Raw genomic sequence first — 121,896 nt, 5'->3', positions numbered from 1 at the left:
TCCTCCTCCAAGGTTTCTCATTGTAGCTCATTGGATTGAGTTTTTCCTTGCCCTGATATGGGATCTGAACCGAGGATGTCGTTGTGGCTTGTGCAGCCCTTTGAGACACTCGTGATGCAGGGCTATATAAATAAACTTTGATTGATGATTGATTGATGACAAGCAGGCTCTTGTGACACATTTCTAAAAGGTCAATTTTGCAAAATAGGGGGCATTTAGTGCTAAAGGCATTAATTACAAATTTGGTACCTCACGCTAACATAAAGGTGTGTGATGGATTAGTTACACTACAAATATAAGGAGGGGCCAGACGTGCAATTAAAAGGACATTTGTTGATGATCATGTGAAAAGAGGTGGAAAGAAACGCTGTGGGTGGCTAACACACAAACACAAGTCGAACCTGGTGACGAGCGCTCACTTTTACTGTTTAGTTTGATGTGGGGGGGCCACACACAAAGGCAGCACTGCAACACACATGCTTGTGTTTGTTACTTACATATCATATATATTTGTTCAGAAGAAAAAGGAAAACACCCTTAAGGTGAATGAAGTGTGAAGAAGAAATAAAGAGCCAAAGTAGCAAACAAGGACTGAAGAGGAGGGTAAAAAAAAGCAATAAAGCGACAGAGTGGAGCATCTGGCCTCGTCCCAGCTTTGTCTGCACTCTCAAGGGAAGCAGGCAGGCACAGGCGGGCTCTCTTGGATCACGGCCAGGCCTCACGGTGTGCCACGCTGCCTGGGGAAGGCCCCAGAAGGGTGGGAGGGGAGATCGAGAGTGGAAGATCACCTCCTGGACCAACGTACGAAGGAGGAGGAGGAGGAAATGTATATGCTTTCAACTTGTCGCTGGGCCAAGGTCCTGCCTAACTAAGCACTGGGACTTCTTTAATTTGTGACATTTGAGTCACTCTCCTTCCTGCGACATTATGAATGCACACACCTGCATATTCACAATTAGTGTAGCCAAAATTGTGCCTTGTAAAAAAATGTAATAATGGCCGTCAGAGAGGTTTTTGGGGTTCAAAACATGCTTGTACACCGCAAACTATTTTTTGCCACAAGATTTTACATTTTATTTCTCCAAATTTCCCTAGTTTTAAGAGCTATTCACTTATTTTTAGTCATTGACTAATCTTAACTCTAGCATTAATAAATTGTATTTTTTCTATTCTAGTTTAAACATGTTAAACTTGAGAAAATAACTATTCAAATATTTGCCCCCCTGCTAATCAATGGATATACAAATCTTAATACAGGATGTTTTATCAAGTAAAATTATTTGTTCAGTAGTTTTCCTAAAATCTAGTCTTTTTATCTTATATTTTGACAGATCTTTTTTGCAGTGCATCATCTGTCTGTGTCGTGTGTGTGTGTGTGTGTGTGTGTGTGTGTGTGTGTGTGTGTGTGTGTGTGTGTGTGTGTGTGTGTGTGTGTGTGTGTGTGTGTGTGTGTGTGTGTGTGTGTGTGTGTGTGTGTGTGCGCGTGTGTGTGTCTTTGTGTTTAAGTGTCCAACAGCCAAAGGGCACCTGCATCAGTCATGAGCCTCCGATATTACATTGTAATTGCGTCATTGATATCTGGAGCTCTTAATGAGCCTTTTACATGTAACCATATCACACATTTTCCTTGCGGGATGTGTGAGTGTGTGTGTACGTGTCTACATAAATGACCTCTGTGTTGGACACACAATCACCTCAGCTCACCAGGGCTGTTGCTAGGAATTCTGGGGCTCCTGAAAGCGGTGTGGGCCCCTCTACCCCATTCATTGCCACATTGAAGGTGGCAATGAATGATTCCTGGTATAATACACCCAATTTGTTTCCTTTTTTACAATTAACCACTCAACAAGTCAGATTATTATGTAAATTAGGTAGAATTAGCTATCTTTTGTGTATTTAGGTTATTCCAATTCTCCACACATTTTACAAGACCACACTGAACACATCATGATAACGTAACTGACCTTCGTCAGATACTAAGAATTTTTAATTATGAGCATCTGACGAAGGTCATTATTCAGTTACTCGGTAAATATTAATTATTAATAATAATAATAATAATAATGTCCATTTGGTCCACTGACAACGGAAATACAAAAATCTTGGTATTCATGAGCTGTATGTTGATTGTCTGGGTGGGGTTTCTGCTGTGGGAGAATTTGTGACATTTACCTCTTTTCAGAGATTGTATTCCCTTAAAACATTCACATTTTGCACAATGAGATTTGTGCTCACAAGCATGGGATACACTGTACACGTTTTTGTCTGTAAAAAACATCATTGCAAACTGTTATTTATTAGCATTTATGTAAACTAAGAACAGCATTTCATGATTAATATCCCAAAATTAACCTTCTTACTACATGACAGTACAGCACACGTGTTTGGGGAGTGTGGGTGTACAGTGCTTGTTAATTTTGCCAAAATAAGAGTTAGCATGCAACATTTAAGTCGTCTAACTGTGCTGCTGTAAGCTAACCTTCAAAACAGCAACACACACACAAAACACACCGTTAATGACATTGGCTGCGTGTGAGCTGCATCACTCTGTAACGATCTAACAGTTAAGAGTTTATGTGTGGTGTTGAAGTTGTCCGACTGTTTTTCTGGCAGTGAACGCATCACTGGCTGAGCCAAGTTAGTGTGTCTTTTGGCGCATATGAAAGAGAGCGGTTGCTGTCAACACAACATACCAATTGTTTGTTTTGGTGTGATTACGACAGAAAGTGAATAGTTTTACTAGTTAGTAGTTTTGTCACTAATATTTTGGTGTGGTTACAACCGACAGTAATCAGTTTTGCTCAATAAAATGATTGTTGATGCAGACCACCTTCTTCTCCTCCTTAAAACGTCTCAGCTGATGATTATTTTATCTGTTGTGACCACTTGTTGAAAATGGTACAGAATAAGTAATGTGTTCATTTTATTTAGAGATTATGTTTGGTTTTAGATATGGATTTTAAGCACTTCATTGATTTTCCATGCGCGGAGGACAAGGAAGCAGTGCCCAATAGTGCAGGTGCGCACTTTAGAGGAAACATTGGTGTGGACCAAACCATTTTTTAAGAAGCGGCAATTGAAATTATTAAAATTAAAATATTGTATGACTTGTGGCTTTGTTTTAATTTTGATTCATTCTTATTATATACTAGTTCAGTGTTTGATTAATCATTTTCTCATGGAGGTTACATATGGGCCCCATCAGGCTGTGGACCCTTGGGACTGTCATCACCTTTCCCCCCTATACGACAGCCCTGCAGCTCACGCTACATAAATACATTAAATAAATGGGTTATACTTGCTTTTCTACATTCAAGGTACTCAAAGCACTTTGCACGTTCACCCATTCACACACTGATGGTGGGAGCTGCCATGCAAGGCCCTAACCACGACCCATCAGGTGCAAGTGTCTTGCTCTACCAACCGAGCCAAACGCTACAACCAACCCTATGTATGTGGTCATTTACCAGCTTACCGATGGTTCTGCAGACACTCTTCTTCATGCTGCTGCTCGTCTTCCTATCATGGAGCATCCCTCACCTCCTCATCACCTGACCACAAGAGAACAGGAAACAAAACAAAAAAAAGACATGAGAATGTTGCTCACTCCTTCCGGTTTTTATTCCATCACAGTCTTCTTAAACAAAATATACTAGAGGGTCACACGCACACCTGACCCTGACCCTACCCCTGAAATAGCCTTTTATTGATAAGGTCATTGGCTCAGAGGAAGATGGAGGGGACTGGCAGGGTTGTTGACATCAATAATACTGTATGTGCATTAATTCCACTTTTGCTACTGATACACACATAATGTCATGACTGCTCATGACAGGTGGGACATGTGTTTGTTTTATTGTGTTTTGCTATTTGGTTCCTGTCCAGCACTTATTTTTCATTCCACTTCCTGTTGGTCTTCCCTCTCAGCCACTTTACCTCCACTTAAGTAATGTTTTCCTCACTGTTTTCCTGATTGGCAATCAGGAGACACACCTGTGCCTTGTTGCTGATTAGGTGGCTTCTTAAGATTGCAATAGTCCTTTTTCCACCGCAGGAACATTTACAGGAACTAATAAATAAATAAATAAATAAAGTACCTTCCTGTGTTTTCACCAAAAACTACCCAGGTAGATTTAGTTCCACAGGATCTAGTTTTGGTTCCTAATAGCTAGGTGGGACTATCGGAGGTTCCCAGGAACCTTTGAGGGGCGGTCTGCGCTGAACACAGTTGGGGCGTTTGTAAAACTTTGTATTTGAAGTTCCAGCCGCCATGAGAGTATTGCGAGAACATGTTTATTTCTTATATCTTGTGTTTCTATTACAACATACTTGACAACGGAGAGAAAGAAGAACAAAAATAACTTTACACTCGCAGTAACTATTGTTTTTTAAAACGTGATATGGACAGACTCTTTTAAACGTATTTACAGAGTGATATAATATATATTCCACACATAATATATATGCCAGTTGTGTGGAATATGTATTCCACACAACTGACAAGATAGTCCAGAACAATAGCAACCTTCATCTGGAACAGTATCAGTCGGGGCAGGAACGGTCTTTTCCTTCGGATTTAAAACTCCTACCATCAGCCCATCACCCTTTTGAATGAACTACCAGATATTGGAACTTTTTATTTACATGATTCTTCGTCCAAAAATCCTTCAACAAAATCTCTCCCAGCAGGCTGTCTTTTCTTTCTGACCTGCATCTGGTCCGAGACCTTCTTGGTAGTAGCGTCATGTTCGTAGCGCAATCCAAGATCATCTCTTGATGCTGTCTGCTATTTAAAATCAGAGACGTAATATTTGTAATATGTGCCAATATTACAGCGGCCATCAGGTACAACAGAGCTAGGCTGTTGACTTGTAAGGAGTCGCAGATCCCTAGTGTGATGTCATAGGTCAACCGGAAAAGGATTACATTTAACTAAGAAAATAACCTCCTCCTAGTGTACGGGAGGCACACAGCGTATGATCAATAGTCACATTAGAGAGTGTGCATGGACACTGGGACTTCACACGTAGGTGTGAAAATACAAAAAAAACAAAACTATTTTGTGCATGGAAACCTAGTGACTGACATATGGACACTCCTGATTAGGGATCAGAGGCAGGTGAGTCCCCTGATCACTGATCAAGAGCAGGGATGGAGAACAGCACTCAGAAACAGTGGCAAAGTCACTGCAAGACATATCCAAAACGGGAACTGCAACAAAAAATAATAGCGCTAGACAAGAAGAAAAACTAAACACAGGAAAACAACACGAAAAAACACATGACAAATTCACAGTAAATGTTGCTGTGGATTTACAATGAACATCTGGACACTACATTTTCAATTCACTGTTGTGGCAGAATCTACATTAAACTGGTTAAAAATAATATAATAATATTGGGACCTAGAAACCTTCTTCTAATTCCCTGCTGAGTCAAGTGTTTAAATTTCTCTAATTACCGTCGCTCACCAACGCGCTGCCTGCACACTATGGAAACTTCTTGCTGGCGTAAGTGTGTAAATGTGTGTGTGTGTGCCCAATCTTCAATTTTTACAGAGGTGGACATCATGTCACATCACATGCGTCTTTGAAGAACCATGCCCATATTTAAAGGACGTCTTTATGAGCTTCATCTTGCCTATTTTTGTCATGTGGTACTACAACTTGATATGACACACACACACACACACACACACACACAAACACACACACACACACACACACACACACACACACAAAAGCAGCAGGGGGGTGCGGGGGCTGAGAAGCAGCTGGCTCTGCTGCTTTTGATCTCATCTTTACACACAGGCAATAAGGGTGTGTTTGTGTGTGTATGTGTGTATGCGCACGTTATAGCTTGTTTTTCCCTATTCTCTTCATATTGAGGATTACTATGAATGAACGCTTGTCTTTACATAACACCCTTTGTTTGTTCTGTGTGATTCATAAGCAGGACGCTGCACTGGGCAAAGTGTTATCCATTCCACACACACACAAAAGCAAAGAGGCGGAAAGAGAGGCGAGTGATGACAGCAGAAGGGTGGAAGAAATGTAGCAGAGATGAAACAAAGGGAGGATAAGAGCCAGGAAACAGGAAGTGTGGTAACAGGAAATGGAAAATGTGTTGAGGGAGCAGATGCTTTGTTAGCGTGACGTACAACATTCCTGCCGGGATGATGGCGCTGCGGAATGCAAACCAGCACGCTGCTATCGACATCTACTGTAAAAATAACGATTGACTACAAAAGTTTTATTAATGTGGTTTGGGTATAGAATATAGCCACAATATTGGAAATAGATGGATGCCGTACACTTGGGCTTGGCATAACTTGCACTTACATAAAGCCTGAGTTGGCATGGCAACCCCTCATCAGCAACAAGTGACATATCAGATTATTTCTTTGGCTGCATTGCATGGCCTGCCATCTGTAACCCTCATACATGTCAGAGCACATGTTTACAATGTGAACGCCATGACACTTGACTTTATATTGTCACAAAAGTTTCACGGCGCTGCAAAGTCACCAGGGAGGTTGTGGGGTACCAACAGGCTTAAAAATGCTCGTAGTGTTCAGTTCTGTTCATTTATTTATTTCATTCATAAATAATCAAAAGGAATAAAAAAAAAAGAAAAATCAATTAAAATAACATTAAAGTACAATATGAATGAATGAAAAAGTTCAAAACTTATTTCTGCCCCCTATTTTCACAAATACAACAGTTGACTTTCAATGTTGGCGACTACAAAGCCATATTTTCATTTTACAACAATTATACCAAAAATGAAGAAATAATTGTACACAATCATATCTTTTCATCATCACGATTTTTACTTCCTTTTTTTTAATAAAGAAATATTTACATTGTTTCATTCCACTGTCAAAATTGTGCCATAAACTAACACCTCTGATTGAAATACATATTTCCATTATCACTGATCTAAATCTAAATTTATTAAAGATCTCAGTTCCTTTCAGATTATAATTACTTTCTCTTTTTACAAATCTGTTTTGAATATTATTTGGTAGAACTCTTGCATGTGCTTTGTACATGACTTTTAGGATATTACACTCTGCCAGTTCATGAAATTTTAATAAAATTGACTGTTTGAATATTGGGTTTGTGGGTTCTCTGTATTTCATTTCCAGTAATGATTCTTACGGCTCTTTTCTGCAGAAGGAAAATTGGATTTAAATACGTTTTACAGGTAATACCCCACACTTCAATGCAGTATGTGGGGTATGGAACAATCAGTGAGTCACAAAATATACAATGCTTTTTGATTGAGCAATTCCTTCACTTTGTGTAATATAGCGATAGTTTGAGCTACTTCAGCCTTTGTATGCAGTGAGATGCAAACAAAGAAGGAAACACATGGAACAACGATGCATGAAATATTCAGTGAGTTTTTCCAACGTGCACGTGGTCTTTCCCCTTTCGCACGTGTAGAGGTGTTACAAAAAAATGCAGCGAGCGCAGAATAGGAAGACAGGAAGGTGGGGGAGAAGGAGTCAATGAGGGCAAAGCAGTGCAGGAGAGAGAGAGAGAGAAAAAGAGAGAGAGAGAAAACCCAGCTGACTGTGTTCCAAGATACTCCCCTTAGCAACAGGCCCGGCTCGGCTTGCGTCCCATTGGCCCGCTGACAGCATGCATCACAATCCCATGCATGGCAGCGCGGCCAATGGGGGTGCTCCTTGCAAGTCTTGCGTTGACATGGCAACACAAGCCTGTACTTGGCACTGAATGTGGCCCGTGTGTATGGAGCACTCCAAAGTTGACCGAGCAACAAGTTCATGCAAACAACACACACTGGCAGGCGCACTACCACCATGGAGGTCACACAGGGAGTTGTGTGTGCGTCAAGCGACAAGAACGGCTAATTAATAACAACCATGCCATTTGCCCCCTTTATTTGGTGGTAAGCAGTGTAAGTATAGCAAGCAACAGTAATTAGCCAGCTAATTACCCTGGAGCCTAAATTACAGACACCAAATAACGGGTTGCGCTTGTATGAAGCCTGCGTTTATCTAAGTGATTGAGCAGTAGCGTGACTGCGGGTAAAGGTCAGCACCTCACAGGAGATAGAAGAGACCGGCCGGGTGATATTTTGGTGAAACAGCCATGACATTGGCCACACTTTACCCACAATGCCTCGCGCTGACGCTGGAAGGAAGTCATGGAACATGGCTGGAAATACAATTGTCTCTGCGTGCACGTGTGTGTGGGTGTGTGTGTGTAAGCTGAAGGCTTGGCGGCACAAGCTCTACTAATGGAGTTAGCTGTGATAACAGACAAGGGCGGCAGCTGGCTCTCCAGGAATATTCTCTCCTCCAGAGCGTGCCCTGAGAGTGCATTTCATACATAGTGTACACACACACACACATACCTCTCCCCACATTTTAAAAATGCATGTGGAGGGCCCGTCAGGATAAATCCATAATGCATGTTCACTATCTGAGATGAGATTATTAACATCTGCGCATTCTAACTGTAGCAGCCACTTCATTAGGCACCCAATCGCCAATATTCAATGATTGAATAACTTCATTTGTTGAGGACAACGCATGTTGATTAACGTGTGAGCAAAAGGATCAGAGTAACTAGGCCAGAATTAGCTATGGTGGCTACAATTAATATGTTGTCCAGGCACCATAAAAACAGGCATACTAGATCACGCACAATAAATATTAGTTATAAATCAACATAAATGAATAAATGATGAAGAGTACTAATAAGTTGCTCTGGAGAGGGAAGTCTGGGGGTCTCTGCGACCCAATTCCGGATAAGCGGTTGAAGATGGATTGATGGATGGATGGAGTACTAATAAAATTAACGCTTAATTTGAATTGACGTCAGGTGTTTAGCAATGTATTCATTATTGTGGTCGTAGAACTGCATTGTATCATACTGAGAGTAGTTCCTCATATTTTGTCCCTCTGTAGGAGTGCACAGAGAAAGTTAAGATGAATAAAACACACTTAAATTAAAAATAAAAGCGGCAGCGTTTCTTATTTTTATAAAAACTCTAAACTTCTTTGATTTTGCACAGTAACTACTATTTGAATCCCTGTTTTTACTGTGTTTTTGTTTATAAAAAAAAAAAAAAAGAAAAAAAAAAAGGATCCATCTCGTCTCGCTCTACGTCCTCACGGCTCCTCTTCGCCCCTTGTTGGCCTCTGCACACAAAGGCTGAGGTGCTGGGGAGGGAGCGATGGAGGGGGAGGAAGGCACAAAGGACTCTTGCCCGGGGGGAAAGGGAGGGCAATGGGGGTAGATGGAGGGTAAGACGCGGGTCAAAGGGGGGAGGGCGGGGTCTGGGGGGACGGGGGTTAGACAGGGGCCTGAAGCATGCTTGGCGGGGCGCGAGGGGGTGAAACCTGAGAGGGAGAAAGCCAAGAGAGAAAAGGAGCTGAGGGAGAAATGTGAAGCTTGAAGCTGCAATCATTCTTTTTTTTTTAACGTTGGTGTTTGCACTTGCCAAAGGGTGTGTGGGTCGGTGGGGTGTGGGTTGGGGGTTCAGATTTGTTTTCGAAAAGGGCTGACTTCAGAGAAGGGTATACCATTTACACTTCTAGTAATAAGCCATGCCCCCTTTAGCTCATTATGAACCAGGTTGGTTGTCACACTCTTTATATCTCACCAGCAGGGGGTGCCGTCTCTTTCAAATTTTGGTATGGACATGCACGGAATTAGGGTCAGAGCTCACCTACATGGTCTTCTCTAGAATAAGAGGGATAAACTTGGTGACAGAACTTGCGTTTTACACGTCAAATAGTAAATATTTGGCTTCTCAGTAATTGTCTTCCAGGCTATTACACAACGGCTTTGTAACACAACAATTGTTACCCTGAAAGGGGCAGGTTTTACATGGCTGCATGGCTGCCCTGTTATAGCCAGCCCTCCTCCGACTTTTAGCACATAAACTTCGCCCATCTAATTATTGCGATTTGGCAAAGTTTAGCTACTGACGTTAGCTATCATTAAATGTATATTCTATCATAATAATATACTGCAACAGTAAATTGTTAGTTGCTTCTCTTGGACTGCTTCTGTGTATGTTATTTGGTTGAAGTTTATTTCAACCATGTATACAGTTTCAATACTTTAGATATTTTACATATTCTTCACAACTTGTCCGAAAAACGTAGCAGGAAGCTAAACGTATTTAATCCGACCCCTTTTCCACTTTATAGCAACTACTAACACATCTATTCACTTCCTTATTTTCAATAAGTTCAAGGCGTTTATCAGAATTATTCTTCATTGTACTTGGTAAACACTTGCACTTTCTCCATGTGTGTATAAGACATTGACAAATGTGAACAGCGTTCTAATTACTCGGGGTGACGAGCAATTTTTATTAAATATAATTATAGACATTTTAGACCTCTTAAAAAATATGTATGTTCAGTTAAACAACTAATGGTAACATAAGCTAGCTGGTGGTGTTTTGGTTATATTTTTGGGTTTGAAAAGTTTAACTGAGTTGAAAACAAAAGTTATAGTTTAGCTTGTTATTAGCTAGCGAACTAGTTGTTACATAGTTGATGCCAGCTAGAAATTCTAGTAGGACAGTGTTCACAGCGATTTACTTGTTTCACATTTTTTAATGTTACGGCCTTATTGAAGAATGGAATACACTCATTTTTGTCCTCAAAATTCTACACACAATTCCCTATAATTTTCAATGCGAAAAGTTTTTTTAATCAAACTAAATTAAAAAAAATCACATGTACATAAGTATTCACAGCATGTGCTCAATACTTTGTTGATGCACCTTTGGCAGCCATTACAGTCTCAAGTCAAGTCGATGCCACAAGCTTGGCACACCTATCTTTGGGCAGTTTCACCTATTCCTCTTAGCAGCACCTCGCAAGCTCCATCAGACTGGATGGGAAGTGTCAGTTTTCATCCAGGATGTTTCTGTACATTGCTGCATTCATCTTAGTCTAGTCAGGGAGGTGACCAAGTCACTCTGTCAGAGCTACAGCATTCCTCTGTGGAGAGAGGAGAACCTTCCAGAAGGACAGCCATCTCTGCAGAAAACCACTAATCAGGCCTGTATGGTATAGTGGCCAGACGGAAGCCATTTCTTTGTAAAAAGTTTGCCACGATGCACCTGAAAGACTCTGACCATGAAAAACTAAAACCTCTGATCTGATGAAACAAAGATTGAACTCTTTGGCGTGAATGCCAGTCGTCATGTTTGGAAAAATCCAAGCACCGCTCATCACCAGGCCAATACCATCCCTGCAGTGAAGTAAGGTGGTGGCAGCATTATGCTGTGGGGATGTTTTTTAGCGGTGGGAACTGGAAGACTAGTCAGGATAGAGGGAAAGATGAATGCAGCAATGTACACAGACATCCTGGATGAAAACAAACACTTCCCATCCAACCTGATGGAGAGGTGCTGCAAAGAGGAATGGGCAAAACTGCCCAAAGATAGGTGTGCCAAGCTTATGGCATTGTATTCAAAAAGACGTGAGGCTGTAATTGCTGCCAAAGGTGTATCAAAGTGTTGAGCAAAGGCTGTGAATACTTATGTACATGTGTTTGCAAATATAATGTGATGATCCATTGCCGTACGTGGTGTACGTGTTGATTCACATGTTTATGTTTGGTTTCAGCACCCCTGTTTTGTGTTTTAGTTTCCATGACGGCAGATTGTTTTCACCTGCCTCTGATTAGTGTTCGGGACGCTCACCTGCTCCTGGGCACTAATCAGAGAGATATTCCATCCTCTCGCCTCACTCGGTCTGGTGCTTTTGTTTGCTTCCATGCAACAAAGTTACGTTCTTGTTCCTGATCCTAGTCCATGTTTTGACCAGCATCCTTTTGGCTAAGCCTGTAACGACCTGGTCGCATCGTGGTGCGAGGTGTTCTCCCAAGGATGCAGACGGGCTCGGACACAGCTTGCAGGTAGAAAAATGATTTATTCTGGAACTAACTCAGACAGGAAAAAACAAAAACGACTAGCATGGGAGCTAGCAAGCAAAAAAATAGCATAGCCTGAAAGCTAGCAGGAAACAAAAAGGTCGATACTTGTTGCATATGAGCAAATTAGGAAGCCAGGCAGAGTGCTGCCTGGGCGAAGACTAAATAGCCCTCTGATTAGTGCCCGGACAACAGGTGAGCGTCTCGAACACTAACCAGAGGCAGCTGAGCATAATCTGCCATCATGGCAACAGAAACAAAACAAGGTGCTGAAAACACATGTGACTTGAAAACGTAAAACTATGATCCGGGCAGCGGATCATAACAAAGCCATTCTTGTTTTCGGTGCCGTGGGCACCGCGTAGCATATTTTTGTCTGCATTTAAGAATAAATCATTCTTCTTACCTGCAAGCCGCTTCCTAACGTTCCTCTGCATCTTGGAAAGACGACCTCTGGCATCACGATGCCACAACAAATGATTCTAAAACCCTTTTCACATTGTCCTTATGGGGTATTGCCTGTATAATTTTGAGGACACAAATCAATTAATTCAATTTTGGAATAAGTCTGTAATATAAAAACATTTGGAAAAAGTGAAAGCACTGTAAATACTTTCAGGATGCACTGTACTCATACATACAGTAAATACAGTACATATCACATATAAAGTAGGCTGGCCTAAAATATGTTTTCCCTGTTCATGTTCCTCTCATCTTGTGTTAAGATGCATTTGACAACTTGTCAAATCAACTTTCTAATTTAGTTCTGCCGTCTTGACCTTTTTAAAAATATTTTACCAATAAAATAACCTTGAGACAACCAACCCCATAGTGTGTGACAACCATCAACATCCATCCATCCTCTTTTTCTATCGTAGTAACACATCGGCATGTGTCAGTATTAGCCGTAAAAGCTAACTACGGCAAGAGATAAGCTAGCTTCTACGTCAGCAAAAAAGTTTGTAATGCACAACACTGCGATAAAACACCAATCTGTACTGGCTGAAAAACTTGAAAATTGAACATCCATCCAGCCATCCATCCATCCATTTTCTACCGCTTGTCCCTTTTGGGGTTGCGGGGGGTCGCTGGAGCCTATCTCAGCTGCATTCGGGCGGAAGGCGGGGTACACCCTGGACAAGTCGCCACCTCATCGCAGGGCCAACACAGATAGACAGACAACATTCACACTCACATTCACACACTAGGGCAAATTTAGTGTTGCCAATCAACCTATCCCCAGGTGCATGTCTTTGGAGGTGGGAGGAAGCCGGAGTACCCGGAGGGAACCCACGCAGTCACGGGTAGAACATGCACACTCCACACAGAAAGATCCCGAGCCCGGGATTGAACTCAGGGCAACTCAGGACCTTCGTATTGTGAGGCAGATGCACTAACCCCTCTTCCACCGTGCTGCCATGAACAATCTTATTAAAGTATCTGTAAAGTACTAGCCCACATTTCATATTTTGTTTGTACACAGCTAGCTAGACAGAGTATGCCGTCTGTCATGATACACGCATGACGTGCTGTGTGTGTCATGATCAATATAAAGAGTGACTCACTCAATGGACAGTTGTCTGTTTGGTCCAGCTGGCCGAGGACGTTTTTCCCGGATAATTTGGGGGTCAGCACGCCATTTATGTCTAAATAGCTTGTCTCAAATTCCACATTTGCAGCTTCATAATGCCGCCCTCACTCTCTCGGCTTCTGTCAGCTCCAACGTTTTGTCTTTGTTGTCTGTTACCAAGTCTGCCATGATTACAACACACTTGTGTTTGATTCCAGAAGTAGAACACACAGTTTTTGCCAGAAGTCGGATGTGCGCTGCTATGGAAATGGAAATCAATGCGCGGGAGGAGCCAGTTCTGGCATTAATTAAAATGACCAAAATACGGTAAATATTGAACATATTACATATTGTTATTAACGTGTCTGTTACTAGTTGTTTTAGAGGGCTTTGAAGGCTACAACGGTGACTCCCATTAGCCGCATCTTCCAAGCAATTTTTTAATCATCTTTAAAATCCCCCAAAAAACCAAGACTTGTGTGTTCTTGTCTCTCAAAATGGTTTTGAACGATAGGCCAAATTCCCCAAAAAGTGCAGTTCCCCTTTAAAGGTTTCATTTAATGTAAGAATTTTGAAAGATGTTTCGATGAGAAATTCACACGAGAGCAAAAAGTGTGACAACCTCCTCCATTCTCCCCTACAGTATATTAGACAGCTTAAACATGCTGACTGACAAATATAGAGATTTAATAAATCAAAACGGGGACGGGGTCTCCTCTTCTACAAATCCTTTGGATAGGTGTTCTTCCACACCAAACTCATCCTATCACATATTTTATGAACCTTGTTCTGTGCATAATGCATGCAATATTCATTGAGAAATTAAAGGGGACCTATGATGATTTAGCACACTTCCTTGGCTATACATATACACATATATGTATACACACATACTGTACATACATATATACACAATACAGGCCAAAAGATTGGACACACCTTCTCATTCACAACACAACTGATGGTCCCAACCTCATTGAGAAAGCAAGAAATTCCATCAATCAACCCTGATAAGGCACACATGTGAAGTGAAAACCATTTCAGGTCTTGAAGCTCATCAAGAGAATGCCAAGGGTGTGCAAAGCAGTAATCCGAGCAAAGGGTGGCTAGTTTGAAGAAATTAGAATGTAAAACATGTTTTCAGTTATTTCACCTTTTTTTGTTAAGTACATAACTTCATGTGTTCATTCATAGTTTTGATGCCTTCAGTGACAATCTACAATGTAAATAGTCATGAAAATAAAGAAAACGCATTGAAAGAAGGTGTATATATATATATATATATATATATATATATATATATATATATATATATATATATATATATATATATATATATATATATATATATATATATATATATATATATATATATATATATGACAACATGCAAGCCAACACCCTCTCCTACAGGCAAACTTCTTACAAGCCTAAAGGCAGAGGAGCTTCATTCTCAAACTTGGCAATCTTTTTCTGACGTTTATTGATTAGGTTTTTTTTTTTTGTTCTTTGGCCAAACGTGCTCAACGCCCTCGAAAAGCAGCTGGAGGTGGATGATGATGGCAAAAGCAGGAGGGGGAGGAGAAGAGGAGGAGGGTGCCAGTGAATCGTCTTCCTCACCCACTGCTTCCTGACATCCATCTACACACACACACACACACACACACACACACACACACACACACACACACACACACACACACACACACACACGCACGCACACACACACACACACACACACCTCCATACTGACTCAGCGTTCCAAACTCCTCACTCAAACTACCTCTAAAAGTAGTGACTCCATAATTAAAACAAGAAGCACCATAAACAATTCAGGAGCAACTCACCAACATCCTCAAAACTTGACATTCATGGTCAAAGGCAGTCATGTCCCAAAATCCTGAAAAATGTTAATTTGAAGTTAACAGTAATTCGCTCACTATTAGAACAGCAGTAGTCCAAATAAAATTCTTGCAATGTAATATTATGAAACACAAACTTAAATTGAGTCATTTTGTCTTATTTGACAAATGAGCATGTGACAATGGTGCTAGGTCACTTCAGTAGCTGATCATCAACATGGTGATCGTGCTCTGCAGTGTTTGCTTGTTCTTTGATGGATTGAATGACTTCATGGATACAATTATACTCTGTGTCTGATAGACTTGTAATTAACATGTGCTTTATATTAGTTTTATCTTGGCTTAGTGGCGTGACTTTTAAAGTCTATTCAAAAACCCATAGAGATAATCGCTAATTTAGCATGGCTTCTAACGCCATCATCGTAACAGATTTATGGCCGTATTTCTGAAACGACCATATTGTTTAAGTTTATATCAAGGTCAAGGCTTATTTCTAAAGTACCTTTAAAACCACAGCCGTCCCAAAGTCTTGTACAAGTTAAGGGAAAAAAATGCAAGGATCAACCAATAATGAAATAAATAAAAACATCTGACAGGCATATTGTAGCCAAACCTTTACCCTAAAAGGTATAATGTCTAAAGAACATGTTTTAATAGTTGGATTGAACTGAACTGTAGCTGTCAATGTAGTTTTTTTGTTTATTGTTCCTATGCGAATATCTTTACATAACTTGCAAAATATTAATAATACATTATCTCTTCATATCTAATTATAAACATATGACTTTATTTATTTATTTAATATATTTCCTTATTTCGGTATTAAGTTCATCTTGTTGCTTTTATTTTCATTTGACTTCCCTTTTGCCTTCAGCTCCCTTCTGGCTTGAGCACTGTCACCCTCACCTGTCCCTGATTGGCAATCTGGACTCACCTGTTTCACTTTTGCCAATCAGGCTCCTTTATAAACCAGCCTGCCCTGTAGTCAGGGCTCCATCATTGTTTCTTGTTGGAACTGGTTTTGTATATGCTAGAGTTTTCTCTGCACTTCCCAGGAACCTTATTCCTGTTTTGTTTTTGACATTAAGTGAAACAGGTGGTAGAGGTGAACGGCACCGTGTCCCCCCCCCCCTCTCAGTAAGCTGTGGAGTCCCCCAGGGCAGTATATTAGGGCCTTTACTGTTCCTAATATACGTAAATGACATGTCATCAGCATGCGACTGTGAATTGTTCCTGTTTGCGGATGACTCGGCCCTGCTGGTATCCGGCAAGGACAAATCACAGGTGGAAAAAATCCTCAGTGCTGAACTCCTTAGTATTTGCACCTGGCTCACTGACAATAAACTATCCATACACTTAGGTAAAACGGAATCCATCCTATTTGGGTCCCAAATCAATCTCAAGAAAGTCAGTGACTTTACTATAAAAGTGTGTGACATTGTTATCACCAGGAAAGATGAGGTCACCTACCTAGGTTCCATTCTAGAGGCTAATCTTTCCTGTGATAAAATGGCAACCAAGGTAATCAGAAAGGTCAACCAACGAACGAGATTTCTCTACAGAATCTCCTCTCTGGTCAACAAAAGCACTTTGAAGATTCTAGCGGGAACTCTCGTTCAACCCTTTTTCGATTACGCATGCACCTCCTGGTACACTAGTACCTCCAAAACCCTCAAATCTAGACTCCAAACATCCCAGAACAAGCTAGTCAGGTTACTTTTAGACCTCCACCCCAGATCACACATCACTCCAACCCAGTTCTCCAAAGTGGGCTGGCTCAGGGTGGAGGACAGAGTAAAACAACTTGCACTGAGCCTAGTCTATAAAATCCGCTACACCTCCCTGATACCTAAGTACATGTCAAACTACTTCCTTAACGTAAATGACCGCCATAACCACAACACCAGGGGGAGCTCCACTAACCACGTTAAACCCAGATTCCGATATAACAAATGTCTAAACTCATTCTCATTCCGAAGTACATGTCAAACTACTTCCTTAACGTAAATGACCGCCATAACCACAACACCAGGGGGAGCTCCACAAACCATGTTAAACCCAGATTCCGATCTAACAAAGGTCTAAACTCATTCTCCTTCTATGCCACATCAATATGGAATGCACTCCCAACAGGTGTAAAAGAAAGCGCATCTCTATCCTCCTTCAAAACCGCACTAAGACAACACCTCCAGGCAACTTCAACCTTTGACCAACACCCTCCCCCTTCCACATCCCACCTCCCCGGATTGTAAATAACCAAATGTAAATAATCAAATGTATTTCTAATGTATATACTTGTTCTTATGCTATCTGAACTCACTATGTTCTCTGCTCGCTGTACATATCCTACCAAGTCAGACCTACACTGTTTCAATGCTCATTTCTCTGATGATGCAATTGTTGATGACTAATTAAGTATGCTGTTATCAACCACACCCTCCTCATCCCACCCCCCGGATTGTAAATAATAAAATGTATATACTCCATACTTGCCAACCCTCCCGTTTTTAGCGGGAGAATCCCGATATTCAGCGCCTCTCCCGACAACCTCCCGACAGAGATTTTCTCCCGACAAACTCCCGGTATTCAGCCGGAGCTGGAGGCCACGCCCCAAAAAAAAAAAGTCTGCCGCAGCTGCGATTGGACCTGACCAGCCTCCGGGTACAAGTACTGGAGTACCAATTGCTTGCCAGGGAAGATCTTCCCCAGGAAGCAAGGATTGACCGGTTTTGGGCCATGCTAGGGAGAGATGGAAGATTCCACACTCTCATGCATTTGATGAAAGCACTTTTGTGCGTGCCACACAGCAATGCATCATCAGAGAGGGTGTTCAGCAGGTTAGAAAAATAGTGACAGAGAATAGAAAGAGGATAGACAATTCAACCCTTAACAAAGCATTGTACTTTCAAGTACAACAATGAGTAGATGAGTGTTGTGTGTGTGTGTGTATATGTGTAAATAAATGAACACTAAAATTCTATATATATATATATATATATATATATATATATATATATATATATATATATATATATATATATATATATATATATATATATATATATATATACATAAATATATATATATATATATATATATATATATATATATATATATATATATATATATATATATATATATATATATATATATATATATATATATATATATATATATATATATATATATATGTAACGGTGTAGAAACAGACGTTCATTATGCTTGATTAAATTATGAATGAAGTGTTGCAACAGCGCCTGTTGCTGGCGAGAAGTGGTATGTACTTTACCTGCGGGATGTGATCAGAACTGTGACGCCTTCCAATTGATAATCCCGTGACCCAAGTGGACTCACAGTCTCACAATTTGCACTGTTTTGCAGGACAGTGTAATAAAATAAATTCATAATCCACCTGGTGCCAGTGATATGTTGAAGCGACAGCAGTGTGGAGCTGCATTTTGCCACATACAGTTGTGGACCGTCACATACATATATATATATATATATATATATATATATATATATACAGTATATATATATATATATATATATATATATATATATATATATATATATATATATATATATATATATATATATATGAAATACTTGAGTTGGTGAATTCTAGCTGTAAATATACTCTCCTCTTAACCACGCCCCTAACCACGCCCCCAGCCACGACCCACCCCCCACCCCCGACCAAGCCCCCCCACCTCCCGATATTGGAGGTCTCAAGGTTGGCAAGTATGATATACTCTGATGATTAACTTGTGTGATGACTGTATGATGATAGTATATATTTGTACCATGAATTGATTACGTGGACCCCGACTTAAACAAGTTGAAAAACGCATTCGGGTGTTACCATTTAGTGGTCAATTGTACGGAATATGTACTGAACTGCGCAATCTACTAATAAAAGTTTCAATCAATCAATCAAAAAGTCCTGTTTACCCGCGCTATACCGGCTGTTATTTCGAACATGCATACAATTACAACTTGATACGTCACAATTTCCAGTTTCTCCTTTCAACATGTTTTTTTAAGAAGCAGAGTTTATCATCTTACCCCGTTTACATTACATAGCACCTGTTCTCAATTTATCCGCAATACACTGTAGTGGCTGGCTACGGGTGTTAGCCAATGACTTTGGCTGGGGGGCGGGAGTTCCGGGGAGAGATAGGGAAGTGACGTTGTTGATAGGCAGTAGGGGTTCGAGTATTGCAGGTGTTGTGCCTGAAAACGCACCTCTGCCATAGAATGCACCCCCTGACGCGGGAGCGCGCTTACGTCACTCGCTTACGTCACTCGTCTCGAAAAGTATATCTAAACTCGGCTGTAATCACCGAAGTGGCTGAAATCGCCTCTTTTAAATCGCCTCTTTCGGCATAAAAAAGTACATAAAGTGAAATAATCCAAGTTTTCTTTACTTTTGGATGGATTAAAAATTGTGAGCCTTTAATGATTTCGCCGTCATTCAAGTGGCTGAAATCGCCTCTTTCGGCATAAAAAAGTACATAAAGTGAAATAACCCACGTATTCTTTACTTGTGGATGGATTAAAAATTGTGAGCCTTTAATGATTTCGCCGTCATTAGATCAGATAAGGCGAAAACAATAACCAATTAATATTGGAATATTTGCTGTCCTGAAAATGTAGTATTAATTGTCTACTTTTAAATCGCCTCTTTCGGCATAAAAAAGTACATAAAGTGAAATAATCCAAGTTTTCTTTACTTTTGGATGGATTAAAAATTGTGAGCCTTTAATGATTTCGCCGTCATATCAGATAAGGCGAAAACAATAACCAATTAATATTGGAATATTTGCTGTCCCGAAAATGTAGTATTAATTGTCTACCTTGACAGCTTACTGTAAAGAATATATACACCAAAGTAAACCTCTATATGTACTTTTTTAGAGACATCAAGGAGAACGAATGTTTGCTGCTTCATTCGACGTGTTGTCGTGATCCAATACTCGTATTTAAAAAAATATGACATTTTCTTTAACTTTAAGAAGCTCATGGGTGGATGGATGAATAAATAAATGAATGCATCTGATATCTACCATTGATTTGGTTTTAAGAAGTTTCAAATTGAACATTCACAAATAACGTTAAGTACCCGAAGTACCAGAGGTGGAGTTATGATGGGGGTGCATTTTCCACAGCTGCCGTAGAATGCACCCCCCATCTGTCTCTGGCTAGGAAGGTCATAAAGACATAACACTCATCCTGGTTACTCATCATAGCCCCCTCAGTGTACAGTGAAAACCATGTGATGATCGGACCACCAGAAGTTTCAGGCAGGACGTTCAGGCCTGCTGCCTGAGAATGCACCCCCTATCTATCTCTGGCTAGGAAGGTCATAGAGACTTGGCACTCACCCTGGTGACTCATCATAGCCCCCTCAGTGCACAGTGAAAACCATGTGAAAATTGGACTACCAGAAGTGGAGTTAGGGTGGGGGTGCATTTTCAGGCAGGACGTTCAGGCCTGCTGCCTGACAATGCACCCCCTATCTATCTCTGGCTAGGAAGGTCATAGAGACTTGGCACTCACCCTGGTGACTCATCATAGCCCCCCCAGTGTACAGTGAAAACCATGTGAAAATTGGACCACCAGAAGTGGAGTTAGGGTGGGGGTGCATTTTTTACCTGCCATAGAATGCACCCCCCATCTATCTCTGGCTAGGAAGGTCATAGAGACATTACACTCACCCGCGTCAGGGGGTGCATTCTATGGCGGGGGTGCGTTTTCAGGCACAATACCTGTAAAAAAGGGGAGACGCACATTGGGGTTGTAGTGTGGTTGAATCGCATCTTGTGCAATAAAGACAAGACAACAAAGAAGTTATATGAGCCTACATTCCTGGGATCATATTACAATACTAATACTAACATTAAAAAACATTTTTTTTAATAATATCTCTGCATCTTGGGGTTCAAGACCGCCACAACCTAACACATACTGCGTAACACTACTTCATAGATTATATGCAATATATTGTGTTCCCTAAGTGGAGTGGACATAAACAAAGGTGTGTGTTGCTGAGCCCGACCTGGACATAATCTGGACTAGACCTGGTTTTAAGAACCCTTTAAACCAGGGGTCACCAACCTTTTTGAAACCAAGGGCTACTTCTTGGGTACTGATTAATGCGAAGGGCTACCAGTTAGATACACACTTAAATAAATTGCCAGAAGTAGCCAATTTGCTCAATTTACCTTTAACTCTGTTATTATTAATAATTAATTATATTTATCTTTGTGGAAACACTGATCATCTTAATGATTTCTCACAATAAATATATATAGGAACAGATAAATATCAATATGCAACACTTTATTTTTATATTTTCTTAAAGTGCACATTTTTCAAATTGAACATTTTCAAATGATCACTTCTAAGACAGTCTTGTGAAATCACAATATCCCATTTTAACTAGCTAGCCACTAACATTTTTTAACAAATCATGAATTACTTTGCACCATGTTTGTACAAATAATAACTCATGTAAAATACAAAAGTATACTCTCAAATTTTTAAATCATGTCACACTTTGAACTGGACACCAAATCTGTTATCTGTTTCTTTGTCAGTTAGTGGGAAGCCTGGCATTGCATGCTGTTAACTAGTGTGTTGTACTCTGGTGTGTAACTTGACACTGCAACTCTGAGTGAGTCTTGCAGATGTGCATCAGTGAGGCGTGTTCTGTGTTTGTTCTTGATGAAGTTCATGTCAGAAAAGGCTGATTCACAAAGATAAGATTTTTCCTCATTGTTTGCGGAACCTTCTTAATCTTTTGGACATATTTTCACAGCAATCTGGCCTTAAGCTTAATTATGATAAATGTAAAATGTTAAGGATCGGAAATCTAAAGGGAACGTCCTTTCGAATGGAATGCAAAGTGCCTGTTTTGTGGACAGATGGACCAGTTAACATACTTGGTGGTGTTGTCCCAGAAAATCTGGAAGATCTAGGCTCAGTAAATTATGATAATCGACTAAGAAAGCTGGATAAAATTATGCAATTATGGAAAGGGAAATCCCTAACCTTGTATGGTAAAATATCTATTGCCAACTCGTTAATTATTCCTCAATTTATTTATTTGTTTTTGTCATTACCAGCTCCATCACAAAACTTTTTTAAGATTTATGAGCGGAGGGTCTTCGATTTTGTCTGGAATAGCAAACCAGAAAAGATTAAAAGAAAGGTTTTGTACAAAGAGTATGAATATGGGGGCCTGAAACTTCTCAACCTTGAAGCTATGTGTCTGTCTTTAAAAGCATCAATTGTTCCAAAGATGTATTTAAACATTGAGTGGTACACAAATGTCCTGTTGGACAAAAAACATGTACTGTATCAAAAGAAATTGTATCCTTTTTTACAAGTGATCCCCTCCCAGAGAGTCTGCTGGGAAACATGGCGGGGTTCATAAAGGAAACAATCCACTCATAGTGGTGTTTTCAATTTTATGTGCCAGAAAAAAGAGACGATATTTTGCAGCAGTTAATATGGATGAACTCTAATATTGTAATAGATGGAAAGCCTTTCTTTTGGAAAAATATGTTTGAAAGAGGAATCATTTTTGTCAATGATATTATCAATGAGAATGGTAAAATTATGAAGTATGATGAATTTAGAGCTATGTATGGTGATGCTTGCTCAAGCTTTTCATTTTATCAACTAACTGGAGTAATTGGGAAAAGATGGAAACAAATAATTAATTATGGAACTACTAAATTATTAGTTTGTAAACCTCTAATAAGAAATTCTAGTTGGCAAAAAGGAACTAAAATAAATAGAAAAATATATAATTTTTATTTAATAAAGAAATCTTTGAAGGCTGCCTCATACAACACAAATGGAAAATGGGAGGACTTTTTTGACTGCCCGTTGCCATGGGATGCCATATTCAAACTAATCTATAAAACCACTATCGATGTGCAAAATCGTTATTTTCAAATTAAAATTATTTATAACTTCTTACCCACAGGGAAAATGTTAAAATTATGGAATATGACAGAGTCAGATGATTGCCGATTTTGTTGTCAGGAGCCTGAATCCACCCTACATTTGTTTTGGTATTGTCATATTGTGTCTTTGTTTTGGGTGGAAGTTGAAAAAATGTGTTTAAGGATTGGTTTGTTTATGAAGCTTAATGTGGTTTCTGTTATTTTAGGAGAGTTCATTGACAATCATGATTTAGTCAATTTAATTTTAGTACTCGGTAAAATGTTTATTTTTAAGGCCAAAAACAGATATTCACTTAGTATTACTTTCTTTAAAACATTTATTCAGTATTTTCTAACTTTAGAAAGTTACATGGTTGAAAACGATAATGATGCCAAAAAACATTAAAAAAAGATGAGAAGTCCTCAAAGGCTTATTTTGAAAGTATAATTATGTTTATAGATTATATGATATCTGTTGTTGTGTTCCCTAATTTGAGTGACCTGGACATAATCTGGACTGTACATAAATGCTTATTTTGAAAATGTAATTTTGTTTATAAATTATATGCAATCTGTTGTGTTCCCTAATTTTTTTCTGTGTACATGCATGAAGGTGTGTGTTGCTGAGTCCGACTTGGACATTATCTGGACTGGGCCTGGTTTAAAAAACCCTTTAAACAAATCTAATTTCATTGACAACCTGGTCTGTTGAAGATAAGGCCCTTTTTTAAAATAAATAAACAACATTTTCTTGGATAAAAAAGAAAGTAAAACAATATAAAAATAATTACATAAAAAATAGTAATTAAGGAAAATGTTAGTGGACCAGCAGCCTATACAATCATGTGTGCTTCAGGGACTGTGTCCCTTGCAGATGTGTTGTCTATGTTGTGGGAACCAGAATATTGGTAGCAGAAAGAAATAACCCCTTTTGTGTGAGTGGGTGTGGATGAGTGTGCATGGGGGAGGTTTTTTGGGTTGATGCACTGATTGAAAGTGTATCTTGTGTTTTTTCTATGAAGATTTAATTTTTAAATTTTTTTTTTATTAATTTTTTTTTTTTAGAACAGGCCCGCGGGCGACTCATCTGGTCCTTACGGGCGACCTGGTGCCCGCGGGCACCGCGTTGGTGACCCCTGCTTTAAACAATCTAATTTCATTGACAACCTGGTCTGGTGAAGATAATGTCCTTTATTTAAAAAAATAATAATACATTTTCTTCAACAAAAAAGAAACTAAAATAAAAACAGTTACATGGAAACTTGTAATTAGTGAAAATTAGTAAAATTAATAACTAATTATTTAATAATTAATTAACCGTGTGCTTCACGGACTGTATTCCTTGCAGACTGCATTGATATATATTGTAGGATCCAGAATGTTAATAACAGAGGGAAGGAGGGAGGATTTTTGGGTTGGTGCACTAACTGTAAGTGTATCTTGTGTTATTTATGTTGATTTAATAATAATTAAAAAACAAAAATACAAAAAACACATGCTACTGTGTTTTAATGTTGGTCATTATGGTGGGAAAGTCAGGTGTTTTCTGAGGTGCTACTTGGTGAAAAAAGTTTGAGAACTATACTGCAGTATATATTAAAGACCGAAATGGAGCCACAACATGTAAGTGTGATGTCTGTAATGTGCACAAAATTGCAATAAAAGCCTACAGCGATTTCCAATTATCTAAGTGAGTAGGATGAATAATATTATTTTAAAGTGTTGAAAAGAAAAGTTTTTAACTTCGAGACGCACCAATGTGGTGCTGGGGCGCCCTCCAGTGGCACTGATGATAAAGTGCATGATGAGAGGGGGGTGGAGACAGACTTCATCCCGAGGAAAAAAATTCAAACGCTCTTCCTGGAAATATCAGAGAACCCGCCACAACTTAACCACATGACATATGGCAGACAAAGTACGGCTCTCCTCCTCCGCAACGAGCGCGTTTGTAATCCAAAAAAAAAAAGCCACCACCACCCCCCACCCCCGCCCCCTAAAATTGTGCAACACTGCGCCACTTGGGCAAGACTGAGCGCATTGATTGACACAAACGCTGATTGCGACATCGCACCTTCCCGTAAAAAAAACTATTTCCTACCAGACGATGCAAATCAGAATTTGGGTAAAAAAAACAAATACAAATATAAAAATATATATATAAAAAGGACAATCGAAACACTCCAGTGCGCAAAACTTGTAATGTGTCTACATATGCGCACACATCCGACATGATGGATGTTCAAACCGGAGAGTTTGTGTCCAAAAAGGCCTGCAACAATGCACAATGTTGCAGGCCTTTTAATTGACTGCGTGCGCTAAATATTGCCTGGCAGACATATAATTGATATTTCTTACCTTTACATCCATCACCTTGCCCAAACATCTGCCTGGGAATATGCCTCATAGTTTTTTCATTCCAAAAACAAGCATCTCCTCTCTTCTGGCGCAAAAACAAACCAGTCCAAAAAAAAAAAACATCGCTTCCACTGCACATCCATGACGGCAAACATGCGCATGCCGGCAGTGGAGGTGTTGGCCCATGGGCAAGGCATGATCGCTTCTCCTCCTCCTCCTCCAATACCAGGAACCATCTGGTGGGGAAAAAAATCGCACGATCATTGAAGATACGAAACGGAAGGGATTGACGGAACCTCCTATCCAATCCGCTCCACGCATGAGAGGAAGGTCCACGCAGGCACTCCGCAGAAAAAACTGCGCAGTTTTAATTCTCATGTTTTCTCTTGTGTCCCCGCTGAAGGGCCCTTTGCCTTCCTTTCCTCCTCCCTTCCTCTGCTTTCTCTCTTCCCCGCATGCAGGTTTATTTTCGGTGGAAGAGTCTTGGACATTAACCGCCCCGCCTCCATAGTCACATACTGTATAAAAAAAAAAGAAAAAAGAAAAAAAAAGGGAAAAAAAAAAAGAAGTTCAAAACTGCATAAATGTTATGCAGAAGTGGACGTCAGGTTTCCCCCACTCCTATAAATGTTTGTTAAAGTTTCAAAGGAGATGGAGTGCTAATTTGTTCCACAAAAATAACTTGCAGACAAGTAAAAACAGCAGGCAGGAAAGGATTAATTACCTCATTTGAAACGTTGCTCCAATTAAGACAGTGTAACATATATCCATCCATTTTCTACTGTATTATCGTCATAAATTGTTTCAACACAAACATTATGTTATGATTTGTTGTTATGTTTGTTGGAAACCTTAATTTAAAAAAAAAAAAATCATTATTATATTGTTGCTATACTACAGGGGTGTCAAACTCATTTTAGATCGGGGGCCATATGGAGAAAAATGTACTGCCAAGTAGGCCGGACTGGTAAAATCACGGCACGATAACTTAAAAATAAAAACAACTTCAGATTGTTTTCTTCATTTAAGAATATAACAAGCACATTCTGAAAATGTACAATCATAATGTTGTTGGGTTTTTTTTACACTTACATGTTGCGTTTAATAGTATTCTATCTTTATGTGTTGTTATTTAAAAACAACTTCAGATTGTTTTCTTCATTTAAGAATATAACAAGCACATTCTGAAAATGTACAATCATAATGTTGTTGGGTTTTTTTTACACTTACATGTTGCGTTTAATAGTATTCTATCTTTATGTGTTGTTATTTATACTTTCTGAATAAATTACGTGATAAAGTTCATCAGTCAACTCATCTGTGTTAATTTTCAAGATAAAACAATAATATCAAAATCAAATTACAGGATGTTATTTATGTAGTTTGCTCATTTTCCTCGACTGGTGCACTAACATCATGTGGTTTTTTTTTTACATATGTAGCATCATCTCTAAAGATACTAAGAATTGCTATTGCAACATCTTGTGGACACATTTAGAACAGCGATTTCTTTCATTCAAAAATTTCGGCTAAATTTTTATACTTAGCAAACTCATTTCGCGGGCCAGATAAAACCTGTTCGCGGGCCTGATCCGGCCCACAGGCCTTACGTTTGACACCCCTGCAATAACCTAATCGTGTGTCATTTTAAATACATTTTCTGCATTTATTAGTTAACATTATGTTTCTGTGTGGCATTAATAAAGATAATGGCTCAGATTTATATCACCTTTTTCTAGACACTTCACAGTGAAGTAAAAAAATGATCATTCATTCACACATACATGGTGGTAAGCCTCATTTGCAGCGAAAGCTGCCCTGGGGTAGACTGACAGAAGCGTGGCTTTTCCTCCCACCATCAAACATTCATACACAGTGTGAACGGCACTGGGAGCAAGGCGGGGAAGTGTCATGCATGAGGAGTGAGGACACAACAGCTGTGACTTTGGATGGCAAAAGCTGTAATCGAACCAGGAACCTTCAAGTTGCTAGACGGCCGCTTTACCATCTGAGCCATGTTGGTCTGGACCACAGGATGTAGACACAGGAGACGGCGTGCAGGTAAAAATGTATTTGATAAAAAAAACTAATGCAGCTATATGGAGTGCACACAAAACAAAAAAATAGTGCAGCTAGGAGTGCACACAAAAGACAAAGAGAGTGCAACAGGTAAGTGCACATAAGGGAAAAACATGAGACATAGCGGTGCAAAGCACAAAGATCAAGCAATGATCCAGAGGACAGGGCTTGCATAAAAATCATCCTGATTGGCAATCAGGGACAAGGAAAGAAGCCAATACCAATACAGGAGAAATAGTGGCAAAATAAGGCAAACGGAAACAAAAATAAGAGCACTGGACAGGAAATAAAACAAAATACCAGAAACGATGAGAGATCATGACAAACATGGGTAAAGTTGGAGTAATGTAGTTCATATTCTACATGCACCTGAGCTTCCCAGCATGTTTTATGGTTGCTGAGTTGTAATTGTGTGTTTTACATGTTGCTATTGTGTATTGATTTCTTCTGATGTCCCACACAGAGTTGTACTAATGTACTGCTATTTTTTTGTTGGCACTGGTTGACCATGAGTGAGAGCGTTACTGTAGTGTACTAATAGACCAGGGGTATTCAAAGTGGGGCCCGGGAGCAAATTCTGGCACGCAGCTAGTTTTTTTATTGGCCCTCGACATATTCTGAAAATTAAATGAATTCACCATTAACTAGGTATATTAGCTATAATACTATTTGTTATGTCACGTACTATGTAAAACAAACGCTAAGAACACAATGTTTTTAATTCAAATAGCTTGGCATAAACTGATGTACATTAAGTTGGTTGGAGCATCTTTAATGTAAAAAATGAATCAAAGTGGTCCCAACATTCTTTTGTTTTTTCATCTCGTGGCCCACTGTGGAAAAAGTTTGGATAATCTTTTAGTGTACTATTGCTGCCACAAATATTTGAATAGTATTTTTATGAAAGTAATTATTTACTATATCTAAAGGAAAACTGCACTTTTCCCCCCCAAAAATGGCTATCATTCACCTTCTTTTTGTAAGACAAGGACACATGCTTTTCTGTTTTTTTTATACATTCTACCTAGTAAATAAACGCTAGCAAAACTCAGCTAACATTGAAGCCAAAGGGAGTCACTCTATTCCGCCTATAAAGCGCTATAAAAAATATGCAAAAACCTCCATCATCAATTTATACAAACAGTGTAGTAACAGACACATTCATAATAACATGTAATATTTATGTATTTTGGTCATTTTAAGCATACGGCTGCAGGTTAATTTCACAGACTTATTACAACGTTCACTCTTCTCTTAACAACACTTGTGTGCATCATGCATAAGCATCATGCAGCAGTATTGCGAAGTGCTAAACAAGAAATACAAACTACAACAATCACTTACTGTACAATATCTGCTCTCAGTGGGATGCCTAATGGGATGTTTATATTTTCACGTTTGGGTGAAGAATTCATCATAATCCTGCCGCAGGTAAAAAAAAATAAAAAATTAACAAATCAGTGCTGCAAACAAGCATTTTTTCGTGTATTTCTGATCATCTCTGAGTCGAAGTTGTCAAAGTTGACCAACCTTTCGGTTTATGGCCACATCCTTCTACGGTCCTGGTTAGAGCCATGATTTGTAATCCAGAATGAACTTTTACCAATTTAGAGGAGATGCAGCAGCAGCATCTCAGTAAGTCACAACCTTAGGCAAAAGTTCTTAAACTTTTTGACCGCAAGGTCCAACATTTCCACTACAGAGGGGCCCGAGACCCATTCAAATATTAACACTAGTAATCTTACTCTTGATTTTAATTGTATTCAATAATTATATCTAACCGAAAGTACTTTAACAGGATAAACCTTATTTAATGATATAAAACCGTGTGCTAATCACAAAGATTAGTATCAAGGCTTAGGTCTGGCTGATTACAAAAATGAATTCTAACCAAATATACTACATAAGATTAGAAAAATACATTTACATGCACATATGCAGCTGTAAAATAAATACATTCTTACTACATTTATAATAAATAATAAAAATATGTTTCTTCAATAAACTGTCAATAAAAAAAGTGCAAATGAAAATACCGCTTCACTGCTTTAGTCATAATTTTTGTGCTCAAGAAACTTCTGATTTTTTAGCTCCAGACTTCTTCTTCTTCTTTGTGTGATATTGTCATCACTGCCATAAGTGGTGGAAAAGTGTACTACAGCTGAGTATCGCTGAGGCCCATACAGACCACAGCTGAAAAACAGATATTTATTGGGCGGCCCTCTAAGGGCGCTCGTGACCCCGCCTCTATGGTTGAAAACACTGAGCTAAGGTACCTCTCTGTGATCACGACGTCACTAAAAAGTAGTTTGCCTGCTTTAGAACTTATAACAAAATATCGCTAATACTTGGGTAATATTTAGCTCACAAGATGTAAATGGAGTATTGTTGGCAGTTTTTTGATGGGTATCATGGGTGGAATAGTGTATTCCCATTAGTTGCATTTATAGCACCCTGTACTTGTCACGTATTACAGATAGATGCAGAAAAAAAGAAACATGAGTTCCTGTTTTTGGGATTGTGAATAACAGGCAAAATTCTTGTAATACTATTAAATATTGCTCAGATACATATTCACTAAGTAGGTTATAAATGTGGCACTGAATGAAAATTGACAGCAAAGCATATCCAATAAGACCAGGAAATGTGTTAAATGTACATTAGAATCATCTTAGGTTCCCTTTAAGTGCAAGCACATGAACATTTTGACTAAAGAAATAAAGATCATTCTTACAACTCAATTTTGTTTGTTGGCTGATCATACATGTTAGCAGATGTATTGCGAGGGCTGTCTAAATGGGGGGAAAAAAACATACCAGGAATTTTTTGACATCTTTATGCAATTATTATCCTCTTTGTTACTTCTCAGCTGGTTAAAAAGTCCACTATTAAAACATTGTACGACTGTCCATACCCTGGAAGACATGTTATTTTGGACACAGTTCGTCGGACAAAACTCATCCAATTAAGAGGTAAATTCATGCAAATACTTAACTGAACAATAAATCAATTAGAATGTCAAACTTGACCAGATCAGCTTTTCTTAATTTTTGTCTTCAATATTGTGAACACTCCCAACTTTGAAGAAACACTTTGACTAAAGTCCATGCATGCTTGGATTATTTTGGTGTGGAGGAATTGCACAGATGCCTACTGAAGCCCAGGTGTCCCAATACTTATGGTCATGAGCATGTCCTGCACGGGCTTCTGTAGGAGCAGCTTCTTAATGAAAGCAATGTGTATTCCTGTGTTTTTTTTTCATTCAGAGCTCAAAACAAACACCACAAAATAATTCCTATAGCATCTTCTCCCCCTTCTTCTTCCCCCAAATAAAGCTTGTATGCATCAAACCACAAGACAGCCTGCAAAGAAGCAAATTTAAATGCGGATTCCGCCGCTCTTCTACCTCCCAGTCACAAACAAGGAGACCACCATTGTCTCCACAAAGACAGAGTGGTCTCTGATAAAGAGCCTCTAAAGCTGGAGGAAGTCTGTTTGGGCTTTCAGGGAACAATCCTTAAGTATGAATACGACCTTGAACTCACCCCTGCCCCCTCACACCCCTCGTTCTCTATACCGTACCATTCTTCCTCCCTACTCACTTCTTGTTTTTCTTCTCTCCCTCCCTTAGCAGCAGGGACATCCGGGGTCTGAAAGATTGTGTCTTTTCTGCGAGGCTTCATTAAAATTCATTTGTTTGAATAGGTTCATTCCTCCCGCCTCCGTCCTTTTTTTTCTGCTTTTCCAGCTTGCACAGGAATTTGCATGAAAATAGAAGCTCTCTCACCTTGATTAGCCGGTGCTCACTGTTTGTGTGTGAGGGATTAAGAGTTTTGTAAAAAAAATACAAACGTGTGGATAAGCGTGTGAGTCTGTCAGTTGTCCAGACTCATGAGGAGAGCTGCTCCTCTCTTGATCCAGTGATCCGGATTGACGGCGCCAGATTTCAGTTCCACGGCGATCACAAAGGAAGCTCTGCCCGCCCCGCCTGAACGTACAGGGAAGTAGTAGCAAGGACACAGGTAAATGTCTGCAAACGAGAAGGGAGAGGCACACTAGGTTAAAGTGAATGTCAATCGCAAAGTTAACTGAAAGCTAAAACATGGCTCTCACTCTTGGCCATCTTCTTGCGGTTCTCCACAGGCTTGAAGTTGATGGCGGGAATGGGACACACCATCTGCATGGGCTCGGCCTCCACCAGACACACCGCCTTTTTGTCCCAGGCGGCCCCCTCCAGGTGCAAACCTCGCACATACACTCCATCCTGGAGGCAGCCAATGTGATATTTAAATATTGCTAGCAAACAAATGAGAATGTGTGGCTAGTAAGAAGTCACCTTTGGTGGGTTTTGGATTTGACTCTCGTCCACATTGCACACTGTAAAGTCCCAGGAGAGTGTGTCAACTGATACCTGCAGATAGGTGAGGTTTACAAAAATACACCAAAAATCCTCTTTTAGTTACCTGCCAGGTGTAGTCACTGGGTGCGTTGTCGATTAAAGCAAATAACCACAGAGTTCTTTCTTTAGATGCAGGCAATAAAACATTGTCCATGGCTGTAGGCAACCGCCTGATGTATAACTCCACGCAGTGGCAGTAGCTGCATCTTAAGTATAATTGGTCAGCATCCAAAGGCTTTATCGAGCTGCAGCAAAGTGATATTATATCAGATTGTAGGTGTTTTTTTTATCCTTTATATTTTGTCGTGTTGCATTTTTGTTACGTTTTGCTTGATTTCAAAAGATGTTGATCGAGGAGGTTGTCAGAGAAAAGAGCGACGTTCAAATGTTCAGTGTTTTATCATTCATAGTTATTAACATTGTAAATCCTACATTCTTTAATGTTAGGTAAATTCTAATCAGTACTAACCGATTCTAGCTCTGATACAAAATATGGTTGCTCTAATCTTGCGAGACTTCTGTGATGACGTCATACGAGAATGCCGTTCTCATTTGCGACTGACAGAGCAACAAGGCAGACAGCACCAAAAGAGTAGGGCTGCAACTAACAACTAATTTGATAATCGATTAATCTGTCGATAATAATCGGATAAAAGAGACAAACTACATTTCTATCCTTTCCAGTATTTTATTGAAAAAAAAACAGCATACTGGCACCATACTTATTTTGATTATTGTTTCTCAGCTGTTTGTAAATGTTGCAGTTTATAAATAAAGGTTTATAAAAAAAACACACAAAAAAAAAATTGCCTCTGCGCATGCGCATAGCATAGATCCAACGAATCGATGACTGAATTAATCGCCAACTATTTTTATAATCGATTTTAATCGATTTAATCGATTAGTTGTTGCAGCCCTAATATATATATATATATATATATATATATATATATATATATATATACCGTAATTTCCGGACTATAAGCCGCTACTTTTTCCCCTCGTTCTGGTCCCTGCGGCTTATACACGGGTGCGGCTTATTTACGGCCTGTTCTTCTCCGACACCGACGAAGAGGATTTCGGTGGTTTTAGTACGCAGGAGGAAGACGATGACACAATGATTAAAGACTGACTTTTCATATACCGGTAGGCTGGTTATTTTGATAACGTACAGGTGAGCACTTTGTATTACTTTGCACCGTTGTATTATTTGTACTCTGCACGAATGCTGTTCACCATGTCAAAGATGTGAAAGTTTGATTGAATGATTGAAAGATTTATTGTTAATAAATGGGACGCTTTGCGTTCCCAAACAGTCATCTCTGTCCCGACAATCCCCTCCGTGGTAGCAGGAACCCCTATATACTACGGTAATTACACATCAAAACCCTGCGGCTTATAGTCAGGTGCGGCTTATAGTCCGGAAATTACGGTATATATATATATATATATATACACACACACACACATACATACACTCTTCACATTTTGGAAATAACACCCTCTCTCCAATTATTGCCTGCTTCCAATTACTGTCCTATTGTTGCGGTTTAGGCACAAAAAAAAAGCATGGCTGTATTTAGAGCTTTCAGGTTATACATGTAACTATTATGATGATACTTGTGTGCCAGTGTATGTTTTGGTAATTAAATTTTATTTCGTGAATGGAAATTGATCAACAAAAAAAGGACTACTTTATTTGAATTTCATTTTAGCATACAAAAAATAAAAATGAAAATAATTTTTTGTTGTCGAAAAGCGATAACTACATCTAAAAACAACAATTTCATATTTCCTATAACAAAAAATGCAGTCCCCAGTAAACAGAACTGGAACAACAGACAGATGTTTTATTTTACGACACCGAAACTGGATTTTAAAGACAGGATTGCTGACTAGTCTGGAGGAAAAAAATACTATGCTATTGTGATGCATCGTGTGTAAACAAATCCTTTTTTGTCACAGGCAGATATGCAGATATCGTAGTAATTATGCCCGTTTTTACTTTGGTGTCGGAATATGAAAAAACATTTGTTTTGGTCTGTTTTCCGTTTAAATTATTTTCTTTATTTTCAATAACCATTGACACACTGACCCTTGTGTGGCATCACTGGCTCACCTTGTGTTGCCGAGCGGCTGACTGCAGCACGGCAGTAAGGAAGCCATTGGGAAAGGTAAAGCCCGACAGCCAGAACAGGTTGGGGGGCTGGGCCTGCTCAGCCCAGCGTGAAAACTGAAGAACTCGCTGGCAGAGGTCGCGGGTCCACGCCGCCAGCAGCTTTAGAGAGGGGTACGCCTGGTGGACAGAAACCGTGCACAGTCACTTTTAATCAACTTTGTTTGCTCTGTGATAGCGTTGCAGGGTGTACATGCAAGGTTGAATAAGTAAGACATTCAGGCTGTCATTGCATATAGAGTGAAAGAGAAAAGAAAGAGCACATGGAAAAAAGTAACTACCTCCCCCCCTTTTTTTTTTCTTACAAAGAAGCTCAGTTGGAGGCAGAAAACCTAATAGCTGTCCAGTGCTCTTAAAAAAAAGGAATGCACACACAAACACGCACCCAGCAGTAATGAGCCTTTGACCGGCGCTCAATAAGCTCAGAGTCTTTTTCAGAAAGGGCAGGCCATGAAAGTTTTATTTTACTTATTACACCACAATTATGTTGTTGGCTTTGTTGCAGCATTCAAAGCCAGCTAATGTGTTGACTAATTACACATTTAATAACAGCTTCAAGGATGGAAATACGATATAAAAGAAGAAAATGTATACATATTTATCCATCCATCCATTTTCTTCCGCTTATCGGAGGTCGGGTTGTGGGGGCAGCAGCCTAAGCAGAGAAGCCCAGACTTCCCTCTCCCCAGCCACTTCGTCCAGCTCCTCCGGGGGTATCCAGAGGCATTCCCAGGCCAGCCGGGAGACATAGTCTTCCAAACGTGTCCTGGGTCTTCCCCGTGGCCTCCTGCCGGTCGGACTTGCCCTAAACACCTCCCTAGGGAGGCGTTCGGGTGGCATCCTGACCAGATGCCCGAACCACCTCATCTGGCTCCTCTCGATGTGGAGGAGCAGCGGCTTTACTTTGAGCTCCTCCCGGATGACAGAGCTTCTCAGCCTATCTCTAAGGGAGAGCCCCGCCACCCGGCGGAGGCAACTAATTTCAGCCGCTTGTACCCGTGATCTTGTCCTTTCGGTCATAACCCAAAGCTCATGACCATAGGTGAGGATGGGAACGTAGATGACCGGTAAATTGAGAGCTTTGACTTCCGGCTCAGCTCCTTCTTCACCACAACGGATCGATACAGCGTCAGCATTACTGAAGACGCTGCACCGATCCGCCTGTCGACCTCACGATCCACTCTTCCCTCACTTGTGAACAAGACTCCCAGGTACTTGAACTCCTCCACATGGGGCAAGATCTCCTCCTCAACTTGGAGATGGCACTCCACGGAATGTAGATATTATTGTAGAGAAAATGTGTGAGTGTGCATCTGCGTGCATGTCTGTCACCTTCTCCCAAAGTGGTGGAACTCGGGCGTCGTACATGCAGTTGAAGGTCTCCTCCAAGCTCGATGACATTACCACCAAGCCTTTGATTCCCTTCTCCAGCTCTACTAAGGACGATCTAACACACAAACATTCAACATGCTAATCTGCTACATTTACCCCCTTCAGTCGTGCACATTTTGCATATTTGGACACAGAATGTTTTTTGACATATACCAGCTGCAAAATAACACAACGTAACACAGAGATCATACATGATGGTGCTCAACAAGGAGTTGTATCTCTGGATCTCTTGCAGTAGAACCACATCCAACGGTGAAGGATCTAAAAAGAGCGAGCTGGCACCCTCGTAGTCGATCACAGCGGGGATTGTCTGGCGCACGTCGGCCAACAGATCCAGCACCTGGAGACAGTAAAAAACAGGTATACTCAGTTGAAGACAACAATGAATTTGATACATTCCCCCATGGGTGAGATTCCTGCAAAGAAACTAAAAGATGTGCTATGCCACGTCGGAGTTGTAATTTATGCAACCAAGTAATGGAGAACTCAGCTGGCCCATAAAGGCGTACGTTCTGCACACATAACACTGATAAGCATCTCTAAGTGTTGCATAACCAAATTACGGGCGTCGCTCTGTAGCAGGCCAAGATTTGTTTCCTTAGGAAATTGTCCTTATGGGTCTTGCTACGAATAGAACGTAACTGTGTTAGAGACAAAAAAGTGAGTCAAATCTTTTTTTTTTTTCTTTCTTTTTTGTTTGTCCTGTCCAGCTTCTCAGGCAAATCATATAGTTGATGTAGATGCCCATATCGGCTGTACAGATTTACTTTACTAAAGAGAAGTGTTTGGTACTTCTCTTGTTGCCTTATTTGTATTTGACTTTATTAAGTGTATTTATATTATCATTTGGTGCAGCCGGGCCGGAGCAGGAGGGGATAGAAAGAGGAAAAAAAGGAAGAGGGGGAAATTGTGGGGACAAGTGGGGGATAAGACAGAGAGAAAAAAACAACAACAGCAAACACAACAACAATAATAACAATAGAACATCAGCAAATACGATATGAACAAATATGATAGTAAAAGCGATAGCAAAGAAGCAGTTAGTGAAATAAATAACAATACAGAAATGACAATGAGCATTATTACACTACAAATGGAGCAATACAAATACCAATAGAAATAACACTATTGATAATGAATAATAACAATAATTTACCTCTATTATCAACAATACATTTGTTCAAATGTAACAATACATATATATATAATGATAACTTGAAATACAAAGAAAAGCAGATAAATGGAGGGGAATAAAGAGAAGCCAGCTATATTAACCTTGCAGATTGTTATAGTAACAATAGGTTAAGCTTTGTCAGTGTGCCATGTGTTACCCAGTTTCCCCTAGGGTAACAACATTAATATATGTTTGATGAAATGTGATTATATGCATGAGTGTATGTATGTATATGTACTTGTATATGTACAGTATGTATGTTTGTACAGTGAATGTATATGTACAGTATGTATATATGTATGTTTGTACAGTGAATGTATATGTACAGTATGTGTATATGTATGTTTGTACAGTGAATGTGCGTGTGGATGTACGAACTTTGAGTGTGTAGGTATGTACTGTATTTGTGTATGTATGTGGGAGCGTAGGTACCTATGTATGTATGAATAACTGTGTATGTGAGTATATATGTGTATTTGTATGTACAATGTAGTCAAATCTCTTTTATTCTCACCACACCTTTTCCTCCCGACTGGGACCAGACCCTGCTGTGCTGGCGCTGGTCACCTGGGGCTGCAGGGACAGCAGTGTGTCAAACAGGGACTTTGTCTCGGCGATCTGGCTGGCAATGTCAGCATTTGGGTGCTGGCCAAACAAGTCGGGGTGCTCTGTGGGCGGCAGCATGTTTATGAAGTCCTTGTAGGAGGACAGGGGTCCATCGTGAGGGATGTAATATGAGGATAAGGTGGACAACCTAAGAGGAGAATTCAGATAAATTGTTTGTTAAAAGCATTGAACTAAAGCAATATAAGGAAAGTGTCAGCCACTCGATGTCCACATGGTGGTGCTGCCATGCTGCAAACGTGAGGGAGCATGAAAGCCAAAAGTGTATTTTGGGAAAATGTGTCAGAAATATATATATGTATGTATACTGGCTGTATAGAGTATGGAATAAGCCTGTGTGCCCATTACTTGAAGTGAGTCTCAGCAACAGCTGCCTCGCAGAAGTAGTCGTTGATATAGGTGGTGAGAAGGCGTCTGTCCCAGTCGTCAGTCACATGACCTCCATAGTTCACCTCTGCGATGAGATACTTGAGGGCGTCCCAGGGTATTTGCTCATACTCGTTCAGGTACAGACTGAGCAGATTCTCGCTGACCTGCAGGAGACGACATAACATTATCAGCTTGAATTAGACAACAGCATCAACACTTGTTACCTCAAAGTCTGAATTGTTGAATCCATATATAATGTTCCAGCCCAGCTGCAGGAACTTATTTCTTTCCAGAAGAATACTGTGAAAAAAGCAGAGGGAGAAAAGCAGCTTCCTGTAGAAGACTGGTTTGGAGCAGCGGGTGAACTGAGTCTCGGTCACCAGATGGTAGAGACGCTTCATGTTGGCTTTTACTCCCTGAGGACAACGCGGGGCAGACATGATACACATATGCATGTGTGTGTATGCTGTATGTCCATATTGTGGTGGTCACACAGTGTTCCAGGCTCTACCTTTGGAGGCTCTGTGGTCATCTTGATGCCCGCCTGCAAGATGTTGATGGGAAAATCAGGATGTGGTGAAGAACTGAGCCAAAGTCGGAAGTCTGTGTGGGGCTTCTCCACATCTAACTGATCCACCAGCTTATCAAGCTCGGGCATCCAAGAGAGTGAAAGGTGGCAATTGGCAAGAAAGACCCAGTGGCCTAGGGCAGAAAATTTGAAAAAATAGGCACTCAGTAGTTAGACCGCTTCCAAGGCATTTGTCACATGTAAAATATAGGATCTCATTAGGAAACAAGACAGATACCCTTTTGGACGCCCTCTTTGATCATTTTCCTGGCAAAAGGAGCCTGGCCCTGACCCAAGGAAAGAGCGTGAAAATGTTTGCTCATGCCCGATGTCTCGGCCAGCAGCAGCAGCGCTCCTGTGGGGTCCACGCCAGGAGACAAGACAAAGACCAGCGGAGACGTGCACGAGGATTCATCCACGACCTGGTGTGAAAACAGAGTTCGGGATCAGCACAGAGTGAGTAACAAGACGTTGTTTAATGCGTACTCACAGCCTTCATGTCGAGAACGGGTGGCTCTACAAAACGAGGCCCCAGGTTGTTGACAATAAAGGTGGTGGAACAGAACAAGACACGGTCTGACCGCAGAGAACGGACTATGAGCATCCTCTGAAGCTCGTTACAGCTGTTCTCCCAGTCTCCTGCAGGGACCAGACAGAAGGAACATGGCTTACTGAAGGGCAGTTTGGGAGCAAAAATGGAAAACCAGTAAAGGGGGATTGATGGGGGGAAAAAAAATTCCTGAGAGAGGAGCAGTTGAATTTAACAATCATTATTGTGTCTATTGCTACACCACACCATCATGTACAAATGTCTAATTAGAAACTAACAGCAACAACACTCAAAATGTGCAATTAAGTTTGTGCAGCTGTAGCACAGTAGAAAAAGTAAAGCATTGATGCAGTCGGAATGACACAACTGTATGCCTTTTGTGCTATCTTTGGTAGGGCTGCAGGGACAGGGAAGAAATGTGGTTAGAGAAGTCAGCATGTTGGATAACAGCCAAGGAAGGTCACATTGTGTGCAGGTCAGAAGATAGTGTAAATATCTCAAATTTAATATCAGTAAGTGATTTTTATTCAAGTTTGGAGATCACTACAAATAATGTTTTGGGTTTTTTTGTTGCTAGAAGATGGTGGGCCAATCCTTCACAAGCGTTCAGGATCCTGGTCATTTATACAAACCCCGTTTCCATATGAGTTGGGAAATTGTGTTAGATGTAAATATAAACGGAATACAATGATTTGCAAATCCTTTTCAACCCATATTCAATTGAATGTACTACAAACACAAGATATTTGATGTTCAAACTCATAAACTTTATTTTTTTTTGCAAATAATAATCAACTTAGAATTTTATGGCTGCAACACGTGCCAAAGTAGTTGGGAAAGGGCATGTTCACCACTGTGTTACATCCCCTTTTCTTTTAACAACACTCAATAAACGATTGGGAACTGAGGGAACTAATTGTTGAAGCTTTGAAAGTGGAATTTTTTCCCATTCTTGTTTTATGTAGAGCTTCAGTCGTTCAACAGTCCGGGGTCTCCGCTGTCGTATTTTACGCTTCATAATGCGCCACACATTTTCGATGGGAGACAGGTCTGGACTGCAGGCGGGCCAGGAAAGTACCCACACTCTTTTTTTTTACGAAGCCACGCTGTTGTAACACGTGCTGAATGTGGCTTGGCATTGTCTTGCTGAAATAAGCAGGGGCGTCCATGAAAAAGACGGCGCTTAGATTGCAGCATATGTTGTTCCAAAACCTGTATGTACCTTTCAGCATTAATGGTGGCTTCAGAGATGTGTAAGTTACCCATGCCTTGGGCACTAATGCACCCCCATACCATCACAGATGCTGGCTTTTGAACTTTGCGTCGATAACAGTCTGGATGGTTCGCATCCCCTTTGGTCTGGATGACACGATATCGAATATTTCCAAAAATAATTTGAAATGTGGACTCGTCAGACCACACAACACTTTTCCACTTTGCATGAGTCCATTTTAGATGATCTCCGGCCCAGAGAAGCCGGCGGTGTTTCTGGATGTTGTTGATAAATGGCTTTCGCTTTGCATAGTAGAGCTTTAACTTGCACTTACAGATGTAGCGACGAACTGTATTTGGTGACAGTGGTTTTCTGAAGTGTTCCTGAGCCCATGAGGTGATATCCTTTAGAGATTGATGTCGGTTTTTGATACAGTGCCGTCTGAGGGATCGAAGGTCACGGTCATTCAATGTTGGTTTCCTGCCATGCCGCTTACGTGGAGTGATTTCTCCAGATTCTCTGAACCATTTGATGATATTTTGGACCGTAGATGTTGAAATCCCTAAATTTCTTGCAATTGCACTTTGAGAAACGTTGTTCTTAAACTGTTTGACTATTTGCTCACGCAGTTGTGGACAAAGGGGTGTACCTCGCCCCATCCTTTCTTGTGAAAGATTGAGCATTTTTTGGGAAGCTGTTTTTATACCCAATCATGGCACCCACCTGTTCCCAATTAGCCTGCACACCTGTGGGATGTTTCAAATAAGTGTTTGATGAGCATTCCTCAACTTTATCAGTATTTATTGCCACCTTTCCCAACTTCTTTGTCACGTGTTGCTGGCATCAAATTCTAAAGTTGATTATTATTTGCAAAAAAAAAAAAGTTTATCAGTTTGAACATCAAATATGTTGTCTTTGTAGCATATTCAACTGAATATGGGTTGAAAATGATTTGGCTATCATTGTATTCCGCTTATATTTACATCTAACACCATTTCCCAACTCATATGGAAACGGGGTTTGTAAATGTATGTACAATGTTACAACTTGATAATATTATTTAGCTGAATATGTCAACAAGGTGCTATTATTGGGTAAAAACTGGTTTTATACAACAAAGTATTTGGAAACACTCTTTCATTTGCTAGGGCAAAGAGCCTGCAGTTATTCTATTTTGTTTTTTCTATTTGTATATTTGACTATTTATAGACAAACAACATATCAAACAAGCATTCAAGACCTATGGACAATTTAAAGTTTTCTAATGTGCATATTTTTGTAATGTGAGAGGAAGCTGAACTACTCAGCGAAAACACATGCATGCACAGTGAGAACATGCAAACTCCTTACAGTGATGCCCAAACAGAGATTGCCAAAATGCTAACCACTAGTTAATTGTGTGGCACCTTCCTGGCAACCTCTCATAAAAAATTTTACATTTCGGCCTACGGCTTGGAAATATATGGCCCTGTGTGAAAACTAATTTGGGAACCCTGTCTTACACCGTACACAAACCTGGCAGAGGGGCTTTCTCTGGCTCTGCACTGGTGAACCAAAGCTTCCAGTCTCGGGGATATTTTTCAAATGAGGCCATGATGCCATGGAAGTTGGGCAGCTTGTCCAATTCTGTGATGTTGTCCCAGCTGGAATCCACAAGCCAATTAGTGCACGGGTTTTCCATTTGATCCCTCTTGTCAAGTACCTGGAAACAAAAACACACTCTTCGCAGGTCATCGTGGAAAAATTTGATCAATCACTAATGCATTTGAGCAGGCTTTTCTTACAATTCCACCACGGAGGAAGAAGCTGTACTCATCCATGTTGAGTGTGCCGGCAACTTCAAGGATTTTGGCGCACATTTGGAAACTGAAAAGGAGCTTGTGCATCTCAAACAGACCCCGACACGCATATCTGCCAGGAAACATGCAAAAAAGGGTTTCAATGATGATGCTCTCAATACGATTTGACCTCACATCTTGGCTGCACCTTACTTGTACACTGCATATGTGTGGAAGTCGTTGAGGTTGACAATCCTTTCCTCCAGCTTTAGGCTGCTCTTGCTCTTCTCAATGCTGAGGTTAAACAGGTTGATGTAGGCATCCAGTGAGAACTGGTACATGGGATCAATGCGCCCCATGTCATTAAGGATGAAGAAGAGAATGGAGGCCCGCTGAGCACATGCACGGTAGGCCTGTCAAAGTAAAACATTTGATTGAATTCATTAAAATAGACAGAAAGTGACACATTAGCGCTGTTAGCCTGCTTTTGCGCCAGACCTCTCGAGCGGTATCAATCTTGATTTCAGTCACTTCACTGGTCTCCAGCTGCTCTGAAACCTCAGAGGCCGTCACTTTGGATGTCTGCAAGGTGTTCACCAGCTGTACGTCGTCCAGCAAGGAACCACTCGCCTCATTCAACAGCCTGGTGGAGGGGAAAAAAACTTAGTGAACATGTAATTGACATCACCCACTTATAAATAGATGTTTTTCTTTGAAAATCACATGTATTCACCTAAGGATCTCATCTTCTAGCTCCTGCAGCCGCCTCTTTCCTGAAGCAATGCTCATCACCAGGTTGTCTTTTTGCTCTTCCAGGTCTGGACGTTCCTTACGCACCACAATACCAAGGAGTTGGGCTTCCAAACCCTGCCAGCACACATATTAAGATTAATACATCACTCACAAAAAATATATTAGAATAATGATAACAACAACATGATAAGAAATCTTAAAAACTCCAACCTGCTCTTTGACAGCAAAGTTGACAATGGTAGTCTTTGTAGAAATCTCAGGGGTGTAGTGGGGATTAGACAGTTTGGTGGTAATGTAGAAACGAAATTCTGGACTATACTCCAACTCCTTGTCACCCAACTTCAACATTAGCCTGCCACCTGGGAAGCGAACCAAAGTGAAGTACTTTGAACTTGGACTTTCACTTGACCGGTGACCATTACATAGGACATCTGTTTGTCTGTGTGTATCTGACCTATTCGTGTCAGAGACTTGTTGAGAATCGGGTTTAGAGACGGGTCCAAGCTTTCCTGGACATTCTGCAGCAAGACAGGATTTCCAAACTGGATGGCATTCTCCAGTATAAGCAAGTAATCTGGCATCTGGAAGTCGATGAGTTTAAGACCCTGCACACATCACACACAAATTCTTGAGTTTTGTTATATGTTTAATTATGATTTATTAATTCGTTTTTTAAAATAATGAATTATGTGATTTTTATTTTATAGTATATACAGTTGTGCTCTTAACTTCACATACCCCTGCAGATTTTTTTTCCCAATTTAAAGTAGCCAACAACAGTGTTCAAACTCTATTTAGTAAGTGGGAAATTATGGATTCTGTTGAAACAACACAACAGTCAGGTAGACCACCATACATCCTAGAAAAATAGTTTGGGATGCAAATAAAAGGCTGCATATAACTTAAGCTGAGATACAGGGTTCTTTAGGCAAGGCAAGGCAACTTTATTTGTATAGCACTTTTCATACACAAGGCAGACTCAAAGTGCTTCACAGACAACAAAGTGAAATGAAAGAAAATAAAAGCAAAATTAAAATGCAGACAATAAAAATAAAAACAGTGCGGACATTAAAAGCTAAAAGATTAAAAGATTTAGCTGAAAGCTAACGTGAACATAAAAGTTTTCAGTCTAGTTTTAAAAGTAGTCAGAGTTGGGGAAAGTCTGACATCTTCAGGAAGTTTATTCCAGCTATTTGTTGCATAGTGACTGAATGATGCTCTCCCTTGATTTGAGTTTACTCTGGGAACCGCTAACAGATTGGTCTCAGAAGATCTTAGTGATCTAGAGGGCATATATAGTGGGAGCATATCAGTGATATACTTCGGCCCTAGACCATCTAGTGATTTATATGTGAGCAGGAGGATTTTGAAATCAATTCTCTGATGTACAGGGAGCCAATGTAAGGATTTAAGAATTGGTGTAATGTGCTCACATTTTTTGGTCTTTGTTAGAACTCTAGCAGCAGCGTTCTGAACAAGCTGTAGCTGCCTGACAGTTTTTTTGGGAAGACCTGCAAGGAGACCATTACAATAGTCTAGCCTACTGGTAATAAAGGCATGTATAAGTTTTTCTAAGTCTTGAGCTGACATGAGCCCTCTAAGTCTTGTTACATTTTTGAGGTGATAGTAGGCCGATTTTGTTACTGATTTGATGTGACTGTTGAAATGTAAATCCGAATCTAAAATAACCCCAAGATTTCTGGCTTTATTTGAGGTTTTCAGGGACAGTGATTGAAGGTGTTGGATGACTTTAAACCTTTCTTTTTTAGCACCAAAAACAATTATCTCAGTTTCATCTTCATTTAGTTGTAGGAAATTTTGGCACATCCAGTGTTTGACTTGCTCAATGCACTGGCACAGAAGATCTATGGGGCGATAGTCATTTGGTGATAGCGCTACATAGATTTGGGTGTCTTCGGCATAGCAATGATGGTCAATGTTATTATTTTGCATGATCTGTCCTAGTGGGAGCATATAGATGTTAAAAAAGTCTGCCCCAAGACTTGGTTCTTATACAAAGTCACCAATGGAAACAAAATAGTTCAATCAATCAATGTTTATTTATATAGCCCTAAATCACAAGTGTCTCAAAGGGCTGCACAAGCCACAACGACATCCTCGGTACAGAGCCACATAGTTCCTATCTTGTAGATATGACTTGAACCAGCTTAAAACGGTGCCTGAGATCCCCACCCAGTTTTCCAACCTGTCCAAAAGTATTGAGCGGTCGACAGTGTCAAATGCAGCACTGAGGTCCAACAGCATTAATACTGAAGTTTTGCCAGAGTTTGTGTCTGCTCTAAAGAAAGTGGTGTGGTTGTTTCAAACTGGCAGAGTTGGAAAAAGACAGCCATTAATACACAAGTGCAACAAAGTCGCCTGCTTTCAATACGCCAAACACACAGAGACAAGCCTCAAAACTTCTGGAACAAAGTTATTTGGGCTGATGAGACCATCGTTGAACATTTTGGGCACAGCCTGAAACATAACATTTGCAAAGAAGTCAACAAAACCTCTGCTGCTTTCATTATCTGTCTATCATCACTATTGTACACCATTCCTACTGTGACACACAGTGGTTTGCTATTGTTTTGGAGATGTGTAAGTTGCAAAGGAACAGGGAACCTGGTCAAAATTGATGCCAAGATGAATGCAGCATGATATCAGAAGAGTATTTACTAGAGTAACTTCACTACTTAGCCCAAAATCTGCCAAGGGACGTACTGTACTTGGACATTCCAACATGACAAAGATCCACAACACAATAGATGGCCATCTCAGTTTCCCAATATCATTGAGACTCTCTGAGAAGATCTCAAACGTGCGGTTAATGCAAGATAGTCTAAGTACTTACAGGAACTGGAGGCTTTTTGCCATCAAAAATGGGCAACATTACCATCTAAGAAAATGAAGAGTTTTCGTATTGTTAGCTTTTGTTGTTTTCAATATTGGTTTGTACTGTAGCACTTTAAAATGTATTTCAATGAAAATTGTATAACAAATAATATCTAGCAAATAATAGCAGCCCTTTGAGACATTTGTGATTAAGGGCTATATAAGTAAACTTTGATTGATTGATTAACATGTTATTGTTATTATTTATTTTTTCTGGCGGGCGTTGTAATGTCTTACTCTGTTCAGCGGTCCTTGGACACCTCCATCTAGTATTCCGCTGAGTATAGAACAATCACTTGGGGCTAAGAGAGCACAGCTTGTAGGTTCAATGAGCATAATTGAATAGCTTATTGTCCAGACAGCAGCATGTTTATCTAAGTTTAGATTGGGGTGTGTTGTTTCTTATGGGGAAAGACGTTAATGTCTCTTGTTTTCATGTTAGCATTTAAGCTAGCGAGCTGGTGGCAGTCAGTCCGTGAGTTTATCAAAGTGCAGTTATCAATCCCGTTTTTCCATAAAACAGTAATACTATCAGTCGAGAGTTTTACCCCGGTTATAATTTTTACTGTTTACTGTTACTTCTTTAACACAGTAATAAGGACCAGAGTATGTAAACTTTCGATCAGGTTCATTTTGGCAGTTTCAGTTGTAATTACTATTTTGACTTAATATCATTCATATTCTACCAAAAATGGCAAAGAAACCACAAATTGTATGTAAAATACAAACACAACTCTAAATGTTTGGGACATGACTTACTCGCTTCTGCTCCATTTTCTTGATCCACTTCATAGCTTGGCCTTGCGGGTCCACCATCAGTGGACATCTTGAACAGGACAATTAAACATTTGTTTCTCAAATCAATATTCCCACCACTTGTGTATATTTGCTAACCGATTGCCACGGGTGACGATGACACCGTTCTCTGTAGAGAAAGCATCAGAGGGCAGGCCTTGAATATTCCAGTCCCTCACTACTGTAGGGTTTGAAAGAAAAGTAGAAAAACTGAATCCTGGGGTACACAAGATTTCCTGGTGCTGGACCTGAGAGGGAAAAGAGATGGGCAAATAAATACTGCATGAAAATTGAAAATTTAGGGCCTGATCTCCTAAAGGTATGTGTGTACTAAAACACGTACAAACTTGATAGCACAAGCAAAGCTGATCTACTAGACATGCACACAGAGGATTGTGAGCAGGATAAGGAGCATTCATTCATTGTGTCTATCTTTATTAACACAATATATGCTGATTATCACACCCACAATACTGGGAGAAGAAGATGCAAATATAACTATTCTGCAAACGCTGCTGGACTTATCAAAAATAAACCTCACCTGCTGGTGCTATTTTGTATCTTTATTTAGCACGTCTAAAAGTACGTACAAAATTACGGCTGTAAGAATGAGGCGATTGCGCAGCAGCTACGTGTTATGCATGCTTGTCAACATACTGTATATAGAGTGTCATAAATGAAAACATATTTTCTAATCACTAATATTATTTTATACATTTATAGCTGCTGGATGACTTAAGTTGCTGATTAAAACGCATTCAATTGATGCATATTTTTGTCTGCTGGTATTTTTTTTATGACGTTCGTTTTTTCATATAGAAGATGTACAAACGTACTATTAACACATCTCCTATGTAAAATAAACTTTTTGCAATATGCATTTTCTTGCATATTACTCTTCACATTCACAGTTAGTACCGCAGCCTCTCCAACTAGCGCACCTTCAGTGCGGAAAAAAAGTGGTTCCCATTGTAGATGCACCGCATGATTGCTTCTAAAATGCCCAAAAAAAGTGGTGAATGTCTGCTGCTTGTTTCAAATCATAGCTAAACGCAACATGTAGAACATGATAACATGAATGTGCAGTAAATGATCGAATGTTTCTGTGGTGAAAGCCCTGTATTGTACACACAAAAACCTCATTAAGATAAGGCGGTCTGCACCACTTTTCAATTGCACACGCAGATCACACGCAACACAAGCAATTTATAGTTTGCACACGCTGTTTAGCGCGGTATCTAGATCGTAGTAGATCAGGCCCTTAGTCTTGCATAAAATATGTAGTTCTCACCTCTGTCATCCAGATTTCAAGCAGTTCCACTCTATAGTTGGACAGAAAGGGTCCCATATAGGACAGAAAAGATGCTGCAAGCAAGCAGTCTCCAACCAGGTAGCCCATGTTCTCTTCAAGACCCTGACAGATACACGTTTATACTCACACCATACAAATTGGCATGGAGATCGTATCCTACCTTAACAGTCTGCTGCCAGCGGACCCCCTCCCCAGCCAGTCCTTTCACCAGTTTGTCAGCTCGATCCAGTTTCACCTCCATATCGTCTGACCTCCGCTTCAAATCTTCCTTGGTCGCCACTTTTTCAGCGTATTGTTTGTTTAACATTGCCAATTTGTCCCCCACCTGTGCACAAAACATAATTATCATCAATCATATCAGTGTATCTTTGTCCTGATGTATCTCGTGGTCGGGTACCTCTTTCAGTTTGTTCTCAGACTCTTGTAGTTCACCTTGCTTTTGTGCAAGTTGGGCTGAGGCACTATTCAGCAGCTCCCGCTTTGGCTCCACCACCCTGAAGATACACCCATAGACCTGTAACAATATAACACATATTTCCCTTACTTCTGTCCTATATTGTTGTTGTTATGGTTCATGATGAATATCCATACCTCCATGGCTCTAACCCACATGCACAGGGACTTTGCAGCCAGAGACACTTTTCCAGTGATATCAGGCTGAAAGTCGGGCTGTCTGCAGTAATTACCAATCCTCTTCAACACGCGGTCGGAGATGTTTTCTTTGTCAAAATTGATCAGGGTTTTAATAAAGTTGGCCTCACCTGATGCAAACATTCAAAGAGACAACATGACCAGCTATTCTTTGTTAAACATTGAATACAGCAATATATGTTTCTTTAATTTGCTTTCATTTCATTGAACCACTTGAGAAGAGTTCAAAAACAGTCCTTCTCGCTCACCCAGTTGTCTCTTAGCTTCTGCCCAGGTGGGCTCCTTGTTCAAAAGAGTCATGACCGCCTGCATCACTTTCTCTACCAGAGCGGGAGGACGACCATAGGACTTTATCTCTGTCATGTCCTTCTTATTCAGAGATTCAAGAGCCTTCATGGCGAAAAAAGTCAAAGTTGATGAACGTCATCAGTAGTCAGATGAGACAAGAATATCAGTGATACCTTGGTGGCCTCATCCAGGGCTGGCAGGGCTTCATCTAGCTCTCTCAGTGCATTATCTGCCAGGGCTTTACATTGCATTTCTTCCGCTGAAATTTTTTCCTTTTTTGCACTTACAGTCTAAACACACAGAAAGAATAAGACTCACACAACCTGACATGACATCATATACTGTACTTTCACCAATTACTTTGAGCGTCTTAGATATCTGACCTTCTGCTGAGTGTCTGCCTCTCTGGTTTGTTGTACAATAACAGTCAAGTACTCATCACACTCCTTCTGGTAGTCAGCCACCTGCTTATTGGCCTCCTCCAGTTGAACTGTCATGGCTGCCACCTTCTCACCTGTGTCACTGATCTTAAAAAGCCCATTTTGCAGTTTGTTCACCTGATCTCCCAGTTCACTGCGCTTCTCAGCCAGAAGCCTGAATAAACAAATGACAGGTTAGGCTACAAATCCATAAAACAACGTGCAGTTATCATTATACACTTCAAGAGGTGCCTACTTCTTATAGCCAGACACCAGCTCCAGATAGTTAGTGGGTGTCACATAATTATGTCTCTTCAATTCCACTTTCATCCTGTGTGACATCTGTGCCACTGACTGGTGTGTGGTCACAAAAATGGAGGCAACCTTCGTTGCACCCTGTAAAGTCATGAACTAAGCGTAAATTTGGTTGACAGTTGGCAGGTTTACAAAAAAACTGAACAGAATGAGTTAAAATCAAATTAAGGTATGTTCTTCCTCAGTGGAGATAGTGAAACAGTGTTATATTTAGCAGCTCAGCAATGATTGTTCTCTTACCCCCTCAGAGGATCCAAGTACCAATCCTTCCAAGTACCGCTCAGCGACCTCCAGCAGCGCATCTTTGGGCCATTCACAGAACCAGTCTATGGTTGTGCAGTTGACAAGTGCCGGGTACTGTAGAATACGGTTCCTGGAAGCAACATCATTTAAATGGTTTAACGGCTCCAGTAGAAGATGGAGAAAGTGGGGAGGAGAGTGTGAAGATACCTGAAGGGGTCTCCCACTGGACTCATGCAGAGAACAACGTGCATGTTGTTCCTGACGCGCTCTATTAGAAAGCTAAATAAGGAGTCAGGTGTTTCCACCACATTCTCCTTTCTGGCAGAATCGGACAAGCAGTTGCAGACCTCCACAAACTCATCTTGCTTGTAAAGGTTGGGGACCTCTCCAGAACTCAGGATATTGTTGATGTCCTCTAGGAAGGATTCATCCACAATCTGGGTGTCATTAAAGAGAAAGACAGTGGGCTTGTTGTCCACGCCAGTCAAACGATACAGCTTCTTGACATCTGGAATAAGTTTGGGAAAATGATTGTTTAAGGTGGCACTAAAGAATAGTTGAGCCATCTTGAAACTTACCTTCTCTGAATTCGAGCTTGCGATACTGTTTGGTGATTTCCACCTCAAACACCCCATACTCGCAGATGGAGGCAGCCATCTTGGACAAGCTCTGTCGGCCCGAACCCCCAACACCGACAAGTAGCATGTTTCCCCTTGGCTGGCTGATCACACGGACCACTCGGGTTACTGTAAAGGCAACACATAGATCTCATGGAATATTATAATCTAAATTTATTGAAACAATTTTAGTGTTTTTCTAGCGTTCTGACTATGTTCAATGGCGTCCCGAAAGAGCACCAGGTTCATGGGCACTACGCCTGGCGTCAGATTGTACTCGTCCAGCTGAGTCTCCATGAACTTCTTGAGAATCTTCATGTCCAAAAGGTCTTCATACACCCCAGACTCAGTAAGGAAATCACCTTAAACACACCAGGGGATCACAGTTTATGCTACCATCTTTTCTTCATCCCTTGTTTGTGTGTGAACACGCTGCAATGATGTACCAAATACTGGAGGTTGTTTATCAGGGCATATGTTGTGGAAAACGAGGTCGAAGAGGGCACCCATTTTCTCCGTTAGCAATGTGACAAAGGCTTCCATGTCAGTCTGGTCAATGAGTCGGTCAGAGAAAACCCTGAAATTTTTAGCAACTGTGATTAGACCATGAAAGGAATGGCAGATATCAACATCTCTTGAATCTGCTTGGGGGTCAAACCTTATCAGAGGTTACCTGAAGCACTCGTGGATCCACAATCTAACCATATTCTGTTTACTATCGTGAAACTCTGGATGTGCTCTTAGCAGACCCTGAAACACCTATATTAAAAAATGTCACAAGTAAAAGATGATAAATATGTGTGGCTTTGGAGGTAGACTTTTTGAACACATGTACATGAACCTTGGAGATATCCCTGAGGTTGAAGAGGTAGTGTGTCTTGGCTGGAGTGGGAAGAAATCGAGCCGTAACTGAATAATACAATTCTAAAGTGGCCTGGGTGAGAAGCTCTCCAACTGGCTTAAGGTCCTCCTTAAAACCTTGCAGCTTTTGGTTAATCATGGTGCTGAAGATACGTCGTATTTGAGAGTCCTGAACACATAAGTGCCGTGAATACTTTTTATCATCCCAGTCATTGTATTCTCAGGGCATTGAATCGATCGCAATTGGATTGTTTGGTTTGCCTTTGAAGACGTTTCGCTTCTTATTCGATCAGGCTTCATTAGTTTATGCTTACAGAGATAGATAGGAAAACTATAGTCTCAGATGGTGTTGAATACAACATATTTATCCTCTAAGGTGGGACATGTCCCCTACATGCCACAACATCCCCCCACAAGAATGTTTTTTTTTTTTTTTTCGTGCAAAACAACAGTTAAGATACGATGGAGTGAGGCCTCTGCTTATTTAGAGATTATTGAATCTCTTAGGAAGGGATGAAAGGACAGCTTTGTATGTGAGGCAAAATATGTGGGATGCACCACCAACATCTCAGGCCCTGTCTACATTAAGCCGGATAACTCCTTAAACGAATAACTATTTAGCCTAAACCCTGTGTCAGCCAGACTAACCCATCGTTTAAGGTTCCACTCCTTGGATATTTTTTACACGGGTAAGTGCGCCACAAGAAAGGATGATGAAGGTGAAGGTAAACGAGTGAGGAGTGTCCTGACCAGATATCTAGATCCCTAGATTGATTGTTGTAAAATGTTCTTTATTACATTGTTCACTTTCACATGTCCATTATAGATTCATGTATGATGGCTCAGGTGTGATTCACTACAATAGGGCTAGTCTAACAGCTGCTGATGGTGAGGCAAGCAAGGTTTACTGTTGAAAGAAATGTGGCAATAGGATACATTGAAATACTTCCCATACCAGACTGCCTGGTAAGGATACACTTCTAAGTCAGAGGTGACTATGACGTAATATATGCGCGTCTGCCATTTTCCGCGCATGCGTACTAGGTCGCGTTGCGCCGGCGGACAGAGGGGCGAGGGTGTCTTAAACGATGGCATTGTGTGTGTGTGGACAGGGATAAGGTTACGTGGGTTATATCCTGTATAAACTTAGCCGGCTTAGCGTAGAGGCAGCCTCAGACTAGAGCTGTCCTATCTAAGTCTGGGAGCATTAACTGATGAAGCCTGCTCGAATGAGAGGCAAAGCGTCTTCTAAGACAATGTGAACAGTCCAGTTGCAACCGATTCAATGCCCTGAGTGCTATAGTTTTGTGTTGTAGATGATGCAAATTTGAGCAAAGCTCAGCACGACTTACATTAGGAAAAGTCATGTTGACGAGGTTGAAACGACTCTGCAGACGGCCAGAAATGTTAGTTCTTCCTCCGCCGGGGGGTCCCATTGAGGCCAGCAGCGACATTTTCTAACAGTTGAAACATTCATAAGTGAGTGTTATACAGGTCTTGTATAGTTGTAAAGGGATAATACACACACATGAGTGTTATTTTTGGCAGCCACCTTAGTTTTAGTCTTAGTCTTATGAACACATTAGTTTTAGTCACATTTTTAGTAATTTCTATAGTTTTAGTTGAAAAAACTAAAAAAGGTTTTAGCCAGTTCTAGTTAAAACAAAGAAGACGAAAGAATAAGTATTTCAACCTTAAATTAATTTAGGTCAAAAAGTATTGGAAAATTAGATTAAGATTGATTTGAATTATTTTGCATAACAACCAGATTAATTACTAGATTGACAATTCTAACCTAAACTTGCTCATAGATGGAGATGCATTGCTGCCATACTGTTGAGCAAAAACATTTTATTGTCATATTTCAAACAATATTTTTTTTATGAATTGAAACCCTACTTTATCATACTTAAATGTCACACAAATGTTGTGAAAATAGCAAATTGACAAATTCAACACAATTTTGACAAAATACTAACTTGACCTGTTTCATATATCACAACATGCTAACAGAACATCAACAAAGAGATGGGAACACCGTCACTGAAACATTACAGAAGCTAAATCAGTCTGCTGTGCATTTACAATAGGCACATGCAAACAGCAACAGGTGTGAAATACTACATCTCCCACTTAACCATGGGTCAATATGACAAGTATTAAATAATATGCATGTTCGGGGTGGGTGATACTGTGAATTTTGGTATCGATCTGATACCAAGTAAATAAAAGTGCTAGTATCGCCTTATTTTTGCTGTATTTATCTGGCACAAGTGGAAAACCGGTCCTTGAAAATAATGCCTACATCAAACTGGGTGCAATAAAGGTTGGGGACCCCTGTTTTACAGAACACTCGTAGCAAAACATTTTTAAAAAAATACAAATAATATCAAGATAATAGTTAAATGGGAACACTAAACGGTAAAAGTATATCAAACAAACCTTTTAATGGAGTGGTCACTGCTAACTCGTGCATTCTTCAGCTCTGCTCCCCTGTACTGGAGTGTGTGGTACATTTTTCATAAAATCTTGCACTCTTCCAGCATTCTTAATTACATCTTGGGGAACTCTGAAGTAACGTTTATCCTTTTCGCAACTTAAACGGTTCGTACAGCCAAAAACAACGCAAGCATGTGGCATTTTTCTGCGAGCAAGGCTAAACGGCGGTGAGTACCCATTGAGAACAGACGCTGACTTGGGTATTGTAGGATTGCAAGCTTGTCACTTCAATCATTGATTTGTTTTTCATTATTCCCACATACTAGTAGTGCGTGTATGAGTGTGAGTACTTGTGTGTTTTTTGCTGTGTGGTGGTACCTTCTTCTATTTGATATTAAGTTAATTTTAGTGTGGTGCTTGTTGTTGCATTCAATAATAAAGAAATTGCCTGCATTGAACTTGCTCTGCTTCTGACACTGTTATGTTGACATAAAACCACATCAAAAGTATTCATTACTTCATTACTTATTAGTAGTAAAAGTAACGGTTCGAGTAACGATACAATTATATAATGCCGTTATTCTGAACACTGGGACTTGTTTTAAATTACCCTCCAAAAAATATCAGCGTGATGAGCTTTCAGAGATCAGCGATATTTATTCTCCCAGTTTGTGTCCACATTTATTACTGTTCATTCAGTTTTTCTTAATGATGATCGTTTTGTTGTTTCAAAACCCCAAGCCATTTTTGTTGACGATGTCGCCATGTCACATTGCCCCAAATGCACGCAAGGCGGAAGGAGTGACAAGAATGATACGGAAGTTGACACCAAAGAGATACTTTTTAGCTTTTCACTGAAAGATTACGTGCACAATAGGCAGGAATGTTGTGCATTTTCATCCCGTCTCATCTCTCTAACAAAAACTCTCACACGTCTCTTAATGTTTTTAGTCATCATAGAGCCATGTTTACCTTGTCATCTTCATGTTATCGTCATGAAATAAGGATCATCAATGAAATTATTTTGTTATTGTCATCACGCTGACGTTAACAACTCTGACACAGAAAGCACCATAGTAAAAAACAAACACTCTTCTATCTTCTCTTACCTTGACATAAGTCGTCGTCTGTTTCTGACGATCAAACCAGAAGCCGTAGTCAATCCAGAGACGCAGTAGCTCTAGTGGTGGCTGTGAGCCAAAGAGGTCGTTCGCTGGCATGTTAAGGTCGTCTAGGTAACAAAGCAGGTCCTTCCCTCCTGCCGGCACAAAAACACCCTTGGTCCTCTTCTCCAAGCGGCTTTCCACGATGGCCTGGATGTTATTTGATGTGGTCTGGATAACCATGAATGGGAAATTGTTTACATGAGCTAATTTGAGCAGATGTACCATTTTAAGTATCTGGAGAATAAGCGCTAACCTGTGAGGACATGTTGATAGTGAGTGAGGACCAATGGCTAGTGTCCAGACTATGCAAAACACCATGAACCACCGATGTTTTCCCGGTACCGACAGGTCCGGTGAGCAGCACTGGATACTCAGCCTTCACCATCGCCGAGACCAAGTAGTTGTAGCGAACCGTGTCCACTGTCGGAACCATGATCTTATAGAATGGGGAACTTAAAAAGAGAGTAAGTTGAAATTTTGTATTGTCCGGTACCAGATTCTATCTTGCAACTCACTTGGGGTTATAACGCCAGCCTTTTGGCAGTTTATCTTCAAATGGGGCCCAGGATTTGTTCTTGACGTGTACGTAGTATTCATACACTGTGTCCTAAAAGATGGAAAACATAAACATTCAGAATATTTTAGCTTGTTCCCTTGACATTCATACTAAGGCTGCACTTTAACAGCTAAAATTGCTGTAACTGTTCGATTGACTGTGTACTGCTGTGATGCTCAAACACGAACCTTAAGGGGAAAGGTTCCATCCAACTCCCGCAGGAAGTTATCCATCTTCTTGCGTCCATCCTCATCGACTGAGGCACAAATGGACCAGATGAGGCTAAAGATAAACCAAAGCTCCACATTCCGAGGCAGGCTCTCCTTGTCAGACATGTTAACCTTCCAATGGATTTTTCAAATGGTTATTAGCTACACGACAGGGGAGATTTTACGAACATCTCCCAATGTGTTACCTTGCCTATGGTAAGGGCCTCATACAGGCGGCAGAGCGAGATGATACTATTGAGTTCCGTGACAGGGATGAACTCCTTACAGTTATTCTTCTTGAAGCTCAATGTTCTCTCGATGAAATTCTCAAACAAAGGCTTCAGATGTTCCACCTCAGCCTGCAGAGACATTATGCATGTTAGAAATGTATTTTGCATCATTGTATTTTGTTGTGGTAGTTAGGCATGGTGGTGTACCTTCTGCCGTTTCTCGAGCCAAGACTGGACAAAGGGGTTCCATCCCAGGTCGACGTAATCATTGTAGACCATTCCACAGCGGGACACTGTCGCAGGAGAAGCCTGTGCTAAATTCTCCACTTCAAACAGCAGAGACACCTGTTCAGGCATGGAAATTCTCTCTCCATTGATGAGCGTGAGCACCTTGTTGTCATCCATGACAGAGTTCATGCTCTCAATCCACAGTGTGTCCACAGGCCCATCAAACACAATCCACTTCTCATCTGGTTTATCATCTAAAAATCCCCACAGACCACACAACACACGCAAACACACATTATGTGACTGACTACAACAGGATTTAAAACTAGACCGATAATCTGTTTTTGGCATGTTTACCTGCACACGCTGTTCTCATGACACTGGAGAGGACTCCATCACTCCACTCATTAGTGGACAGGTCATTTTCGCCATACAGCTCTCCAAGACTCATGGCTTTGGGGTTCAGTGGAAAATCCTTTTTGAAAAGCAAAGTGAAGCATTGAATCATGCATGTCAATTTTAAGTTATGAGGTTGTACTCGAACAACGAAAACAAGAAATACCTGCACAAGCTCAAAGCCTGCCTCTTCCTTGTTGTGCATGGCGATGAGGGCACTTTTCAGCGTTTTCCATGTGACTGTCTTGCCACAGCCTGTCTTGCCCACTAACATAGACGAGTGTCGGGAGTTTTTGGTCTCATAGAGTTCGATGACTTTGGTCAGTGTGAAAGGTGTCACTTGCAGGCCTTTCTGACGAAGTTCTACCTGAATAGCCTCCTTTAGCTGAAAGAGAAATGGCACCAAAATATTGCTGAAGAAGTAAGAATTGTATGTATTGCAATGTTTTGATTGAGTTAGCTTACTTTTCCGTAGTCTATTACAGGTGTTTCTACATCAGGAAACAAGTCCTGGGTGATGCCATTGAACAGCGGCAGGTCAGCAGAGGTCAGTTTAGCAATATTCATATCTTTCATGGCCATGAGTAAGACCTAAAGATAGAAATTGTGTAGATTAATGTAAAAAGAATCACAGGGGCAGCTAAATCTCAAGACAGACTAAAAGTCTCACTTCTTCACCGGGGACGTTCGGGCAAACACGCCGCTTTTTGCCAGCGTAACGGAGCAAGGAGGTTAGTGCACGGAGGCCAAAGTCGTAATGGTCTTGCTTTGACAGCTGCTGCATGGCCAGGGAGTACAGGGTGAACACCTTCTTAGCCAGGAGCTGGCAACAAAATGATAGATGGGAAGGACAAAGGAGGATACAGATGTTAGGATGTAAACAATAATGCATACATTTCTTTTCCAGCACCTTGCAGTCATTAAAACCCTCTCCAAACAGTATGATCTCAGCAATTAAAGTAGAATCAGGCACCACCATAGAGATAGGTCGAAACATGGACTTGAGGTTGTCTGGAAGCTCAGAACGACCAGCGTAACCTAAAAAAACACAGATTAGAACTATTTCAACAGTCCATTTTCATGAGAACTGTTTCCAGTGTTGACCTCTCATTTGTCCTACCAGGGTTCATTGTTATAAAAACACCGCACGACGCGACAAGGCTGATGTTGTGTTCCTCGAATTGGAACCTGGTTTGGAGTGCTGAGAGGGCGGACAGGATGGAGAGTATCTGCTGGGCCACCACAGACAACACCTCAATGTTGATTCGGTTGAACTCATCGAAGCAGCCCCACGCTCCTGTCTAGTTTGGTGGAAGGCAGGAAATTGATTATTGGGCACCGTGATGGCGAGCTGTAACCACAACATCCCACCCTTCTAGTGCCTTCCTACCTGTGCCAGGCCAGAGAACATGCGCCCCATTGACTTGTAGTCCAGTCCTTCAGAGCAGTTGATAACAATGACATACATCCCTAAAGATTTACCCAAGTCTTTCGTGGTCTCAGTCTTCCCAGTGCCAGCGGGCCCTTTGGGAGAGCCACCTCGATGCAAATGGAGCGCCGTGGTCAAGGTCATGTAACACCTGCAGAATGTTGATGAATTAAAATCAATGTATGTATTTAAAGATTATTTTTAGTTAATTAGTGATGGTCACCTGTCTGTAAGTGGAGTGATGACAAGCCTTCCGGAGTTTCCCAAGTACTCGTAGCCATACTTGAAGTGTGTGTTGGTCTGTCGAATGATGCAGTTGTTTAAATCCTTTTGGTGACAAACAAATGAGTAAGGTCAGTGGACACTTTATTCCAGTTCTCTTCTGGCTGGCACTAATCGGTACACAAATGTTTTGTAACCTTCTCCCAGTAAAGCCTGAGCTGGCACAGCCACTCAAAGTCATTTGCGTCGTTGCATCCTGCCTTAGCCAGTTTTGCGATGACATCTCTAGCATGAACTTCAACTGTAACCAGAGCGACAATCTTCAGACGCAGGACTTTGGACAGGTTGCTACGGATCATCTCCGAATATCGTCTAAGCAAGGACACCTGGAAGAGAAAGAGAGAAAACTTAAGCAGTTTTTTTGTGGGTCGTTAATGTTCAACCCATGAAATGGCTATGGAGGAGGGATGGGTATCTATCACATTTGAACTAATCTGATACAAATTCCGGAAAGCTGGAAATCTGTACTCACCAATGTTTGGTACTTTTGTCAGAGTGCATGTTGTAATAAAGGTTCATTTGTTTTATGATTAAATATATATTTTTAAATGTCAAACACCAAGCTGATAATGATAACTATGCTGTCCAGTAGTCACAGCTTGTTTTCTTACACTACTTAGTATAAGATTACGCATTCATTTCAGTTTGTTCTCGATGTGTTGCCGCAGCCAGGAAGTAGTTTGTGGGCATTAAGTTGAATGTGTTGGTCTTGTCTTTTGTTGAGCCCTACTAATTGTTTTCCTGTAGGTATTGGGCGGCATGGCGTAGTGGGTAGAGCGGCCTGTTACCATTCAAATCGCTGCCGTTATGTCCTTGGGTAGGACACTTCACCCTTGCCCCCAGTGCCGCTCACACTGGTGAATGAATGATGAATGATGGGTGGTGGTCGGAGGGACTGGCAGCCACACTTCCGTCAGTCTACCCCAGGGCAGTTGTGGCTACGAAAATAGCTTACCACCACAAGGTGTGAATGAATGATGGGTTCTCACTTCTCTGTGAAGCGCTTTGAGTGTCTAGAATTGTGCTATATAAATCTAATCCATTATTATTATATTATTATTGTACTTACTACCAGTGACGTGCGGTGAGGTTCATGGCTGGTGAGGCACTGACTTCATCACAGTCAGATTTACAAACATATGAACCCTAAAGAGTATCTTATTCACCATTTGATTGGCAGCAGTTAACGGGTTATGTTTAAAAGCTCATACCAGCATTCTTCCCTGCTTGGCATTCAGCATCAAGGGTTGGAATTGGGGGTTAAATCACAAAAAATGATTCCCGGGCATGGCGCCGCTTCTGCCCACTGCTCCCCTCACCTCCCAGGGGGTGATCAAGGGGATGGGTCAAATGCAGAGGAAAAATTTCACCACACCTAGTGTGTGTGACAATCATTGGTACTTTAACTTAACTTTAACTTTACACATACAAACTGTAGCCCACAAAAAAGCACATTTAATTTAAAAAAACGTTATTATGGTCTTACCTTTACTTATAAATGAAGTCCATGCGCCGCTCCTTCTGAACAAAAGCATTGATAACTTGTTTATAGAAGACTTCCTTATCTTTTTTCAGTTTTAAAAGTCTCTCTGTCTCGATGGAGATCTTCCTTTAATTATTACCTCCTGCTTCGATTGAAAGTCCAGTTTAGAAAACTGTTTTATTTTATATATGTAATCCTCCATGTTAAAAATCCAGGCGAGAGGAAAAAATAAACGATCGCTGCTAACTGTTGCTGCTTGTTGTCAGTTATTCTGCAGCCGAGTAGTCGCAAGAATGATCGCTGGGATCACTAGCGCCCTCTACCACCAGGAGGCGGGATTACTGCGAGCCTCACCCAGTGCGTCTTCGCAGCCGTTTTATGATTGCTCAGCACAAGAAATACGTTACACACATACAGTTGTTGACAAAATACGCTGTACATTATATACCTCAGCTAACTAAACTATGGAAATTTATAATATAATTTGTATAACAATACGGTCTCACTGCACAGCAGGTCAGCAGTTAGCCGAGTCATTGCGCAATCAATGGTGAGGTTCAACTGGCTGCTGACTCACCGCAAGTCTCTTCTCAGTATTTGAACGGCAAATGTGAAAATTCAGCAATTTTGAATAAAAATAATCTAAAACTGGTGAAGTTAAATGGAAAATAACTTCATAGTATTATCTCTGGATACATATAACAATTTAATTAGTTTTTTTTCTTTTTACATTTTTTTTCTTTCCATGTTGGCACGTGAGGCCCCGCCTCACCTGCCTCCCCTGACTGCACGTCACTGCTTACTACACACCTGCTTTTTGATTGTAACTTGCATCTTAGTTGTATTTCACATCGCCAAATTTGGAGGTGCTGAAATGGCCATGTAAAATCGCCAATGCTAATCAGAAACATGTATATGGCATATCCAATGTGAATTAGCATCCAGCGCTTTCTATCAGGCATGCTTGCTTTGTTGGTATGGATTGGAAGATTACTTATAGGCAGTCTACTATAAATACGCCTTTTTGCCAGCCAACTGCTTGAGCTGGTGCCGAGTCTGCAATAAGATGTGACATCACGGGCAACCGGGGCATCGAAAATTGGTACCATTAGATTTTATGTGAATTGGTACTCATTAGTACCAACAGATTTTGGTCGGTATCTAAAAAAGACCCAAATTCGGTACATATTTGTACTATTGAGTGTGAAGTAATCGTAAAGTTGTAGGAAGCATCACAAAAAGCACACCTGTTTTTTCATCATGGTTTTAAGACCGGACTTGTCATCTAGCTCCTTGCAGGTAATTAAAGCCTGGTTGACATCAGTTGTCCACTGGATCTGGCTGGCTGTGATCAGCATCTAAAAATACAAGAAAAATCAGTGTAGTAAAATAATTATATAATCATTGTCCTCAGTGGAAAGTTAGTCACCTGTCCTGGCCAGTCTTTGGACCACTTGTCCCTCTGGCTTTTCATCTTCTTGAGTGCTACCAGGCAGTCATGCAGGGAATTCTTTAGCGTGCTACGCATGGCCTTTTCAATATCGCCCAGCCAAATCTACACACAACACAAACCATTAATCTCTCATATTGTAACTGCTAATGTTGTCCATCCTGCTCTTCATAATGACTGTACCTCCACAGGCTTGTCCAGTGGTACCGCCTTAATTAATTCAATCATCTCCCCATCAGAAGAGAACATGGCAGTGGCGTCCAACCTTTTGGCCAACTACAGAAGATACCAGACAACCATGGCTGAATTCAGCTTGTACAAGGTGTAGTTAGTGTCACATAAACAAGTGACTTGCCTTTTCAGTGCGCAGACTTTTGATGTTGTCAAAACACTTCTTTAGATGCGGCTGCATTGCCTCCGGGTTCTGCGACTGGCCCAGGATCTCCAAAACGTCGTCGTTAGACAAAAAGTAGAATCTAGGGAATACCTGTCTCTTGGACTCGAGGTACATGTCTAAGGCCTTCTGGATCTCCTCAAGCTTGATATTCATCTTGGATAATGTGTCCTGCAAGCCTGACAAAGTAAATTAATTATAGGCAAAAGAAAAGTGTCGCACTAATTTGTAGTGTAAAAACTTGGACAGAGATACCTGGATGGTGTGTTCCCTGCAAAGCGTTGTTGTTTTCATTGAGTCGAGTCATGATGGTCTTCCAACTTGAACTAATGTCTTCAAACTCTTTGCACTCTTTTGGTAGCTGCTCCCTGATGTCCTTTCCTTGGAAAATATTCTAGAGGTGTGGACAACAAAGAAAAAGGATGGAAAAAAAACTTAAACAGAAAAAGAAAATCAACAATGACGCAGGAAAATAAAATATCTAAAACCATCTTGTGGTGAGTGTATGCCTAATTTCTGTATGTGATATTATACCTCAAGATATATCCACTGGCGCTGCACCGTGAGAATCATCTCAATAATTTCCATCACCTGGGACAGCTGACGTTCCCATGTGTCCACCTCCTTGTCAAAAGCTTTAACAAAACGAGAAGCCTTCATAGTGGACAAAGTTACTTGGTTGTCCTCTAAGGCCTGGAAAATGTCATCTGTGCCTCTGTAAAGTCAAAACAATGCAATGACACATGGTTCTTCATATTTGATTAATGAGGCCGATCGTACTAGATCTCACTTCAGACGAAAATGGCCTTTGTCTTTGTAAGGTGAAATATCCAAAGTCATATCCGCCCACGTCTTGATTATCTCCTCCAAACCCTTGCGAATAAAAACAAGTCATAATACAGAAATCAGTGTGCGAAAACTTGCTCAACATATATTGATCCTCGCTGTTAACAAGTCTGAACCTGTTCTATGGAGAGTTCCTTGCTGGCGGCCCCAGAGATCTCACCGATAGAATCAGCATACTTGTCAAAACCCAGAGAAATGATCTTTTCCAGGGTGAAGTCAACACTGGTGTGATCAAAGGAGCTTTGTACTTTAGCACATATCTGATTCCAGTGCCTGGAAGAGTCATGGCATAAGGAGTAGCATTATCTTTATATTCATATTCAAATCCCCCACAACACTTGTCCGTACTGTACCTGTCCCTCATGGCCGGATTCCTCATGTCAGCAATAAGGGGGATGATTCTCCTGAATTGGTCAACTTTCTTCTTGGAGAAATCCACAATGCTCCACTGCTTATCCTGCAAACCCAGAGGTTTAGTAAAGCCACATCAAACTCATATCCGCAGCTATTTAATGAACTCTGACTTTGAGTAGCCTCTGCAGTTTGTGGAGGGTTTTGTAGATTTCTTGGGCTTTGCTCTCCATATTTTCAGTCCGAAGTGTTATAAACGGCCCTCCCTTCCAGCTGTCCCAGTGGGAGTTCCACTCATGCGAGATCTCCCACACTTCCTGCAAGTAGTCCATATCCTGCACCACAGAGTCCAAATTAACAGTGTGCTCTACTAAAAATTGAGTAGGGTTATGTCTGTTGATGTCAGACCTTCTCCAAGGCTTGGATCGTTTTGGAAGGTTCCTGCTCTATTTTGAAGAAGCTCAGGCCATCCAGGATGGTATTTTCTTCTTCTTTTAGAGCCTTGAGTTGGTGATGGTGCTCTGCTGTTAGCTTCAGGGCCATATTAGTGCTGATTGCAGGATCAAATGGACCTGGTAATACAAAGAAGCATACAATGTTGGTTTCTACATATACGTTGCAATGTACAATTGAGCAAAATTATGTGCTAGTGAAGTTTTAACACGTTCCAAATAAAATAATTTGATTGATTGATTGATACATTTCTTGATCATGCATGAACAGGATAAGTGTGTGTGACCTGAGGTGGTGAACTCTTGCATCGTAGTCAGGATCTTCTCTGTGAGGTCCTCGGAGGAGGATATTAAGCTGCTCTTGAAATTCTGCTTTTGCCCGTTTAGCATGATATCGCTGTCGATTAAAACCTGCTGGAACCAGTCCCACTTGGCGTGCAGTGTACCCCGCAAATCCTGAAGCTGCAAGCACACAACAGTTGCAGAAAATACACAACAAAATAAAAATATATTTGTAAATTCAGACATGTTGGACATCATTACACTATGCAAGTGTACCAAATAAAGTGTATGGGTGAATATTAAATAACATGCATGTTTAATGAACTCAATGAACAACTGTTGCATCACTCAAACACTTACATTTTGTTCCACAGGGAAACCATATTTGTCCAGAACAGCAAACTGTTCATTGATCAGAACAATGTCAGCCTCAGTCTTGACTAAACTGCCTTGAAGAGACTCCAGAAGATGAAGGCTCTCACTCAGCTCCACAAGTGTCATATTGGGTTGACTCAACCTGAAACACACAAACGCGCGGACAAAAAACCTCCTTACATCTATTTTCCTTTAACCTTTGTTATCAAACACTGATTTTGTTACTTAATGGGACGACCCACCTTTTGGCATTGTTATTCATTGAGGCGTGCAGTTCCTTGAGGTGGTTGCCTGCGATGCGCACAAGGAGCTGCATGAACTTAGATTGCCAGCGACTGCAGTGCTGCACCAACGAAGTCTTAAGTGGCGAACAGTCCAGCACAATGAATTGGAAGTTGGTCACTGTCTCTTCCTGCTGGATACTTGTTTCTATTTCTGTGTACCTGAGTAAAAAGAGATTCATTAGAATATTTTTCTGTGTCTGGATGAATAAAAGTGTGACTAGGGGCAGTACCTGTGTATATCTGCATCAAAAGAAGCAACCGGTTGATTGAGTTTTTGGTAACGGTTTATGTAAGAGTCCTTGTTGGTCTCCCAGATATCCCTGTATTTGTCCCAGGTGGTCAAATACTCCTTCAGGCGGCTGGCGGTGGCTGACATGCCTGCACCAACTGCAGCATGTATGTCTTTTATCTCCTCATCATTTCCTAAACCATCAAGAGATCAGGGGAGTTGGCAACACTTACGTAGCGTAAGAGGAAAGTATTTAATTTGCCACAAACCAATATTGACGTGAATAGGATTCTCTGGGGAGTGTTCGCAGGAGAGGAGCTCAGGCAGTCGCTTGAATTTGGAGATTGTGTTGATGATCTGAGGCAGAATGTCCAATATTTGTGCAAGGTCTCGGAGAGATGGGGAGAACTCAACCTGTCACATTTTCCAAGGTAAAAAAAAATTAGTGCCAATATGGATCAGCTTTATTGAAATTTGCTAGAATAGTTGCTGGTACCCTAAGAACGGCCTTGGGATCCGGCTGGCGCAGTGACACAAGCACTCTAAACAAAGGAGTGGGTGATGATTTGCGGTCTCCGTTAATGGCCTGTGCTAATTTCTGCATGGAGCGCTTCACATTGCTGCGTAGGGCTTCCTCTAGCATATGGTCCACCTTCTCAGTGTATGTGACCCAGTGTTCCTCCACCTTTTTGTTGGTTGGTTGAAGTTTATTTCAAACATGAATACAGTTTAAAAATCATACATCACATATTTTTCATTTCTCTTTACAGCAGCCCAAAAAGGAGTAGGAAGAAGCAAAGTTTATTTAATACTAACCCCTTTCATAGCAATTATTAACACATATGTTTACTTCTTTTTACAATTTGTAGCACACTTTACATCAATTCATTCTAATTACAGTCCTCTTAATTAAAAAGTTAAGTCAGTTATGATTCACTTAATGAGATTAATAAAATATAGTATTTTCAAAAAGGTCAAGACCATCCATCCATCCATCTTCTTCCGCTTATTCGAGGTCGGGTCGCGGGGGTAGCAGCCTATCCAGGGAAGCCAGACTTCCCTCTCCCCAGCCACTTCGTCCAGCTTCTCCCGGGGAATCCCGAGGTGTTCCCAGGCCAGCCAGAAGACATAGTCTTCCCAACGTGTCCTGGGTCTTCCCCGTGGCCTCCTACCAGTCGGACGTACCCGAAACACCTCCCTAGGGAGGCGTTCGGGTGGCATCCTGACCAGATGCCCGAACCACCTCATCTGGCTCCTTTCGATGTGGAGGAGCAGCGACTTTACTTTGAGCTCCCCCTGGATGACAGAGCTTCTCACCCTACAGTATCTCTAAGGAAGAGCCCCGCCACCCCGGCGGAGGAAGCTCATTTCGGCCGCTTGTACCCGTGATCTTGTCCTTTCGGTCATAACCCAAAGCTCATGACCATAGGTGAGGATGGGAACGTAGATCGACCGGTAAATTGAGAGCTTTGCCTTCCAGCTCAGCTCCTTCTTCACCACAACGGATCGATACAGCGTCCGCATTACTGAAGACGCCGCACCGATCTGCCTGTCGATCTCACAATCCACTCTTCCCTCACTCGTGAACAAGACTCCGAGGTACTTGAACTCCTCCACTTGGGGCAAGATCTCCTCCCCAACCCGGAGATGGCACTCCACCCTTTTCCGGGTGAGAACCATGGACTCTGACTTGGAGGTGCTGCTTCCCATCCCAGTCGCTTCACACTCGGCTGCGAACCGATCCAGTGAGAGCTGAAGATTGTGGCCAGATGAAGCCATCAGAGCCACATCATCTGCAAAAAGCAGAGACCTAATCCTGCAGCCACCAAACCAGATACCCTCAACACCCTGACTGCGCCTAGAAATTCTGTCCATAAAAGTTATGAACACAATCTGTGACAAAGGGCAGCCTTGTCGGAGTCCAAACCTCACTGGAAACGGGTCCGACTTACTGCCGGCAATGCGGACCAAGCTCTGACACTGATTATACAGGGAGCGGACCGCCACAATCAGACAGTCCGTTACCCCATACTCTCTGAGCACTCCCCACGGTCGAATGCCTTCTCCAAGTCCACAAAGCACAGGTAGACTGGTTGGGCAAACTCCCATGCACCCTCAAGGACCCTGCCGAGAGTATAGAGCTGGTCCAAAGTTCCACGACCAGGACGAAAACCACACTGTTCCTCCTGAATCCAAGGTTTGACTATCCGGCGTAGCCTCCTCTCCAGTACACCTGAATAGACCTTACCGGGAAGGCTGAGGAGTGTGATCCCACGATAGTTGGAACACACCCTCCGGTTCCCCTTCTTAAAGAGAGGAACCACCACCCCGATCTGCCAATCCAGAGGTACCGCCCCCGATGTCCACGCAATGTTGCAGAGTCTTGTCAATAAAGACAGCCTCACAGCATCCAGAGCCTTAAGGAACTCCAGGCGGATCTCATCCACCCCCGGGGCCTTGCCACCAAGGAGCTTTTTAACTACCTCGGCAACCTCAGCCCCAGAAATAGGAGAACCCACCACAGATACCCCAGGCACTGCTTCCTCATAGGAAGACGTGTTGGTAGGATTGAGGAGGTTTTCGAAGTATTGCCTCCACCAATCCACAACATCTGCAGTCGAGGTCAGCAGAATACCGTTCCCACCATACACGGTGTTGACATTGCACGGCTCCCCTTCCTGAGGCGGCGGATGGTGGTCCAGAATCACTTCGAAGCCGTCTGGAAGTCGTTTTCCATGGCTTCCCCGAACTCCTCCCATGTCCCAGTTTTTGCCTCCGCGACCGCTGAAGCCGCACACCGCTTGGCCTGTCGGTACCTGTCTGCTGCCTCCAGAGTCCTATGAGCCAAAAGAACCCGATAGGACTCTTTCTTCAGTTTGACGGCATCCCTCTAGGATTACTGCCACGACTGGCACCAACCACCTTGCGGCCACAGCTCCAATCGGCCACCTCAACAATAGAGGTACGGAACATCGTCCACTCGGACTAAATTTCCAGCGCCTCCCTCGTGACATGTTCAAAGTTCTTCCGGATGTGGGAATTTAAACTCTCTCGAACAGGAAGACTCTGCTAGGCGTTCCCAGCAGACCCTCACAATGCGTTTGGGCCTGCCAGGTCTGTCCGGCATCCTCCCCCACCATCGAAGCCAACTCACCACCAGATGGTGATCGGTAGAAAGTTCTGCCCCTCTCTTCATTGTAAATGCGGCCGAGGGTGTCCTGGTGCCAAGTGCACATATGGACACCCTTATGTTGAACATGGTGTTTGTTATGGAGAATCTGTGACAAGCACAAAAATCCAATAACAAAACACCACTCTGGTTCAAATCCGGGCGGCCATTCTTCCCAATCACACCTCTCCAGGTTTCACTGTCGTTGCCAACATGAGCGTTGAAGTTCCCCAGTAGAACGAGGGAATCACCTGTGGGAGCACTCTCCAGTACTCCCTCGATTGAATCCACAAAGGGTGGGTATTCTGAGCTTCCGCTTGGCGCTTAAGCGCAAACAACAGTCGGGACCCGTCCCCCCCACCCGAAGGCGGAGGGAAGCTACCCTCTCGTCCACTGGGTTGAACTCCAACGTGCAGGCTTTGAGCCGAGGGGCAACAAGAATTGCCACCTCAGCCCGTCGCCTCTCACTGCTGGCAACGCCAGAGTGGAAGAGAGTCCAGCCCCTCTCGAGAGAACTGGTTCCAGAGCCCTTGCTGTGCGTCGAAGTGAGTCCGACTATATCTAGCCAGAACTTCTCCACCTCGCGCACTAGCTCAGGCTCTTTCCCCCCCAGCGAGGTGACGTTCCACGTCCCAAGAGCTAGCTTATGCAGCCGAGGATCGAACCGCCAAGTGCCCTGCCTTCGGCTGCCACCCAGCTCACATTGCACCCGAGCTCTATGGCCCCTGCTAAGTTCAAGACCTTTCTTAGAATTATTCTTTTTTTGTACTTCGTAAACACTTGCACTGGTTTGTATGTTCTCTTTATCCAACAATATGTTATTCTTTGACCTTTTTTGTATCATGGTTAGTGAGTGAAGAGTACTTTGTAGTTATTTCCCCACATTTCTACAAATAACTTAAATATGGTAACAAATTAAACAGCATTTCTACACATCACAGTGCTTGGTGATGGCTGATATTGCCCTTTTTTTCCATGACAACCCCCCCCCCCCGAATACAAAATATACTATATGCATACATCGATCAATGCTGAAGTACCTCAGGACCATCTTTAGAGAAGGTGTTGTGGATGTAAGTCATTATGTCAACAATGTGCTGGAGAGCAGAACGCAGTTCTTCTTGCTGACGCTGTCTGTGAGTCCGCTGATCAGTCTCAAACTCCCAGTTCCTGACAAGGATACGAATGATTTTCTTGGTGTTTTGGTACATCTGCAATACATTTTGTTGTGTGATGATCTCACACCTGTACAAAGTCTTCCCATCAAGCCTCACTAGCAGTGTTTCACTGATCTGACGACAGAGTTTAGCTATGGCCAGATTAGACGCTTTGAAGCCATCGACTATCACCTGGACCTATAGTGGATACATTGAGGAGACTGCTATCAAAGATCTCAGCAAGGATTTTAAAAACCTTTTCTGGAATATTACTTGTTCCACCTTGAATCAAAATTAAACATACAATAATGAGAAATACTTTTTAAAATAATTATAACCTTGGAAACCTGCATGAGGCAGTCCTTGACAAACGTGTTGGAAGATATTTTAAACATCCAGAAGAGTTTGGTAAAACCCGGCTGAATCTTCTTGTCCAGCATATGAATTTTCTTGGAAAACAGACCCAGCTCAATAGGAGTAAGCATTCCAATGATCCTGACACACACAAGACAGCCATTGAGTATTTGTAGTGTCTGCATTGTCAACCATTTAGTCCAGATTTGTGTCTACTGACCTGTTATAGTCCCGGGCGAGGTGCAGTGCTCTCTCCCTAAGGCATCGGAGATCTTCCCGATCCTGGTAAATCTCAGATACAAATCCTGGGATCTCAAAACTTTGCTGACTCCAGGACTTGATTTCCGCAAACAGATTCAACAAGTTGCTGAGGGGGAAAAACACAAACAAGAATGGGACTCATCAGAGCACAGTGGAAAACAGCAATAAATAGTATTTAGAATGCTCACTTGTCAAAGTTGACCTCAATCCTGCTGTCCTTGCTATGCAGCAGGAGTGGCCGCTCCAACTTCTTGACATACTGCAGCTCCAAGCCTTGGCGCCACTCAGCAAACCTCTGCGTCACCATGTCGTCCAGAGTGCGAATGCTTTGATTGTAGTTAACCAAAACCTGCCTGCAGCTGTGTGACTCAGGCATGATGGGGATCTTCTTCAGCATCTGATGTGGAAGAGCAGAGAGAATTCATCAATATAGAATGGTTAAAGTCATTTGTTGTGTACAGCAGACAGACTCACTTCCATTTGGCTTTCTAAATGGAATTTGAGGGCCCTCGCTCTGTGGGCCTGGCCTGCCAAATGTGGCATATAGTCAGGGATGGACAGTGTCTCTGGAGAAATATGTTTGGTGAGCCTATTGTTCTCCTTCTTGAAGATGGTGTATATTTCTTCCACCATCTCATCTATTTTGCTCCCAATAGACTATGACAAGGCAGAATTAGGTTAGCAGTTGAGTGAAGCATTTACTGATCACATATCACTAAAACCATCTCCAGAAAGATCAAGACCACTGAAGATGGTTGTAATAGTGCAAAAAAAAACACCTTCCGGGCAGAGATGGGCTTGAAAATGTCCACCAGCCGAAGTCCTTCCTCCAATGAGTTGACAGTCTTGAACACAGAAGTGATCAGGTTCTGCAGCATTATATCAAGATCTTTGAGAAATGCACGGAACCTATAAAATGTATTTCATGTTATTATTGTAATTGCATCATGCTTTCTATCTTATTTTGCCAAATTTTACAATTAAAATACAGTACATCAGGAAAATATTCACAGCGCTTCACTTTTTCCACATTTTGTTATGTTATTTATTTTTGTCCTCAAAATAATACACACATTATGACAATGTGAAAAAAAACGTTTTAAGATTTTGCAAACTTAGAAAACAAAACAACAACTAAGAAATCACATGTACATAAGTATTCACAGCCTTTGCCATGAAGCTCAAAAGTGAGCTCAGGTGCATCCTGTTTCAACTGATCATCCTTGAGATAATTGGAGTCCATCTGTGGTAAATTCAGTTGATTGGGCATGATCTGCAAAGGCACACACTTCTCTATATATACCGTATTGTTCGGATTATAAGTCGCTCCGGAGTATAAGTCGCACCGGCCAAAAATGCATAATAAAGAAGGAAAAAAAACATATATACTGTAAGTCGCACTAGAGTATAAGTCACATTTTAGGGGGAAATTTATTTGATAAAATCCAACACCAAGAATAGACATTTGAAAGGCAATTTTCAAGCCCCCATTTGTGAATTCGTTCCTCGAGCTGTAGCCACCTAGCTTTTAGCCCGCGATTAGCTTTTTTAGTTTTCTTCATTTCAGTAAGAGTAGCCTCCACTTTTCGCCAGTCCCTTACAAGTTTCTCGCTTACTCCAAACTTTCTTTCTGCTGCTCAATTGCCGTTTTCTGCTGCATATTTCAATACTTCCAGCTTGTAACCTGCAGTATATGATTTCCTTTTCCGTGCCATTTTTGTTCAGCCCTTCTCAGATTTCATAAGTTACCGGCAATGTTGAAATGATCAATTTTCATTGTTACGGAAGTAGTAGCAGGTAGCATCTTTTTTTTCACAATGCACTTCTGCCATGACCCGCCCCCGCCAAATTTTTATTGGTTGACATGTGTGTGTGACGATTGCTGATATACGCCTAGTCTCTTACGTGAATGAGATAAATAATATTATTTGATATTTTATGGTAATGTATTAATAATTTCACACAAGTGGCTCCAGAGTATAAGTCGCACCTCCGGGCAAACTATGAAAAAAACTGTGATTTATAATCCAAAAAATACGATAATTTCCCACATTGGACAGTGCATGGCAAAGCACAAAGCAAGCATGAAGTCGAAAGAACTGTCTGTAGACCTCTCAGACAGGATTGTCTCGAGACACAAATCTGGGGAAGGGTACAGAAAAATATCGGCAGCCTTGAGTAAAGCTGGGCGATATGTCAAAAAAATGGTGATGTATGATGTTGTAATTGTATGCATGTTCGAAATAAACTCAAACCATAAACATTTCTCAACCGATTCAAAGAATTCCAACACCAACCAATTCAGCTCATTCAGGACATTCAAGCTACTTATCATTTTCAAAAAATTCCCGCTTTTCTCTGAAACTTCCAGGAAATTTCCATTGAAATGAAAGGGACATTTTTCAAAGTTCTACATTTCCTACACTTCTCGACCGGATCAAACCATTCCAACACCAACCAATTCAACTCGTTCAGCGCATTCAAGCTATTTATCATTTTCCCAAAAATTCCCGCTTTTCCTGAAGTTCCAGAATTTCCAGGAAATTCCCATTGAAATGAATAGGACATTTTTCAAAGTTCTACAATTCCTACATTCCTTGACCAATTCAATTAGTTCTAACACCAACCTGTTCACTGATTCAAACCATTCCAATATAAACACATTCCACTCGTCTGGGAAATTTAGACTAACACTTTCCCAAGTTTCTAACCAAATTCCGGTGGTTTTCCTGGATTTTCTGGAACTCTGTAACACTAATTATCAAATATACTAACACATTTGAATTGAATTGAATTCTCTTTATTGTCATTGTACCAGTACAACGAAATTTGCAGTACAAACCCATGAAGTGCAGAAATAATTTAACATTCAAAGCATAAAAAATAATAGGCTGGATCTTTAAAAGACACATTTAACACAACAAGCTTACGCCCACAACCACCTGTATAGCGCTGCATCACCAGCCCTGAAAGCAATGTTTCTCTCCCTGAGCAGGCACTGCACTTCTTTTGTCATCCATGGCTTCCTGTTCGGCTAGACCCGGATGCGCTTTTCCTCTGTGACATTGTCTGTGCAGTTTTTTTATATAGTCCAGGACAGATGTTGTGTATTGTTCCAGATCAAATAACCGATTAAAATAATTCCTATTCAGCTCATTGAAGACATTCATGCTATTTATCACCTTCATAAAATTCCCACTTTTCCTGAAATTGACAAATTACCAGGATAAGAGCATTTAAATTAATGGAACGTTTTTCAAAGCTCCACAATTCCCACATTTCTTAACCGATTCAAACGATTGCAACGACGACCAATTCAGCTTATTCAGGACAGTCATGCTATGTATCATTTTTCAAAAATCCCAAAATTCTCAAACTACCAGGAAATTGCCATTAAAATGAATGGGATATTTTTCCAAGTTCTACAATTCCCACATTTCTTGACCGATTCAATGAGTTCTAACACCAATCCGTTCAGCTCATGAATTTGATTACAGGGTGCCATCTCGGAAGTGTGGAAACTGTTCTAATAATAGTGAAATGAAGTGAAGTGAATTATATTTATATAGTGCTTTTTCTCTAGTGACTCAAAGCGCTTTACATAGTGAAATCAAATATCTAAGTTACATTTAAACCAGTGTGGGTGGCACTGGGAGCAGGTGGGTAAAGTGTCTTGCCCAAGGACACAACGGCAGTGACTAGGATGGCGGAAGCGGGATCGAACCTGCAACCCTCAAGTTGCTGGCACGGCCACTCTACCAACCAACCTATACCGCCCATGTGCACGCTAACGATTTATGCTAGTATTTTAGTTAATTTTGTATGTTTAACCTAATAAACATAAATTGGCCCTAGTGTGTGAATGTGAGTGTGAATGTTGTCTGTCTATCTGTGTTGGCCTTGCGATTAGGTGGCAACTTGTCCAGGGTGTACCCCGCCTTCCGCCCAAATGCAGCTGAGTAGGCTCCAGCACCCCCCGCGACCCTGAAATGGATGGATGGATGGATGGACATAGATTGTGTTGCTTGGTACCATCAAAGAAGTATGCTAGCTGTTCCCCTGTTACATGCTAATGTTAGCATGCTAACTTTCTATACTAGCATTTTAGCTAATTTTGTACTTTTAAAAAAAATTCTATTAATCATTGATTCAGTTATTTGGCGCCATCTTAAAAGTATGCCAGTCCTTCATCTGGTAGCCTGCTAATTTTAGCATGTTAACGTTAGCATGCTTATGTTTTATGCTAGCATTTCAGCACATTTTTTTACGTTTTAACCTAAAATCTTGATTTTGTTACTTGGTGCCAGCTTAAAAGTATGCTAGCTATTCCCCTGTTGACATGTTAATGTTAGCATCCTAACGTTTTATGCAAGCATTTTAGCTAGTTTCGTACTTTTTAACCTGATAAACATGTATTTTGTTATGTGCTGCCATCTTAGAAGTATGTTAGCTTATTCCACTGCTATTGTTAGCAGTAAATGTTAGCATGCTAGCATTTTTGTTAGTTAGTTTTAGTTAGTTACATTTTAACCTAATAATGACAGATTTCGTTACTTAGCGCTCATTTTAGAAGTATGCTAGCCGTTCCCCTGTTGCAACTTTTTATGCCAGCATTTTAGCTGCTGGGATATATACATTATGTTACTTTGGAACCTCTTGGGGTGTGCTAAGTCTTCTAGCTATACCAACAGTTAGCATTTTAAGATTGATAATACATTTCAGTATAGCTTCTGTTCCTCACCTCTAAAACCATTTTTAACCTTTAAACTATTTTAACCTCCTCTCTGAGCTGCCACCTTATTGTGGTAGAGGAGTTTCCATGTCCCAATTACCCTAAGAGCTATGTTGTCTGGGAGCTTCTATACCCTCTGGTAGGGTCTCCCAAGACAAACAGGTCCTAGGTAAGGGACCAGACAAAGAGCAGCTCGAAGACCTTTATGAAAAAGATAAGACAAAGACCAAGATTTTCCTCACCCAGACGCGGGTCACCTGGCCCGTTCTGGAGCCAGGCCCATAGGTGGGGATCGATGGTGGATACCTGATGGCCTGGCCTGTCCCTATGGGGCACCGCCCGAAGAGGCAATTTTGGTCCCCTCCTCCAATGGGCTGAAATGGAGCAGCTGGTACATAACTGCACCTGTTGCCTTCTGAGCGTGAAAACAAGTCAACCTGCTGGTTGTGCATGACTTGCACTCCAAGTTAAGCTCCACCAAAACGCCCAACATTACTGACCGCCTAAACAGGCTTTTTGGTTGCTGGGGCTTACACAGGGCCATCACAACGTACAATGGACGTACAACTCTGCAAACTCAGCCGAGTTATCAGAGTTCCTAGCAAGGCACTTTAACAAGTACATTAGAATGGCTGTGTATTATCCTGAGAACAATATGGGGTGGAAAGTCTGAATGAAACCCTGTTCGACCATTCTGGCATCCAAATACCACCACTATGGAGTCGTCAGTTCTGCTAATGATTGTAAGAGAACTGAGGCAACCACTTGACTCCTTGAGGGCTGGACCCACCGCGGCGTAGATGTAGCCAACTCCACAGTGGGCCGGAACTTGGTTTGAGGACTGGACCCACCGCGGCGTAGATGTAGCCAGCTCCACAGTGGGCCGGAGCTTGGATAGAGGGCTCACATGCCAGAGGAAGGGCGGATCTGGTGTTTCAGACAGAGTTCAGCTGTGCTATTTGTGGGTGGGGTCATCCTCACCCCCGAAATAACTTGACAACCTACTGGTTGGAGCCATACATGGCGAATCAGCAATTTGGCTCCACAACTTACCAATTGGGAGATGAGACCCGGTGGCAATTTCCTGAACTGGGATACAGCTGTAGTAGGCTGTGCTCCAAGTCCGGCAGTTTTCTAGTGGCCAGTTGGGCCAAGGGTGTGCCCCACGGGTGGCAACATGCCATAGCCAGGGGGCCCTCAGCGAGCAAATGGCCCCCCTGGTCTGGCATGGGGACTATGTTATTGGATGTGGGGTTTTGGTAGTATATTCCTTTGGGGGATTCAAGTGTGATGTTCATAACATGTATGTATGGGTTCTGGTAATGTCTTACTGTCCTATTAAGGTTTGGCTGTCAAGTGGGACAGTTGCCGTAATATGTAGCAGTTGAATAAAGGGTTTTGACAAAACAAGTCTCGTTGTGCTGCACATATATAACAATTGTGGACACACCTGTTGAACTCAATGTGCCATGTAGTGTTCTCCACCTCCAGGATGCGTTGGTCAACAGAGCGCAGGGTTTCGAGGCCGTGCTGGAACTTGGCCTCGATCTTAACAAGGGAGAGAGTGAGCTCGGGGCCCTGATAGCCACTGAAGCACGGCAGCGGTCTCTGGGTGCCGTCATCCCAGCGGGCAAACTGCTGTTGTGTGTCACACACCTAGAATGAAAACCAAACATCATCTCTGGCACTGTGCACAACATACAATTGGTACTATCCTGTTTCAGATGGGTCAAATGTGTGCACCTCAATCAAGTCTTTAAACCTCTGAATGCAGGCATCAACTGGGACGAAAATGTTTGTTTGGTCCAGGAGCCAGCCTTTTTTAGATTGTCTGAAAGAAAAAAAAGGGGAGTATATGCAACAATTCCATCTGAGCGCAAAGCATCTGTCATACATTGCCAAATAGTATGGATTTCTTTCTCTTACTCGTGGTGCACCTCGACAGCGCGTGTGTAGATGCTCTTCCAGGTCTCGCAGCACTGGATGCAGTCAATTAGGTCTTGCTTGCTGGAGGTTACAAAGCCCTCAAAGATCCTGTCCAGAGAGATAGTCTTGATGCACAGGCGGATGATCTCGTAACTTGTCTGCAAGCCAGCAGCAAATTAGAAGTTTTAATATACATAATATACATTATTTCTGTTATTTTATGAAGCTGAAACTGGTCTCTTCCTAAAGCTTATTTCCTTTAACCTACTTGTGAACTTCTACAGAGCCCCAAATGAGAGCATTATATGTCTCAATGCCCGGATTTTACACGGGTACAGTAAGAACAGCACAGAGGTCCTGTGATGCCTTCTAATAGACCAGTATGCTATACCTATATGCTGGATGAGTCCAAAGGAGGGCTAGAAGAACAGCGGCAGATTCTTCCTATCCAATAAATTTGTAGCAATTGAGCAGCCGTGACAGCTGTGACATTATGTACACTTAACATGTACAGTATGTTCTTGCTTTTTACATCAATGACGTTGAAGTCACGGCTGTATTTCAGTCCTAAAAACACTAGTTTTAACTTGATGTCCATGAATGCACCTTCGCATGAGTGTGGAAATTGGAACTGAGCACTGCTGTTGACGTGAAGAAGAGTGTCAGTCTCTGTATCCTACTGTACGACGCTACAACAACAATGTGCTACATTTCACTGTTGATAGCAGCACCGGTGTTGTAACATTTTAATATAAATGTTTTATTTAATTAGTCAGATTACCCGTTGAAAACAGTAACGGCATGAGTAACCACATTTTTTTAAACCTAATTATGTGGATGTTGGTCTACTATGTTTTCCATTGGACCATTTTTGTGTAGAGATGGTGTGCCAAGATGCATTGTGCATGTGGAGATATTCTACCTGTGCATGGTTGCGTAGGTTTAATTCACATATTCTGGCTTCTTTTCATAGCCCATCCCAATGTATAACTCTACCTTAATGAAGAGGCCTGTGATCCGCTCATTGGTGTTGTAATGGGTGGAGTTGATCCAGATGATACGAATGAGACTGACAATGTGCTTCAGCTTGAGAGCAAGTTCACTTATTTTAACTTGAGCCAGTTCTTTACAGGGGTCCACCAATAAGGACAGGAATCGCACATTGGACTGCGCCTCCATGGATGAATCCTGTGTGGGCAACACAACAAAGGAACAATGATAATGAGTACTACTGTTAACAGGCGTTATGTTTTACATTTCCATTATTTTACTGTATGTAAGAGGGTTGGGGACAGACCAAGGAAGTACCAAGGTCATTTTTTGACATTTTCCATAATTTTCTCGTTAAATAAAAGCTGCCTTCACCTGCATTTCCTCAACGAGTTTGCAGAAGCGCTTGACATAAAGCGAGTTGGCCAGCTCCAGCATTTGCTGAATGTGCTTGATGCCGGTCTTCTGCAGCTGTTGACTCATGTCCATCAGCTTGCCTGAGTGGCGCTCCCAGTACATTATCTCCTGCAGCGGACCACTGTTGTCGCTCACAGTGGTTTCTTGAACGTTCAACAGCTCCTTGATCTGGTCTGTCCAATGGATCAAGACAGCTAAAATGTGGAGAGTAATTGTAGATACAGCTGTGCTGCAATGAACGTTTATTCAATGTTTAGACAGACTTACATTCCATCCTCTGCACCAGATGACTGTCCTTGCTGCCCTCTTCAGCGCTGTCAACCAGGCCTTCCATTGGAATGTACAACACTGTCTTACCCTCCTTCTCACAAACAGTCTCTGTTCAAACATGACATGGAAAAAATTACACACTCCTAATTATGCAGTAATAACAAATCAAGCTCAGGGCACCCCCCACCTGTGAGGATGGCCAGGTAATTGTGCATGCCGTTGATGTAGTTGTCTTTGATGCCCTTCTCCCAGTCACTGCTGATGTCGATGTCGTCTGTATGTAAGCTGGTCAGGAAGTGAAGCAGGCTCTCAGTGGGGTCGCCCTGCACATTCCCATATTCTACCTCTAAGTAGAAGCTCTCCGCAGTGATAATGGCTTCTGGCTCACGCATAAAATAGAACAGCTCTTCCACCACCTGACATGGAAGTTCATTACTTGGAGGGCGAAGTCAACCATGTTGTCTGGTGCATGTTAAGATAAAAGCACAGGCTCTACCAAGTGGGGAAGTTGGTAAGTTTAAGCAATTCTTTGACTCAGACCTTGTATCCTGGTGATAGTTACCAATCAAAGCGGAGGAAATACACAGTACCTGTGATGGAAGGGAATAGTCCACCTTTAGTGTCATGTCTGTGTCCAAGTAGACCACCAAAGTGGAGATCGATGTGTCCTCAATGAATTGATCTAGAACCTTCTCATGGTCTTCCAGCCACATCTCTTGGGTGATATCGGAAATGTCGACACAACGGATGAACTTCTGTGAGTGTGAAAGGCAGCAAAAAAAGATATATGTGAGGGTTTTGTTTGGAAGCAGATATGAAAAATAGCAACATTTTACCCGACGAATGATCTTGAGGGATTCTTGGTAGTCAATAATGATGTCTTCTTCAGTCTTTTCTTCTGCCTTATTGTCTGTATGGTCCTCCGATGTTTCATTTTTGTTTTCATCATCGTCGTCAATGGGGTCATCTATGTTGTCATCATTGGTGTCCTCAGTGATGAGGTCTTCACTCTTGTCGTTAGTGTTAGTGTCTTCCTTATCCTCTGTGGTAACTAAGGTAGTCAGAAGACAACACACAAGGGTAGTATTGTCATTTTGAGGACCTGTTTACACATTTCAGCTGGTCAAGACCAAAAATAAATCATAAAAAAATACTAGGTAAATGGATGGATGGATGGGTCACTTTAATGGAGGTTTGTGTTAACATTGATTGATTTTGATGAGTCTGTCGTGCTCTCTCTGTCTCTCTCCAACTGGTCTCAAATCCACATTAACTGGACCAAAATGACCAGTGTACACACACTCTGAGAGACAATCACCAAATATGACCATAACCAGGCATTGATGAGTGAAATTCATCAAGAAATAAGACTGAAATGTCAGCTCGGAAATGTAAATAAATAGTGAAAGGTAGTTGGGCAGTTGAACAGACTGTACCTGCACTCTTGCTTATTATAGTTTGGTTAAGACGTTAGAAATGCTGCCTTCTTGCAGAACATGCATGAACCATTTTGATGTCATTATCACATTGATATACTCTCTTATGTCAGTAGGTAAATATCTGCCATAGAAACAAATTGTCCTATAAATGAGTGACCCGAAAGAAGTCATGTTATTTTAAATGGCCGTCCAATCGAGGTGTGACTTTATGCATATATGCTTAACATTTTTGGCCCGCTGATAAAAGTACAAGAGTTCAGTTCAGTTTCAGTTTATTTTGAACATGCATACAATACAATGTCATTCATCACATATTTCCAGTTGTTTCCTTACAGCATTTTCAAAAAGGAGTAGGAAGAAGCTGAGTTTATTTAATCCTACCCCTTTTCATACCATAGCAATTTTATCCTAAATCCTTGTTCTCTGTAACATAACAGTGAACAAATAAATAATAAGCAAATAATATACCATAGTAAGTAAACTAATATTAAATACATAAATAATCTGTCTCAATAAAATAAAAAAAACGGTTCAAGATGTTCATCAAAATTCTTGTTCTGTGTACTTTGTGAACACTTGTAGTTTGAACAGTCTCAAACTGAATCATATTGGCGCTTTGTTTGATTTCTTTGGTTAAGCCATTCCATAATTGAATTCCACATACTGATATGCTAAAGGTTTTAAGTGTTGTACGAGCATACAAATGTTTTAAATTACATTTTCCTCTAAGGTTATATTTCTCCTCTTTTGTTGAGAAGAATTGTTGTACATTCTTGGTAGCAGGTTATAGTTTGCTTTGTACATAATTTTAGCTGTTTGCAAATATACCAAATCGTTGAATTTGTGATTCAATAAATAAAGGGTTTGTATGTTCTCTATATCCAACATTATGTATTATTCCAATTGATCTTTTTTGTAACACCGCACTAAAGTGACCACCAAGAATATTTTTACATTTTTGTACAGTACCAGACTACAAGTGTAAACACCCTAACATTTAGTAAATAAACACCATTAATAATACACAAAACTGATAATACACGAAACTGTTGGCACTTGTGGGGAGGTCATAGTTAGTGTACTAACCAGAATAGTCGCCTTCCTCGTCCTCAGTTTTTTCTATGGTTTCCTGGCTTTGCGACTCCATCTCTCAGCATTCACGTTTATCTAGGGTTTTCAATTCGAAAAAAAACCCCAGCAACTTCACATGTCTGAGTTGAGTAGTGAATTCAGAGTTTTAAAAAAGCGCTTAAAACTCGCATATAAGCGGGAGCTACACGGTTTTTTAGCGCCGTGTGGAAAGTACCCGTCACCAAGGCGACCATTCTAAACACGGCGAGACATGAACACCGGTCCGACACCATTAATGGTGTTTAATCATTTGTGGCGTACAAAACCAAATTACGCCTATACATTCAGTAAAACACTTAGCTTTCTACACACATTCAGAAACACATTTTTTAGGTAAACCTTTAAATATTCACCAGCTTCCCCTCCCAAAATATATTAGCAGCAACCAGTCCAAACTGGAAAATGGACACTTTCTATTAAGTAGCTGTAGTTTGTGGGCATACGTGAGCACCTCACTTATAATGGCAACAACGGGGACGTCATAACGTGACGTCACCGGATGAGGTCAAAAAGAAAAAATATATATTCACTAAACTTTACGCTTCTAAAATGACATTACTTTCTTTCTCATAAAATACTTTAACAACTTCTACTCATATTTCTACTTTATTTTTTTTAAATAAAAAATAATCTTTTTGCTTTATTGTATATTTGGTATGTGCCGCAAGCACCACTTTGGACACCTGTGGTATACTGTAATGCAAGTTTACACTCTAAAAAGAATAATGGACAGATTATCTAAAAAAAAAAAGTAGCAGTTTTAAGCTGTGAGCATTTTAAACAACCCACCAGCATGAGTAAAGTAGGATAATACAAAGTGTATTTCAATGCAGTGACTATTGTGCACAAAAATTTACTATAAAACGACAGAAACAAAATAATAATTTGACTTGTTAAACTGCATATAAATTTACAAAACAAAAAAAATGCAACATTATTGCGCTGAAGTGATATGACTTTATTAATGGATGTGTCAACTGCAAAACAATTGTAAAACAAAAATTAAAAACCTTCCCTAGTAGCTAAATGATGCAACAAATCACTTTACCACAATGCAGATTTACTTTTTTCCTTTGTTCTTGAGTTATGTTGTCATAGAAGATGAGATAATTACAGGTTTCCAGTGTTGTCCAACCTGAGACTGCATCTGTGTGGTCATATGTTCCATAATGCAAAGGCTTAGCAACTGACACTGGCATTGAACATGCAACACAGGCACTGAAAACATGAACAGTCCTACCGGTATTTCACTCCATTTTAAATACATATTACAGTACAAAGAAAAATCCCCTCGAATATATATGGTGAAAATGACACTTCCGTCCCTTTCAACAAGTTAAATAGTGTTCAGCACAAAGTCAGGAAGGCTGTAAATCTCCACATCATGAAGACATTCGCTCACTGTTGGTTCTGAGATGAGGTGATCATGTTTTTTGTTTGGCGGTGTTAATTGTTTTGTTTTGTACAGCTTAAAAGTTCATCTCCAGGATTCAAACTATGACATTCAACAACCTAGGCTGAGCAGGCACATGAATACACAGAAGAAACTCATGACAACTTCAAATGTACGACCTTGTGTCACGGCCTCTAGGATCATGATGTGCAGCTCTGAGAGCCCGGTAAGAGAAAGAAATAAAGACACAATTGGAAAAAAGCTTTTAGAAACCCAGTGGGTGAGGTGCCACCGTTCCACCGTTCTCCACCACAGCCGTAGAAATGGCCTGCAAGTTCTTGAAGAGATGCCTGGACTGGTTGGAGCGCAGCGCCTTGATGTCCCGCATGAGTCTATCATGGCTCTGAAAGAAAAGAAAAAAAAAAGGAGATAAATGTCATTATGATCCCTAAAAAGCATGCAGGCAATGAAGGAAATAATGAATTTTGATCATTTTACATCAAATCTTCCAACATACAAGCTTATCTTGAGGAAATTTGTTGTGTGTTAAGTTAGTGTGCATTTTGGAGCACATCTCACCTCTACACACCAGGTCTCGCACAAAACCTTCTCATGTTGGCCTGAAGGCAGCCCCTGACTGAGTGAACGTGAAGCCCTGTGGAGGACAACAATCACACTAGGCTTTGCAGATATACAGTATGTGGACACACATGGACAAGAAGAATGTTTCTCTACCTCGCCAGGACAACAACCATGGTGTAAATGTCAATTGCGCAGTTGGCAACTCTCTGCAATACAAACTGCTCATCTGCAACAGGAACATATTGTTTATTCTCCCCATTTTCACAAATGTGCCGAGCAATGTGTGGGATATGTCCTTTCACACACTCACCAATAATCTTCTTGCCATGTTTGATAAGAAGCTCCTCGATGGCAATGCCAAATTGTTCAACAGCTTTTACGGCCTGTGTGAAAGAGGCAAACAAAAACAAAAAGTTGATGAAATCACTTTTTGTGGCACAAGTAATTAAGACTGATTAACACACCAGTTCACCACTATGAGCCAGCTCCGGATGGACTGTCCCTTGAAGTGTCAAGCCTGTGCTTAAGCCTGCTTTCCTAAAAAGCGAGAGGCGTATCAGTTTCATTCTGGTCGCGAATGGCAAAGCACAACAGAGCACTGAAAGGTTACCTTTTAGCTCTCTTGGTGAGCTCTTCTGCCAGGAGCCCAGCATTGCCGAGTGGGTTCTTCATTGCTTTTTGCAAGCTCTTCAACTGGTTGCCAGCATTCTGAGGAGCAGACAGAACATGTGTCAAAGGTGAGTCATGCAGTCTCTCTCAAACAACATATACTCTATCATCCATAATATCCACCTGGAAGCCATTGAGGGCCACAAAAAGTCTGAGGATGTCGTTGGTACCCTCGAAGATGCGGAAAATTCTCAGATCTCTCATCACTCGCTCTATTCCAGAGTCCTGTGGAAGACCATGTGTACTAGTTCACTTGGAGAACGATAGTCATGTGCAGCATTAACGTGTACAGGTTAGCATCTACAGTTGTGTTCAAAATAATAGCAGTCCCACATCACTAGCAAGATAAATCACTGTTTTTGTTAGAATTTCAACTGCTACACTGCAAGTAAGTTTCTAGAAGGTTTAGTAAAGGTATAGAAAACCAAAAGACCCAACAGGAATGATGTGCATGCTGCTGATTCTGTGAAACTGAATCATTTACTGAAAGGGGCGTGTTCAAAAAAATAGCAGTGCTGCGTTCCATAAGTGACATCATTGATTATGTGTAAAAAAAAATATGTTAAACAAGTGGCCCTTATTTTAGGATCAAGGCAACTGACGCTGCATATGCTGGCTGTGCATTTGTCCTTGGAAAAACAGAGTAAAATGGGTCGTTCAAGACACTGTTTAGAAGAAGAGCGTTCTTTGATTAAGAATTTAATAAAAGAGGGGAAAACCTATAAAGAAGTGCAGAAAATGATAGGCTGTTCAGCTAAAATGATATCAAATGCTTAAAAATGGCAGCCAAAACCAAAAAGGCGAGGAAGAAAAAGAAAAACGACTATTGAAATGGATCGGAGAATAACCAAAATGGCAAAGGCTCAGCCAATGATCAGCTCCAGGAGGATGAAAGAAGATCTTAGATGGCCTGTGAGTACTGCAACAATCAGACCACGTCTATGTGAAGCCAAGCTACCAGCAAGAAGCCCCCGCAAAGTCCCATTGTTAAAAAAAAGACGTGTGCTGAAGTGGTTACAATTTGCCAAAGAACACATTGACTGGCCTAAAGAGAAATGGCGTAATATTTGGGGACTGATGAGAGTAAGATTGTTCTTTTTGGGTCTAAGGGCCAAAGACAGTTTGTCAGACGTCCTGCAAACACTGAATTCAAGCCCCAGTACACAGTGAAGACGGTGAAGCATGGTGGTGCAAGCATCATGATATGGGGATGTTTCTCGTACTATGGTGTTGGTCCTATTTATCGCGTACCAGGGATCATAGATCAGTTTGAGTACACCAGAATACTGGAAGAAGTCATGTTGCCGTATGCTGAAGAGGAAATGCCCTTGAAATGGGTGTTTCAACAAGACAATGACCCCAAACACACCAGGAAGCGAGTAAAATCATGGTTCCAGACAAACAGAGTTCAAGTAATGGAGTGGCCAGCACAATCCCTGAACCTCAATCCCATTGAAAACTTGTGGGCTGACATAAAGAATGCTGTTCATGAGGCAAAACCAAAAAATGCAGAGGAATTGTGGAACGTAGTACAATTGTCCTGGGCTGCAATACCTGTCGACTCCATGTGCCACAGATTTGAAGCAGTTATCAGAAACCGTGGTTATGCAACTAAATTATAGTTAATAATTCTAAGGAAAGTTGAATCTGCAAGCCTTTCTTAGTTTATACAGTACATTTGAGTTTTATAAAGAAAGATGTCAACACTGCTATTTTTTTGTTTTATATTTCTTGACTTTCTGTAAAATATTGTCAAATTTGAATTACGTTTTTCCATTTTTCTGGCTTTGAAATAGAATGGGCCGTCTCCCCAATGCATTTGTGTTCATTAAAATACAATTTATTTGAAGAATTTTGAGGTTTACACACCTTTTTAAACACACTGCTATTATTATGAACATAAATGTATGTGCCCTTTAAATGCTTGCAGAAAAAAAACTCTTGATGGCCCAAACACATTTTCTGACTGTGAATGTTTTCCATTGTGTGAAGAGCCTGGAAATGATAAGACGGGTGCAGCGTGGTTCATTTTTAGAAACATTATTTAAAAGCTTATCTCGACACCTCTAGGAAAAATGACTGGGGTCAACAGACAGTTGTTCAGACAGAAAATAACCATTGCTTGCACATTTACTTGTGACTTTGGCCAGAGACAAGAGGCCAATAAGAGATTATTCGACCTCCGGCAGATTTTTAACATTGTTTTCTTCCATTTGTGCATATCTTTATTTTGATCTTGTGCTTTTAAGATATTGTAACGACGGGAGTATTGTGTATGGTTCTGAGCTGTGATTGAGTGATTGTCTACAAGGGCATTTCCTGCTATGTAGTTATACCCGGCGCAAGAGATAAGGTAAGTTGACCAGCCGAGTAAACCGCAATGAAGTGTGAAGTGCTTCTTGCTGTAAAGGTAGACAGTGCTCTTTTGTAGACGCCAATAAAAGCCTCAGTGCATGGTCATCCTGCCTCAACAACATTCCACAAACATTACAATATTTTGACTGTTTAACAAAGCTGCAATGGTGATCACAACAGTTATTCTCAAATAGTGGGTCAGGACCTCCCGGGGGATCACAAGCAATAGGGGAGATTACTGCAGTACACACTGTAATATTCATGTTAAAACATAATGCAAACATGCAGCTAGGTGGCAGCAGTGCTCAATCTCATCAGTCTCCCCACAGGAAATAAATAAGCACTGGACTACAGAGCCAATAAGGCTTTTGTATATGATAAAATCTTCATTCCCGGGTCAAACTATTTTTTTTTTTAAGAAATTAAAAATGGGTGGAGAATCCTTGCCAATACTGCTGTTCTTTTATTTTAAAGCTTATTTTGCAATTGACAAGCAGCCTCTGTGATCACACTTTGTTGCTGTGTCACTAGACAGTATTTATGTTGTGGCTTAGCAATAATGATGATAAAGTTGACAATACTACAACTGGAATGATCTCTTACCTTCATGTAGCCCATGCCACCCATGACCTGAATGCACTCATCAGTCACAGTCCAAGCGGCTTCCTGTTAACAAAAAGATGCGAATGAGCACCTGCAATACAAACCTATTACCCCAGATTTGCACTGAATGCGAAATTGCCGCGGACCGGCACACGCACGGCAGCGTACTCTTTCCATTTTTATTAAATCAATTTGTCCGTTTCCACCGCCCAGTGTCGGTGATGAACGCGGGCGGTGGGGAGACTGTTGATTAGATTGAGCTGGTATGCCGTTGACGTTCCGCGTACCAGCGCTAGATATACGCAGAGTTATTTTTGCAACAAATCTGTTCTATTTAGCTAAAATCTGCTAGTGTTGGACAGGAAGTTAGGCACAAAAAGAAAATAAAGTATCCGATTTACTTTCAATATAAAACACTCCGTCTTCAAGGCGGATCGTATTTTACACTTTGAAAGGTCCTAATGAAGTTAACTTGTCAAAGATGTTACTGTTGTATTGTTGCCTGCTGCAAAAAAATAACGCGGTTTATCAAAGCAGGACCAAGTGTATTTGCTTCTGCTCCTCTGGAAGGACACAAACTTTATGTGGTTCACTTCATTAAAACTTTCCTTATCATGTGAGTATGAGCGGATTTACAAAACCTCGTAAAAGTCAGCGTTATTTCGTTGCACAACAAAGCCGCAACAGAACAGCGGTGAGGATGACTGGACGGCGTCCATCCCGCAGGGTCAAGTTGTCCCGCGGCCGTTACGCATTCAGTGGAAATCCGGGGTTACGACATGTTCATGGAAAGCTTCTCACAGAGGCAAATATCTTGCTGATAGCAGCTTCAATCTGGAATTCAGTTGCTCCGCTGTCCATGTTTCCACTGATCATGTAGGCCAGAGACTGCAGAAAACACATGTCAGCGGTTTAGCAGATTTAAAGCGATGATGCTAAACGTCTACCAACCTCTGTGACGTACTGCAGCATGGTCATACGAGCAAGCTTCTCTTGTATGGTCCCATAAGTGTGGATCTTGTTTCCAAACTGGGTCCTGTTGGCTGCATGGTCCACCTGATGAAAAGGAAAAAAAGCAACCTTTAACCATTAAATGCATTCATATGATGTAGGAGTGTCCAAATTCTGGCCAGGGAACCATATACGGGCTACAGCTTATTTTTACTACAGGCACATTGGAGAAATAAAACAGCAGAAATGGGGAAAAAGAGCAAGAAGGCACAACAAAAAGAGAAAAATCTGAAATGTTGACTCTAATATCTAAAACATAACCTATCCATCCATCCATCCATTTTCTATATCCCTTGCAGAGCTGCCAACATTTGATGTTTGCAATCTGGAAGATTCCCCCAGCCCCTTGAGTTTTATCATTTTCAACTGTCTGTGAGACCGTGAATAAGTACAGGCTGAGTCCTGAGTGGTGATTTAATGAGCAAGCAGGGAAAGGGAGGGAAAGCAGGGATGTGTGGGGGCAGTTGAGAAGACAGCTGCATGCTAAGAAGAAGTTTGTTGCCGTTATTTTGGTCCTTTATATCAATATCTTACATCAACACGAAAACATCACAATTCCGGAGATTTTTTTTTAACGTCAGTTGGGATGTTTCAGACAAAGACAATATCCAGGAGTCTCCCACAGAATGCAGAGGAGTTTGCAGGTCTGCCAGAGGCTATCCCAGCTGGCTTTAGTCGATAGGTGAGGTACAACCTGGACCACCGGTCAATCGCAGACCACATATGCAGTGTTTCCAATATATTCATTTAAGTTTAAGGCAACCAGGAGTAAAAATTTAAAATATACACTACCGTTTGGGGTCACATTGAAATGTCCTTATTTTTGAAGGAAAAGCACTGTACTTTTCAATGAAGATAACTTTAAACTAGTCTTAACTTTAAAGAAATACACTCTATACATTGCTAATGTGGTAAATGACTATTCTAGCTGCAAATGTCTGGTTTTTGGTGCAATATCTACATAGGTGTATAGAGGCCCATTTCCAGCAACTATCACTCCAGTGTTCTAATGGTACAGTGTGTTTGCTCATTGGCTCAGAAGGCTAATTGATGATTAGAAAACCCTTGTGCAATCATGTTCACACATCTGAAAACAGTTTAGCTCGTTACAGAAGCTACAAAACTGACCTTCCTTTGAGCAGATTGAGTTTCTGGAGCATCACATTTGTGGGGTCAATTAAACGCTCAAAATGGCCAGAAAAAGAGAACTTTCATCTGAAACTAGACAGTCTATTCTTGTTCTTAGAAATGAAGGCTATTCCACAAAATTGTTTGGGTGACCCCAAATTTTTGAACGGTAGTGTATATATTTTTTTTCTCTCAAGATTTTGCAATAGAATAGAATAGAGAGTACTTTATGGATCCTTGGGGGAAATTCAGGACCACAGTTCGCTCACGATAGACAATTAACATTTAGGTATTTTTACATGTGAATAATATAATTACAGTCTATTATACAGCATTATTCACATGTGAATAACATAAATACAGTCTATTATACAGCATTATTCACATGTGAATAACAAATACAGTCGATTATACAGCATTATTCACATGTGAATTATATAAATACAGTCTATTATACATTCAAGTACAGTCAAAAAGGAACATTTGTATTATACAGTCTGATGGCTGTCCAGTAACACTTCACCTTCCAGGTGATATATGTGCTTCCATCTCCTGCAATCATGTTCCACAAAACATTGACTACGTTATTTGTTTTTAAATTCAGAGTTTGAGGTTTGAGCAACAGGCTTCCGTAGTTAGTCAGCACGCAAACACAGCTAGCGTGTGTTGCTGCAGGAGCAGGAGACTTACTGAGGAGTACAAAGTTAGCGGTCAGTATTCTTTTCTGCAAAGTTTGGTGAATATATGCCTGTAAATAGAAATTCAAATGCTCTTAAGTGTCAATTTTCTTCTGTAAATCTAATTTGATAAATGTTTGGACAAGTTCGCTCTGCTAATTTTCATTAACCTGTCAAAGAGCTGGTCCATTGTTGCATTAGAGCTAACCTTCAACCTTTATAAAATGTATTGCATTTTTCAGTTTATAACAAACTGTATTATTGAATTATTTAATATGATTCCTGCAAGTATGTGCACATCATATGTATATTAATGTACTTTCATTTGTGTGCTTAGTTTGACTGTAACTTCATTGTGAAGACTCAACACACAAACTCAAATTGTGTTTCATCTCTAATTTTAAGGGGACCTTCACTTTTTGGGGGGAATTTTGCCTATTGTTCACAATCATGAGAGACGAGAACAATTTTAAAGATGATTAAAAAAAACGCTTGAAAGATGTTTCATTTGTATTTCAAAGTATGGGAAATCTCCTGGGAAAATTGGTAAAAACATGAGATTTCTCTACATCACAATAACTCTGAAGTCACTTAACTTTATAGTCGTTAATGGATTTGATACATTATAAAGTTTCCTTGTGAGGAACCCTGAAATATTTCAAACATTTAAATAAAATCAATTCTGGGTTCCTTCACAGGGCTTATAGGAGGCATGTTTCAAGCTGTCTGACAATTTATTTCTGGATGTTAAAGAAAGTATGAGAACGCTTCATCTTCTTCTTTCAGAGTCTCTGCAGGTTTCCACAAGTCAAATGTAGGACTTTTTAGGACTTTAAGACCATAAAGAATATAACTTAAGACCAATTAATATCCATACGGACAAAAAACTACAAAGACAAAAAGAAAATCAGAGGGCCAGAATTAATTTTAAGTTTATGAATTAACTCACTGCTCTTTCACATTAGAAAACACAATGGTTAAACCAAATACTCTGGAAAATTCTCTATTGTAAACTAATTGAAAAACATTAGCAAAAATACCAGCAATAGTAGAAGAAAACACATGTTTGTGAAAGGGACTGTTAGCATCTCTGCTAAAGTTAAATTGTTAACTTTTGCGGTGTTTTTCGACTGTCAGAATTGAGCAAACAGATAAAAATATCTACAGTACTACTACTGTATTTTCACAAAGTTGTGAAAAAACAGAGTGCCGACAGAGCGATTGTCTAAAAAGAAAGAAGGCGAATATGGCTTGCAAGCCTTAATCAGAATTTGGATGTGAATAATGTGGATAACATTCAAATTTGCTCAGCTCATTTTATATCTGGTATGTATGAATACATTTGCTAACCTGTTTATAATGCAGTCATTTCCATTCTACTTACAGCTTGATTGATTGCTCCTTTCATGGTGCCAGAGAGGGCGGCCGCCATGCCAAATCTGCCATTGTTGAGGATGTTCATAGCAACCTTGAAACCACCGCCAATCTCGCCCAGCACACAGTCTGCCGGCACGCGAACATTGTCGAAATAAACCTCAGCCGTGTTGGAGGCCTTGATGCCCATCTTCTTCTCTGGTGGCCCACTGAAAATTAGGAAGGAGGGGAAAAAAGCAAAAATCAACTCGTCACACAACTTTGGTGACCAACAGTCAGGGAAAAAAAGTCTCACTGTGTCACACCACCGAAGCTCTTCTCCACAACTAAGGCTGTGATCTTGTCCTTCATCTGTCCAGTCTTAGGATCCTTCATTGGCGTCTTGGCAAACACTGTGAAGATCTCAGCCAGACCTCCATTGCTGCCCAGAGCAAAATGTCATAAAAGTAAGAATATACTTTTTTAAATTGTGAATATGCAATGTCAGACATGTGGTCTCACCTGATCCAGATCTTGCTGCCACTGAGAGTAAAATACTTTCCGCAGGGGGACTGAACAGCTGTGGTTTTGATGGAGGCAGCATCAGAACCACTGGCTGGTTCCGTCAGGCAAAAGGCAGCAATGTGCTCACCTGCACATACACATCAAAAGTCGCTAATGTCTTTCCTTTAAATTATGTTTTTAAGTAAATATACAAAATCACTGCTCGCACTGCGCAACTAAAAAGTCCCCCCAAAATTGCGAAGTAGATTTAGATTTAAAAATGTTGTATTTTTAAATATGGACTACTGAGCGCCATCAAAACAATGCTGCCTTTTTACACAACAAACTTCCTTCTCACGCTATCTGTCCCTAACATACCCTGGCCAGTGAGGTATGGTGGACATCATTAATCTGCCAAGGGAAGGAGCTATGGCGCCCACGCATGCAGACACGCACATAGTAAAAATGTATTGGTACAAACCGATAACCAATTGTAACTTTAGAGAGATATGAATACCTTTACATTGTTTGGCGAGCCTCCGAAATTATCTATATGTAGTAAGGAAAGGTCGATGTCCAGGTGTAAAGTCATTATACAGTTGATTGTAGATCTGATACAAAATATGGCCGCTTGAATCTTGCTAGACTTCTGAGTACCGTTCTCGTTTGCGACTGACAACGACAGAGCAACATAGCAGTCAGCCCTGCTGCACTGATTTGAAAGACTTCCAGCTCAAACTTTGCCACAACTCTGCGAGGTAATCACAGCATCTACAACACTGTTCATTGTGCTAAAGACCTAGCTTCAGAGCTACCAAGCCTGAGAGTCACGCAATTTAACCCTTTCTCACGCCACACTTGACATTTCTCACGCTTAAATGTTGCACCTTTACTACTCTATATTTATTTTTTCATAATATTATGAAATAATAATAATATTAGGTTTCCTCGCAGCCTGCTGTGGTTCAAGTAATTCTGATACTTACCAAAAGAACCAATCACAGACCAATCCATAAATGCTTGCGCCTAACTCGAGCCAACCACGGAAGGCACTACGCAATGTAAACCAATCAGAAGCAAAGTAAAGCGGGTTTTTGCGTCTTAATTTATCAGACACAGACAGACAAACTTCAGCGCAGTGTTGTCAACTTAGCAACTTTCTCGCTAAATCTACAATCTAACTCCTCTTAGTAACTTTTTTTCTCAAAAGCGACTAGCCACAAATCTAGCAATTTTTTGGGACGTTTGGGGACATGAAAGCGCGTAAGACTCTAATGTCCTTAACGTACAAGCAGTGCTGCTGTGAGCCTCTCCTCACAGGCGGTCATTTGTCTACTGAATGTCTGCTCTTAGACAGCTTGTACTGAAAACACATTTTGCTGCACTTTTAAGTGCCATAACAATTAAGCCCATTCCAATCTCGTCAGAGCAGAGAGGAGACCCAGACCCACTCTGTGCAAAGCTGCCGCTGTTTATGGTTGAGATGTAAATGTTTCATCAGTCAGTACGTGTCCATGCACTAAATTAGTCCGACTTCTCAAATAGTTCGGCTCTAAATAAGCCTCCTACAGCCCATGGAAACACCTTAATCCGATCGTGTTCGGATATATACAAATATCGATCGATACCAAGTACAAGAGCTGTATATAGTCGGTACTAAAGTACTAGATTACCTGATGCAAGTTTTGGCAGGTATTTCTCCTTCTGTGTTGCATTCCCAAAAAGCAGAATGCCCTTGAAGCCGATAGACTGGTGGGCACCAAGCGTGATGCCAACACCGAGATCGTGAGTGCCGACAATCTCCACAAGGCGGGCATACTGAGGAGAAATGGGCCAGGTTCTCACTCACTGTGTAGAAGTTATCCACATAGGGCCATTACCAAGCGGACACACCTGAGTGTTGGTGAGACCAAGGCCTCCCAGGTCAGCCGGCACCTGAAGGCCAAAGGCGCCCATCTCTTTCAGGCCCGTCATGGTGTGGTCCTCTACTTTCTCCAACATGTCATTCTTGGCAGGATCATTCACCTCCTGTAGAGAGGAAGACACAGAAACAGCTTACTATTAAAGCACAATAGAAATCAGAAAACAGACGACAAAAAAGCTCTAATTGTTTTGCTTCCACCTCAAAAAATTTGCAGACGGGTCCGACAAGCTCCCGAAGAAACTGCTCCTGTTCTTCATTCAGGACTAATAAACACAAAAGATAATTGATTAATTAAAGTAGTCTCCACTTAAATAGCTTCTCAATTAAATATTTACATTACCTGAGGGAAAGGGAAAAACTTGAGATGTGACAATCTGACCTTTGAAAATATTGACAGCAAAAGATTTGGACTCCTGCAGAACATTAAGTGGAAGAACCTGAACAACCTGACTTCACTCAACAAAGTGACAATTTGGACAGCAACATACAGCTGCAGCCTTCGTCTTGTCCACCGCGCTGGCAGCATCAGTGCCGACTGCCGCCGGCTTCTCTAACACCACCTACGGTAGAACAAGAGATTTGCTCACTTCAGCAGGAGAATAACATGGTAAATGGGTTATACTTGTATAATGCTTTTGTACATTCTGAATTCCCTTGTCCTTCATTAAGCGGCTTCAACTCTTTGTGCAGCGAGGCCGGGCCGCTGACCAACTCATGTAATAGCGAACATGGGCAAAATGACCACAAAACCAAAGGCCACTCCACCAGTGTGGGAATATTTCAGTTTGAAACTTTGGAACGAGATGAGCCTATTAACACCGATGAGCCAGTTTGGCAAATGTGCGCAAATACAACCAACCTGCACGCCCAATTGAAACAACCACCAGACAGTCCACACTCAGTTCGCGTTTGGTGTACACGGTGAGTGCAAACCAAACACTGCAAAATAGTGTGCGCTCACAGACAGTGTGGCTAAATTAATCGCCAAAGACATGCTGCCATTAAATACTGTTGAAAAACTAGCATTTCTAAAAGCGCTGCAAACATTCTAAATATATTTGTCATGTTGGTGTTCCACACTAGGAGTCCGCCAGACTTGTTTTGTTTTTTTTCATAAAACCTGTTAATACATCTGCTAATACTGTAGTGTTTACATTGCTACTCTGCGCGTTTGTTTAAAAAGGTCCTACCTTTAAATTGTCTTTTAAGTAATGTACAATTCTACCTCCGCCTACATGTTCAAAATTTAAGTGTAAATTTGTCAATACTTTATTTAGTCATTTTATTTATTGTTTTGGTTGTGTATATTTGAGGGCCCCCAAACCCTTCCTTAACATATTTTATTGCTTTTGGTTGTGATTTTTATTCAATTGCAAAATGTTGCTAACAAAGTATATTTGATTGTTAGTTGGTTTTAATTAACTTGACGATTTAAAAGTTTACATTTAAATTACAATCTTAAAATGTACTAGAGATTCAAGTTTATTGACATTGACATACACACATTATCATTACCGGTATGTATTATTACATCAGTGGTTAATTTGGTCTCCAAAAAGTAATGGCAATAATATTGTTTATCTGCAATAATTTGTAGGTCAATATATGTTCGAGCAAAATTTGTTGTCAGCCCAGGCCTAGCCGACAGGGGCAGACATGCAGCAACATCCTAACACAAAATTATACAGGACACCCAAAATAGCAACGGGAAAATGCTGCGCATCACAACATCTGTTATTATATACGTACTGCAAGATAAAAAGAAGAAGAAAAATGCTGCAAATGCCAAAAACACACAGAAACCCCCTAAATACCTGCATGAGAGAAATATTCACGGAACACAGAAGTTTGCTCGGTTAACAGATTAAGCCAGTTTGTTTTTAAATATATAAGCAGGTTGCTCCAAAGAAATTTGCCTGTTTTTTTGGTCAACTTTCTTCTGGTCTGGTTCCCCTAGGTCAGGGGTCGGCAACCTTTACCACTCAAAGAGCCATTTTGGAAAGTTTCACAAATTAAAGAAAACAATGGGAGCCACAAAAAAATTTTGAAAATTTAAAATGAAAAACACCGCATACAAAGCTTAAATTGCTTTGCACTATGTTAACCAGGGGTCTCTGACACACGCACCGGCACGCATCTTAATAAGGAAATTTAATGTTAGTGCGGCCCGCGACTTTTAATTGAATGGCGCTTGATAGCGTCTTTCTTGCCAACCCTCTCAATTTTCCAGGAGACTCCCAAATTTCAGGACATGTTGGCACTGCTTTTAGCGTCCTCTACAGCCTGCCCAAACAGCGTACCTGCTTGGCCACATATTGAATGCAGCTTTTGCTTGCTCACGTAAGTGCCAGCAAGGCATACTTGTTCAACAGCCACACAGCTTACACTGACTGTAGTCGTACAAAAACAACTTTAACACTGTTACGTTACAAATATGCGCCACACTTTGAACCCACACCAAAAAAGAATGACAAACACATTTCTGGAGAACATCTGCACTGTAACACAACATAAACACAACACAACAAATACCCAGAATCCCATGCAGCCCTAAGTCTTCCGCTCAACCGACGCACGGAGAGGGATGGGGGGTGTTGATGTGTGGGGGGGTTTGGTGGTAGCGGGGGTGTATAATGTAGACCGGAAGAGTTAGGGCTGCATGGGATTCTGGGTATTTGTTGTGTTGTGTTACGGTGCGGATGTTCTCCAGAAATGTTTTTGTCATTCTTTTTTGGTGTGGGTTCACAGTGTGGCGCATATTTGTAACGTAACAGTGTTAAAGTTGTTTTATACGGCTACCGTCAGTGTAAGCTGTGTGGCTGTTGAGCAAGTATGCCTTGCTGTCGCCTACGTGTGCAAGTAAAAGCTGTTTGTAAATGCTATAGAGGACAATTAATGCAGTGCCATTAGGGCACGCCCTTGATTAAGTAATTAGAGTGAAAATAGGATAATATTTGCCCTGGGAGATTTCTAGGAGAGGCAGTCTCCTGGGAAAATCGGGGGGGTCGTTAAGTATACTGGGAAAACCGGGATGGTCGGCAAGTATGCAGCTGAGCCGCATCAGAGTGGTCAAAGAGCCGCATGCGGCTCCGGAGCCGCGGGTTGCCGACCCCTGCCCTAGGTATTCAACTTGCAGTATTTCTCTCTCTGTCGTTCTGGGAGTTTTGCGTGTTTTTGCCATTTGCAGCAATCATCGTCTATACATATTTTCTGGATACAACAGTGTTTGTGACAGCAGAATTTTACAGCTGCATTTGTTTGGTGTTTCTACCGTTGACTTCCTGTCAATTAATGAATTAATCAAATGTATATACTTGTTCTAATGCTTTCTGAGCTCACTATGTTCACTGATCGCCGTACATATCCTACGAAGTCTGACTTACACTGTTTCAATGTCCATTTCTCAGATGATATTATTGTTGATGACTGAAGTGCTGATATCAAACAAACCTAACCCCCCCCCCCCCCCCCCAACCACCACCACCCGGATTGTAAATAATGTAAATAATTCAATGTATGTACTCTGACGATTAACTTGTGTGATGACTGTATTATGCTGATAGTATATATTTATACCATGAATTGATTAACATGGAGCCCGACTTAAACAAGTTGAAAAACTTATTCGGGTGTTACCATTTAGTAGTCAATTGTACGGAATATGTACTGTACTGCACAATCTACTAATAAAAGTCTCAATCAATCAAAAACTGTATGAGTTGTATCAGGACAGCTGCAGTGTCACCTTTAGAAGTGGGTCACGTGACTAATGAACTTTCCTCTACTTATCCCAGCTTGGGAGGGGGCATGTTGTATCACCACTAACACCAAATCAATGACATTGCCAGAAATGTTTCAACTGTAAAGTCACTTAAATAAATGTCCACCTGAAGTAATGATAATAGTATATGCAGTGTTACACCGACGTACCTCTGCTGCTTGACTTGCATAAAGACGTGTATTTTTCACAGCGACGACTGCCTGACGCTGTGCCCTAAAGACAAGTTAGTATTATGCAAATGTTAATATAATAATAATTGATAAAGACAATGCTATACAGTGTTACAAACCCATTCAGCCCGGGTGTGACCCTAAGAACGGCACCACAAAGTGCAGCAGACTGTCCGACTTTCAGAAGCAGCATGATTTATCCGTGTGCTAAAGAGAGACAACATATAACAAATTATGTTGTATGAAAAAGTAAGTTAGATAAGACTAGAAAAAATAAGCCACAGAGTAAACTGGCTTGGCTAAGTTAGCTTAGTGTTGACACAGGCTGACGTTACGTGACGAATGTTTCTTGTAGTTTACAAAAAGGTTCAGTAAAGTTCCTTATGCTTAATCTCATTCAATTAGATCATAGTTATATCACTTACCTATGTGTAGGGTATGTTATACGTCCTAAAGTCGGAGCAGACGCAGACCTTTCATAAGATGTCAGTTTTTCTCAGGTCCTTCCCAAAACTGGGTTACCCGGATGATAGATCGCAGTGGTGCCTGGGATATGTTGTTTCACTTGTGGCGCTGCAACTACAAAAATGCTTCCAAGATGGCTGCTCCGCGTATCAACACAGTGGTGTAAAAATCATACCATTTGTAGATATTACGTCACTCAATTTATTAGCAAGAAAGCTAATGATGTCAAAACGTGTGGAGAAACAAATTTGTGAACATCAATGTTTATTTTCTTCAGACAAAAAGGTGGCAATCTGAAATCAATGAGCCATAACCATCTCACTTAAGAGGACTCTTCATTTAGCACCTTGATAGTTTGATTATACATGATTTATATGGTCACTCCTACAAAAAATGAAATGTGTGAATAATGCGAGTCAGTAACATAAAATAAGAAAAATAAATCTGGGGGTTTGGACCACAGCTGAGACCCAAAAAAGTACCGCTTCCAGCATTATCTCACTAAACACAACCTTTTGGAGCGATTTGTGCTTCACATTAGAGCTCTGTGTTGTGTACTGTTATTGTACATACGGTATGAATAGCATACTAGGAATAAAGTTTGTTGTCAAACAATGCCGTAAACTCTTTGAAAGACGGGAGATGCCATATGTACCTGGAGTGTGTCAATAAAAATGCACAAAGTAAGGCACTTAAAAGACTCTGTGGAGCTACTGAATATATACTGACAGATCTACAAGTTCGTATCTGCCTACTTGGTACCCTTTAGTGTTAAATAGCTCTGTTTGCTTCCTGGATTGAGTCACCTATGAATGCATCCCACCCTCTCTTCCTAAACAATTTTTGTGTGGGGAATGCAAACAAGAGAACTGGATCAGCTCCAGCTTGCTTTTAGATAAAGAAACAGAAGGGGAAATGAGTACTGTCCAGAAGACGCACACACAAGTCAGGTTACATGATATGACACTGGTCATATCATACATTAGATATGGAAGCTGGTAAGATCCCCGGAAAAGGACATTCCTTCCTGCATTGATTGCTTTCATATCTTATTTTGTCAATATGTAACCCTGTTCTCACCAAATTTGTATCAAGTGCCCGAGATCCAATAGGCCCTTGTAAGGAGCACAAAAAGCTACCACCAGATCCTTATTAAAGTTAGCGGCACTACATGACATCCACAAAAAACTCACTGGGATTACCCATGGCCAAGTGGAAGGACTGGCGTGAAGCAGTCAGTTCTGGGGGCACAGAGCCCAGGTCACGAGTGGGCGGAGCACCAGGAGGTCCGCCAGAAGTTGAAGAAAGGGGCAGGGGCAGGGCCGGGTGCAAGGGGGCTGTGGGCAACTGCTGTGCGTGCGGAAGAGCATGAGCTGCGGCCATGGCTGGGTGTGCGTGCTGCGGTACCATCATTACCATCATGGGGTTGTAAGGTAGAATACCTGGAGGGTAGGGGGACATGTGGGGGGCCTGGGGCATGCGATGATGATGATGATGTGAACGTTGGGAAGAGGCGTGGCTGTGCTCACTGGGGGCAGCTGACCCATGTCCCCGCCTCAAACTGCTGCGGGTGGAGTATTCTGATTCGCTGCCGCTACCGGAACGGGAATCACCCCCTCCGCCTTCCCCAACCCCGCCACAGGGAGATTTTTCCCCTCCGCCCACAGTGCTGCCAGGCCCTTTGCTGCTGCTGCGTCGTCGTTCACCTTCACTTCTCGTTGAGCCACTGCTCCGGCTCCCTGGGGACAGACAACGGTGTTAGACACAAATAACCACAATACTTCTTACATTGTCAGTCAGGCTGATGATGCACACCTTCACTGTGCTGGCTGCCGGTGCTTCCGGGGGCATAGCTGTAACTGGTCAGCTCGTGGTATGGGGGTGGCTGGCTGGAATATGGGTGGGTGGGGTAGGGCTGATAAGGGAACGTGTGCATCATAGGCCACGGTGAGGCTCCTGGAAGGGGCAGCGGTGCCAAAGTGTCTTGGTCTGAGGCCCCGCTGGAGCCATCGTTGTCGTTCAGGGACAGGTTGGCCATGTCTGTGTGGAAGACGAAGAAAATATGTTTGACATGAAAACCAGATGTTTTCCTCCAAGTCAGTATGCACGAGTTACTTACAATTTTCACAGTCACTTAAATCCCCAAAAACGTAATAGCATTGTTCCGAGAAGGTGATCTTGTTGACCGTGTGACGAATGAAGCCAGCCTTCAGCAGATTGCTGGCATACTTCCTTGCTTCACGGCGGTCCTGGAATCCCTCAATGTGGTGGAACAGCCACTCCACCACATCAGAGCCTGGACACACAATATATGCAGCGTAAATGAAAATGTAATTTAGCAGTTGAAACACACATTGTTTTTAACAAAATGGTATTGCCTGTTAAGTGTAATAATGCCTGTTTTGCAAAGCAGCACACTCAAAACAATACCATTACTTGTATCAGCTAACATAGAAAATTGATTTGTGAATCCCACAAACGTTGAGTGCAACTGCAGACATGTTATTTAAAAGAAAATAGTATAAAATCTATAATACAAATGTATTTTATTATTCCAATGATTCAGTTGCAGGTGATTCTAATTTAACAGCTGTTTTTATTCAAGACAAACACTCATACATTCGTTCCGTTTTCCCCACCCCCGCCAGCCCACAAATCACACTTTTAATTCCAGGAACATAATGCCTGCCCTGTGAAGTCATGTGAAGCAGAGGTTAGCAAACTGCATTTTGTTTACCTAGGAAAGCGTTGGGTATGGTGATTTTGAGCCACATGCGATCTCTCACTTCTAGACCCGACTCTGGTGACGCCATGGCCTTGGCGACGGATGCCATGTCAGAGTGTAGTGACAAATTGAAGTCATCAAAACCTGAGGATAGATTGAAGAGAACATTAGGAAGGAGGCCAGAAATAAAATATAAATGGAGTTAAAAAAAAGACCAAAAGGGAGCAAGGCAGCAGACTCCATATATCATCTCACGTAAGAGCAGTGACAAAAGCAGAAAGACAAATGTGAAATATGATCTTGTGCTGATGCCATGGAACAGAAAATAATTTACAGCGACGCAAGATAGCGGCTAGAAAAAAAGTTAGAAGATCAGACGTTTGTAAGAAGATTGGAGTTATATACACAAACCGAGATTATTCAAGGACACGGAAGCAAAAATATTCTCACGTTCAGTCTCAGTGACCGAGGAGGAGGAGGTGATGGTGCTGAGAGAAGAGCTGCCTGGGAAGACAGGGTAGGCGCCAGTCATGGCTACAGAGTGGCTGACCCACGCTGCTGGGTCAATGGGGCGGATGGGTTCATCTACAACACAGGAAAGAAAGAGCACAGTTGAAAAAAACCTTCAAAATGCAATATAACAATAACATTTATATATTTTTGGTACTTACTACGCGGTAGGGTAAAGTAACCTTGAGGAGAGGGGTCCCAGCACTTGGCCACAGTGAGGATGATGGGCCTAGCATACACAGGAGAGAGCGTTCATCTCGCTGATCTTAAGCATCGATCAAGTGACCCCAGAGTTAACTCACCCCGGCTTATGCACAATCTCTCTCAGCACTCGCACCGCGTCGTCATTGCTCATATTCTCAAAGTTGATGTCGTTGACCTTGTTGACAAGTTGTCAACGCAATTGTTAAAACCAATTAACTGCAAAGAAGGACATCAAGCATTAAGTTATCTGGAGTTCTCCTCACCTGCAACAGCATGTCGCCAGGTTCAATGCGTCCGTCCGCAGCAACTGCTCCCCCCTTCATGATGGAGCCAATGTAGATGCCACCGTCACCCCTTTCATTGCTTTGGCCCACAATGCTGATGCCCAGGAAATTGTACTTCTCTGCATTGTGGAAAACCGACTTAATCACATGTGCATCCAGCCGTATGTACTGAAATACAGTCTACACACCCATGTTTAAAGTGACTGTGATGATGTTTAAGGACATGGTGGAGTCTGTCACACTGCTAAAGGAAGAAGCCTAAAACAGGAAAATACATCATTAGATCCTATTTGATGCCCTTTCAGATTATATTAAATTTACAGGCAGCAATAAGGATTTAAACAAAATTTGAAGAAAGTACAGCAGATCTTCGTAATTCCTACGGGTATGTTCCAAGACCCCAGGCACTTATAAAAATCTAAAGAAATTCTCATTTTAAATACCTCTCGCACTTAAAAAAACCTTGTAAAATTGTAAAATGTATAGGTGTTCTAGAATGAGTACTATGATTATGAGTAGGAATACACGCTCAACCATTGGCTACTTCAAACCTCACACTAACATTGTACTGTTTATTTCATCTACAAATCCTACAGGATTTTGTAGGCTCTTTTGCAGCGTAAAATGTCTGTTTCTGCTGTAGATTTTTTTTAAAGTTGCGGCAAAAGTAGTGAGGGTTTGAGGCTTTTTTTTTACCTCGTCGTCGGTCCATTTATCGCAGGCTGTGTCCATTTTTCCTGTTGCTGTTGCAATCTCCTAAACAACTCTGTGGGACTTTTTAAAAATGGCGCATCAGTGTTGTGGCTAAGAGAAGCACGTTCAACCAATCACCTATGTATTTTAGTTCCTATGGGACTCAGTTTAGACCCTGCCTCAGAATAGGGGCTAAGATGGTTATGGGATCTGAGGGCCGTAGTCCCTACTTCCCGTATGTTGGAACACGATGGAAAAACGGCCCGGGGACTAAAAAGGTTATAGGAACTCCAAAAAGTCCCTACAGTCGGAAAACGACTTACCTACAAAAAACTTACCGAAAAATAAGCAAAACCGTGGCTCTATAACCAGGTACAGACCATAGCGTGGGTGATCTGTACCGTTGAATCTCTAGTAAAGACAATTATAGATATCAACAAAATGACAGTTGTCAGCATATATTACCTCAATCAAACATGGTGGAAACGTCTGTTACAAGATACTGCAGTAGTAAACAGTAGAGATACACAGTACTCGGTATAATCCTGCACAGGACAGTCCGCCTGCTTTGCGCTGCTGCTCAAGCCTTTCTCTCCTGACAAGCCGCCACAATATTTGCACATTGCACATTTTGTAGTTCTTTGTCTGCTGGTATATCTCTGATACAATAAAAGTATGTCCACATCACAGACATGCTGCCTCCACTCCAGACAATAATGTGTGTCTTGTTTACGTCATCACAACATCTGGTATCGACAGATGATCTCACTGATCAGTCTTTTTTCCGCAGCCAAATTTTCTGTGTATCACAAGTCAACAATACACAAATAATAGGCTATATTCATACTGTAACGACACACTGGTGTTAATGTTTATGTTCATGTGTTATTGTTGTTCAGAGTTCCTCTGATTGGGAACATACCGTGCCTGAAAGTGGATTGGTGGAGAATGAGGAAGTATTGTTGTGTGTCTAGGGGTGAAGCACGGAGACAGACTTGTGTGCATGAGAGGAAATAAGTGTTGGAATTGGTAGCATATGATTGAAAATAAATGTAAAAAAAGAGTGCATCACAAATATATATATATATATATATATATATATATATATATATATATATATATATATATATATATATATATATATATATATATATATATATATATATATATATATATATACACACACACATACTGTAAAAAACAGCTTATGTTAATGTTTAAATGTTCGTGTGGTTTGGATTTTATGTTAGTTTTTCCCATGTTTGCAAACAGACCGTCTTTCCCTGAAAGGTGATTGGCGGAGAATGAGAAGGTGCTGTTGTGTGTCCAGCGGGGAAGCGCAGACTCACAGAGACGAAAGTGTGTACACGGTAAGTAAAACCTATTGGAATTGTGCCGTTTGTTATCATAAGATTGGTAACAAAAGTAAGAACATGCGTCGGAAGTTGTGTAATGACTTCTGGGGGCTACAATATATTACTTAAATTTGTTTTCAAGTAAAAAATTAAAAAACTTATTTTCAAGGTGTGGTGGTAATAAAAATGTTTTGGCGGTCCGCCACATTCAATTACTTTTTGGGTTTATTAAGGAATGTTTTAAGGTGCTTGGACATTTTTTTTGTAACATCCACAAAGTTCAGTAAGCAGGTTGTGTTATGTGTGACTATGTGGTTGCATTTTATTTTTTGGCACCATGAGTAGGGAAGGCTGTTAGTATTGGGTCATAGAAGTAAATGCTGTGATGTGTTTGCTTCAAAATCACACTTAATGGTCATTAACCTGCATTACTTACATTTTCCACAAGATGGCAGTTATTTGCAGCAATAAGATTGCTAGATATTAAACATTTAATTTGGAAACACTCCGCAGGCCAGATTGTTTATTGCATTCATGGCGTCTCGCGGGCAAAGCACTAGTTTGGACAACCCTGGTTTAAAGATTTAGAAAATTACTTTTCTTAAGAGCGTAGAAATCTACTCCATTCCATTTCAATATTTTTCATGATAGCTTGTATACTTGCCTCTAAAACTTTCAAAATATGGCCAAATCTGCACCGATGCCTGTAAAAACAGTAGTCTAATGGGACTTTTGCCCTTCACCTGAAACCCTGAAGTGTCTGTAGGCCACATGATTGTAACCCAGCAATTGGCAATCTGGGGGAGACCCTGGTATGAATCGTTTTTTGACTCAATTTTTGCCAAAGGTTTGCCCCGATATTTGTATGCCCTCTCTGTTTTCGTACAGCCAAACATTGAGCGTAATAAACTAGTTCACCTGCCCGGGTATCAGTCTGCGGAATTAGGAGGCCAAACAAGGCATCCAATGTGTTGGTGCCTCAGTCTCTCTGCTTTTATTTACCAAGTATGGTTGCAAAATAACCCACCGTGAGTGAAGCCAGAGAAAACAGAGTTGGAGCATACTGCTGTAGGGTTGCAGAGCAACAACAGTGTGACATGTTGTGCTGTAATGCTCACCCTCAAACAAAGTTGTGTTGGCACAATGATGGCATTCTTGGATACAACAGGAGTACCAATAATCATAAAGGAAGGTGAGAAACACAATTGAATTCAATAAATAACTACAAAGGTGACGTCAGTGTGGCTCTCCTTAACCCTCCCCTATCGCCGCTCATCGCCATCAAGAGTCTTTAATAAAAAGAAAAAATTATGTTTAATGGTGAATTTTCCTTTTCATTCATTATTGATATATTTTTGAATAGTTTTCTACATGTAAAACTATAATTGTTATAAAATGTGTTTAGTGCTCATATATTTGTTTGTCTGAAACGGACTAATTAGATTTACATTATTTCTAATGGGAAAATTACTTCGGCATGTGTACCTTTGGGTCTTCAGACCTTTTGGAACAGATTATTATTAAAACAGAGGTATCATTGAACATCAGACTAACGAGCAGTATGTGCATACCCTCTCCAGACGAGGGGGGCGCTGTTTCCTGCGTCGTCTATGTCGTTTCAAAAGTCTTGAGGCCGTACTCTGCTCTGTTGCACTGCTGAACCTGCAAAAAGAAAAAAAAAACATGATTTAATTGAGTCCAAAATTAGATGACCAAAAGTTGTGACCTCACCTGCTCATGGTGTCATCTTCTTCAGAGTCACAAAAGCTGGTTGTCTCCAGCTCGCTGCTCATCATTGTGCTGGAACTCTCATATCCTGCCAGGTGGCGCTCCAGACGGCTCTGGCCATTTATCCGAGGACCTAAAATCAGAGAAACAATGGGAGATTTTCAACTTTGCTCTTTTTACAGCTCAGCCTCAGTTCTGCCTTCATGCCATTCCTTGATTATATCACAAGGAAGATGGCGGCGTGCCACATCTTGATAGCTCACCGTGTTGCTCTATGCTCTCTCTGTGTCGAGGCCTCTCTCTCCTGAAGGAAACTACTGATTCTGTTTCTGTCTGCTCATCTAAAGTCTCCACGCTGCCCGTCGCATTAGGACTGCAAGAGAGGCAAAAGAAAAGTTGGGCTCACCGCAGTTTAAAATGTTTACACACAAGATCTTTGGTCCGCCAACTTCATTCTATGAAGATCCATTTTGAGAGAATTTGAAGTTATGTTTTGAGTACGCTACAGTTTAGCATACTTACTTCATTAGCCCACAGCCCGTACATTCAGTAAAATTTTTAAAAGAAATGGCATAATTTGACAGCGAATACATTAACACTGTAAGGCCACAGAGGACAGAAAGTGATCCAAAAAGGAGAAGAACAAAAAAGGTATGAATGCAGTCATGTTGAAAAGTAACACTGTACATTCCAATGGGCTAATAAGTCAGAACTTAAAAAGCTTTTGGCTGTTACTTGAAACAGAGATATTTGTAGTTTGGCTTTTAAAAGTTTAAGTTAATGTAATAGTGTTAAACAGCATTTAAAAAAATTAAAAAAACATTGTTTATAGCAACTTCATTTAATCCAGGCCTGATGCTTAGATAAAAGAAATGTTCCCAAGCTGGTCATGTTAATAAGGGCGGTACCTGTTGCTATCAGGTTCAAATAAGCTCTTCTTGTAGCAACCTGATAGTGGAAGTGCATGACAGTCAGGAAAAATTATACATTATCGTGGTTACAGTAGATTGCACCGCTTTTACAGTAAATGTTACTGACTGGGTGATGGATTTTCAATTAATGAGAAAGTGAATGATTACTGAAAAGAGGGAGGCCTGGAGTCTCCGATGCCACCGGTTCTCTCTGCGGGTGGGGGTGGCAGCGGCGGCGGAGGGGGTGAAGGCTGGGTGGACGCTTGCTCCACCGGGGGAAGTGCCACTGGAGAGGCAGGCTCTGCTGCTGGGGCATCTGAAGACACCAGCTGACAAAAACAGAGGCAAACATTTCGTGAGGCAGCATGAGCTGTAGAGGAAAATAAAAAGTACAAAAAAATGGAGACTAGAAGAGGCACAAGGGGGTAAGATGTCAACTATTTTGACATGGCAACACTGCTCTCTTTTCACACGGTTGTCTCACGGGATCATTGAAACACTATCCTATACTGAACATGTATCCTTTCCTGTTAAACCAACAAACATACTATCATTATCCTGTATAACACAAGCTTTCCATATTAAAATTAGGGTTACAATACAACACTATTCAAACAGTTTCTAACGCTGTAATATGCATAGTACATTCCTTCACTAAACAATGCAACTGAAAGGAGTTTAACAGCCACTTCAGCCCCTCTCTCCAATTACCCCTCAACTCACACACACATTCACAGTAATGGCTGTGCGACCATGAAGCGCATGTCTTCTGGGATCCCTCCACCCTTCTTGGCGTGCAGATCACATATCGCTCCCTCTAGGTCTCCTCGCTTTAATGCTCTCCTTCATTCTTATGCACTTAACAGATGCTAGAGCCTCAAACCTGCTAAACCGGGCCAAGTCCAGTCACAAGATTTTGTGTCTTTTTAAAAGTTACTTTTTAAAAAATTGGACCTTGTAAAAAGTATTTAAAATGTTCCAAAAGAGCTTTACATTTTACATTTCTTTTTTTAACAATTTGGTATTTTACTTATTGAACATCGTAGAAACAACAATGCAGTTGCACACTTTGGGATAAGGACATGCATTTGCTTGACAGTTGTTATGGAAGGTTAGTAAAACATTTTACCCATGATACTACTCGACCATTGAAGCAAGGTAATTTGGTGTTGTCGTCCGAAATTTCTTCCTTCACCACGCTGAAAACACACAAGACAGAACAGAATCCATCATATCAAAAACATGGCACTCACTTCACCAAACATTAATGCACATAATAAAGACAAGTCAAAAGAATGGTCAATAACAATCTCCGAACATTGTTTTTACAGCATTGTTAAGTCAGGAATCTGCCTACCTTACACACAAATAACGAACAGCATTAACTTTATTAGGCTGCAACTATGGTGACAGTGTAGTGGATAAATGCTGGCTGGAAGCCAGAGTAGGAAGAAAGAACAATGCTACTTCCCTCTTTAGCGATACAATAAGTGTATTCAGCTTATTGACGAATGTATTGATACGATTGCCATCCCATTGCAGATTTTGACACACTAACTTTGCCAGCCCGGGAAGCTAACTCAGTATGGTTTTCCATCAATTGTGTTGCTGTTAGATAATGCATTGCAATATTTACAAGAAACCTTGCCATAGTTTTAGTTCATAATGATTTAGTAGCTGTTTACTAGTTAAATCCAATATGCTTCCATTGCAGCAAAGCAGCACACGCGTTCAAGAAAATTGACAAATAACATTACACAACATGAACCTTGTAAATCCAATGTCTTCAAAAGTGAGAAGGAAGTAAAAAAAAGTTGGTTTGGCAGACATTTGCGTGCGTCTGTATGTCATTTCCCAGCTACAACCCAATGTTATTATTAAAGCAGTTCACAGGCAGACGGGCTGGCGTAAGAGGACACACAGGGTCCGACGGACTGCCTCAAATGTGTGCTAGTTTTGGTCGAGCTCCACTGGCTTTAAGCAGCTGTTAGCATATATGAGCAGATTGTTGTGGTCGCTGGTGCTTTCCGAGAGCAGTGTAATGCTACTAATAGTTTGAGAGCAAATTAATGTTTATGCCATCCGGTTCTTGAATCCCAATACTGTACCTAATACTTTGAAATAGCGTAGGTCAAAATAGCTCAGAAATATGCTTATTCACCGTCAGATAATCTAAAACCCACAGTTTGTCCAACCCCTCCATTTGCCCCACTCTTCCTTGTAATGTTAAATCCCTCGGCATCTCTTGTGTAACAATAAATGCAACAAGAACAGGTCATAGTGCCAGCCTTGGGATCAGTACAACATCCACAGACTCCAAAATCTTTTCCCAGTGGAAACCCGCAAATGGTCCATGTCCGTCCCCAGCTTCCAAGCACTGGTCCTGGTCTGATCCAAACCAGCAACCCCCTCGGACCATAAACGCTACACACACCGCTGTGGCCGAAAGCTGGCCTGGTACCAAGCAAAATGAAAACACAATTTCACACTCGTTGTTGGGTTACATGGGCGGCGGGGTTGTGTGGGGGGGGGGGGGGGGGGGGGGTGTTTCTGCTTTGATTGGACAGCTGACTAGGTGGTTTAGTTTAGTTTATTAAGGATCCCCTTTAGTCTACACCGCAGTGGAGACTATTCTTCCTGGGGTCCAGACAAAAAACATCACACAATTGCAAAACAAAATATTAAAATGCAGTACAACATGGGGTATGTTTGAAAATAGTCATTGTAACTCTGCTGGAAATATTTAAATGAGGCTGCACAAAGCTGACTTTTTATTCCCTTAGAAAGAGAATTTGGCACAATAAGTGCTTAGTTTGGGTGTTGTACACATCTGAAAGGGGGCGAGGAAGCAACCCACTGCCAAGGTTATTATGCTGCACGGCATGCTTTGTAGGGGTGTCCCTATACAACTTTTTGACTTCCAATACAATACTGATATTGGAGCCTTGGGTATTGGCTAATACAGATACAAATCTGATACGATATCAGCATGAATCTTAGTATATACTTGTATTTTTTGTATTACGGAATGTTAGAAATGGCCTGATCAAGTGGACAAGTGGTAAAAAATGGATGACTGGAAATAAAGTTAATTTGTTTATGGCGACACCTAGTGGTTACAATCATTCATTGAATTAAGCTCATAGCGCAGTAAGTTAAATGATATGGACACGTTTGTTAGTAGATACTTTCTAATACGTTTCTGCTTTGGATATTTTGTATCTGTAACTAATATGCAACATAATATTTGATATTTGTTTGTATTCCCAAATGTGGTATTTTAGACTACCATATTGGTCCATTCCCTATTACGTATGTCTAGTGTGTGTGCTATTGTGTGCTTACCAATTGTTTACCGGCTAGCTCTTAGTACCCTATAGCCTAACATGTTTACTTTTTGTAAATGACTTCACTAAAAAACAACAAAAGGTCAAACTTGTGTGCTTATTGGAGAACATTTAGATGTTAACTGGCTGTCCAGCTTTGCTGCTCGACTGGTGGATCAAAAGCGTTTACATCAGAGATTTTTCATACAAACTGATATCTGTAACTCATTTTTTCCACTGACATTGGGCAGATATCAATAACTCAAGGCCTCCAGGATTTGATTTCAAATTTTCAGGACTTATGCACGTTCCAAATACACAACAGCAGGTACGAAAAGTTGGTTTTAGTAGGGCTCTTTTAAGGTGTACTTATTTCCTAAGCGCAAGTGTCACCATTCTCTAATTAAAAGAGAATAAACAGAGAATGTGTGAACCATTGACAATTATAGTTTATATTCATGGCACTGTAAAGAAACATCATCAGGGTAAATGGATGCAATAGCACATTGGTTAACAGGGTGGTCTAGTCTAACTACCCATTTTTTTTCACAAAGCCTTTTCATGTCACTCCTGGTTCCTAATGGGGCTCCCATGGCACAGGTTCCACTGGGACAAAGCAGCTCCTACAGTCTATGTTGGGGTTTAAAGAAGGTGTCTCGCTCATTGCATTGCATTCCTATGCGGCAGGATTAACAGCCAGCCCAAAAAGATTAATTGATAGAGGAGAGGAGATTGTTCTATGCAGAGGAAGTGGGGGAAAAGGGGGTGGCTGGCAGGCCAAAGTGTTAAGGAGTGGGGACAAAATCCTGGCTGCAATCCCAAAATAAAAGAAAAGGCAAGGATTTGAACATGATGGATTTAAGGAGAGGGGGTAGGGGGATTGGGGGGGGGGGGGGAACCCACCAACGTCATTACCACACCTTCTGAATTGTAATGATGTTTGCTGAGAAATGTCCCTTCTTTTACATACACGCCCTCATGCATCTTCTCATTAGTCATGCTGATTGAAAGCCACCATGCTGGATGCATTCACGTCCAGCTTCACTTTCCAATTTTCCCTGATCACATTACAGGCTTGGTTCAAAACACACCCTGGCTTGTAAAAAGTAATTTCTCAAAAATGACTTTTCATGGTATCAAATGAATACCTATTGATACAAAGCGTTAAAATATTCATAGTGAGTAGAATATCACTAATATGGAAAACTCACCCAAAGTCCTGGTCCATGGATTTGAAGAAGAACTTGTAGTTGGGCTTGTTCAAGACTTGTTTAAAGTCCAGCAGTGTTATGCTCTCGGCACTGATGGGAATTTTCACCAAATACGGAGTCTCTTCTTCGTCAATGTGATATATAATTTTAGTTTCCGCCATGTCCGCGGCTGCTTTTGTCTCCCACAAACACACAAGAGGTGAGTTAGCTAGCAGCCGCTAGCAGGCTAGCTGGCTAACGAGGTGAAGCAATGGTCGCTGCTCAGATTTTTTTCCCCACTCCCGAGTGAAGTCCTTCTCTTTAAAAGCGCCCGTAGCGGTTTTGGAAGCAAGCGTCAACAGTCACATTTTAACTACATGAAAAAGACAAATAAACCACATTGACGCCAATCGAACTCCGAACAACTTACTACTCCCCCCCCAACAAAAACATACGGCTGGAGGGGAGGATAAGGGGGGGCTCTAAAAAGTTTTCACCACTTTTTTGTGAGCCACCACGGCGTGTGACGTCATCACGTACGCCCCCTTCTTCTTACGTACGCCCCAACCGTGCTAATGCTGAGTTTTGTATCCATCCACCCATTGATTTTCTACCGCTTGTCCCTCTCGTGGTCGCGGGAGGGGGATGGAGCCTATCCCAGCTTCACTAGGGCGGAAGGCGGGGTGCACCCGAGACAAGTCGCCACCTCATCGCAGGGCCAACACAGATAGACAACATTCACACTCACACATAAATAGAAAAATAATTACATCAAGATTAAGACACTTTGGTGGTGTTGTTTTTTTCCCAATTCATAATTTAAAGTGATTTGTGTCTGCAATATTTTCTGGGTACCAATTTATATAGAATTGTATATTTGTTATGTTCTTATAGGCCAAAGCTAAGACAACATTTTTCGGTGCAGTATTCCGTGTAAAAATTTTATTTTTTATCCAAGTACCCCAAAATAAGAGTGAAGCATTTTTTGATTTTAGATTTATTCATCAGTCCCCGTGGGGAAATTCATTTTCACTGACCATACATTTAGACAATAAACATTACACATCACGGACAAAAATAACAAAAAGACATCATACATGACAGTGACAGCACCAACACATTTACAGGCTTGTCAGACAGGTTTGAATAAAGACGTATAACACATCACCGACTGGCATTATTATCTGATTCATGACTACGTTTCTCGTTTATCCTTGTTCAATGGTTTTGGACATAACCACGATAAATTAATTCCCACAAAGTCCCGGCCGGAATCTTTAATTATCATTTATTATATTTTTTTAAATTAAAATGTTATTTTTTAAGATTAAAATCTCTTTTGCAAGAATGACCTGGCCAAGAGGTCAGCAAAAATAGGTTTCATAAATACATATAACTACAAAAAAAACAGGAGCAGACATGAAATATCTAATATTTTCATAGCTAAAGCATTACAATCTGTTTACGAATTTTTAAATAAAGTTTTTCAACATTACGAAAGCCCTCTGGTCTTCAACAGGCAGTTTGTGACCCCTTAGGATTCGCAGTGGTACTGCAGGGTGGTCCATCCATCCAGTCATCCATTTCTGCCACTTATCCGAGTCCGGGTTGCGGTGGCAGCAGTTTAAGCAGGGATGCCCAGACTTCCCTCTCCCCTGCCCACCCCTTCTAGTTTCACAGGGGGGACACCCAGGCGTTCCCAGGCCAGCTGTGAGACAAAGTCCCTGCAGCGTGTCTTAGGTCTGCCCCGAGGCCTCCTCCCAGCTTGACATTCCCGAAACACCTCACCAGTGAGGCGTCCAGAGGCATCCATAATAGATGCCCGAGCCACCTCAGCTGGTTCCCCTCGATGTGAAGGAGCAGCGGCTCTACTCTGAGCTTCTCCCGGATGACCGAGCTCCTCACCCTCTCTGAGGGTAATCCCAGCCATTCTGCGGAGAAAACTCCTATTGAGGGTATAAATCTGGTCCTGCTACGACGAGGACGAAAACCACATTGTTCCATCTAAATCCGAGGCTCCACTAACGGCTGGACTCTCTTCTCCAGCATCCTGGAATAGACTTTCCCCGGGAGGCTGAAAAGTGTGATCCCTCTATAATTGCAACATATCCTCCGGTCCCCCCTTCTGGCAATCCAGAGGTACTGCCCCAGACTTCCACGCTATGTTGACACTATGTGTCTCTAGGATTTAGGAGATCCTCCAAGTATTCCTTCCACCACTCAACTATATCCCCAGTCGTTGTCAGCAGGTTTCCGCCCCCACTATACTCGGTGTGGACAGGGCACTGCTTTCCCCTCCTGAGGCGTCAGATGGTTTGCCAAAATCTCTTTGAGGCCGACCGAAAATCCTGCTCCATGGTCTCCCCAAACTCCTCCCAAACTTAACTTTTTGCTTCTTCCACTGCTGAGGCCGCGGCTTGCTTGGCCTGCCGGTACTTGTCAGCTGCTTCGGGAGTCCAACAGGCGAGCCATGCTCGGTTGGACTCTTTCTTCAGCTTGACGGCTGCCTTTACCTCTGGTGTCCACCACCAAGTTCGGGGGGTTGCTGCCATGACAGCCACCAACCGCCTTGCTACCACAGCTCCAATCAGCAGCAGCAATGGCGGAACCCAGCCCATTTGGACTCAAAGTTCCCCACCTCCCTCGGGATGCAATTGAAGCTCTGCAGGAGGTGTGAGTTGAAAATCTGGCGGACGGGAGCCTCTGCCAAAATGTTAGTACACTGTCAAATTTGACCAGGATTTCACAGCTTTTAACAGTATTGTTTCACAGTAAAATTCTGGACTCAAAATTTACTGTAACTTTATAACAAATGACTGTAAAAATTACGATATCCTTATATTTCACAGCAATTAACTGTTATTTCACAGTAAAATCCTGTAGTCCTCTGTAATATCACAAAAAATGTCCGTAAATTTAAACTGATTTGTCTCTTCAGGGACTCCGTGGACCCTGTTGCACATTTGTGTACAGTCGGTGGCGGTGTGCTGTTAAAACGTGAGCGTAATTAACAATAAATGTACAATACTTAATAATAATTGTAATTAACCGTATCATCAGAGCTCTGCAGTTACAATACATTTCTGTAAAGATATTTCACTGTAAATTACTGTAGTGAAAGTAATGCAATTATTATCCAGTAATTTTTTGCTTTGAATTTTCAAACATCATTACAGTCTAAGCTATTACAGAGCATCCGGGAAGTCGTGCAGCGTTTCACTTTTTCCACATTTTGTTATGCGACAACCTTATACTAAAATAGAATGATTATTATTTTATTTTTTTACCTAAAAATTGTAGGGCTGTTAACGAATCGTTGTCCCAGTCTAAGGTCAAGAGTGCTCTGGAGCAGGTTTTCATGCAAGATTAATCTTTCTCTATATCCTGACTAGTATGTCCTCTAGCTGAAAAACATCCCCGTTGCATTATGCTTCAATGTAGAGATGCAGGTGATTCTTCATGTCTCTAAGGTCTTTAACATGGATGTATTTGATAAGAAAAATTTAATGTTTTTAGGAAATTACATCCAGATTTTTAGCAGCACTACATAGTGTGAGTGTGTGGTCATGGACTATCAAGTCCATTGCATCATGTACATTATGTACCCAGTGACTAATTTGGTTCTTTGACCAAAATTGGAAATGCAGTACTTCCCTCCTCCCAGTGTGGGTTATAAATGTGAGGAAGCTGGTTTGTGTTTTATTCTTCACACACTCTATAGGAGAAGAAACAATGCTCTCAGAACTTGAGTGTGCGGTTTGTTTACCGGACTTACAACACGGGCCCGAGGTGCCCCCTGCAGCTGGACTGTAGGCACAGCTTCTGTGAGAGCTGCCTGCTGGCCCTCTCCAGCCTCCCCAATGAGTTGTACTTAAGGTCAGCCTGTGGGGTCATCGTGTGTCCGTTCTGCCGGTGCCACCCCCATTACGGAGGTGACAGGGCCAAGACAAGCCTAAGAGTGGCTGAAAGCATCCGTAATCTGTTGCTGACTTCAGGGGTCCTGGAGAAGGAGGATGAGGCTGAGGACGGGGAGGACAGCCAGGTGGGACCAAGTGAGCACCAGTCCTTTCTGCTGTCTAGGAGCGCAAGGATCCAGAAATCTTGCAAGGAAGCTTGGAAGAAGTTTAACATGTCAGCTTTCATTTGCTCTTCGGGACATTACAGCAGCTTTGACGCAGGCTATCTTATTTAACTCTCCTTTCTTTATGAACAATATTCATTGTAATGCAAGCCAAGTGGGCTCATTGTGCACTTTGAATGCACCACAGATGATATTTTTTCCACAAAATCCAAGTTAAACTGATTTAGCCTGTATTTAAAAATCTGTATTTCCAATAATAATATATCTAGAACTAGATGTATCAGATCAGCATACCTTAACTGACAGCAGAGGCAAAGCTACTCCAGAAAGAAGGCCAGGTGAAAAGCATTGCCTCCAATCAGACTCCTGATCGGCACCAGAGCAGCGACACTCCTTGTTTGCTTGACAGGTAAAATAACTGCAGCAGAAACCACAGAGGAAGTTGTTCATCATGCTACATGTCACCAGGTAAATTTGAAAGGGGGTTGGTGCAATTCTATTATTATCACCAGTGGCAGCAATACTCCAGTGTTTTATATGTCACCATCTGCAGACTGCTGTTTGTCGTTGTGCTGGTCTGTGCAGCTGTCATGTCATTGATCATGTGTTCTCCTCCTGCAAGAGGTGAGCCCAAAACAGGCCACAATCCGGTAGCTCCACACAGAGCTCTTCAACTGTCATGATCATTTTGTTTCAGACATGCTTAACACGTTACATTTCCGAGTTTCACCAGCATTTTTTAAGGATGAGTTAAGGTCTAGCAATTGATTGATAGCTTAGAAACCCAGCTAAACTTGTGAATGCAAATGTCCAACTGTTGATCGTTTCACTACTTTTTGCACAACTTAAGTACTGTTATATAACAAGGAGCTGGACAGCAAAACTCACAACAGGTGTGTGATCCAACAATCTAAAAGAAATTTTTTTTGTCACACTGGTTATTCATCTGTATCTCTGTTGGAACCTGCTGACGTCAAGCTGCGACACTCTGAGCTCAGTGGCTTGTTTGAAGCCTCACAAACACACAATGGCAAGGTAGTGTTGGTCAGTTATGTTGTTTTTGTCTCAGGAAGTCAAAATGTGAACAGCAAGGACCAGAGCAGGGGTACTAACCTTTTTGACCTCAGGGCCCAATTTTATTTTTATTTTTTCTTACTACAGAGCTGCCACACAAATATTAACACTGAATTCGTAATCTTACTTTTGATTTTAATTGTATTCAATAATTATATTTAACCTACTTATAGTTTAACAGTATACACCTTGTCAAATGATATAAACGCATGTATTAATCACAAACATTATGGAGGCTTATGTCAAGCTGATTACAAAAATAAATACTAATCAAATATACTGCAAGAGAAGGTACTCATGAAACTGATAAAAAATAAATGTACATACAATTACACAGCACTAAATTAACTACATTCTAACTAAATTGTTACAACATGATAATAATGTATCCTAACTAAACTGTTAATAAGATTAAAGTGCAAATGAAAATACAGCTTCACCACTTTAGTCATATTTGTGCTGAAGAAACTTCTCTATGACTTTAGCTCCAGACTTCATGTGTTAGTTTGATATTGTCCTTACTGCCACAAGTGATGGAAAAGTGTATTACATCTGTGTACCAGAGCACAGCTGTGAAACTGATATTTTTTGGCAGCCCAACAATGGTTAGAGGACTGTTTAAATACATAATCTAATTGAAGCAGGACATATATTGGTCCATTTATGGCCCACACGCCTGTTTAGCTCCTTGTTAAAGAACAGAAAGATGTGCATACATTTTTGAAACATTGAATATTGGACATTCAAAAGTTTAGAGAAGGCCAACTTAAGTTCACCTACAAATATTAGGTTTAAGCTGAAATTTCACAGTGTATCCCGAACTTAGTAATTGGAGTAGAGTACAGTAGGAAGGGAATTTATATGGCCCCATCTGTCAAAGTTTGTCTGACACATGAAACGTGACGAATTGGGGGTGGTGCGCTATCTACTTTAGCCGCCAGATGGCAGTACAGTGTTGAATATCTTAAATTGTGTTTTGCAGCTATTCCAACTTTGACCACAGGGTCAGTTGCTAGTTAGAGTGGCGCTTTTCATCAATTTTATCAGACTGCATTTTCCCCAAACCCCACACCTGTCCTTCCTCTCACGTGAGATCCACATAGGAATGGGGCCGTAGGAATACCTTTCCTACTGTAGCTTGTGCTATATTAAAGGAAAAATAATAAATTACCATCTCATAATAATCCCTTATTCATCGCAGTTAATTGATTCCAGACATCACTGTGATAAATGAATTTCCACAAAGTAGGAATTATTCATTATAAATCAAATATTTTCATGAAGCATAAAAAACCTGTTTACGACCTTCTAAATACGTTTTTCAACACCATGAGAGCTCTCTAGACTTAAAATAACACACTTTAGTCACTTTCACACTCTCTTAATCCAATATACTAATGCTGTCTGAGGCCGAGACAATCAGCGCTGAACACTGCTCATTGATTGGTGTTTTTTTGTGGCCAATACTAGTGTAATATTGATATTTTTAGATTATTTAGCCACATTGTGAAACATTTTCATTGTAAATTCCCAAAACGTTACTGGCTACTAATTATATTACTTTAACAGTAACATTTACAGTAATATACTCGAATTATCTTTACAGTAATTGCAGAGCTGTGGCTTTTTATTTAATTACAATAAAGCTACAACTAAATGCTCTAACTTCACAATTGTAATTGTATACAGTTAATTAAAATAAAATTAAAAACTAGGTGCAGTGATTTTTTAGGGGGGTTATTTGCTTTTGGTTTAACAGCATACCGCCACCTACTCTACGAGTGTGCAATGTAGTCTCGGGACCCCCATAAGAGTTTGAATTTACAGTAATTTGTTGTGATTTACAAAGGATAATGATCACAGTACTGTAAAGTAAAAGTTAATTGCGGTGAAATATAAGGATAGCGTAATTTTTACAGTAATTTGTTCTAATGTTATGTCAAATTTTGATTACAGTATTTTACTGTGGAAAAAATATGGTCAAATACTGTAAGATCCTGTTAAAGTTTCACAGTGCATTTTTATGCTTGAAAATGCTCAATTTAGGACAAAAAAATTGTTGAATATGCTTAAAAAATATACCTCCAAAAAGAATGTGGCGAGGGACGGCTGTATAATGAGATAGAATAATGGGAGAAGACTTAAATTAAATTAGCACACAAGTCCATCATGTGCCCTCTGCAGCAGTTGCATGTAATAATTGTAAATATATAACTACATCCAACCCATAATTTTCCGGCCTGACAATTATTTTGCATCTTCAAAAATAAAAAATAAAAATAATCAGTTAAGCTCATTTTCTTGCAGCCAGTCCTGCAGTGAGAGTCCGAGGAGTGAAGAGGTCATTGTATTCTGCGTATCTGTCGCCCTCTTCTGGACGTCAATCAAGCCAGGGAGCTTTGAGTGCAGATTCCAAAGCAGACATGTCAGGATCCTCAAACCACCTTCTGCCCAGTCACCCTCAGCACAGAGGACAAAGCAAAAGTATGTACCCAGCCTTCATCAGGAGACCAGCTCCTTTCATAGCTGGTCATTCGTCACATCAGAGCTCCAGGAACCCGACAGAAGATGCATTTGAAGATGCTTCCAGAGTGGACACGAGCAGAGGAGGTAGAACCACATGGAAAACATCATCTGGACGCTATATGAGTGCTTTGCTGTCAACTCCGGCAGGGCGTCACGGAGGTCACAAGGACACCGAGGAGCTCTCACCCAGTGAGAGAGATGCCAGTTGGAGACCAAATAAGTTCCAGTCGTTTCTCTTCAAAGACTCACAGCCACCTTTAGTTGCAATTAGTGCACAAGATGATCCAGCATATAGACCGCAAGATGAAGAAGTTAAAGAGTACAGTCCTTATTTAGTGCAATCAGACAGTGAAGAAGAACATTTGTCACTTTTAGCTGCCATCTCTGGAGGTGTCAAAGGCGCATCGTTAGGAAGCTTACTGCCCCCTGTTGCACATTTTCACTCAAGCAGTAAAAAATCATTCAAGTCAGATGCTATGACCACCAGAAGGCCTGTATCTGCAGAAAATAAATGGGTTTTTAAACATGCTAACTGGGCATCCTCTATGGCCTTTCCTGGCTTCTCTCCAGCAAACAAAGGCCATACATTCAAAATAACCAACGTTTATCCCTCGTTGTCATCAAAATACAGTTTCAGCCAAAGAAGAGCCTTTCCGTCCGGCCGGCAGAACACCTCAACTGTGTCCCAGCAAGCCAGAATCCTGGATCTCAGTCTGCTCAGGGGCTACAAAGAGAATCAAACCTTGGGCTTTTCACCCTTTAGCACTTTAAAACCAGCAGAGGTCACCAAATTATCATCATCGAACAAGTCTGTCGTCCAACAGATTTTTGAAGGTTTGGAACCCTCTCAGCTGAGACATCTTAGTGCGAGCACAATTCCAAACCAGGCGCAAAATGAGTCCAACAGCAAAGAAATGCAAAATGAAAAGCAAAGAGCAGCGTTTTCACCCCCATCACTCGGCTTTGTGGTCTCATCAGCTTCTCTCAGGCCAGTGGGCGGCGCCAAAATCACTGAAAAGGGAGCAGGATTGAGGCCTAATGGCACATCAAGGAAGCTTGCTGAGAGGAGAGCCAGGCTCCTCAGCACTTTCACCAGCAGTACAGTGAGAGGCGTACGCGTCCATGCAAACGACACCAAATTCAAACATTTCAAAATGCCTGCTTTTGAGAACTGGCCCATAGTCAGGCGGCCCAAGAAACCAGCAAGTAGGAATGTCACATTGGAAAGCTTCACATCAACAACACAGACGCCTGGCACGGCATCTTTTCCAAACAGCTTGGAGGAGTTGATGCAGGGCAGAGACAACACAAGTTGGGACGCACGTGGTCCAACCATGCAGAGTGAGAGCAACACTACAACATGGCAGATGTTTAATGACACTGAGCTGTTGGACATGGCTGATAGTTTGGAGACTGAGAGTGAGGCTCTGGAGGAAGATTTATTGGAACTACATTACCTCCAAATTTCAACAATTAACACGTCCTTCAAATCAATTAATAACCTGGATGCAAAGCAGGAAGAATGAACCAATAAAAGATGGAGAACATGTGTGGATGTGTAATAAAATTTGATTCCACATGTTTCATAATATGAATACACCAGGAATGATAACATGCACCCCAACTGTCGTCAGTGATATTACAATTACGAAATATTGAAATTGGTGCATTTGCAATCAGCTAAAATTATGAACAAAGCAAACTATAAACTGCTACCCAAAAATTTACAATTATTCTCAACAAAAGAGAAATGTAACCTAATAGTAAAATGAAATTTAAATAATTTGCATGTATGTAAAATACTAAAGACCTTTAACATATCCGTATGTGGAATTAAAATATGAAATGGATTAAGTAAGGAAATCGAAGCACTAAAATGATTCAGTTCTAGAAATTGATCAAACTACAAGTGTCTACAAAGAGGAAAAATTATAAACATATCGAACCTTTTGAAAAAAAAAGAGATAATCTCATAGATCTTCTGTATGAACCATAAATTACTTAACTATTTATTTTTGAGAGCTTTAATTATTGTATATATAGGTTTATATGTCTAATATTTATGTATTTAATATTTGTTTATTTATCGTATATTCATTTATTTATTCACTGTTCTGTTACAAACAGAACAAAAAAATGGGATAAAACTACTATGACATTAAAAAGGGGTAGGATTAAATAAGCTCTGCTTCTTCCTATTCCTTTTCGGACGTGCTGTAATGAAACAACTGGGAATATGTGATGCATTTTATTACAATTGTATGCATGTTCGAAATAAACTGAAACTGACTAACTAAAACTTCATATGTTGGACTCCCAGGGGGTGATCAAGGGTGATGGGTCCAATGCAGAGAATAATTTTGCCACACATAGTGTGTGTGTGTGTGACAATCATTGGTACTTGAACTTTTAACTTTAATTCACTTCAAATGTGCTTTGTTTAACACTGCACTGTAATTTTAGGATGTTAGGTCAAATCGGCAAGTTGGCATTTTCAGGGAAGTGACAAACACGTGTGTAAAATTAAGCAAAATTGGTTGAAAAACGTGGCCTATAAATAAATAAATATATCCTTATTAAGGCTAATTGAGCCTTTGGAAGCTGCACTATTCTGCCTATAAAGCCCTTAAAAAACATCCAAACACCTCCATTAAGGTTTATGTAAATATGTACAGTATATAATGTAACAACAGGCACATTTATAAACACATGTAATGTTTACGTATTTTGATCGTTTTAAGCACGCACGGCGCATTAATTTAAAAAACGTATCACAACGTTCACTTTTGTTTTAACAACATAACTGATTACTGCTCCCTGCAGACTTCATGAGAGCCAACAAACATAATAAAACATCACTTACTGTACAATGTCTGCTGTCATTAGGATGCTGACTACTAGGATTTTCATATATTCCCTTTTAGATAAAGAATAACTGATAATCCGCACAAAGAAAAGGGGGGTGAAACTAAACGTCTTTTTGTGTCGTTCTCGACATTTCCGGGTCAAAGTTGGCTGTCAACGTGTACCAACTAGTCGAAATACGTCCTCGTTCTTCTACTTTCCAAGTGAGAGGCATGATTTATGATCTACAATAAAGTTTGACGAGCAAGGAAATGAGGAAGCAGCTGATCAGTCGATCATGTCGACATAGCCACATAAGCTTGTGATCACGACGCCAAATGGTTCGTCTGCGTTGGCGCTTATAATAGTATCACCAATACTTGGTTAATATTCAAGTCAGGAAATGTAAATGGAGTATTTTTGGCGTTTTTTGGATGCTTTTTTGGGGTTTTATAGGCAGAATAGAGGACCTCCCGCTGGCTCTGCTGTAAACAGACTTTTATTTACGTTTATTTACACGTTAGAATGCATTAAAAAATACATCCGTTGTCATGTCTTTCATAATGATTGTGAACGATAGGCAAAATTCCAAACCAAGTCCAGTTTCCCCTTTCGGCTTCAGTTATGGGAATTAATATTTAAAGATGTTTTATGATGTACAAATCACACTATAGTGTCGATTAAAAATTATGACAACCAACCCCGTTTTCCAGATAATGGTATCGTAAATGTAATCGGTGTGCCCAACTACCTACTCCCCTATCAGAAATACAAAATGGTTCGTTACATCTGAATAGCTGCAAACTGAGCAAGGAACAGTTCACTCAACACAGATGTCAAAGTGTCATCAAAGCTCACCTTTTAGCATTCATGCACAGCACCACCATTTTAAAGGATGGAGTGTCATGGTAAATCTATCTGTAGCAGCAGAAGAGAAAGTTTTGTTTAAGTTTCCCTTTTGGACCTCATTGCACGTAACTGCTACTTCTGTAAAAACATTTGAGTCTAATCTTAAAACTCATTTATACACCCTTGCCTTTAAATAGGCCCCTTTTTAGACCAGTTGATCTGCCGTCTCTCTTTTCCTGCGTGGAGAAGTTATCAGATCAGTTTCCATGGAGGATATGCTAGCTGTTCCAAGTTGGGACCCGGGGTGGACCACTGCTCTGTGCATCAGTTGGTGACGTCTCTGCGCTGCTGACTTGTCTACATGCAAGAGGATCCCCTGCTGGACTGGACTCTCATGTTATTAACCGTATCGACTCGGCATTCATTGCACCGGTCACCAGAGGGGAGGCGGGGGGTGTCTCCCCATTGGGTTGAGTTTTTTCTTGCCCTGATGTGGGATCTGAGCAGAGGATGTCGTTGTGGCTTGTGCAGCCCTTTGAGACATTTGTGATAAAGGGCTATATAATTAAACTTTGATTGATTGATTGATTGATTGATTGATTGATTGATTGATTGACTGACTAAAACTCATATTAGGGGATGACACACATCTCATGTACACTGAAAGTTGAATTTGGTATAGAGCAGGGATTCTAAAACTGTGGTACGTGTACCACAGTACATGGGCTCCATCTAGTGGTACGCCAAATAATCCCTTGATTAAAGTACAGTTGTTGGGTTTTTACTATATCCAAATACAGTGTTACTATTCAAACTGTTTAATGTTACAGTGGCCAATAATATTAATTATACTTGTTAAATAAAACCTCTGCCTTGTTTTTAATGAATAATTAGGCCAACTAT

The 121,896-nt window shown here is 41.0% G+C and overlaps 4 protein-coding genes and 1 long non-coding RNA gene across 8 annotated transcripts; 1 reads left to right on the top strand and 4 right to left on the bottom strand.

Annotated features, from left to right (window-relative positions):
* Nucleotides 1–410: 410 nt before the first annotated feature.
* Nucleotides 411–26,291, bottom strand: LOC133661727 (uncharacterized). Of its 3 annotated transcripts, XR_009827986.1 has the most exons (4): nucleotides 25,681–26,291; nucleotides 15,353–15,405; nucleotides 3,476–3,551; nucleotides 411–791 (listed from the first exon to the last, which is right to left on the bottom strand). It is a non-coding gene; the product is annotated as an uncharacterized LOC133661727 (long non-coding RNA). The 3 variants fall into 3 exon arrangements; XR_009827985.1 differs by lacking the exon at nucleotides 15,353–15,405; XR_009827987.1 differs by lacking the exons at nucleotides 15,353–15,405; nucleotides 25,681–26,291 and adding an exon at nucleotides 19,436–19,472.
* A 5,306-nt stretch (nucleotides 26,292–31,597) lies between these two features.
* Nucleotides 31,598–80,869, bottom strand: dnah2 (dynein, axonemal, heavy chain 2). Its single transcript, XM_062065141.1, has 86 exons — nucleotides 80,034–80,869; nucleotides 78,345–78,559; nucleotides 78,099–78,263; nucleotides 77,696–77,924; nucleotides 77,506–77,616; nucleotides 77,197–77,432; nucleotides 76,828–77,019; nucleotides 75,832–75,989; nucleotides 75,649–75,736; nucleotides 75,356–75,561; nucleotides 69,953–70,082; nucleotides 69,648–69,830; nucleotides 69,362–69,570; nucleotides 69,133–69,279; nucleotides 68,897–69,053; nucleotides 68,647–68,756; nucleotides 68,442–68,571; nucleotides 64,729–64,917; nucleotides 64,502–64,646; nucleotides 64,234–64,426; nucleotides 63,962–64,162; nucleotides 63,705–63,861; nucleotides 63,350–63,524; nucleotides 63,019–63,182; nucleotides 62,784–62,945; nucleotides 62,613–62,716; nucleotides 62,376–62,532; nucleotides 62,204–62,286; nucleotides 61,948–62,128; nucleotides 61,669–61,807; nucleotides 61,364–61,592; nucleotides 61,203–61,284; nucleotides 60,999–61,124; nucleotides 60,817–60,927; nucleotides 58,224–58,412; nucleotides 58,028–58,131; nucleotides 57,766–57,955; nucleotides 57,496–57,676; nucleotides 57,286–57,413; nucleotides 57,046–57,198; nucleotides 56,841–56,966; nucleotides 56,542–56,760; nucleotides 56,337–56,454; nucleotides 55,959–56,233; nucleotides 55,728–55,880; nucleotides 55,501–55,653; nucleotides 55,272–55,363; nucleotides 55,010–55,208; nucleotides 54,700–54,924; nucleotides 52,504–52,608; nucleotides 51,132–51,320; nucleotides 50,964–51,049; nucleotides 50,737–50,867; nucleotides 50,503–50,652; nucleotides 50,252–50,419; nucleotides 49,881–50,181; nucleotides 49,671–49,803; nucleotides 49,372–49,511; nucleotides 49,080–49,290; nucleotides 48,870–48,986; nucleotides 48,657–48,798; nucleotides 48,349–48,518; nucleotides 48,155–48,271; nucleotides 47,918–48,082; nucleotides 47,737–47,859; nucleotides 46,545–46,693; nucleotides 46,410–46,476; nucleotides 43,210–43,360; nucleotides 42,966–43,114; nucleotides 42,736–42,869; nucleotides 42,501–42,645; nucleotides 42,216–42,415; nucleotides 42,009–42,135; nucleotides 41,740–41,926; nucleotides 38,952–39,100; nucleotides 38,700–38,883; nucleotides 38,405–38,595; nucleotides 38,118–38,309; nucleotides 37,873–38,057; nucleotides 37,420–37,654; nucleotides 35,918–36,066; nucleotides 35,667–35,781; nucleotides 34,278–34,454; nucleotides 32,096–32,170; nucleotides 31,873–32,023; nucleotides 31,598–31,789 (listed from the first exon to the last, which is right to left on the bottom strand). The coding sequence occupies exons 1-86, from the start codon at nucleotides 80,092–80,094 to the stop codon at nucleotides 31,635–31,637; spliced, it is 13,545 nt and encodes a 4,514-aa protein (XP_061921125.1). The 5' UTR covers nucleotides 80,095–80,869; the 3' UTR covers nucleotides 31,598–31,634.
* Nucleotides 80,870–81,012: 143 nt separating this feature from the next.
* acadvl (acyl-CoA dehydrogenase very long chain) lies at nucleotides 81,013–96,796 on the bottom strand. Its single transcript, XM_062065140.1, has 21 exons — nucleotides 96,654–96,796; nucleotides 96,348–96,435; nucleotides 96,208–96,271; nucleotides 92,766–92,837; nucleotides 92,618–92,690; nucleotides 92,476–92,540; nucleotides 92,247–92,381; nucleotides 92,027–92,171; nucleotides 90,372–90,501; nucleotides 90,166–90,291; nucleotides 89,881–90,079; nucleotides 86,632–86,736; nucleotides 86,482–86,568; nucleotides 85,681–85,743; nucleotides 82,846–82,947; nucleotides 82,664–82,761; nucleotides 82,518–82,590; nucleotides 82,364–82,436; nucleotides 82,207–82,279; nucleotides 82,051–82,126; nucleotides 81,013–81,874 (listed from the first exon to the last, which is right to left on the bottom strand). The coding sequence occupies exons 2-21, from the start codon at nucleotides 96,419–96,421 to the stop codon at nucleotides 81,737–81,739; spliced, it is 1,971 nt and encodes a 656-aa protein (XP_061921124.1). The 5' UTR covers nucleotides 96,422–96,435; nucleotides 96,654–96,796; the 3' UTR covers nucleotides 81,013–81,736.
* Nucleotides 96,797–96,940: 144 nt separating this feature from the next.
* dvl2 (dishevelled segment polarity protein 2) lies at nucleotides 96,941–110,180 on the bottom strand. Its single transcript, XM_062065139.1, has 15 exons — nucleotides 109,641–110,180; nucleotides 106,233–106,302; nucleotides 105,272–105,432; nucleotides 104,456–104,565; nucleotides 104,196–104,325; nucleotides 104,036–104,126; nucleotides 100,605–100,674; nucleotides 100,396–100,535; nucleotides 100,231–100,307; nucleotides 100,090–100,157; nucleotides 99,869–100,003; nucleotides 99,431–99,562; nucleotides 98,813–98,989; nucleotides 98,509–98,733; nucleotides 96,941–98,432 (listed from the first exon to the last, which is right to left on the bottom strand). Exons 1-15 carry the CDS (start codon nucleotides 109,799–109,801, stop codon nucleotides 97,861–97,863), a joined length of 2,319 nt encoding a protein of 772 aa, XP_061921123.1. The 5' UTR covers nucleotides 109,802–110,180; the 3' UTR covers nucleotides 96,941–97,860.
* A 3,700-nt stretch (nucleotides 110,181–113,880) lies between these two features.
* LOC133662730 (uncharacterized) lies at nucleotides 113,881–119,282 on the top strand. Of its 2 annotated transcripts, XM_062066856.1 has the most exons (3): nucleotides 113,882–114,168; nucleotides 114,254–114,324; nucleotides 117,082–119,271. In XM_062066856.1, exons 1-3 carry the CDS (start codon nucleotides 114,152–114,154, stop codon nucleotides 118,824–118,826), a joined length of 1,833 nt encoding a protein of 610 aa, XP_061922840.1. In that variant the 5' UTR covers nucleotides 113,882–114,151; the 3' UTR covers nucleotides 118,827–119,271. The 2 variants fall into 2 exon arrangements, with proteins under 2 accessions (XP_061922841.1, XP_061922840.1); XM_062066857.1 differs by lacking the exon at nucleotides 114,254–114,324 and having other exon boundaries at nucleotides 113,881–114,168; nucleotides 117,082–119,282.
* Nucleotides 119,283–121,896: the final 2,614 nt, after the last annotated feature.

Source organism: Entelurus aequoreus, linkage group LG12 (genome assembly GCF_033978785.1).
Source record: "Entelurus aequoreus isolate RoL-2023_Sb linkage group LG12, RoL_Eaeq_v1.1, whole genome shotgun sequence".
NCBI classification, from domain to species: domain Eukaryota; kingdom Metazoa; phylum Chordata; class Actinopteri; order Syngnathiformes; family Syngnathidae; genus Entelurus; species Entelurus aequoreus.
This window is presented reverse-complemented; position numbering and strand designations above follow the sequence as displayed.

Excerpts from the sequence above, each read along its gene's own strand:
- dnah2 (XM_062065141.1), bottom strand. The coding sequence starts at position 80,094 with ATGGAGTCGCAAAGCCAGGAAACCATAGAAAAAACTGAGGACGAGGAA. Across the intron at positions 69,280-69,361 it reads ATTGAGGTCAACTTTGACAA|CAACTTGTTGAATCTGTTTG; the intron begins GTGAGCATTCTA and ends TTTCCCCCTCAG. Across the intron at positions 64,647-64,728 it reads ATCCCAAGGCCGTTCTTAGG|GTTGAGTTCTCCCCATCTCT; the intron begins GTACCAGCAACT and ends AAAATGTGACAG.
- acadvl (XM_062065140.1), bottom strand. The coding sequence starts at position 96,421 with ATGCTGCTTCTGAAAGTCGGACAGTCTGCTGCACTTTGTGGTGCCGTT. Across the intron at positions 92,541-92,617 it reads AGTTTTTCCCTTTCCCTCAG|TCCTGAATGAAGAACAGGAG; the intron begins GTAATGTAAATA and ends TGTGTTTATTAG. Across the intron at positions 82,437-82,517 it reads TGGCTCATAGTGGTGAACTG|GCCGTAAAAGCTGTTGAACA; the intron begins GTGTGTTAATCA and ends TCTTTCACACAG.
- dvl2 (XM_062065139.1), bottom strand. The coding sequence starts at position 109,801 with ATGGCGGAAACTAAAATTATATATCACATTGACGAAGAAGAGACTCCG. Across the intron at positions 100,158-100,230 it reads GAGATTGTGCATAAGCCGGG|GCCCATCATCCTCACTGTGG; the intron begins GTGAGTTAACTC and ends TGTGTATGCTAG. Across the intron at positions 99,563-99,868 it reads CTCGGTCACTGAGACTGAAC|GTTTTGATGACTTCAATTTG; the intron begins GTGAGAATATTT and ends ATCTATCCTCAG.
- LOC133662730 (XM_062066856.1), top strand. Across the intron at positions 114,325-117,081 it reads GTGTTCTCCTCCTGCAAGAG|CCAGTCCTGCAGTGAGAGTC; the intron begins GTGAGCCCAAAA and ends ATTTTCTTGCAG.